This window comes from Neofelis nebulosa, chromosome 11, assembly GCF_028018385.1.
Source record: "Neofelis nebulosa isolate mNeoNeb1 chromosome 11, mNeoNeb1.pri, whole genome shotgun sequence".
NCBI classification, from domain to species: Eukaryota; Metazoa; Chordata; class Mammalia; order Carnivora; family Felidae; genus Neofelis; species Neofelis nebulosa.
In genome coordinates, this window is record NC_080792.1 from 74,336,727 (window position 1) to 74,444,765 (window position 108,039).

Genomic DNA, 108,039 nt, shown 5'->3' on the forward strand with positions numbered 1-108,039 from the left:
CCCTTACTCATTTTGACCACCCCCCTCACTCTTGCCTCTTGCAACTACCAGTCTGTTCTCTGTATCTAGAGAGTCTTCTTTTTACATTCCACATATAAATGAGATCATATGGTATTTGTCTTTCTCTGTCTGACTTTTAAATAGGTATTTTTATGTTGCCTTCTCTGTAAAGCATTTCTTGATTCCTCAAAGATACTAATAGATCTGTGTTAAACTCAGAATTGAAAATCACCTGCTAGGATCATCTTTTGCCACACCTGTACTTATGTAGACATACTTATGTTAAACCTTTCTCTATATAAGGCATTATAAAAAAGAGGTGAGAAAGTGCTCTGTAAATAGGAAAGAGTGATATACATATACATATAAGGGCTTGTTTTTCCCTTTTTAATTTTTTTTTTCAACGTTTTTTTTATTTATTTTTGGGACAGAGAGAGACAGAGCATGAACGGGGGAGGGGCAGAGAGAGAGGGAGACACAGAATCGGAAACAGGCTCCAGGCTCCGAGCCATCAGCCCAGAGCCTGACGCGGGGCTCGAACTCACGGACCGCGAGATCGTGACCTGGCTGAAGTCGGACGCTTAACCAACTGCGCCACCCAGGCGCCCCTGTTTTTCCCTTTTTTAATTAATTAACTCTTTTAAGGTACAATTTACATACAATGAAACACACAGATTTTAAGTATACAAATTTGATGAATTTAAAAAATATATAATTTTTATCTAAATATAATTAACACAATGTTATATTAGTTTCAGGTGTATAATACATTGAGTCAACAATTCTATACATTACTTAATGCTTACCATGCTAAGTGTAGTCATCATCTGTAACCATAGTTTGGTGAATTTTGACAAATGTTTATACCCATGTAACTACCATCTCAATCAAGTTATGGAACATTGACAATACCCCAAAAAGTTCTCTCATACCCCTCTGCAGCCATTCATCCCTTTCCTGTCCCAGACAGCTATGTACTATTTTATTTTTTTTAAATGATTAGCTTTAAAATGTTTTATTTATTTTTGAGAGAGAGAGAGAGAGAGAGAGAGAGAGAGAGAGAGAGAGAGAGAGAGAGGAGATATGAAGTAGGCTCCAGGCTCCTGCTCAAGCCCGACGCAGGGCTTGAACTCATGAACTGTGAGAACATGACCTGAGCTGAAGTCAGTTGCTTAACTGACTGAGCCACCCAAGTGCCCCTGTTCTATTTTCTATCACCATAGAGCATGCTCTAGAACTATGTACAAATGGAATAATACAATAGGTAATTTTATGTTCGCCCTCTTTTCTCAATTCATTGTCTATGAGATTCATCTATGTTGCTCTCTGGATTGGTAGTTTGTTTCTTTTTACTGATGAGTAGCATTTCATTGAATAAATATACCACACATTGTTTATCCATTTACCTCTTTTTTTAAAGTTAAAAGATTTTTTTTAATGTTTATTTATTTATTTTTTTTTTTGAGAGAGACAGCAGAGTGCAAGCAGGGGAGGGGAAGAGAGAGAGGGAGACAGAATCTGAAGCAGACTCCAGGCTCTGAGTTGTCAGCACAGAGCCTGATGCGGGGCTCAAACTCACCAACCATGATATCATGACCTGAGCCAAGGTCAGTTGCTCAACTAATTGAGCCACCCAGGCACCCCTCTGTTTTTAAAGTTTTTTTTAAAGTTTATTTATTTGTTTTGAGAGAGACAGAGATAGCACAAATGGGGGAGGGGCAGAGAAAGAGAGAGAGAGACAGAGACAGAGAGAAAGAGAAAGAGAAAAAGAATCCCAAGCAGGCTCCACACTGCCAACGCAGAGCCTGGTGCTGGACTCAAATTCATGAAACTGCGAGATCATGACCTGAGCTGAAATCAAGAGTCAGATGCTTAACTGACTGAGTCACCCAGGTGCTGCCATTTACCTTTTAATGGATTTTTGGGTTGTTTCTACTTTCTGGCTATTATAGATAAAGCTGCTGTGAACATTCATATACTAGACTTCTTGTGGATATATGTTGCCTTAGTTGGACCAGGCTGCTATAACACAACACCACTGATGTTGTAGCTTATAAACAGCAGAAATTTATTTCTCATGGTTTCAGAGATGAGAATGTTCAACATCAAAGAGCCAGCATGGTCAAGTTTTGGTAAGTGCCCTCATCTGGGTTCATAGCTCATGACTTCTCACTGTGTCTTCACCTGGTAGAAGGGGCTAGAGAGCTCTTTGGGGCCTCTTTTTTAGGGCAATAATCTCATTTGTGAGGCTCCACCCTCATGACCTAATTACCTCCCAAAGACTCCACTTTCAATATTATTGCCTTTGGGTTTTAGGAGTCAACATATGAACTTTGGTGGGGACACATTCAGAGCATAGCATATGCTTTCACTTCTCTTGAATAAATATTTAAAAGTGAAATTACAAGGTATGGCTTTAACTTTATAAGAAATTATAAGTTTGTTTTGAACAATGTTTTTGGAGAAGACAGAGCATTGGATCAGGAATTCAGAGACCATGCTGTGGCTTTGGACAAGTAACCTTCCTCTTTGGGTCTCAATTTCCACTATAGAATGAGGGGGTCAGTTGAATGCTCTTAACTCTTTTCAGTCAAAGAGTCTATCATTTAAATTGAAAACCTGACACATGACTGATTCAGGCATTAAAAAACTGGCTCTTCAGGCTACTCACCAGCAGCATCCTATGCTCCAGAAGGCACAAAGAGTCTTCCCATATCAGGGTTATGTGGGTGTAATCATGTTAATGACAGTTGTATTCAAAGAGGTCTTTGTCCCAAAGAGCTCACAGCTCTTCCACATGGGGCCATGACTTTGGTGAATACTTAAGGAAGCCCTCCCAGCCCAGGTGCTTTCCCAAGGAGTGGAAGTGGGAAACAGGTAGGGTGTGACTCAGAATGAGTCAAAGTAAGACACTGACACTGGGACCTGGAATGACAACTACTTGCCAGAGAGCAGCGCAAATGGACTTTATAGTGGCTCTCCATTAAAAATGAGGCCCCGTGCTTGGGTCCACAGCCTACATTAGGATATTCAGTGATCCTAGTGTAGTATTTATTCTCCTCCTCTCTCTCGTCTTCCTTCCCTCCCTTCCTTCCTCCTGCTATCTATTGATTTAGTAAACAATACATTTCCATGGTTCATAAAGTACATAAGTGTATATAGAGAAAGCTTCCCTGCCATCGAAATTTTATTCCTGAAGCCAACCAATTTTGCCAGTTTCCTGTGTATACAAGAGATTTTTTTTAAAAAGTTTGTTTGTTTGTTTGTTTATTTTCGAGGGGGGCAGAGAGCCAGAGGGAGAGAGAGAAAAACCAAAGCAGGCTCCACATTGTCAGTGCAGGGCCTTCCTTGGGGCTCAAACTCATGAGCTGTGAGATCATGACCTGAGCCAAAGCCAAACACTCAACTGACTGAACCACCTAGGCACCCCAAGAGATTTTTAATGTATACATAAGCAGACCTATGTGTATATTCTTTTCCTACCCCCCATTTTACACTAATGGTAGCATACTATATATTGTTCTGCACATTTTGATTTTTTTTTCACAGTTTATTTATTTTTGAAAGAGAGAGTGAAGGAGGGGCAGAGAGAGAGGGAGAGGAAGAGAATCTCAAGCAGGCTCTGCACTATCAGTGCGGAGCCCAATGCAGGGCTCATACTCTTGAACTGTGAGATCATGACCTGAGCCAAAACCAAGAGTCCGATGCTTAACAGATTGAGCCACCTAGGTGTCCCACTTTGATTTTTTAACCTAACAAAATCACCTTGAGATCAATCCATATTTACACTCAAGAGTTTTCTTTTCTTTTTTTTTTAATGGCTGCATTAAGTGGATAAAACATAATATATTTAACCAGTTGTTTATGAATGGGCTTTTAGGTTGCTTCTAGTCTTTTTCTATTATAAATAGTGCTGCAATAAATAACTTTGAACATAGATCATTTACCTTTATGTAAGTCTATCTGTAGCATAAATCCTTAGAAGTAAAATTATTGGGTCAAAAGTTATAATGTGTATAACTTTATATATATATTATATATTTATGTGTATTTGGGCTGTTTATATTTTTTGGTCATTTTTCTGTTGGGGTTGGCTCCTACAGTTGTTATTAATGGTGAGATTATGGATGAGCAAATCCTGTAGGCCAGTTCAGAGCAGTGTTAGGTTACAGAAAAACTGAATAGATTTCCCATATTACCACCCACTACCCCTATTCTCATCCTCTGTCACCATCAATATCCTCCACCAGAGTGGTACGTTTGTTATAATTGATGGATATACCTCATTATCATCCAAAGTCTATAATTTACATTAGGGTTCACTCTTGGTGTTGTATGTTCTATGAGTTTTGACCAATGTATAATGGACACAAATATATCCATAATTATAATATCATACAGAATAATTTCACTACTCTAAACATTCTCTGTGTTCATGTATTCATCTCCTTTTCCTCTCTAACTCCTGGCAACCATGAATCATTTTACTGCTTCCATAGTTTTGCCTTTTATGAAATGTCATATAGTTAGAATTACACAGTATATAGCTTTTTCAGATTGGCTTTTTTCACTTATTAATGTCCCTTTAACATTCCTCCATGTCTTTTCATGACTTGATAGCTTACTTCCTTTCATCATCAAATAATATTCCATTTTCTGCATGTACACAGTTTATTTATTCATTCACCTACTGGTGGATATCTTGGTTGCTTCCAAGTTTTGGCAATTATGAATAAAGCTGCTATAGACATCTGTATGCATGTTTTTGTGCAAACATGCTTTCAACTCCTTTGAGTAAATACTATAGAGCACAACTGCTGGATCATATGGTAGGAAGGAATATGTTTAGTTTCATAAGAAACTGCCTGTCTTCCAAAGTGGCTGTACTTTTTGTTTGCATTGGCAATGAATGGGAGCCCCTATTGTTCCACATCCTTGCCAGCATTTGGTGTTGTCAGTGCTTTGGGTTTTGGTTATTTTAATAGGTATGTAGTGACATCTTGTTGTTGTTTTAATTTGTAATTCTCTAATGGCATATGATGTGGAATATCTTTTCATATGCTTATTTGCATATCTTTTGCATATCAGAAGATATCTGTATGTCTTTGATGAGGTGTCTGTTCAGATCTTGTGCCTACTTTTTAGTTGGATTACTCATTTTCTTATTGTTGAGTTTTAAGAGTTCTTTGATAGTTTGGTTAACAGTCCTTTATCAGATTTGTCTTTTGTAAGTATTTTCTCTCATTCTGCAGCTTGTCTTCTCATTCTCTTGATATAATTTTGATGGATGTTCTCAAATTACTCTCTTAGAGGTGGTACCAATTTATGCTTCCACCAGTAATGTGTGAGTACCTGTTTTCTCTTATAACATGATATATTATCAATTTGTGATCTTTTCCAGTCTGATAGGTAAAAAAAATAGTATCTCACTGTAGTTTTGCATTTGCCATATTAGAGAGAGATTGGACATCTTTTAATATGTTTATATGTCATTAGTATTTCCTTTTATATAGACTGTTTATAATAATTATATTTATATATATTTGGACTACCTACATATTTTTTGTTCATTTTTTCTTGGGGTTGTTTCTTACAGTTGTCATGGATGGTGAGATCATGGATGAGCAAATCCTGTGGGCCAGTTCAGAGCAGAACTTCAAAATCCCCTCTCTCTGTACCTTTCATTTATACACATTTCTTTGGCATTTGAATCTGTTTGCTGCCAGTATCTTTTGGCTCAAGGTCCTGAATTTTTGGTGACTCTGATTTTGCTGTTTTGACTCATGTTATGCTTGTTTCATATTTGATACTAAATGTGATTTTTTACCCAGCTGGAATCACTACCTTTCTTCTCAGGGTTACCACTCTGGGAAACCCCATTCTTCATAGTCAGCAACACCTTTAAATCTAGTACATAATCCTTTTACTGACCCATTACAACTGTGATCATGAAATAGCACAGAGTTACTCATCTTTATGAATATTTTGAAATTCCCGTTAATACTGCTGCCATTGTTACAATGGGCATACGTGGTACTTCATAGTATCCCTCATGTCTGGTGTGTCATGTAGATGGGAAATGTCATAGTTAGGACAGTAAACAGATCTCCTGACTCTCAGTTCAGGTGTTTTAATGTATCTATCTATCCATCCACCCATCCATCCATCCATCCATCCATCATTATCCATTCATCCACTCACCCATCCTGTGACTACTCTTATTTCAAAAAGGACTAAGAAAATACGTACACATCATGTTCATAACAGCATTATTCACAATGGCTAAAAGGTGGAAGCAATCTAAGTGTCCATCACTGAGTGAATGAATGAACAAAATATATACAAAGTGGAATTGTTTAGCCTTAAAAAGGAAATTATAAGACATGTTACAACATGGATGAACTTTGAGGACATTATGCTAAGTGAAATAAGCCAGTCACAAAAGGACACAGATTCTATGATTCCACTTATATTAGGTACCTGGAGTAGTCAATGTCATAGGGACAGAAAGTAGAATGATGGTTGCCAGGGGCTGAGGAGTTATTATTTAATGGGTATAAAGAGTTTTAGTTTTGCAAGGTGAAAGGAATCCTGTGGATGGATGGGGGTGATGGCTGTACAACAATGTGAATGTATTTAATGCCACTAAACCACACACTTAAAAATAGTTAAGATGGTAAATTTTATATTTTGTTTATATTATATATTATATATTATTTTACCACAGTTAAAAAAACACCTACAGTTAGATTTACTTAGTCAACAGATATTTATTGAGGTATCTATGTCCCAGGCCATGTATGATAGGCACTGGAGATAGAACCTTGAACAAGACAAATTCCCTGCTCTGTCAGAGGAGAAATAGGCAGTAAGCAAGTAGCAAAGAAATTAACAAGATACTTACATTTTGTTATAACTACTATGAAAGTCAGTAAACTGGGGTGGGGGTACAGGGGCTGTTTTAGTTAGGGTGGTCAGGGAAGGTGGTGGTTCTTAAACTTTTTTAGAGTCACGGATCTTTCCGAGAATCTGATAAAAACTGAAATCACAAATCTGACCACAATTGTACATACAATTTTAGAATCCTTGGATGTTCAAAACCCACCTCTGAGGGGCCTATGAGTCTAAGGTCAGGAACCCCTGTTTACTGGCTTTCCAGTGTTCTATGGGATGAATTCCAGGATGCTTAGTATGTCACACAAGATCTCCTGTGGGCTAATTTCTGCCCACATCTCTGGTCTTATCTCCTACTGTTCCGTCCAGTCATGCAGACCACAACCACTTACTGTCTCTGAATATGCATACTGTGTGCTCTCATATCTCAAAAGCTCATCTCAGCTGTGTTACCTCAGGAACTTGTATTATCCCTAAAGATTCAGTGCAAATATCCCCTCTTAATGATTATTTCTTTTGCCCCTCTCTCTATATTCCTTACAGAGACGAAGTAAGGCGTGTTTTGTCTCATCTTCCCTCACTGTTAGAGCATCTATCACATCATAATTGTTTGTGTTCATTATTTAAATTTTTTAAAATGTATATTTTAGAGAGAGAGAGAGACAGAGCATGAGCAGGGGAGGGGTAGAAAGAGAGACACACACAAAATCCGAAACAGACTCCAGGCTCTGAGCTGTCAGCATGGGGCCTGAACTCACGAACCACGAGATCATTACCTGAGCTGAAGCCGGATGCTTAACCAACTGAGCCACCCACGCGTCCCTGTGTTCATTATTTTAATTCATTTATGCACCCATATAATATTTATTGAGCATCTACTATATGCCAGCCGCAGTACTAGGCATAGTGATGGCCAAGAGACACTGGCACTTCTCTCATGATGCTTATAGTCCAGTGGGGTCCATAAGCATTAAATATAACTATGCAACTAAATGTGAATTAAAAAATGAGACAGGAAAGATGAGAATAGGGCTTGGCTAGGAGTAGGGTGCAGTTCAGAAATCTTGGAAAAAATTAAGTTGACAGGATTATGATAGTTAGCCAGGCAAAGAGCAGGGGAGAAAGTGTCCTTGCATAGGGAACAGCACGTGCATATCAGATGTAAACTTTCCTTGATGAACTGGAAGGGCCCCAAGGCAGAGAATGTGTCTTTTTTTTTTTGGCTAGTGTGTATTTTATTCTTTCCTCCCCTTTTGCTTTATTGATATGTAATTGACAAAATTACATGTATTTAAGGTATATAATGTGATGATTATATATATATATATATATTTAATATATATGATATATATTAAAATGACTACTACAGTCAAGTTAATACATTCATCACTTCACATAGTTACCATTTTTTAATATCCAAAAAATATAAGGAACTGATACAATATATGAAAAGTCAACAGATACACAAAAAGTGATTGACATCAATAATCATTGTAGAAATCAAAAGAACACAATGAAATATCATCTCATGCTTTTTAAAATGGCTATTATCATAAAGACAAGAGATAAGTGTTGGTGAGGATATGAAGAAAAAGGAAACTTGGGAACTGTTGATGGGAATGTAAATTGGTGCAACCACTATGAAAGACATGGAGTTTCCTCAAAAAATTAAAAATAGATTCCACACACACACACACACACACACACACACACACACACAGGAAGAATAGATTCCACACATGAGTGAAATAATATAGTATTTGTTCTTCTCAGTTTGACTTATTTCACTTAGCATAATACTCTCTAGGTCCATCCATGTTGTTGCAAATGGCAAGATCTCATCCTTTTTTATGGCTGTGTAATATTCCCCCCCCGTGTGTGTGTGTGTGTGTGTGTGTGTGTGTGTGCGTGTGTGTACATGCGTACCACATATCCCTTATCTATTTGTCTATCTATGGACATTTAGGTTGTTTCCATATCTAAGAAACAAAGCAAATGAATAAATAAACAAACAAAAAGCAGAATCAGATCTATAAATACAGAGAACAAACTGATGGTTGCCAGGGGGAAGGAGGGTGGGAAGGTGGCAAAATGAGTGATGAAGAGTTGGAGGTACAGGCTTCCAGTTATGGAACGAGTAAGTCACAAGAATAAAAAGCACAGCATAGGGTGTACAGTCAATGATACTGTAACATATCAGGACAGATGATAGCTACACTGTGGTAAGCATAGCATAAGGAATAGAGATACTGAATCACTATGTTGTACACCTGAAACTGTGTTAACTATACCCAAATGGAAGTATTTTTAAAAAGATAAAAAATAATAAAAGTAGAACTATATGATCTGGCAATCCCACTTTTGAGTATATATACCAAGGAATTGAAATCAGTATCTTGAAGAGATAGCTGCACTTTTATATTCATTGCAAAGATTGTGTCTTATTCAAGTTTGTAACCCCAGTACCTGGTGTAGAATGGATACTCTAAATGAATGAACGAGTGACATTTCTTAATATAGAATTATCAGGACCAGCCATTACATGGGAGAAGATATTCTTTTGATGGTGAAACAAATTCACCTTTTCATTCTCCTCAAATGATTAGTTGAACAAATGAATGAAACTCATGAAATTTTAGGATCAGTCAACAAGTTGGGAAGAAATCATCTGGGTGAGAAATAAATTTTTATTGTCTCCAGGCCTGATGCCTTATGCATGGTTATGGTTTTTATTTTTTATTTTTTAATTGAGGTGAAATTCACATAATATAAATTAATCATTTTAAAGTGAACAATTTCATGGGATTAAGTGCATGCAACTGTTAGTTCCAAAATATTGTCATCATCCCAAAAGGAAGCCCAATACCCATTAAGCACATGCATGAGTTTTAGGTTCCTCAAAGAAAGGGGCTACATTTATCTTGTTCACTTTGTACCCCTAAAGCCTTGACAGATGCACAACTGATATTTGTTGAATATATGAATGACTTGCCGTTCCCACTGTTACCTTCATGGGTTTTTCAGTTGCCCAAGGATTTTTGAGCTTGGTTTTCTCAGTGTGGGTTGATGGATTGGTGGCATTGGCTGTGTGGGGTAAGATTCACAGGTGAGAGCTCTGATGAGTTCCTTAGCCAATCCCAGCAGGCCTCTGGCTACCTCCTGTCAGGAGCTGCTTCTCTGTCTCATTACAGAGGGAGTTAGAACACATGGGGTGACAGTTACAATGTCAGGACTTGAGTGACAGTTAACTCTGCTACTTTACCTACTCTAATCCTGAGCTGTGGGTTATCAAGAAACCAGGGTGTTTGGCAGAAGATAGTAATGCTGCTGACTCTTGCCTGCATCTGTTATAATTAGTCACTCAGTGAAATGTCTCACACCTACAGGTAGCTGGGGCCAAATGCCAACCCAGGGATGAGGCAGGGGAGGAATACAGGGATGCTGGCTGGGGAGTAGGCTTAGAATCAGGGCTAGAGCTTCACTCTTCCTTCATCTCCCCTTCTCTCCCTACCCTCTTTTCCAGTAGTTAAAATACAGGCTTTGGTATTATACATGCATGACTCTGAGTGCCAGCATGGCCATTTACCAGTTTGGACAAGTTACTTAACCACTGTTTCAGTGATCCATCCATAAAATGGAAAAACAATAGGACCATTGTGAAGATTAAAGTTGTATCATTTGTCTCAACACACAGTATAGGTTTTCTTTTTCATATCTGTCTTCTGCTCTTTGAGGGCAGGGCCCCAGGCCCCATGACTTTGAGTCTAGATAGGAGATGAAGATGAAGATTAAAGTTAACATTTTATTGAAAACTGAATATGTGCTTGGCAGTGTGCTGAAGTGTTTTACATATGAGGCACAATTCCAACCAGGTCTGCTTCCCACACTGCTTTAGAGCTGCCAAGCTCATTGGGTGAGGACTGTGTAGGGAGGGTCATAGTCACCCTTTCCAATTTTAGAAATGGTGGTGAGCAGTAGAAAATGTGAGCCCTGGGGCCAGCAGACATAGTGAGGGGTGAGATTTAGGATGAAGTAGAATTGACATGCTTGTGACATGCAACTGTCCAGGGCTTAATGTCCCCAGTTTATAAATGAGAGATAGAAGATCAGGGAAATTCAGGGACCTGATTAGAGTCATAGAATTGGTACCAGCATCTTTCTTAAGGGACCAGTTGGTCAAATTCTGCCAATTTGGTAGGTGAGAAAACAGTATTAAAGGGGAAAAGTGACTTACCTAAGGCCACTTGGCAGAGTAACCAGTACCTGAACTCAGGTCTCTTGATTCTGGGCCATCCATCATCCATGTGTTATTCCTGTTGCCCCAGCCTAAGGCCTGGGGCTGAGGCAGTACCCTGTGAAGAGCTCTAGGAGAGGTAGGCTAAGACACCTTGCAGCATCTCACCCTGCAGCTTCTTCCTGAAGCCTGTCTGGGATTTGGAATGTAGAGGAAAGAGCTACAGCCTACCATTAAGCAACCTGGGTTTTGGTCCCAGCCCAAAACTGATATGCATGGTGGGTACTCAGCAAGCCTTTGTTAGTTCAGATTCAATCCCCACTGTAGAGGTGGTTCTCAGTGAACATAAGGGGCTTGCCCAAGGTGACCCAGCATGACAGAGGCCTAGCTAGGGTTCAGATGATTGCATAGAGACCACCAAGGTCAACTACTATTGACTTCAGCTTTAGAGGGAGGGCCAGGAGCATTTTGTTCTTCTTAGCTTTCTGTCCTTTCCTTTACTCCTTTCATGCCCAGATACCAGCTTGGGGCTTGGGGAAGAAGGGCAGGCAGCCTGGGGCCAACTCATTGTTTCCCTCTCCTGGCCCTTCTCACTTATTCTCACTTCCTCTTTGCCTGGAAGCTTTTGGGCTTTTACCCCTCTTGGCCTAGACTCACCCCCTCTAGCAGTGTCTTCTTCCCCACTCCACCTTTCCCAAAGCAGCTCCAATCCTGATTCTTCCAACAAATCCTTCCATATTCGGACTCCTTCACCATCACTGCAGTAGCTGAATAATGGCCATCTGATATCAGGTCCTAATTGTTGGAACCTGTAAATGCTACCTTATTTAGAAGAAGGGTCTTTGCACATGTTATTAAGTTAAGGATCTTAAGATGAGGATAGATGATCCTGGATTACCCTGGTGGACCCTAAATACCATCACAAATGTCCTTAGTGACAGAGGAAGATTTGACAGACAGAAGAGAAAGCATTGTGAAGACAGAGGTAGATTGTATGATTCCTCTTGGCTAAAGGTACCTAGAATAGTCAAATTCATAGAGATGGAAAGCTGAATGATGGTTTCCAGGGGAACATAAGAAGTTAGTGTTTCAGGGATAGAGAGTGTGTGGGATGATGAAAAAGTCTTGGGATATAGATAGTAGTGATGGTAGCACAATATTGTGAATATATTAATGCCACTGAATTGTGCACTTAAAAATAATTAAGATGGGAAGTTTTATGTTATGTATATTTTACCACACATACACACAAAGATAGAGGCAGAGATTGGAGTGATGTGACCACAAGCCAAAGACTGTTGGCACCACCAGAAGCTGGAAGAGGCAGGGAAGGATCCTGCTTAAAACTGGAGCAATGCAGCCCTGCTGAAACCTGGATTTCAGCCCATTGAAACCAATTTTGGACTTCTGCCTTCCAGAACCACGAGAGGATACATTTCTGTTCTTTTGAGTTGTCAAATTTGTGATAATTTGTTAACAGCACCCTCAGGAAACAAATAACACTGATCAACAGTCTGCTTCCCACAACTGAGCTTGCAACAAGGGAAAGGAAAAAAGAGAAAATCATAGCAGTACGTCACCTTTGCCTTTTTTATTGTCAGTGAGGCTCCTTTGCATTTTCATCTCATTTGGACCTCACAGGTTCACAAGACAGTCCTTGTCTATGCCATTTTACAGATGTTCAAATGGAGAATCACGGATGTCAAATGAACTATCCAGGTCTGCTGCTGGATGATGGCTGTGCTATGATTCAAACTAGTTATGTGGTTTCCCCTCCCCAGGCAACTTCCCAAACTCACAGCCTCTGCACCTAGGCTGTTTATTTCACTGTGTGACAAGAGTTTAGGAGCACAGTTTGGCCAGTAAGAGGTGGACACTGCACATTCGAGGCCTGCTGGGGAAGAGTTCCTGGGCTGGTAGAAGCAGGTAGGACTCCTGTGGGACCTAGACACCTGAGTAGTGTGGAAGGAAGGCAGAGAAGAGGCAACAGGAGAATTCCCACATAGTGGTGAGGCATTACACTCCAAATCTGGGTTCCTCCCCTGCCATCTGTAGATATTGAGTCATTTGAATAGTATTCTCTCAACAGTCAGGTTTAGCTGTGAATCTGTGGGCATCTGGTTTTTCAAACTTAGGACCCCAATCTGACCTGAGATTGTGAACTCAGATGGGGTCTGCTTCTTGCTTTTATGTCTGTCTTTCCTCATCAGCCCCATCTTCCCCCTGGTCTGGCTGTTTGGGTAGTTTTTTTATTTCCCTTGGGGTTCTGGTAAGAAGGTTCTTTTTTGTGACCAGAGCCTGATTTTGGTTGGCACCAGGGAGGGCAGGAGAGAGGCCAACAGGATCTTTACCAGTGAGCAGTGGTCCAGCAGCTCTGGCCAGCTGTGGGGGGCAGGTGGTGTATCATACTGTGTTTCCTGGAAGCATCTGTGTAGAGAAAATAATTATTTTTTTTAAAAACCTGGGTTGTACAGCATGATTTTTTAAAAGGTGTACAATGTGATGATTTAATTAATATATGCATACAGTGGGATAGAATTACCACAATTAAGTTAACACATCCAGCACCCAGCACCTTACATAGTTACCATTGTGTGTATGTGTGTGTGTGTGTGTTTGTGGTGAGAACACTTAAAATCTAATCTCTTAGCAACTTTCAAGTATACATACAATGTTGTTTACTATAGTCATTATACACTGCATTAGATCTAGTCATCATACACTGCATCTTATAACTTGAAGTTTGTAACCTTTGCCCAACATCTCCCCATTTCTCCCACCCCCTCCCTAGCCCTTGGCAATCATCATTCTGTTTTCTGGTTCTATGAGTTTGGTTTTTTTATTTTTTTTATTTTTAATTTTCTAAAATTTACATCCAAATTAGTTAGCATATAGTGCAACAATGATTTCAGGAATAGATTTTTTAGTGCCCCTTACCCATTAGCCCATCCCCCCTCCCACAACCCCTCCAGCAACCCTCAGTTTGTTCTCCATATTTATGAGTCTCTTCTGTTTTGTCCCCCTCCCTGTTTTTATATTATTTTTGTTTCCCTTCCCTTATGTTCATCTGTTTTGTCTCTTAAAGTCCTCATATGAGTGAAGTCATGTGATTTTTGTCTTTCTCTGACTCACTAATTTCACTTAGCATAATAGCCTCCAGTTCCATCCACATAATTGCAAATGGCAAGATTTCATTCTTTTTGATTGCCAACTAATACACCATTGTATATATATATACCACATCTTCTTTATCCATTCATCCATTGATGGACATTTGGTCTCTTTCCATACTTTGGCTATTGTTGATAGTGCTGCTATAAACATGGGGGTGCATATGTCCCTTCGAAATAGCACCCCTGTATCCCATGGACAAATGCCTAGTAGTTCAATTGCTGGGTCGTAGCATAGTTCTATTTTTACTTCTTTGAGGAACCTCCATACTGTTTTCCAGAGTGGCTGCACCAATTTGCATTCCCACCAACAATGCAAAAGTGTTCCTCTTTCTCCACATCCTCACCAACATCTGTTGTTGCCTGAGTTGTTAATGTTAGCCATTCTGACTGGTGTGAGGTGGTATCTCATTGTGGTTTTGATTTGTATTTCCCTGATGATGAGTAAAGTTGAGCATTTTTTCATGTGTCGGTTGGCCATCTGGATGTCTTCTTTGGAGAAGTGTCTATTCATGTCTTTTGCCCATTTCTTCACTGGATTATTTGTTTTTTGGGTGTTGAGTTTGATAAGTTTTTTATAGATTTTGGATACTAACCCTTTATCTGATATGTCATTTGCAAATATGACAAATTTTGCATTTGTCGGTTGTCTTTTAGTTTTGCTGATTGTTTCCTTCACTGTGCAGAAGATTTTTATTTTGATGAGGTCTCAGTAATTCATTTTGAGTTTGACTTTTTTAGACTGTGCATATAGATGAGATCAAACAGTATTTGTCTTTATCTGTCTGCATAATGTCCTTTAGATTCATCCATGGTGGTGCCAAGGGCAGGATTTCCTTTTTTATGGCTGAATAATACTCCATCACATAGACATATACATAAATGTGGTATGTATATATATATACACCACATTTCCTTTATCCATTCATCTGCTCATGGACACTTTAAACTGTTTCCAACTTGGATATTCTGAATAATGCTTTAATGAGCATGGGAGTGCTGATATCTCTTCAAGATACTGATTTCATTGCCTTTGGATATATAATCCAGAAATGGGATTCTTGGATCACAGAGTAATTCTATTTTTAATTTTTTGAGGAATCTCTGTGCTGTTTTCTTGGGTATAAATTGTCCTTTTAGAGGAGACCAGTGAGGAACAGAAATTGCAAAAGGGCCTCAGGTATCCTGGACTCCCCCTGCCACCCTGCCATGGTAGGGGAATACTTGGTACTGACATGTTTTTTAATTTATTTTTTATTTTTAGCCCCAGCTTGCCCTCTCCTGCTACATCCCTCACTCCCATCTTACCTTGCTCGTTCTTCTTTTAAGGTCCTGTTCAAACCGGACCTTCCGAGGCCTTCCCCCAGCTTTACCTCATCTCCATGTTAAAATCCTTGCTACACATTTGGAGCATTACTATGTCTCTTTCAAAGCACATATCACAATGCTAATTTTATAGGTATTTGTCTCATTTTTGATGATGGTCTATCTCTCCCACTGGGTTGGAAGCCTTGTGAGGGCAAGAACCCTGTGAATCTTGTGCACAGCTATATCCCCAGGGTTGGGACACATGACCTGGCACATAGAAGTAGTTCTTGTGTTGCAAGAATGAATGAATGTATAATGAGTGAATGAATGAATGAATGAATGCATTTTCTGGTCTCTTCCAGGCTGCCATCCTTTCCTTCTCTAGCTATCCATGTTTTGCTATCTGAGAAAGATCAAAGAATGGTTTATTCCCTCCATTGAGGTCCTATAGTACTTCAGGTCCTTCCTCCTGCTCACTTTTCGGATTTGCTCATTGCCAGACTTCACTTTTGGAAATTGGCACAGGCTGGATGCCTGCAGCTGGGGGTTCAGGGCTGAACTTTTGCTGTGGATGAGCTCATTTCCAGATCACACTGGAAGTTTCCTGAGGGCAGGGGCTCTGCTTGGGCGGAGCCAGGTGGAAATGCTCTGCTGAATTCGGGAACAGATGGATATAGATGAAAGGTCAATTGCTCCAAGCTGTGGCTGATGGGTCAGCTTGAAATTTTGAAGGACATCCATGTTGAAGATCCCCTGCTTCTGGGTTCCCCAGAAGAGGAATTCCTGTTCCTGGTGGCCAGGCATTATGTTGGGCCCTGGGCATAACCTTACTCAGTTTAGGGGAGTGGGTGGGGGGAAATGGGGAAGACCTACATGGATGCAGTCCAAATAATGATTCTTTGACTGCAGCCTCAGTAGGAAGAGCAAGTGCTGATGAAGGAGGAGGGGAGTGGACCTCAGAGACAGTGAGGTGCAAATAAATCAGTTGTTGGCATTTGGGCAGTGGATGGTTGTCTGGTGGTGGGCAGGGAGGACCTGAGGCAGAACAGAGTCCGGGCAGGGTTTATGTGGTCCTTCCCCCTCCCTGTACCTCATCACTCCAGCAAAGCTCCCTAGTGCTAGCACCTGAGAGCATCTCCAACCTTCCTCTGAACTAGGCCTACCCTGGTCTAGGTTGTAGGACCAGCTCTGTCACTAGCTCACTGTGTGACCTTGGGTGAGTCATGCCTCTTTTCTCAGTCATCTCTGTGCTGAGCCCTGACTTTCAACTTAGACATGTGTCTCCAGATGGGCAGGCTGAATCCCCAGGAAGGGCCAACATATGATGAGCTCCATGGAAGGGATTCTCTAGTATCCTCGCTTCTATCTGCCCCAGAAGGGCCCCAGATCAATTACTGGGTGAGGCACAGGGCAAAGAAAAACTCCCAGTGGGATCCCTTCTCCTCGTCTCTCTTTTTTCCTCCTCACAGTGGCAGTAACAGTGCCTCTGGGGGCTGCAGGGGCGCCAGAAATGTAGGTAGGTGGGTGGCTGTCCCCATGGCCAAGAAATTGTTCTGAATTTCTTGCCAGCAATACCCAACAAGTGGTCTTCCCCAGAATTTTCTCCACAGAGACCAAGAACTTGGCTGAATCCTGGGAACAGTCTTGTACCCGTTTTACACATGGAGAACCGGAGTCTGCAGAAGCCTCAGTACTGGTCCAAGGGCAGGTGGCAGGCGACCTGAAGCCTCTAGGCCCCTGGCCTCAGGCAGCCTGGTTCCTCAATGGAGCCGCACCCTCTCTGCCCCTGGCAGAGCAGGCGAGGCTACCCTGTCGGGAACACAGCCGGCCTTTGTGCCAGGCGGGCACCACCCCCTGGATGGCCCCTCCCCACTCACGGAACAGCCCTTACCTGCCAGCCTGCCACCCTTTCTGCCAACAGCTCCACCTGCTCCTCCTTCAGCGCTCTCTGCGTCCAAAGCTGCTCCCCGACGGTGCAGCGCAGGAGCCGCACCGCGCGACTTCGCGGGCGCCCTCCCTCGGGGCTGATTATTAACCCGGAGGCGGTATAAGGAGCGAGTGGCCTGGGCGGGAGGGACGCATCGCCACCGCCGCCATGGACACTACCACCTGGAGCCCCACGACCGACACTACCTCACCCCTTGCGCCACACGAGCGCATCCGCAATGCGGCCGACATCTCTGTCATCGTTGTCTACTTTGTGGTGGTGATGGCCGTCGGGCTGTGGGTATGTGAGGGCTCTGAGACGTGGGCTGAAGGGGCAAGAGCCACCAGCAGGGACAAGGGGGGCGGGGCTGCACCGGGGAGCCACTGCATCCGTGAGCTGTGAAGAGCAAAGGGTGGGTTTAAAGGTCTGTGGAGCCGAATGGAAATAACTTGGAAGCCCTTGAGAGGAATTCAGGGGGGCACAGTGTGAAGTGAGGGGGGCAAGCAAGGATGAGCAGAAGGGAGGGGGGTTCTGAGGGGAGCTGGTCAGGAAGGTCCAAGGAGAATACCCCTGGCCTGTGAGCAGAGAAGGAGGCAGAGATTGGAGAGGCTGGGGGCTAGTGCGAGGGGCAGGAGAGGGACAGCTTAGGGCTTCAGGGAAGATCTCTGGGCTTGGAAGATAAGCCCCAAGGAGACTAGGACTGTCCTGTTTCTTCTTAGTCATACAGTTTTGGATGGAAAATAAACAATTTAGTGCAGGAAGGACACAAAGCCTCTGCCAGGTGCAGGGGCTGTGGGGCAGCCCCAAATGGAGGGGTGCTGCTAGTGTCCCCCTGGGAAAGGCTGACCTGTAGGCCCAGGGACTGGAATGAGTGAGAGTTGGCAAAGCTTGGGTGGAGGAGGAGGAGGAGGAAGCCTTGGAGGGTGGCCTGGTGCTGGGGAAATGCACGTGGCTCCCCTTGGGTACTGGGGACACACCAAACCAGAGAAACTTGTTCTTCGCAGCCTTGGAACTTGGAACTTGGAAATTTCACTATGACAGACTCTGGCACACCCAGTAACTAGAAGATGAGGTGTTTTAAATGTTCACATATTGCAGACATTCTCAAAAGCTTTGGTTGTGGGTAGGGTTGGACCAGGAGGCTGTGATGGCAGCAGGTGGTTGAACTCTTTCTTGCTTTAGAGGGGGGTGTGTGTGTGGGGGGCAGGGTGGATATTAACCCTTCCATGGCCACAGAGTTTTTTATTTTGTTTTGTTTTGTTTTTTAGGGATAGAAGGAAGCATTTTTTTTTTTGGTTTGTTTGTTAAGTAATTATAGAAACTAGATATGACTGAAAGCTTTTCCAAGTGTCACAAGGGGTCAGTGTTACTAACTCTTCCCCAATATGCTTACCTTCCCAGAAGTGTCCAACCAGGGGCCAGGATTCTCAGGTTTACTACTGGCTTTGACATGGTTCTAGCTATGCGACCTCAGGCAACCTGCCTCAGCCTCAGTTTACTCAAGTGTGCATAGGTACAATCTTACCTATTCTTATGACTCCCCAAGATTGTTGTGAGGATCTGCAGACATGAATCTGAAAATTCTTTATGGAGTCTAGGAGTCTTTTTAAATAATATCGTCATTTGCCCTCCAAGGTATGAGCCAGGCCCTGAATTGTTTTTGTCCTTTTAAGTAAAATGGGCAAACGCGGTCAACTGGATAGGGCATCTTCACAAAATGCCTCAACATAAGGAGGGCAGGAATACGAATCCCTATTTTACAGAAAAGGAAACTGAAGCCCCATGTTGTTGTGGTTTACCTAAGGTTGCAGTACATGAAATTTTCCTGGAACTCAGATCTTTTGACTCTTGGTTTTCCAGAGTACCAGGGGCTTTGCCACTTTGCCTGCCTTTCTCCCCACACCCTTCCCCAGCTTCTAAGTGCCTAACACTTGGATGTGAATTCATCATTTGCTAGCTATGCCATACTGCCTATTTCCCAGAAAATCACCGATAATCTCTGTTCCCCTAACAATCTTATTTTAGCCCCTGCCAGTCCTGCTGATTATGGTGTTTATGCTTTTCAAATATCTGTGAATCAGTATCACTTGTCCTGTTAAATGCTACTTAATGAGCCTGCTAATATTTGTCTACATTTAATTTTCCCCATTAGTCAGTGCCTCTGGACCCTGATTATTTAACGTGCTGGATTTCTTCCAGTTTACATTCCTTTTTTTTCTACTGGAGCATCAAGAGTGGCTTGGTTTGGGGATAGGCATCCTGACTCCTGAGTGATCTCTGGGCTGCACAGACAGAGTGATCCTGGCTTATGGTGCTTCTTCATCTTAGAAAAGACACCCATAGCCAATGTCCCTCTATCACCATCCACATCTCTTCCAACATTATTTTGTTCTGTTTTACCCTTTTCCAATCATATTTGGGTTTGAGCTTATTCTTCACTGTATATTTCCATTTTTCTTTCACCACCTGTCTGTTTCTTGGGGGATTTTGTATCATTTTAGGCTAAATCTCTAACTTTATTTTTTCTGGAAGATTTCATTTAAGCTATCCTGAACCCCCTTATGCTAGGGGTTGTTAAACTATAGTTCACAGGGCAAATCTGGCCCACCGCCTGTTTTTGTATGGCCCACAAGTACAAATGTGTTTTTACACTTTTAAGGAGTTGTAAAAAATAAAAGAGGAAGAGTGTCCAGTGGAGATCATGTGTGTCCCACAAAACCTAAATAACTTATGATCTGGACATTTTTCTTTACAGGAAAAATTTACTGATCCCTGCCTTATGCAATCATTTGCACTAATTGCATCATTGGATGCCTGAGTAGCAATTGCCCCTGGGGAAGCTCAGCCTTTGCATTTTATAGGTGAGGATCAGATGGTGACAAGAAGTCAGTCAGATGAATCTGTGCCAGAGCTGGGATTAGATAACAAAGGCATGTTTTTTCTACTGTCTCACCTTCCCTTCCCTAAGACAGCATCCTTTCTGGCCATACTCTCTCCATGATCCTTACCACCATTTGCATTGCTGTGACAGTGTCCTGGTGGTGTGGAATTCCTTCTTTCCTGACATATTTTCATAAAGTGAAGGCCTAAAGTTTATTCAGTTTGAACCCTCTTCATCCTGTGCTAGAGTCTATTCTTAAACCACTTGACCAAAATATCTTGAACAATTGTCCACCCTTCACTTGAATATTTCTGGCCAAGACTCTCCCCAGTGGCACCACTTCCATCTCTACACAGCTCTGATAGTGAGGAAAATCTTCCTGGTATGGAGCCCAGATCTGATGTCCTGGAGCTTCTCCACTGTATTTGGTTGTGCCTTATGCAGACCACGCTGTCTCGCTTTACCTCAGAAGATGGTAGGCCACACTGGAGTCTTCTGTACTCCAGGCCCAATGTCCCCAGTTTCTTAAGCTTTAAGCAAAGGTCTGAAGCGCCTTCCTTTTGTTCAGTGATATTTTTAATCCATTAAGAAAAAAAAATATGGGTCAGTAGTTGTGTTTCTTTTGCTCCTCTGGCTTGCACTTGTGAAATCATTCTCTTCTAGTTGCAGGGTGGACAGGCAAATTTAATGCCATGTTTTACAAAGTGGTGTTGGAACCTTAGAGCTTTCCTTTGAGCATCCTTTGCTCATGGAGACAGTGTCTTTCCATTGTAGGGAATAAACAGCAGGGAAGAAGGAGGCAGGGTACACAAGTTATAGTAATAACACCTACTGGTAGCACCTACTGAATGTTGCTGGCAATCTGCAAAATGCCAGCCTGGAAGGGCGTTGCTCATTTCCAGAAGGAGTGTTCGGGGGTGGGATATGGGGGAAGAGTGGAGGCAGAAGGCGCTGAGAAACCCCTTTATCCAACATTTTATTGAATGTGTACCATGTACTAAGCATTATACTAAGCATTACAGGGGATTAAAAACTTGTAAAATGGTTACCACAATCAAGTTAATTAACATATCCATTATCTCACATAGTTACAATGCTTTTTGTGTGTGGTGAGAGCACTTAAGATCTACTTTTTCAGCAAACTTAACTATACAATACAGTATTATGGACTATGGTCACCATGATGTAAATTAGATCTCCAGAAATCATCTTATAATTTTACCTTTGTACCTTTTGATCAGCGTCTCTCCATTTCTCCCACCAGGCAGCCCTTGGCAATGAATATGTATTTCAAAATATCACATTGTATCCCTTAAATATAAACAATTTTTAATTTGTCCATATACCTCAATAAAGCTGGAAAAAAATTATAATATGGCAACATAAAGGAAAAAAGTGTGAGGGCTGTGAATGAGGTATAGAAACATAGAACATCTATAGAAAATCTCTAGATGTTCACAGGAGAGAGAGATTATTTTTTGTTTGTGAAGGGGAGAGGCCATAGTAGAGGAGGAAGTTTCTGTGGTGGAGTGTCAGGTAAAGTTTCATGGGGAAAATAACATTTGAGGAGCCTTGAAGGGTGGGTCTGCTGGGTCTGGGCTTGTGGAGATGAGGGGATAAACATTCCAGAGAAGAGAAGGCCTGGTGTAGATACACCTGTCCTTGCCTTTTATCCATCCCCAACATCTTTCCTGAATTATCCAGTTCCCCACTCTAGTTTTGACTGTCACATCCTTCCTCTAAACTCTTCGTTTCTGAGACCAACTTGGAAATGTTGTATCTGGGCCCCAAACCCACTTTTTGTGTCCCTCCAATACCAACTGGGGCATATCAACCTGCTTTGACATCAGAATCACTTTCAGAATGGCCTTTCCCTGGAAAACTACTAGAATCTGAGTCCTTGGACCATATTTTTGTTCAGCCCTGGCTACCTTCTTTGCTCCTTGTGTTTGTTAGTCCTCTTGCTATTCCTAGAAAAAACACCACAGAATCCCTAAGAGTATGTCCTATGGGAGGGAGGACCCTGCCACGAGTCCAGAAAGATCTGAGCTGTGCTCTCCCTGGAACTGCCTGGCACACAACAATCAATTTATGTTGATTGTTGGATGTATGAATGACGCTGCTTCCTAAAGGACTGAGTCTGGTCAATCTCTGGAATCTGAGCACTTAGCAATATGCTATCAATAGTAGGCATGTTTGCTGAATAAACTGAATTTCTAAGCGTCTGAAATGTCACCATCTGAGGTTAATTCCTTTGCACCAGTGATGCTTTTAAGCCTCAGGGGTCACGATGCAACCAGCTTTGACAGGGCTCAGTCATTATCAGTTATTAGTATTTTCAGAGACATTAGCAAGCCATCAGCTAAGGGAAGGCCATTGACATAGAGGGAGGGAGGAGGAGAACACTAGCAGAGATACTGTCCCAGTTTTGAGCTGGAGGACTGGGACTGGGCCTGAGCTGGACCAGGAATTAGCTGAAGGTTCAGAGGCAACATTCCAAGGGTTCTGTAAGAAGGAGGGTCTGGTGGTCATTTACTGAAAATGCACTCATAAACCTTCAGTGGCTCCCTACTGCCTATGGAATAAAGCCTATATTTTTTAGCTTGGCATTTGATGGTCTGCAGTCTGTTCCCACTTCTCACCATTCTCCTCATTCATATGCCTCAGCCACGTTCTCCAGGTAATGCTATTCACCATTCCCTTCCTCCCCACACTGCAGTTCTATCTCTGGGTTATTGCTCATGTTGTTCCCACAGTCTGAAATGTCCTTTCCTTCTTTTCTTTCACTAATAAATCCCACTCTATCTTCAAGACTTGCTGAAGTGCTGCTCCCTCTGTGAAGCTTTTCCTGACACCCCAGTCAGAAGGAATCTCCTCCTTCTGTATTCATAACAATAATCATTCTGCAGTACTCATAATATGTTGAAAAGTAATGTTTCCAGCAAGCTTCTACCTACATCTCAGAAAGTTTTGAACTGAGTTTGAATGGTCCATCTTTAATGTATTTAATAAGAACACCATGCATTCCTCTAGCATTTTTCATTTTTTTGTTTTGATAATAACATTACTGAAATATAATTCAAATACTGTATAGTGCTTATTATGTATGTATATTTGTATGTATGTTTGTATGTATATATTTACTTATTTTAATTTACATCCAAGTTAGTTAGCATATAGTGCAATAATGATTTCAGGAATAGAATCCAGTGATTCATCTCCTACGTAGAACACCCAGTGCTCATCCCAACAAGTGTCCTCCTTAATGCCCCTTGTATAGTGCTTTCATTTATTTAGTAAATTTTTTTTGAGTTTATTTATTATTTATTTATTTATTTATTTATAGCACAAGCAGAGGAGGGGCAGAGAGAAGGAGAGACAGAATCTTAAGTAGGCTCTGCGCCATTAGCACAGAGCCCAATGTGGGGCTCGAACTTACCAACTGCAAGGTCATGACCTGAGCTGAGATTAAGAGTCTGACTCTTGGGGCGCCTGGGTGGCTCAGTTGGTTAAACATTCAGCTCAGGTCATGATCTCATGGTTCGTGAGTTCCAACCCTGCGTCAGGCTGTGTGCTGACAGCTCAGAGCCTGGAGCCTGCTTCCGATTCTGTGTCTCCTCTCTCTCTGCCCCTCCCCAGCTTGCACTCTCTCTCTCTCTCTCTCTGTCTCAAAAATAAATAAATATTAAAAAAAAAGAGTCTGACACTTAATAAACTGAGTCACCCAGGTGCACCACTGTATAATGCTTTTAAAAAGAATATTTCTTAAAGTTTTTTTATGTTTATTTACTTATTTGAAGAGAGAAAGAGTGAGCACGTGCGCAGGGGAGGAGCACAGAGAGAATCCTGAGCAGGCTCTGTGCTGTCATCACACAGACTGGTGCAGGGCTTGAATTCACGAACTGTGAGATCATGACCTGAGCTGAAACCAAGAGCCAGATGCTTATCCTACTGATCCAGCCAGGCACCCCAAAAAGAATGACATTTCATTAGGCACCTTGAGTATGCTTGTAAAAATGGCATGAAAAGTTCCATTTTCCTTATTTAACAAACATTCAGGTGGAGTGACTTGCTTGAAGCCACACTGTGAACTCATTGCAGAGCTGCACCAGGGAAAGGTTTTTAAACCTGAGCTTCAGTCTTCTTGTCTGTCATATGTAGGTCCCTGCCTCCTTCATCTAAGTACAGTGGAGTTCTAGGGGAGTAAGGAATGTGGAAGTGCTTCAGAAATAAAGACAGTAAAAGAAAGTACAAGTATATGGGAGTGGGAGAGGTATGTCCTTTTGGCAGGCAAAGTTGCTCTGTTCTAGTTTTATACTAAATTTTTGACCTTTCCTCTTCAGGCTATGTTTTCCACTAATCGTGGGACTGTTGGAGGCTTCTTCCTGGCAGGACGAAGTATGGTGTGGTGGCCGGTAAGTTTTCTCTGAAAACTATTTGCTTAACTACAAAATTCCCCATAGAAGGCCCTATTCTTCTTGGCTTTGGGTGGCAGTGATTCTTCCTTCCTGCCTTAAATCCCTGATAATGGGTCTTCTGCTCACCAGGTCTTAATCTGGATGAACTTAATCTCTTGTGGTAAGGGAATAGCCTTTAAATAAATGTGCTTGGAATCCTTTACTGTGTAAGTAGAGGAAGAGACTACACAAGCAGACGGTGTGGAGAAGCAGAAAGAACACACAGACTGAAGTGATCTTGGGAAAACCTGAACTTCCACCTTTGTATCTATAAAATGGGGATGATAGTATTTATCTTCCAGGAGTGTTATGAGAAATGGGTACCTCTTATGGGGTGGAAGCTCAATAAATAATAACTCTTTTACTACCTTTTTGTTATGTTAAGTCCCATGAAAGAGAGGCTTTATTTGTCTTACCTTGGGAGCTGAAAGCAATGCCTGATACACAAAGGAACCTCAATAAGTACTCATAGAACAGATGGAGAGGAGCCCCTACTGTTCCTACAGTTTTTTTTTCAACTCTTGGAGGATTTTGTATGTTGTATATTTGTTGTATATTTGAGAGGTATTTTTCCTGATATTCGTACATGGGTGGAACTATCCCAGTTAAAGGACACGTGTGTGGGTGGAAGAGAAACTAGGAGGCCCCTTCCATCCTATCAGCACAGGGCTCTGGCTGGCTTACCAGTTAAGTCCAATGACCATCTCAACCCAGAGTTCTCACCAAAATGACTGGTTGACTAAATTAGCCAAGTTGTGGAATTTTTTTTTGGACTAAAGATATAAGCAAGACTAGCTGGTGAAAGAGGTGGCTAATGAAGCATAGAAACAATGAAAAGAAAGTGACAGCACTGAGTTGATTGGAGGAAGAGAAACAAGAAAGTAAAAATTGTCACTGTCATATGCAGAGCATAAGAGAAATTGCAAGGAAATCACATCACACCCTGAAGTTGGCCTTTGATCAGCTGTTTTGGGATGGATTTTAATAACTGGCATCTTCACAGTTGCTTAGGCTATCCCTGAAGTCATTTCTGCCTTACCCTTAAGGTGGCTAAAAATATTGGGCAGATGCTGATTTCTGTGGTGGCCCCATCATGGTGCTCCCTCCTGACATATTTTATCTTCTCGAGCATTGTACTTGGGTGCTTTCCTAAAAGCTGGTGTTGAATAGGCAGCTCTGATCACAAAGTTCAAGATGAGGCTGGGTCAGTCCCTCTAGAACTGCACTGCCTAGTATGGTAGCCACTAATCACGTGGGCTATTTTTAATTTTTATTTATTTTTGTTTTTTTATTGTTTATTATTTTTGAGAGAGAGAGAGACAGAGAGCAAGCAGGGAAGGGGCAGAGAGAGAGGGAGACACAGAAACGGAAGCAGGCTCCAGGCTCTGAGCACTCAGGACAGAGCCTGACACGGGGCTCAAACTCACAGACCGCAAGATCATGACCTGAGCTGTAGTTGGGCGCCCAACTGACTGAGCCACCCAGGCACCCTCACATGGGCTATTTAAATTGAAATTAAAGTTAGATAAAATTTAAAAATTAAAAATTTCTTCCCACACTAGCCATATTCCAAGTGCTTAATAGCTACATGTGGATAGTGTCTGCCATATTACATAGTATAGATCTAGAATGTTTCCCCCATTGTAGAAAGTTCTATTGGACAGTGTGCTGTACAGATTTCAGAGCCAAGGCTGGATGAAATCTTAGTGGACTTGAGATTTGTTGAATTAGAGAGCTGAATAGGAGGTTTATTTATTTTGGAAGCAGTGCACCTTCCACCCCATCTAATGCCTCACTGCTCCCTACAGTATGCCTGCCAAGTGCTTATTTGCCTTCGGTTTGCATCCAGACCTCCTCCCCCTACTATGATAGGAAACTCTCATACCTCTTCATGTAAAATTTCTAGGGTTGCTTTATTGGGGATAAGACCTCAACTTCTAATCTCTGGGTCATGGAGAAGCCAATGAGAGCAGTGAGGGGGTGGTTTGGGGCAGAACCATTCTTAGCAGATACGCATTTTGGGCTAGGCCTGGGAACACATCACATCTTAACTAGCAATGATGTCTTTCTTCCTGATAGCACCTGCGAGTGGGTCTGGGCTGAGATTTAGTTGGTAAAAGGATTTAGCCCACCCAAAACATGTAGGGTTCAATGGTTCATGTGGAGTTTCCTGTGGGTATTGTTTACCTTACTCATGTCTCAGTGTTGGATTATTCTAACCAATGGAGAAGCATGGCATCATTCTTCTTTTGCGCAGAAGTCACTACTTCCTTGATGGGGCTGATATTCAACTTCTTCTCCCAACAATGGTTTCTACCTAAGACTTTGTGAGATTATATTAATGGTTTATAAACTTGCTTCATCAGAATCACCTGGATATGCTTTCCAAACATACAGATTTCTATGCCTCACTCAAGACCTCTTAAAGAAAAAAAACCTTGGAAAAGAGTCCCAGGAACTTGCTTTTTATTTATTTTTATTTTTATTTTGAGAGAGAGAGAGAGAGAGAGAGACAGAGAGAGAGAGAGAGAGAGAGACAGAGAGAGAGACAGGGAGAGGGGCGGAGGGAGAAAGAATCTCAAGCAGGCTCCACACTCAGCACAGAGCCTGATGTGGGGCTTGATCCCACGACCCTGGAATCATGGCCTGAGCTGAAATCGAGAGTCAGTCAGGTGCTCCAGGAATTCGAATTTATAAAAAGCTTCCCAGATGCTTTTGATTATCAGGCAGGTTTGATAATTACTGGTTTGGATAGATGCTTATCTATCTGGTCAGATATACTGAAACTGTCACTATCTGGTGGGGATGCTAGAGAAGGAGATTCTTGAATGGAGGAGCAATGACTTCTAAGTCCCTTTCAACTTTGAGAATGCTTTTATGCTAGAACATTCTAGCTTTGAAGTCAGCATATCTGATCTGCCACATTTACTAATTGTGTGACGTTGGTCAAGTCACTGAACCTCCCAGAGCTTCAATTTCTACCTCTATAAAGTTGGAGAATAGTACCTGCTTTGGAGTGTTCTTGTCAGGATTCAATGAGATAATTCATGTACTGCACTCAGCACTTGGGAACTACTCAGTAAATGAAAATATTAAGAAGTATAAGGAAGATGGGAGTGACAAGGCAACCTCCCAGTTGACACTTGTCTGGGGCATAGGACTTAGTAGCGCCTAGTAAATGAAAACTAATATTTATGTGAAGCTAGTACTGCCACTTCACTTAAATTTAACTTTCAGATCAACCATGTGAATAAATGAACATGGTTTATATGTATATTTATTTATATTGCTATAAATCATCAATGATTTATAGGACCACAATGACCACATTTTAACAACTCTGAGATTGGCTTATGTGTTATAATCAATCAGTGGCATGCCACAGTTTAAATGCTAATGTTTTTTCTTTCTTTGTGCTACATGGTATGTCTTACAGTAGTTGGTGTCTTAGATTCAATAAAGTATGGTTATATTCTAAAATAGTGAGTTTTAAAAATATGTTGACTGTAGGGGCACCTGGGTGGCTCAGTCGGTTAAGTGTCCAACTTCAGCTCAGGCCATGATCTTACTGCTTGTGGGTTAGAGCCCCGCGTCAGGCTCTGTGCTGAGAGAATCCCAAGCAGGCTCCATACGGTCAGTGTGCAGAGCCTGATGTAGGGCTCTATCTTATGAACTGTGAGATCATGACCTGAACCGAAATCAAGAGTCGGACGCTTAACTGTGTTACCCAGGTGCCCTTAAAATGGTTTTAAAGCACTATTGCAATACACACTTGAAAGAAGGAGTAAAGGAAAATATAGCATGTGAGAAAATGCAAATCTAAGTATTTTTCCTCCAAAACTGAAAAAGAGTTTAAACTATATTAAACCTATACATCTAAATTTCTCTTTGTATTAAAATACAAAGTCAATTTAATCCTGTCTGTCGGGCCTGGAAGTTCATAATTGGAATATCAGTTCTCAAATGTGCAGGCCCAAGGAGAACATCACAGGGCTACAGTCTTTCTGGAGCTCACATCTCTGTCAGAAACCCCCTAATGGGACACTTTTCCCTCTCCATCTGCCTTTAGCCCTGTCGCTTTGTGCTGTAGGAGGAGTGAGCAACAAGAGAAGCTCTGGGAAAGAGTCCTAGAGTATTTTAGGAGGAAGGACCTTGGATCAATACATCAGAGACTTGGGGGAGTTGAGTATTCACCCTCAAAAAAAAATAGGAGGAAACTGGATCTTGAAAAGTCCAAAAGGAGATTGAACAGAGAGGCCAGTTGGGAACATTCCTGGGTCTTAGGGGACTTTGAAAGGAGCAGTTATGACCTGTAACAGGTGAAAATTTAGGAGCCCTGGTAAACGACTCCATTCCTAAAAAGTTAATGAGGCTGAGAGAGAGAGAGAGAAATCATATGCACCTTGGCCTGGGTGTAGAAGTGAGAGATAATTAAAAAGGAAGAGCAAGGATTCCAGGGCTGGGTTACAGAGGAGACAGATTACACAGGCAGCCATGCAGGGAGGCCCCCAGAAGTCTGAGTCATGGGTGAGCAAGCCAAGCCAACTGAGTAACATGAAACCATGATATTACCTTTTGTAACTGTGGGTTGGTTCATGGCCCAGGATTCCCTTCTGTAGTTGGAAGCTTTAACAAACAGCTGTGTGCTATGTTGTAATGGTTATGTGGGTATGTGGGAGATGGGAAAGCAGGAATGTGAGCATTGAAGGGAAAATTCCCCACTCCTTGTCTATTGGTAGCAGAAATTACTCAGATAGGCTGGGCCCCAGATACACAGCCCAGTGGAGAATTCTTTTTTGGAGGAGAGTTTGGTCACACTTACCGGAGTCAGCTCCAAGGAAATGGGTGGGGTACAATGGGGTTGAGTCAACCCTTTGAAAACCCCCTTAAATGAAGAAGTAAACATTCCAGAGGGAATAGGAACCTCACAAAGAACCAAAGGACTTGGGTTGTCCCAGCTTTGTGACATCGGGCAAATCATTAACTTCTCTGGGTCTCAGTCTCCTCTGTAATGAGGAACAGTCAGATTGAGCATCTCAAAGGTCTTCCAGGACTAAAATTTCTTCCACAGAGGAGGAAACAAGAATGGGTGTGGGCATGCTAGCCAGTCTATTGCCAACGAGGGTCTTGAAAATTGAATGGCTGTGTGTCTCTCAATAGCCACAGTTCCTTTCCTTCTTTTATTATTAGAGAATCATCAGAGAGGTATATGTCACAGTGACTTAGGGCAAGGGTTGACAAACTTTCTCTTTACAGGGCAAGATAGCAAATATTTTTGCTTTGTAGGCTATATGATCTCTGTCACAACTACTCAACTCTGCTGTTGTATCATGAAATCAGCCATGGGCAGTACATAAATGGATGGGCCTGGCTGTATTCCAATAAAACTTTATTTACTAAAAGAGGCTGAGGACCAGATTTGGTTTATAGGTCCTAGTTCGTTGACACCTTGTTCAGGCCTAGGCTCTGGAGTCAGGCTGCTTGGGTTCAAATCCAGCTTCTCCCCATTACTAGCTGTGTGAGTTACTAAACATCTCTGTGTCTTACATTTGTTATCTCTATAATGGGGATAACAGTACTTCCTTGAGATTGTTGTGTGGACATATGCACAGTCTCAGAACAGTGCCTGGCACTCAGCAAATTCTCAGGTTTAGCTCTTGTTTTTCTTTTTTCAGCTGAAAACTTTTGAAGGACTATTATATCCTGTATTTGATTGAATCCTTAGTGATCCAGCAAGAATGGAGATTAACCCCATGGGTTGCCCAAGTTCACACAAGATAATGACAGAGCTAGGACTCTCTCTATTTTTCTGTTATTCAGGTCTCTTTCTTATCTTTTGAGATGGAAATTTGAGATCAATAGATGTAGTCTAGAGGGTTACCTGAAAACCAAGAAATTCTTTCAGTTAGGGCTAACCAGAGACCCCTTTGAATATTTTCCCCAAGGAAAGAAGATAGCTCTTCATACTTACTAAACTTTCTTGAGTAAAATATATCTGATTTGATATTTAAGTCTGTAAATCCCAATGATCAAATCAAAGTTCATCCACTTAGGATACTACTGGGGTGCATCCTGGAAGAGTCTGGTAGATCTAAGACCTGGGAACATAGGACCCGAGAGAGAAAGAGCATGAACTAGGGGAATGGACATAGGAGAGGTAGAAAGGTCACCAAGGGAACAAAGCTCAGGAAAATATGAGATGAAGGACCAACAAGTACTTGACTTTCATAAGGTTGAGTGGAAGTGACTGCCAAGTCCAGTTGACCCTTTCTTCCTGCTGGTTGTCTTCTACTTCCATATGGCTATGTGTGCTTTCATTTATCCCAGGGCAGAGCCTATGTTTTTCTTAATCTTTTTTTTCTTCCAATACCTAGTCCAGGACCTTGCATCTACTGGGAATTTGAGAAATACGTGCTAAATTAAAGAAAAAGGAGGGAGGAAAGGGACATGTCCTCAGACTCTCATGCTGGATCCCCTTGTTGATGTCACCTAAGACCTCAGCCTGCATTCTGCTCTCTGGAGCAGTGGCCACAGAGTGTAAGCAGTGGTAAGAATTCAGGAGGTTGGGAAAGTGCTGGGTCCAAGTCAAAGCCTTTCTCTAGCAGTGTTCCACATTTCTGTTTCTATGTACAGAGAACTTTTTTTTTTCCTTTAGACTTCTTTTTTTTTTTTTTTAAGGTTCATGGTAGCAAAACTGGAAAAGCAATCCTGGCCCCAATCAGAGTGCCTGATTTTAGCTCTCATTGGATCCCTTGGGGAAAAAAGGCTGGTGTGACTATGCTTCCTTACTATCTAAAACATTTTTTTTTTTTAAGGCTGAGACAAGATTTTGCAAAACTTGGCTATTCCCATAGATATGTATCTCTTTTGTGGTGAGAGTTTTTTGCTTAACATGCCAGTTGCTACCTTGCTCTTGAATGGCCTCTCCTCTCTCTTCTCCTTTTCCTCTTCCTCTATCACCACCTCCTCCTTCCCCTATTTCTTCTCTTCCTTCCCTCACCCTCTCTCCCTTGTCCTTCTTGCCCTCTATCTTTTTGTCAGGGCTATTTCCCTGCCACTCTTCATGGCTTAGTCTCCTCTGAAGAGTTTCACTGATTAATGCACAGCCACTCACCACCCCATGTATTCTTTGTGTTCTTAGGCATCAGTTGATGGGTGTGTAGCCAATTTCCTGTCATATACTTGGTGTATAAGCTCCTGCTTTCTTCTTTCACTCTGGATACCTTCCCAATATTTTCTAACATGTTAGCGCTTCCCCAGACAGAGAAAGGAAAAAGTAAACTATAATCAACATTTCTAGTTGGTTGAAGTCAGAAGAATGCTGAAACTATCAGCTATGATGAAGTCTTTGGATTATTCATGTTAGAAATGTATCTGGGTTAGGGCACCTGGGTGGCATCTGACTTCGGCTCAGGTCATGATCTCACGGTATGTGGGTTCAAGCTCTGCATTGGGCTCTGTGCTGACAGCTCAGAGCCTGGAATCTGCTTCAGATTCTGTGTCACCTTCTCTCTCTGTCCCTCCCCAACTTGCACTCTGTCTGTCTCTCTCTAAAAATAAATAAGCATTACAAAAAAAAACCCTAAAAAAATAAATGTGTCTGGGCTTTTCCTTTCTACCATTTGCGTGGCACATTTTGAGTCACTGAGACCTATATGTTTTACTTTGGGTAAATTTTATATTAGGGAGGTGATTTAGAGTTCGGGTTAAGACTAGAGACTCTGAAGTCACTCTGCCTTGTTTAGAACCCCAGGTCCCCCTTCCTAGCTTTGTGGCCTTGGGTGAGTTATTCAATCTTTCTGTGTTTCAGTTTCCTCAACTGAAAAATAGAGATCATAGCACCTATCTTTTTTTAAAATTTTGTTTTAAGTTTATTTATTTTTGACAGAGACAGAGTGCGAGCATGAGCTGGGAAGGGGCAGAGAGAGAGGGAGACACAGAATCCGAAGCAGACTCCAGGCTCCAAGCTGTCAGCACAAAGCCTGACATGGGGCTCAAACTCACAAACCATGAGATCATGACCTGGGCGGAAGTTGGCCGCTTAACTGACTGAGCCACCCAGGCATCCCCATAGCACCTATCTTAGAGAGTTGTTTTGAGGATTCAATTAGATAAATACATAAATCATTTACAATAGTATGTAATTAGTCCTACCCAAACTGGCTATTCTTAATATCATTATCGTCATCATCATCACTTCTTTATTAAAGTAATCTCTACACTCAATGTAGGGCTCAAACTCATGACCCTGTGGTCAAGAGTCTTATGTTCTACTGAGTCAGCCAGGTGCTCCCATCATCATTATTATTATTGTATCTCATCTTTAGCTCCTCCTTCTTAAACTGTGAATTCAATCATTTATCCATTGATGCATTGCTATTACTTTATTCTACATTTACATGTTGATTACTTATTATATGCCACATTCTGTGTTAGGTGCTGGCATATATTAGTGTGTGTGTATGTGTGTGAGAGAGAGACACACACACACATTCTTACAAAATTATATAATCCAAAATTATATATATATCCAAAATTACAAATAGTGGTCTTGAGAAAGTGTATTTGAGTCAAGGGTGGGAGGGAAGAAAAGGGGTGTTTCTCAAACTACATAAGAGAATCAGGAAAGATCTTTCTGAGAATTGAGCATTTAGGCTGAGATGTGAGGAATCAGAAGGAGGCAGCCATTTGAAGATTGGGGGAAGAGCAATCCAAGCAGAAGGGACAGAATAGTCAAAGGCCTGAGGAGGGAAGGATCTTGGGATATTTGAGGAACTGAAAGGAGGCCAGTGTAGGGGTAGATAATGCATTTCAGTCAGGCCCTCTGAGTGAGGGACTGCAAGTTGATGATCCCAAGGATGAACCTATCTGAATTGGTGAGAGGGTTGGTTGGTCTCTAGCCTCCTTGACCTATAAATGCCAAGAGAAGACCTCACCTGTGTTTTGTGCCAACAACCTGTGGGAAAATGCCAGCCTTGGCAGTGGTTTCCTGATTTCCTGACCTTTTGGCTCTTAGAACAAAGAGAGAGATTTGTGAAGATAATGAGTGAAAGGCCACCATTGTTTATGGAGTGCATGAGCTAATGTAAACAGAGATTATGATGGCTCAGGAGCAAGACCTGTGTCTAAACATTTACCAGAATCTCAGAAATAAAATGGTCTGAATATATGAGTCCCACCTTCTCTTCTGTCCCAGTCCAGAAATTGTGATCTTCAAGAGATGGCAAAAGTCAAAGGTTAAATCTCTCCAAATCTCCCCTATGAAAAGATACCTTACGAATGAAATCAAAATAGTAATTCAGGTTAAAGACCAGTTCCTCAGAGGATGAGGGAAGAATCTGAAATACAAGCATGATGCAGATATATACATGGTGTTCCTAAATTTACAATGAAATGGGTAGGGAGGCCTGACCCGACTGTGCCCCTTCAGGGAAGTTGAGAAAGAAATGTCTGGGGAAGGAGGAAGAAAGTCAGAGTGGCACTGTGGCCTCCCTTTCTGTCCCTTGGACATTGGTCATGTTAGACTGTAGGACTGTGGGCAAATGACTGCTCTGGTCTTCAGTCTTCTTACTTGTAACATGAAAATGAGAATAATCCCTACCTCACAGACTGTAGTAAGCACGATGTAAGATGAAGTGAATGAAGTGCCTGTCCCGACACTTGGCCAACAGGAGGCACTGTAAAAGTCATCCCTTCTCCCTTTCTTATTTTCCCAGGACAGGCCTCTCAAAGTGTACCCACCCCAGCAGCACCAGCAAGACCTGAGCTCTAGTTAGAAAGGCAAAATTTCCAGCCTCAACCCAAACATATTGAATCAGAAAGTTGAAGGAATGCGGTTCAAACATCTGTGGTTTAACAAATCTAGGTGATTGTAATTAGTGTTGCCAGATTCAGCAAATAAAAATAAAGGATGGCCAGTTAAATCTGAATTTCAGACAAACAATGAATACTTTTGTAGTGTTTGTATGTTTCATGCAATATTTGAACATAATTTTATTAAAACTGAATGTGTTTATCATTCAGATTTTGCTGGTTTTTGTGTATTTTTACTGTAGATTCTGATGCATGCTATAGTTTGAGAACCATTGTCTGAGGAAGACATACACAGGTAGTTGTCCACTGCCTTAGGCAATTCTTGACTCTTGGGTTAATGGTTCAGAGTGTACGCATACTATTTTACTTTCCTAAGGGTGTGGAAGTAAAGATAGAATTAATGCATAAATTTGAATCACTTTCTTCCTTTGGGCTATAATTTTGTTTTCATTTGAAAATGACAAGGTCAACCTTAATCATTTCCAAGTTAATTCTAGCTTCAATATGAGATGACTGGATATTGGTAAATAAACAGGCTGTACCATATATTTCCTATTTCCTTTTTCCTGTCACACAAAACATAATTTTTAGGTAGCATTCAATGACATTTCATGTCTTTTTCTATATTGCCCCCAACAAACACATGACTTCCTTACATACTTTGTTCTTAGGCTCTGCAAGTGAATCTGAGACAGCTCTGGAATGATTTCCCTTTATTGTTAAAGGTTTTGATGAATTGTGTTCTGCTTATAAAGTTACACAAATTCATTGTGGGAATATTGGAAAAGTATGAAAACACGCTCATTGTTTTCTCTTTCAAAGATAACCACTGTTAAATTTGGAGATATAACTCTATGTCTCTGTCTCTGTCTCTGTCTATGTCTATGACTATGTCTATGTCTATAAAAAACTGTATATTCTTTTTTTATTTGGGATTTTATCACTATCACCTTCCCACCATAACATATTCTTCAAAGCTATGATTTTAATGGCTGCATAATATTCGATCACAAGTATGTACCTTAATTTATCCAGTTGTCTTCCTGTGGTTGGGCATTTATGTTGGTTCCAACTTTCCTGTATTGTAAATAACATGGCAATGGACATACTAATGAAACTCATGTATAAGACTTTGTCTGCATTTCTTTAAAATTTTTTTTTAACGTTTATTTATTTTTGAGACAGAGAGAGACAGAACATGAATGGGGGAGGGTCAGAGAGAGAGGGAGACACAGAATGTGAAACAGGCTCCAGGCTCTGAGCAGTCAGCACAGAGCCCGACGCGGGGCTTGAACTCACAGACCGCGAGATCATGACCTGAGCCGAAGTCGGACGCTTAACCGACTGAGCCACCCAGGCGCCCCTGTCTGCATTTCTGATAATTTTCCTAAGGTACTAAAAAGTAGGATCATATGGTGGAAGGAGATGAGATTTTGATATGTACCAACAACTGCTTTCCAGACTTGCATTTCTATCAGAAATATATGGGAGAACGTATTTACTTGCCTGATGGACTAACCCAGGAGGTCAGATTCCACTTGAGGTCTTGTTCTTACTAACACTGATCTTATAGGTCACCATATTAACCTCTCAGAGTAGTGCATAATCCTAGCACACCCCATTATTCTGCTGGGCCCCATCTAGGCCTAGCAGGCCAAGTTTATTGCCTCTTCCTCAAGAGAGAGCCATCCTTGACATGTCCCTGGGAAGAGTCTTAACTCTCTGTAACCAGTGGAAATAAGTATAGCTCTAAGGCATTCAGTTGCTACCATCCAAGGATTTGATACACCAGTCCACTCACTCACTCAGCAGACTTTTACTGCATGCTTGTCATGTGCAAGAAAGGTCCTATGCTCAGCAGAAGCAGAAATCCTCTTTGAGGGCTAGAAGGTTTGTGGGGAATAATAACACTTGGACAGAAGCAGTGTCATGCCCCTGGAGAGTACAACAGATGAGGATTGGAGGTGAGAGACCAGAGGGGTAAGAAATCAGCTCTGAATGGTGTCAGTGGAGAGATGAGACTGGGATTCCTTTTGAAGACTGGGTCAGTGTTTTAGGGGCATAAGAGTTGATGGAGAGGAGGTTGAAGCAGAGGGAAATGGCATAAATAAATTCAGAAGGCAGGAATGCCCAGAGCATATCTAGGAGACTGAGTTAGTATAATTTAGCTGGAGTGCAGGGGATGTGAAAGGGTATGGAGAGGCTGCTGGGAGTGGAGAAAGAGGAGGGGGCTGTATTGCAGAAAGTCTTGAAAGCCTGTAATTCCTCTTCCCAGTGTCATATCATGGCAGAGGAGTCCTCCAATCAGCAATGTTTGTTGCTTCTGGTGGTGGAGATTACCCTCTGGGAATTCTTATAACACAATCTCTTGAGGAGAAAAATTGTAGGATTTCCCACAAAGCCTTTGAGTGGTATCTGTGGATTTCCATTTGAAATGTCTTGATAATTTTGCTGCAGTGTGAGGATATTCTGGAAGTCTTTATTTGACTGAACCAGCCAGTTCTGAAGTTTTACCTGTGAGATTGGTCAAAAATTCTTTCAGTCCACATGCTTGTGTTGGCATGTGGTTGAAGAGACAGTGTCTCCCACTGGGAAGCATGAGTACCATGGTAACAGAACTTTGAAACTCTGGAGGTTAAGTAGAGAATTTTGGAGAAAGTCCCTTTCACCCCAAAGTTTTTGTCCTTCACACCTTAGCATCCTAATTTTGTAGTTAGTCCCTGTGCTCTTTTTCCTGAAGAGAGGTCAAACAAGTTTGTGGAGATAACAGTGACATTTAGTACAGTGTACGTAGATTTCTCAAACTTTATTGTACATGAGAATCACTTGAAGAGCTTACTACTCTGATTCAATAGGTCTGGGGTGGGGGCAGAGGATTTGTCGTTCTCATAAGCTCACAGGTGAAGCTGATGCTCCTGGCCCGTGGAACACTCTGTGAGTAGCATGGGTTCAGGAAGTCCATTTGTAGGGCTGTGATAAGAACTGAAGAAGTGATCATTGAAGAGACTAATGTCTGCCTTTTTTCGAGGAATAGATGCAATCCCTGCTAGCTTCCAACTTCTGACATTAATAGTTGGTAGGGAGAAATTAATTTGGCTAGATTATTTTCCTTTGTAGTTTAAGTGGTTTTCTCTTTAGGTAAGGCTTATGGGAGAATATCATATTTGTGCCAAACCCTGGAAGAATCGAAGTGAAAAAATTTTAAGTGTTAGAGCTACTGTATTGTTGAGGTAAACCAAATTGGTATTATCAGGAATCTAAACTGCAATGAGAGGGAATCTGTTCTTGTTAAATGGTCCAAATAATTTAGAGGCAGATTTTCTGACAGTGATGAGAATTAGAGGGACTGGCTTAGTCCTTACTACCACCAGGCACTCATGGTTGAGTGACAGATTTAAAAGAGGATTTGAAGCCATATAATGTTAAAACCGTATGGGAAGTCAGGAAGGGCAGCCTGTTTCACTCTGGATGGCCCATGTCTAAAGTGGTTCATTTGGGCCTGAGGCCCATCTGGTGGACACTGTTAAAACTGAGGGCAGCAGACAGTAACACAGATGGTGAGATTCAATTCCATGGCCAGTGAGGAGCAGACACATGAGAAGAGGAAACTTAGCCTGGAGAAGATTTGAGGGTGGGCATAATCCCTTTCCTTAGACCTTGGAAGAGCTAGCTTGTGGGAGAGAGATTTGACTTGTTCTGTATCACTCCAGAAGGCAGAATAGACAAATGGGTAGATTTCACCTCAAGGTAAAGAAGGACTTTTTAACCATTAGAATTGTTCCTCTATGGATTCAGCTGCCTTGTAAATTGGGCAAGTTCTCTGTCACTAGAAGCATGGCATCCAGAAACCAACCATCACTTGGGGGGGGGGGTGGGTATTGCAGAAGGGATTCAAACTGTGACATTTGTGGGTCCATATAACTCTTTAAGACTCTGTGATTCTATAATTTCTCCAAGTATTTCCCATCCTGCCAGCTTTCTAGGGTAAGAAGTTTAGGTAGTAAAGTATGATTATGAATTCCTCCAAATTCAAAGGAAAATGTAGTGGTTTTTTTTTTTCCATTTGTGATGTCACATTATGTTATTTCCCTGATTACCATGCTATCAAACCTGTTGGGTGTTGTCTGACCCAGCTCATCTTGCACAGTTACAGTAAAGCCATCTAAATACTTATAAAAGCTTCCTGAGCCCCATCAGGGGATGAGGAAGGCTTGGAAAGAAGTTAGTCAAAAGCAAGGTCAAGCTGGGGAAATTTTAGATGAAGTCTAAAACCCTGAACTCAGAGGCAATGTGGGAGGAGATTACAGAGAAGGACATGATGATTCATGTCACTGGATCACTCCCTGGATGGGGCATGATTCCCAAATGGGCATGAATGTGGGTGAGGGGTAGACAGAGGGAGAGTTTGGGAAATTAGAATAATGAAAGCATTGTTAATGAGCTTCAGTGAGAGGAAGGTCAGAATGAAAACCTGGCAGGGGAATGGAGGTGATAAAGCAATGGTGTCTGTATTAGCTTGCTTGGGCTTCCATAACACAATACCATAGACTGGTAGCCTTAAACAAGAGAGATTTATTTTTTCACAGTTCTGGAGGCTGGAAGCTCAAGATCAAGGTGCTGTCAGGGTTGGTTTCTGGCGAGACCTCTCTTTCTGGATTGTAGATGACTGCCTTTTGTCTGTGAATTCACATGGTCTCTTTTCTGAGTAAAAAATGAGTGAGAGAGAGAATGAGAGAGAATGAGAGAGATGATGTCTTTTTCTTTTTCTTATAAGGACCAGTCCTATCAAATAGATTAGGGCCCCACCCTTATGACCTAATTTAACCTTAATTACCTCCCTAAATACCCTATCTCCAAAATAAGGTCACATTAGGAAGTTAGGACTACCACACATGAATTTTGGGGGAACATAATTCAGACTCCAACTGTGTCCATTGTAGCTCTTGTGAATTGTCTTTGAGGATGAAGTGATTATCCTCTTGGAGGAGAGAAAGGACTCTGAGGGTCAGTAAAATGTCAATCATTACTGATTCATAATCTCATTTGACTTCTGAACAACCTGTCATGAGAGAAGATTGAGGCTCACAGATGTTATGATCACCCAGATAGTAAGAGGTTAAGAAAGTATTCAAACTCTAATTTTTATTTTCATACTTCCTTCTCACTGGAGGGGACTCTAACCTGAAATCTTTCTGAATTCTTAGGACTATGTCTTTAAACCTGGAACTTCCAGGAAGACTACTTGGCAGGCCCATTTGGATGTTGAGGAGGTTCTCTGAATAGGGAAGTGGGTTGATCAGAGTTGTGCTTTGGGGAACTGGCCATGTGTGTAGGGGGAGACTGGAAATTATCTAGAAGCCTGTTGAGAGATAATCACAGCCTGTACAAGAGCAGTATAAGAAGTGCTAGATGCCTTTGACATTGTGGAGGCAGAGTCAGGGTTTTGGTAAATGATTGAGTGAAGGCCATGGGGTGAAGGGAGGGAGTCCAGAATGAGGCCAAGGCAAGTGACTTGGAGAAGAGTAGTGACTATGACAGAAATTAAGTAAATCTGTGCAAGGCAAAGCTCTCCTGGCCCCTATTCCATCAGACAGTAAGGGGGTACCTCAGGAAAGCCAGCAACTTCTTAAAGTTCAATGTTTCCCTTTGGAGAGGACTTCTTGAACTTAAGGTTAATCTAATGCAGTTAATCATTACTGGTAATTATGCCCTTAATAGTACAACATTAGGCTTAATAATTTATCAAGTGAGAGATGATAAATGAAAAGATAATGGATCATGGAAGGCAGGCTACATGACAAAGGTAATTCTGATTAAAAGTGGACTGTTATCTCCATCCAACTTTGAGGAGAAAGAGGTGAATATCTCTGAACAGCCTGCTTTCCTCCCAATTTCCCCTTCTTCTTTTTTTAAAATTTAAGTATAATTAACATACAATGTTATATTAATTTTAGGTGTACAATATGATTCAACAATTATGTACAATTCTCAGTGCTCATCAGGATAAGTGTACTCTTTTTTTTTTAATGTTTATTTATTTTTGAGACAGAGAGAGACAGAGCATGAACAGGGGAGGGTCAGAGAGAGGGAGACACAGAATCTGAAACAGGCTCCAGGCTCTGAGCTGTCAGCACAGAGCCCCACGCGGGGCTTGAACTCATGGACCGCGAGATCATGACCTGAGCTGAAGTCGGCGGCTTAACCGACTGAGCCACCCAGGCGCCCCAGGATAAGTGTACTCTTAATCCCTTTTATCTATTTCACACCCCCTGCAACCTCCCCTCTGGTGATCACCAGTTTATTCTCTGCATTTAAGAGTTTTTTTTTTTTAATCTCTTTTTTCTTTGTTTGTTTTGTTTTGTTACTTAAATTCCACAGATGAATGATATTATATGGTATTTGTCTTTCTCTGATTGACCTACTTCACTTAGCATCATACCCTCTAGGTCTATTGTTGTTGCAAATGGCAAGATTACATTCTTTTGTATGGCTAAGTAATATATGCCATTGTATATATATTACTGCATCTTCTTTATCCACCCATCTTTGGATCCATTTTCCCCTTTTTAATAAATGGCATCCACCTACTCAAGTCCTGAGTCTAGGAGTTACCCTTGATTACTCTTTCTCTCATTTCCCACATCTGATCCTTCAAGGGTAACTCTTAGATTCAGGACTCCTGTCAACTTGCTTCTAAAACACACTCCAATCTCTACACTTGCCCTTGTCTTGACTGCTAGCACCAGAGACCGAGCCACTGTCTTCTTATGTAGATACAGCAATAGCCTCCTCTACATTTTTATGTTTTCTCCCTTGCCAACACTATCTTCTCCATGTACTTGAAAACAATCTTTAAAAAGCAAATTCAGTCCTTTCTCTCCACTGATTAACTGCCCCCCACTCCCACCAGTGTTTTCCCACACTTAGAATAAAATTCAAACCTCCTATCCTCCTTGCCTGCTAGGACCTTCCTGATATATCCCTGCCCAGCTTCCCAGCCTCATCTCATACCACCCTCCTCCTTGCCTACAACACTCCAGCCAGTCTGCCCTTCTTTTTGCTTCTTAACTACAACTACTTTCCTTCTGATTTGACACATTGGACTTCTTTTATCACTTCAATCTTAACGTAGAGGGCATCTACACAGAGGGACCTTTCTTGACTCTCCAATTGGAACTAGTCACTCTATCATACCCTCTCTGTTCTCTTTACAGCACTGACCATTCTCTGATCTCTCTTTTAAAAAATTTTATTTATGTTTATTTATGTTGGTTAGAATATAAGATTCTGGAGAGTAAGGATTTTGTCTGTGCTATTCACATTGGAGTCCCCAGGGTCTAGAATAGTGCATGTTACATTGAGTTGATGCTAAATTAATATTCACTGAGTGAATGAATGAGTGTACTTTTATATCGTTATTGCATCATTCCAGAGACTTTCTGACCTGGCCTTCAGGGAACGCCCTCCTCTCTGACTTAACTATTTGGTACTAAGCAACCATTACCTTATATTGGAGGTAGGGACTGATGTAGCTAGGACAGTTTCTTGGAGTAATTTGTCTTTTGTGAAATACTTTTCTTTGTTTTGTTCCAGATCTGGACCATCTTAGGGATAATAGACAAATAACTACCAGCTTTCCCCCATTGCTAAGCAATAATGGGGATAATTATACTAGTTTGATAATTATCAAATGGTGCTATGCCTCTCCTCCTGGGTACAGAAGGACTCTAAAACTTCCTGGGGTTCTCTTGGAGCTTAGATGCAATTGAGTTGATGGCACAGTATTATGATTAGTTAGTGCAAGATCCTTCTCTTGTTTTATCTGATGTTTTCTCTTCCATCTCCCATTCACAATTTCATTCTCCTTTTTCCTTCCAGGCTTCCAATCTTGGGTTTTTAATATATATCCTTCCAATCTGTCTTCTACCTATGTATTTAGACATATGTATGTCCTTGAAAAATACATGTGTTTTGTGTATGTGTCCATGGGGTCTATGAGGCCTTTGTAAAAAATAAAAAATAAAAATGCTATACTGATTTAGGGAGTTATTATTAGTAGCATCTCATGTTTCTTGGGAGCACATGGGATCATAGAATTTAATAGTTAAGAATCATTGGGAAGTATAGGCTCTACCCCCTGACTTCTCTGGTTAAGTGAGAGGGCTGATGCCCAGAGGCTTCCTTTAAATGATTTCTTTTATCAAAACTGTCTGCATTTACTGAAAGCCAGTATTGGTTAAGGTCCTTGGTCAAGGTACTGGTCAACTGTTGGAGGACACAGGGATGAATGGCACAGGCCCTGCTTTTCAGCTGACAGCCTTTTGGAAGACTTATAAGGGAGGCTCAGTGAACTGTGGGGTTGCCCATATTTTCTTCACTCTTTGGCATTGGGCTGACAAAAAACCCCACAGGTTTGTATCAGATTTGATCTGATTTGGGGATACACATTGCCTTTTCTTCCATCCTCTCCTTTTCATCTTCACTATTACCCAAGACCCCACATCCATCTTGTGAACCTGTGGTCCCAACGAACACACAGTCAAGTTCCCAGCCTGCTTCTTCTATTTCTTGTCTTTCTCTTGGGTGACATGTCTCTTCTCTCTTTGGTCTACCTCTGAGTGTCCTGGACCATAGAGTTCTTACCAGATTTTTTCTTTGTGTTTCCAGGTTGGAGCATCTCTCTTTGCCAGTAATATTGGAAGTGGCCACTTTGTGGGGCTGGCGGGGACAGGAGCTGCAGCAGGCATCGCCACTGGGGGCTTTGAATGGAATGTGAGTAACATCAGAGACACTGTGTCCTGGAGCTGGAAGGAGTTTTAGCAGTCAGCCAGTCAGCCACTTCAGTCTATGTTTAGAGATGCTCTGAGTGTTAAGGAACCAACCAGGGACACCCTTGGATGCAGATAGAAGAGGGGCACAGCTTCAGGAGCCCCAGGGTCCTGCTGCTCTTCTACCAGAGTAACATGAGAAAACTACAGATATGATGGCAATAGTGTTTTTTTCTTTAAAAATCCAAGCCCTCCTATTAGGCTAAGCAAAATTAGTCAGAGAAAGACAAATATCATATGACTTCACTCATATGAGGAATTTAAGATACTAAACAGATGAACATAAGGAAAAGGAAGCAAAAAGAATATAAAAACAGGGAGGGGGACAAAACAAAAGAGACTCTTAAATATAGAGAACAAAGAGAGGGTTGCTGGAGGGGTTGTAGGAGGAGGGATGGGCTAAAGGGATAAGAGGCATTAAGGAATCTACTCCTGAAATCATTGTTGTACTATATGCTAACTAACTTGGATATAAATTAAACAATAAATAAATTTAAAAAATTGTTTAAAAATTAAAAAAAATCCAAGCCCTCCTGTACCCTTTTGGCCATATTGGAGGTTTGGAAATTCTTACCACCAGATTCCCATTATTTATTATTATTATTATTATTATTATTAATTATTATTACTTAAAAGTTCTCTAAATGGTATTTTACTCCTTGTAACCAGAGAAGAGGCAAGAGGAGCTGGGATGTCTGTGGGCAGCCCCCTGGTGTCTCCTCCACTAATGCCCTACTGCTGTTCCCATGGGCAAACTGAGCAGCAAAAGCCTCTTTCAGTTTCTGATGGCCACTTAAGGGAGTTGTCCCCAGAACCCCAGGAGAAAATGCTTGCTGATTGTCCTATAGTAGTTGAGGGCCCTGCAGGCAGCAGGGTGAGCTAAGGTTCCTCCTGGTTTGACTTTACGTGCTTTTTTTTTTTTTTTTTTGTCTGTTTCAGGCCCTGATTTGGGTGGTTGTCTTAGGCTGGGTGTTTGTTCCCATTTACATTAAGGCTGGGGTAAGTATCTGCTCTGTTATTCCATGTCTTGCTGATAATGTATATTTATATATGTTTACATATGTATACACATATATGCACACGCACACACACACATATATAATATGAGCTCCATCCTCCTGAAAGCAGAGGAGGCTTTATGGAATAAGTGTCAAGAATGACTTGTGTTTTGGCTTTCTTTTCCAGGTTATAAACTTTTGACTACTTTTTAAAAAAAATTTTGACTACTTAAAAGCAATTTTTTTAATGTTTATTTATTTTGTTATAGTGTCTTGTTCATAGTAGGCATGTTGTATAGGGATATATATCTATCACTTCCTCTTCCAGGGCAAAGATCTGCTTTCTTGGTTATGTACAGTCATGTGTTCATTTAAAAAAGTATTTATTGGGCACCTTAAATGTTCTGGGACAATACCCAGCTACCCCTGCAATGGTAGGGCATGTGGGAAAGAGATGAGCAAATGGCTGGAGAATAGGGGCCATCTGGCTACATCACAGACTTCTCTAACCCACGAGGGTTAACTTTTGAGCATATATCTGATGCCATGTGGATGCCACTGCTCTGCTTGCTCTGGATCTTCTGGTCACTCTGACTGATGGCGACCTCCATTACATCCCATGCAGGTGGTGACGATGCCAGAGTACCTGAGGAAGCGATTTGGAGGCAAGAGGATCCAGATCTACCTCTCTATTCTGTCCCTGTTACTCTACATTTTCACCAAGATCTCGGTGAGTCTACTGCCCCGGGGATGGGCATTGGCTATCTTAGAACCTGCCTGCTCCCTCTTCTTAGTACATCCTGGCCCACCAAGGGACAACAATATTTGTTTCTATTAACTTGGTCCCTTAGTCTTCTTATTCTAAGGAGTAAAGTCCTATTTCATGCATCAAAGAGCCAACACATGGAATTCCTTACCCTTCACCATGTGGAAGGTTAAAAACATAAACAGATTCAAGAAGTTTCAGTGAAAACTGTTCTTAATAGAAGACTGAAAGGAACTTCAGAATATCTAAGGCTAGTTCTAACCTTAGAGTTAGCTGTGAGTCTTTGTGCCTGGAGGGATCAGAATTTGGCTCTAGGTGATGTTTCTAATACACTTAAACATGGGCAGTCAGTGGCAACTCTTGAAGTGACCTCAGAAATTCTCCCTCTTCTTTTATGGACAGGGAAGTGAAAACTGGGATTAGAGAAAACTTGCTCAGGATCCTGAATCAAAAGTAGAACCCAGACCTCTGGCTCCATCTCACTGTTCTTTTCATTGCATGAGGCTTCTTGTCTGTTTTTTTAGATCTGTTTTTTCTTATGTTGCTCATATTTTTGTGTCATTTCTAAGAATCCATTGCTAAATCTGGAGGTAGAGAGAGAAGTGGCATTTTCTGAGACCACATAGGGAGCGGCTGTAGCTTTTCCTGTTGGTCAGCAGTTACAAAGTGCTCACTGCTCTATCAGAGGAGTTTTCTCATTGAGTATGATCAGTTTTCCTCCTTTTTCTTGTCCTTCCCTATCCAGCACCAAAGGTAAGATTAGACCAATCTCAGCATCTTGCAAAAGATTTGTTGAAATTTGAGTCAGGTTGCATCTGAAATAAGCCTTCTGCTCTAGCTAGGTGGGGTGCTAAAAAATAGCTGCTAGAGCTTTTATTTTCCTGGTTTCTTAAAGCCAAGATGACTACAATATTAAATCACATTTGTAATTTTTTTTTATTTTGGAAAATTTCAAACATACATACCCAGAGAAAGAATAGTACAATGAGCATTTGTGGAACTAAATCTCATCACTGTGCTTTAATAATGATAATAACTTTGCCATTCTTGTTCACCTATCTCTTCTAACTTTTTTTCCAGAAGTATTTTAAGTCAAATCCTAGATATTATGTCATTTAACTGTGAATTCTTCAGAATATACCTTTGACTTTAAAAAATGTATTTATTTATTTGTTTTTGAGACATGTACAGAGAAACAGAGAGAGAGAGGGAGGAGAGAGAGAGAGAGATAGAGAGATAGAGAGATAGAGAGAGAGAGAGAGAGAGAGAGAGAGGGAATCCCAAGCAGGCTCTACTCTGTCAGCATAGAGCCTGACTCAGGGCTTAAACTTACGAACTGTGAGATCATGACCTGAACTGAAATCAAGAGTGGGAGACTTAACTGATTGAGCAACCCAGGTGGCTCATCTTTGACTTAAAACAGACAAACAAACAAACAAAAACATAACCCTTGTGCTATTATCACACAAAAAATCCATAGGAATTTCTTAATTTAGGTAGTTTAATACCTATCCATATTCAGATTTTCCTGATTATATAAAAATTTTCTTCTTACAGTTGATTTGTTTGAATCAGAATCCAAATGAAGTCTATACATTGTATTTGACTATACTTTCTTTAAAGGAAATACCTATATCTATATCTTCAGCTTACTGTAATTATTTTTCAGTTTTATATCATTACCCTCCAGCCCTAGTCCTGGCCTACATTAACACACTTTAAAAAAAAAAAATGGATTGTTTGTCTTTTTCTTTTGTTGAGTTGAAAGAGTTCTTTAGAGGTTCTAGACCTTTACCAGATATAGGATTTGCAAATATCCCCCTTTCTGTAGGTTGTCTTTTCCTTTTCTTGATAATGTCCTTTGAGGCACAAAAGTTTTAAATCTTGATGAAGTTCAGTTTATCTATTTTTAGTTTATTTATTTGCTTATGCTTTTGCTGTAATTTCTAAGAATCCATTGTCAAATCCAAGATCATGAAGATTGATCCCTATGTTTTCTCTGAAGGATTTTATATTTTTAGCTCTTACATTAAGGTTTTTGATCCATTTTGAGTTATTTTTTTGTATATGATGTGAGGTGGGGGTTCAGCTTCACTCTTCTGCATGTGTATGTCAAAATCTTTCAGCACCATTTGTTGTAGAGACTATTATTTCCTAATTGAATGGTCTTGCACATACATTTTTATACAACTCAATGAAAACATGCTGTTGCCTCTAGGGCTGATAGGGCTTTGTCTTGGAGTTAAGACTGATGCCCAGAACACTGTTCTCTCCCTGCCCAGCTTCCTGGCTCAAACTGCTATTGCCTTTGACTGGTCTCTTTGTGTTTTGCCACCATTGTGATGATTTCACCACCTTTACATTCTCCTCCTCTCCTCAGGGTTAGTTTTTAGTTATAAGATGAAGACCCTGGGCTTTTCAATCCTACATCATTAGATATCAGTGCAGAGCCTAGACTGGAAATGCTGGGAGGGGTGGAGAAATCAGGCTTCCTGAGGGAGGGAAGAGCAGATATAGGAGGAGAAAAAGGAATGTAAGCAGGGAGGGAAAGGAGGTCACCCTGGAGCTGGGGGCGGGGTTGACAAAGGAACTGCTCCTTAGTTTAGCTTGTGAGGTGGCACCTGTCTAATGAGCATTGAGAGGAGGGCACTGGGATTCTCTGTCTTGGAACGAAACCTTCAAGTCCACAGTTCAAGCGGGTAAAAGTCTGTTGACTGTAGTTGCCATGGAAAGGGTACTCTTTGCCCTTGGAGCTGGTGTGGGGTAGTCATATAAATAAACTAGATGCCCAACCTCTCTCCTTGCCTTCCAAACACTTACTGTTCAGGTTACTGATTAAACTCTTTTGACTTGGGAGCCCTCAGGTAGCTGAGGGGCAGTCTCACTCAGCTCAAGTCCTGATGGAACCTATTCCCCAGCAGTCAGCTTTTTCTGATTTTTGCTTTTGAATAGTACTTGGTATAGGCTGCTCCCTCTCTGTATGATTTCTGGGGCTTCTTGCTGGAGGCCTTGCCCAACATCCTACCTGCTCCACCTGCTGCCCAGAGGCAGTAATTCCTTGAATAATATGTACGAAGGATGAGGGTTGCCCTTTATTTAGTGTCAGTCTCTTGCTTAGATTCCAATAGGGGCTTTACTTATTCCATCTCCAGTTCACATAACAGTGCTGCATGGGTAAGGATTTCTGTTTTATTTTCCACTTTGTAGGAGTGATAACCGAGTTTCAGAGAAGGTAGGTAATTTATCCCAAATCACATAGGAAGTGTATGGCAAAACCAAGATTGGCACCCAGGTCTCTCTAGTTTCAGAGTCTGTGTTCTCACAGTTCTACTCTGTGCTGGGATGGGATGAAAGCATAGTGTGATGGAATGGGATAGATCATCTAGTTCTATGTCCTATGCTCTCATTTTATAGATGGGGAAACAGTTCTCAAGAAGGGAAGGGACTCTGTGGAGTTAAAAAGTAGCAGAATTTTAGGATGAGCAGTAGGATCCCTGTTATTGAATCCAAACCTTTGACATTATGTAGTCCCTGCCTTTTTTTTTTTAAGTTTATTTATTTTGAGAGAGAGAGAGACAGAGAGAGAGAGAGAGAGAGAGAGAGAGAGAGAGAGAGAGAGAGAATCCCAAGCAGACTCTGCTGACAGTGCAGAGCCCGATGTAGGGCTCTGTCTCACGACTGTGAGCCAAAATCAAGAGTTGGATGCTTAACTGACTGAGCCACCCAGGCACCCCTGGTCCCTGCCTTCTAAGTCTTTCATTTCTTCTGTACAGAGTCAGTTAAAATTCAAAACCTTGGGAAAAATTAAGATAGCCTGTTAAATAACTATGAACAAGTTTCCAAGAGTCGGATTTCAGAGGGCTATGAGGAGAGAACATTGACTACACACTGGTATGAAGGGTCTGAAGGAAGGACATTTAGGCAGAGTGGAGGGGCGGGGAAGGGTCAGACAGATGAGGCTTTGTCTCTATACATTTGGCTGACTTCAGGTTCACCATGAATCATAGAACATGAAATCATTAAAATAATTATGCTGATGTTGAATGTACCTTCTAGGAGTTCACATTAAGATACACATGAGTTTCGAGTTCATGGACAAAAGAAAAGAATTGTTAGTTAATAAAGTAAGATAGGTGTTTATTTACATTACACACAAAGATTAATCAATTTTGTTGTGTGTGTGTGTAGAGGCATTGTGTGTGATGGGTGAGAAGAGAAGGGGTCTTGTGAGATCCAAGTCCACATAAAGAACAACTAGGGACATGCCAGGAAGGCTTGGGGAGGACATAGGGATCCAGTGAGTATGTAATTGATAGGAGAGAAAAAGCATTTCAGGTGCAGGGTCCAGTTGTGATCCAGGCCACTGAGTAGCAGTAGTGTGGAATCTTGACTATGGCTACTGTCTTGTGGCCAGATTTTGGGCTTTGAGACCTGGATTTGATTATTCCTCCATTCACTCCACTGAATTGTGTTGGCTCCCCACTGTCCCCCTCCCGAGCACCCTGACTTATCAAGTTCTGAGAAGTGTTCTGCTCTGTAAAATTTCCTAGTATCACATACCTTATTCAAGTGTGCACAATCATTTGAGATAAGCCTCAGACTTTATGCATTACACATGATGACTGAATGTCCCTATTTATGTTTCCTGGGGCTATTAACATGACTGCAGTAAACTTTTACAGCAACTCCACTGGCCATTTTGGATCCTTGAGTGAAAATAAGAGCTTTGGCTTTTGCTTAAAGTTTGAATACTTATTACCTAAGCCATTCACTTTCACAAATGAAAAGAGAAATTTGAGCAATGGGGCTTTTCATCTCAAATGTCATTGCCAGGCAGGATTTATTGGGGGCTCAGATACAACTTGGACCAGAATGGGCAGCAAAAGCACACATATAGAATCACAGGATCTCAAAGCATCTGAGCTGAGATGAAGTAATCTGCCTAAGGCTCATGGTCAGAGACTCATAGGTTTTCCTATGAAAAAACTCCTATGAAAAAAACTCAAGAGGTTTTCCCAACTGAATCTGTAATTTTATTATTCCCCATGAATCCCATGGACGTGGTTCAGTCAAATTTTCAAAGCGACAGGAACAAAGCTTTTGAGCTGAATCTAACTCCTTGTTTTTGTAAATATAGTTTTATTGGATCATGGCCAATATTGTGTTGTCCATAGCTGCTTTCATGCTTTGACTGCAGAGTTGAGCAGGTTAGACAGATACTGTATGGCCTACAAAACATGAAACACTTATTACCTGATCCTTTACAGAAAAAGTTTGCTGACCCCTGGTCTAGAGTGTGATAGTTTTTTATTTTACTTCAATTTGGTTTTGCTTAGCAGCATTGGGGAAATTTGCTTTTTTCCTTCCTTTCTTCTATTTTCTACCCCCCTTTATTAAGGGCTAAGAGTAGTTTAGAGAAGGAGCAATCTGGGAAGAGCTGAGAAACAAATGATCCCATAGGATTACAGGAGAGTTCTTTTCTACTAGTGCTGGTGGTATATTTACCTATTCATTCCCCTACTTTTATAAATTAAAAAAGTAATGAAATACTTCAAACATACAAAAAAGTAAAAAGACTAATATAGCAAAGACCACCACTCAGATTGTATAGATCTCAAAAAACAGTCATTTTTACAGAAAAGAAATAAAACATTACAGATATTATGGAAGTCTTATCTCTATCTTTCTTGACTCTGTTTTCTTCCTTCTGAAAAGTTGCACATGTTTTAAACTTGGTATGTTTTCTTCTGGTCTGTTTTAATATTTTTACTACATATATATGTACATTTTTATATCCCATAAAGAATATAATGTGTTTTTAAATTTCTGCTCCCCTTCCTTTTGAACTGTAAGAAAAATGAAACAATGGTATTTAAGAAAATCTGGAGGAGAAAGCACCCATAATCCCATGGCTTTAATACATATATTTCATATTGTGGCCTCACCCATATGTGTGCTATCCTTTACAGAATTGCAGTTGGAATGTGCATAGCATTTTGTCATCTTTCTTCTCCATCTTATTATCAAACTGTATACATTTTTCATGTTTCAATCCTCATAATTATTATTAAAATTTTTTTTAATGTTTATTTATTTTTGAGACAGAGAGAGACAGAGCATGAATGGGGGAGGGTCAGAGAGAGGGAGACACAGAATCTGAAACAGGCTCCAGGCTCTGAGCTGTCAGCACAGAGCCCGACGCAGGGCTTGAACTCACGGACCATGAAATCATGACCCGAGCCGAAGCCGGCCGCCTAACCGACTGAGCCACCCAGGCGCCCCATTCATAATTATTATTTTGGGGAATGTGGAACATAACTGTTGACATATAGTTTTCAGCAAGCTATTTGGAAATCCTCTGACGGACCAAAAGCTCTTGACAGTGGTCACCTTTGGTCCAAATCATGGAAGTAGGGACATTTTTACTTTTCAGTGTATAGCTTTCTGTGTTGTTTTTTCCCAACCATACCCATAAATTATTTTACCTTAAAAGTAGGTAAAACAATTTTTTTAAATGATAAAATATCTTGTGCTCTGCAGAAAATAATCTAGAAAAAAAAAGTCCTTATCTCTTAATGTTGTGGCAAAGTCACTGAACTTGGAGACAGAAAACTGGATTTTAGCTCTTGAGCATCTCATAAATTTGGTCTCTCTTATCTATAAAGTAGAGCCAGTATATTGTCCTATTACCTTGTTTTGGAGATTAAAACAATGAATGTATCTGAAAGCACTTGGTAAACTATAAAATTCCCTAGATATGGAGAAAAAAAAAACCCTAGTAAAGCACATAAAATTTGGGTACCTAGGATTCAAAGACTAATGTCAGAATGCCTGGACTAACGTGAGCTCAGGTATGGCATGGCACCTGGAGGCACTCCTGCTGGATTTCAGGGTTCAAAGGGCAGAATTCATTTCTGAAATTAGGAGTGACTCATGGGAGATAGAATTTGTCTTAGGTTTCTTCAATTCATGAGGAACGTGTTCTTGGAATTCTTTATCTGCCCTGTTAGCTGGAAATAGAGTATCATAAAGACAAGATTTCCATTAGCCTAACACTTCCCATAAGTCTTTGTAGACTTTAGTTATAGCATTATCTTAGGAGTTGTGTGTTACTTATTTGTGACTGAAGATAGGAAGGCACATATTAATGAGGGTAACACAGTCTTCTATGGCAAGTTGTCATAAAGCATTACAAATGAACTACTCTGAAAAACAAACCAACCAAAGGCATTTTTAAGGCAGTAACAGCCTTGGAATCTTTTTATTGCTCACGTATGCTTATTAGCTAATCCACCAAACAAAAATGTATGCACTTACTAGCACTCCTATGTAATCAATGAATGGGGCCCCTTCAACTGATATAACTTTGTGTAATGATATAGAGGCATGGGAGGGGAGGGTCCAGCATTATGAATACTCATCATAATTCCAGTGGGTTAATGTGCAGGGTCAGGAAGAAGTGGCCGTTTCACCTTTAGCTAGGCTGATGTGCAGCCAGGGGCTCTTTCTTCCTCTTTGGCATTAGAGGACTGGGTGGAACAGGTCCAGGACCTGGGGGGTGGGGGGAATGCTTTCTTTGGTTGCAGGACTTTCCCACTTCCAGCCACTGTGAATCATAAACCTTCAGAGTCAGAGCTTACTTTAAAAATGAGAACACAGAGACATGGAGAGGTGGAATGTTTTATCCAAAGTTACTCAGGCCTACAATGGCAGCACTGGTGTTAAAACCCAGGTCCTCTGACCACCAGCCTTTGTTTATGTGGGATTTCTGACTCTACTTCTCCTCATCCACCAGGAATGACAATGATATTAGGTCCCCTGGGGCTAGAGAATCTGCAGGGGAGCTAAGGCACCAGTACTCAGGAGACCCATCTTGGGAGGGAGAGTTGCACATATGCTTGGAGTTGGTGTGAGACAAGCTCTCTGCCAAGTAATAGAGGCAGGGACTAGGAGATTTGCTTGGCAGGGAGATGAACCACTGGAGCTGTAAGGAGGTGGAAGTGGGGAAGCCAAGAATGGAGAGGAGATGCAAGGGCACCATTTCCAGGGTTGTGACTGGGTGGCCCTTTACACACCCTGAAATACATTAGGTTTTATGCAATGAAACAGCTCATGCATTGCTACTAAGGGAGGTCTAATTTCATTCACACCGAGCGATTTGAAAAAAAGGTTCACTAAGAAATCCCTTAATCCTACCCTTCCTGGTAGTATTTTGGAGCTGCCATGAAAAATTCATTTTGGGTGACTCCAGTGCTCTCTGTTGGTTAAAATTAGGAATTGCACCATACAGCCAGGTAGAAGATTCTTTATGGGGCTAAATGAGGCAGGGAGGAGAAAGAGAACAGCATCAAGAACATAACTGGTGAATTTGGGGGTGAAGAGGGAACACTTTTCCCTAAAGCTACATGAGATAATCTAGATAAAACCACCTAGAAGCAAGCCTGCCATGCAAGAGATTCTTGGTGATGTTCTGGTTGTGTTTGAGTCAAGGCGGACTCCATCTGGGCTGAGAAGATAAAATTATGATATTGCTAAAGTTTCTCTCTGCTCCAGAGTGTGGGTGGGGTTTCCCTCTCATGGACTCTCTAGCACTCAAACTTGCTTTTGGGAATAGATTTGATAAGCCTTTGCACACTGAGGTGTAAATGATGGATAATAGCTTAGAGCAGCAGTCCACAGGTGGGTTGGGCGAACCTCAAGGTGTTAATAGTTATTCCTTGGCAAACAGAGTTCCATAGTTAATTAAGTTTGTGAAGGGTCATTTCCCATGGTCCTCTCCTGGGGATTCACAGTACATGCTGTATTTTAAAGGCTTAGAGAAATTGTGTAGTAAAGAAACTGCCTTAATTTGTTTAATCCAGCATTTCATAGACTTTTTTGACCAGGGAATCTTTTCTTCCCGTGGGATATCTACTATCATCTTGAATAAAGCTTGTCGAGAAACCTAGAAATATAGTATGATCCTGAAGTGTTAATATTTTTTTATTTTTTATTTTGTTGTGTTAAGAACCCTTAACATGCCATCTATCTTTTTGACAAATTTTTTAAATTTTTTTTTTTTCAACGTTTTTAATTTATTTTTGGGACAGAGAGAGACAGAGCATGAATGGGGGAGGGGCAGAGAGAGAGGGAGACACAGAATCGGAAACAGGCTCCAGGCTCCGAGCCATCAGCCCAGAGCCTGACGCGGGGCTCGAACTCACGGACCGCGAGATCGTGACCTGGCTGAAGTCGGACGCTTAACCGACTGCGCCACCCAGGCGCCCCTCTTTTTGACAAATTTTAAGTGTAAAATACATTATTGTTGACTATAGGCACAATGTTGTATGGCAGATCTCTAGAACTTATTCATCTTACTTAACTGAAACTTTGTGCCCGTTGATTAATAACTCCCTATTTCCCTGTCCCCCAACCCCCCTTCGTGGTAATCACTATTCTAGTCTTTGATTTTATAAATTTGCATATTTTAGATATCATATATATGTGGAAATGTGCAGTACTTGTCTTTTATATTCTGAACCAGGGATAAAAACATGAACCTCTAATTGGGGGATTTTAGCCAAAGGGCAAGGGATGTGTGGTCTAACATTGGGCTGCAGAAATCACAAGCATTGACATTACTAAGGAAACACTTTCTGCTACCCCTTTCAAGTTTGCCTCTCTGTCCCTGCAGCTGAAATGCCTCAGTCAGACCCTGGGTGCAACTTGCAGCCAGCTGGCTTCCCTCATTCCTAACTCTGTCTCTCCTCTCCTTCCAGGCAGACATCTTCTCTGGGGCCATATTCATCAACATGGCCTTGGGTCTGGATCTGTATTTGGCCATCTTTCTTTTATTGGCAATCACTGGTCTTTATACGATCACAGGTGAGTCCTACAAATGACTCAACTGAAGTCCAGGAAAGGAGGAGGACCTAGGAGACATAGCTTCTTCTCTCAATAAAGAGAGATACACCCAGGACACAGTTTTAGGATGGAGTGTTTGCTTAGTCCCCACTCTCAGGCCCTAACAAGTTATACGGGGGCCCCAGAAAACTCCAGTGTTGGGTGGAATAGTCAGGACAGCTTCTTCTAGGAAGTGGGGCAGGGCCTGGCCTTCCAGGTTGTGGATAGAAGTTGGGAGAATTAGAGAGGGAGTGCCAGGTGCAGGGATAGGGGAGAGCAGGGAATGGAGTCAGGAATGGGCATGGCATGGGTTTGGGCCAGTGTGAGCAAGTAGATGTGTTTGGCTGGAGATGGGTGGTCAATGGGAGGTACCTGGGGTATGTGTGTGGGTGATAAGTCCTGATAGTTCAAATGAGGCCACAGTGCAAGGGTCCTGGAAGCCAGGAGGAGGCTTTGGGTTTGATGTGACAGCCACTGGGAGGCACTGTAGGCAGGAAGGGAGGGAGTGACACATACAGAGATTTTAGAAGAAGACTCAAGAGATGAATGGAGAAGCTAGTGACAGGAAGAGCAATTGGGGACACCTTTTCAGAAGTGTTACTCTGTTCTAGGTTGGGGAGGGGGCTGGATCAGTAATGAAGTTTCCTGTGTAGCTGGAGTCCCACAGCTTTTGGATCAAGAAATTACTTAGAGCAGCTCGGGCGGCGGGAGGAGTGGTAGCGGCCAGTCAGCCCAGCTTCGCGAAGGCTCTCGGTGCGCGGCGGCCTCTAGGCAGCCGGCACGTGCCCGCCCCGCCGCCACGATGCCCAAGAGGAAGGTCAGCTCCGCCGAGGGGGCGGCGAAGAAGGAGCCCAAGAGGAGGTCAGCTAAACCTGCTCTTGCAAAAATGGAAGCGAAGCCAAAAAAGGCGGCGGGAAAGGAGAAATCTTCAGACAAAAGAGTGCAAAGGGGAAAAGGGGAGCAAAGGGAAAACAGGCTGAAGTGGCTAACCAAGAAACAAAAGAAGACTTCTTACCTGCAGAAAACGGAGAAACTAAAAACGAGGAGAGTCCAGCCTCTGATGAAGTAGGAGAGAAAGAAGCCAAGTCTGATTAGTATCATATCCCATGTCTTACCAGTGGTCCCTGTCTCCCTTCTTGTACAATCCAGAGGAATATTTTTTATCAACTATTTTGTAAATGCAAGTTTTTTAGTAGCTCTAGAAACATTTTTAAGAAGGAGGAAATCCCACCTCATCCCATTTTTTAAGTGTAAATGCTTTTTTTTTTTTTTTTTTTTTTTTAAGAGGTGAAATCATTTGCTGCTGTTTATTTTTTGGCACAACCAGAAAATAGTGGGATATCGAATATGGGAGGCTTTGATCGTCTTGGGTGTCAGCTTAACATTCATAGATGGGGTAGTTTTTATATCCTATAATACCAAGCATACTAAATGGCAACTTGGAGTCAGTCATGCATTTAATATGTCTTGGACATTTTAAATTACTTCTATTCCCATGTTGTTTATGCTAGAATTGTTTCCTAAAGAAAACCACTCCTTGATCTTGGCTCTCTCTGTCAGAATTTTGTGCATTTTGTAACATGTTGGTTGTGGTAGTCCAGTTTCCTAGTAACCTTGTTAATGTCTTGTGCAAGATTGAAAATTTGAGTATGTAGTGTATATGACATTAAATTGTGAATTAATGGGACTTAACAGTGTAACAGCATATCAACATTTGAAGATACCAGTACTTGATATACTGTTAAGGGAAATTTGCCTCCAGTTTTAAGCTGGAAGTTCACTGTAATAACTTTGAGAAAAGAACCACAGCTACATGGTTTTTTTTAGGTTTTCAGTACGTACGTTAAGAATTGTGTACAAATTGAATTGTCTGTACTGATCCTCAGAACAACAAATAAAAACTCAATTATGAAAGAAGAAAAAAGTTACTTAGATGGTCTGAGTAAAGAGAGAGCAGACATGCTAGTGGCCCTTTGAAATGTGTTGATTCAGTAAAGTCCCCAGACACCTTGTAGAGATGTCTACTCCTTGCTCTTCCCTGTCTTTGTTTGTGGAAGATATGTTTTTTTTAATGTTTATTTATTTTTGAGAGACAGAGAGAGCACGAGGGGAGGATGGGCAGAGAGAGAGGGAGACACAGAATCCAAAGCAGTCTCCAGGCTCTGAGCTGTCAGCACAGAGCCCAATACAGGGTCTGAACTCAGGAGTGGTGAGATCATGACCTGAGCTGTAGTCAGACACTTAATGGACTGAGCCACCCAGGCGCCCCTGTGGAAGATGCTTCTTACCATAACCATCTCCTTTGAGCCATCTCCTACCTTCAAATGGTTGCATCAAACTCTTCCTCCTCAAGCAGGGAGAAATATTCAATTTCCAAGGCTTTCCCAGCGTTGTGAAAAGTGGAGGTGTGGGAACATGCTGGGTAGCAGACTACTGTAAAAGAACAAGAGAGGGAAGGAAAGTTAGGCAGGTGACTGAGGGGTATTTTCAGAGGGTGTGCAGAGGGAGAGGGGAAGGCAGTGGGCAAAGGAGGTAGGCTGACAGGTTGTCCTCCTATATGAGGTCAGACATATTGTCTCCTTTGCCTGCTTAGGGGGCCTGGCAGCTGTGATTTACACGGACACCTTGCAGACAGTGATCATGCTGGTGGGGTCTTTTATCTTGACCGGGTTTGGTAAGTGGGACTGGGGCAGACTGGGGAGGTGGGGTGGCAGAGTAAGAGGCCCAGGGAAAGAAAAGCAAGCCTAGCCTCCCTGCCTATTGCTGGTCCGGGAAGTAAGCCCGGTACCCTCTGCCCTCTCTAGGGGAGTGGTCCAGCCTAGATTGGCCATCACTGTGGGTGTACAGGGGGCACCTTCCTCAGCCCTGGAGATCTCAGACTAGGCCTGGCCCAGACAATACCTGGATTCCCTACTGCTCTCTCTAGATGGACTGAGCCAGTGGTTCCCAATGTGGGCCTCTGATGTCATGGTCTGCTCTCCACAGAAAAACTGGACAAAAAAAAAAAAAAAAAAAAAAAAGGATAAGGCTAAATATCCAGCAGGCTAAATATATTCAAATCTTAAATATCCTTTCTTTTATGAATTAATGACAATAAGTGATCATTTTCTTGTTTATGTCCTTATTTGTAAAATTTTAAAAATTAGCCATTGTGTGTTGTCCCCTGACTCCAATTTTGAAATTTTATTTGTCTGTGAAATCCTAAAGACAAAACTGGAGACCCTAGATATAGAGGTACTTGTTATGGGAGAATATAAATGTGTTTTGTTTTTAAGAGGGCCTGTACTCTCTGTGTGTCCTGTGAAGCCTCTTATCCACTCTCTGTTCTCTTCTTTCCAAGAGCTTCTATTTGGTTTCCCCCCAGTGGTCCATGGGGTTCAGCAGGGCAGAGGCTGGAATACCTTATTCAAGGACACACAGCCAAGAGGTGGTAGGGCTCCTTACCCTTTCTCCTTACTCCTTACCCTTTCTCTGTCCGTCTTACCACATTGCTGTGACCAGGAGTGGTATGATTGAGTCTGTGTGTCTCTAGGTCTCTGTGCAGGATTTTAAAGGCTGCTGCTGACAGCAAAAGGGAGGGGAAAAGAGGCCTTGAATCTTCAAAACCAAGGTCTTTCTTTTAATAATTCAAGTCTTTTCCCTTTTTTAATTAAAAAATTTTTAATGTTTATTTATTTATATTTGAGAGACAGAGAGAGAGAGAGAGGCAGAGAAAGAGGTAGACAGAGAATCCCAGGCAGGCTCTGCACTAGCAAAACTCATGAGCCATGAGATCATGACCTGAGCCAAAATTAAGAGTCAGACGTTCAACCCAGGTGCCCCAAATCCTTTCTCTTTTTAAAAAGGTTTATGGTTGAAATACTTTTACAGGTTATTGTTTTGGACCCTCACAGTAGCCCCACAAGGAGGTTGGGCAGGGTTAATAATCCCATTCTGTGGATGAGAAGGTTGAAGCCCAGGTTGGGAAAATGACTTGCCCAAGACCACACTGTGAGGGTGATTTCTCAGGCATTCACAGGAAGAAACTTGAATTAAGAGTTGAGAGTTTCAGGATGTTTGTTGCTGATGTTTTCCAGCTTTTCACGAAGTGGGAGGGTATGATACCTTCATGATAAAGTACATGAAAGCCATTCCAACTGTGATTTCTGATGGAAACATCACCATCAAGAAAGAATGTTATACACCGAGAGCTGACTCTTTCCACATCTTCCGAGACCCCCTCACTGGAGACCTGCCATGGCCTGGGCTCACCTTTGGGTTGTCCATCCTTGCCCTGTGGTACTGGTGCACAGATCAGGTACTTATGCTGGATGTGTGGAGTGGACGGGGTGTTCCCAGGTTTCTACAGGGACTCCTGTCTGTGGCTTGTGGTAGTGGGTAAGGTAGAACAGGGCTCATGTGGTCTGGGGTCACTGAGCCTTACTGACAAGGAGGTGCCAGGCCAAGGGCCGAGGACATGTAGGAGTGTTGCTAGGAGTAGCCAGAAGGCATTGAGGGGTCTCTGGCCTGCACCCCACTCTCACTGCTTTCTCTGTCAGGTCATTGTGCAACGCTGCCTCTCAGCCAAAAACATGTCTCATGTGAAGGCCGGCTGTGTCATGTGTGGGTACCTGAAGCTGCTGCCTATGTTCCTCATGGTGATGCCGGGAATGATCAGCCGCATCCTGTACACAGGTGATGCCTTTTGCTAGACTCAGCAGCCACTCTCTTCCATTTTCCAGGCTCTGTGTAACTTCTAAAGCCCTGTAGCTCTCTGCTCTTTCTTTTCTGCCATCTTCTTTTTTTTCTTGCCACAATTACCAGGCATTATTATTCCCCCTTTAGATAGCAAACAACTTAAGGTCGCAGAGCCTGTGGGGTTGTCTTTCTGGTTCCTTACATTGACAATTACTTTCTTCCCTTTTCCAAATTCTCTGAAGTCATGATACACCTCTAGCTGTAGCTTCTTCCAGCTAATATTTGCTAACTTTTTGCTCAGTCTTACTCAGGCCGTGGTGGTGTGTCTTTAATGGCAAAGAACCCTGCCCAGTCTCTAATTGCTTGGTGCTCAGAGCCCTGTTTCTTGGACCATTTCCTTGAAGAGCCCCGAGTCTTGTACTTTGCTATCTAGGGTGATAGAGTCTTTCTTGACCCTTTTGAGGCTTCTCCAGATTTCCATTTGCTTTTTTGGGTCAGCCATAATAGGTCAAAACTGTTTCCTGGAATATGAAATAATGGCAAAAAAGAGAGCACCATGGAGCGAAACTTTGGTAAGCTCTCTCCAAAATGAAGACAGGACAGTCTGGGGGTACTTGCTGCCATTGGCTGTTAATCATGCTCCTAATAGTGATCTCATACTCCTATACTAGCTCACCTGTCATGAGAATAATATTCTTAACTGAATAATTTATGATATAATAGATATAACACACTTAATATTTGAGGCAGTGCTATAATGAATCAGTGCTCTACGGAACAGCACTAAAGGATATACCTATAGTAGGTACATAATAAATGTTTGTTGTTTTAATTCTAAAGAAGTTACTAAAATTTTCCCTAAGCCTCTAAATCATGTCCCCTTCCCTTTCCAGACTACCTCCTGTCTCTCTCCACTCCAGATTTTTCACATCTTAGAAGTACTACCCAACAGCATTCCTAGTGAGGAATTCCCTCAGTCATCTGGTGTTCAATCCTACTTGTAAAAGCAACTTCAAATAAACTTCAAAATTAGGAGCCACAGTTTCATTGTGATTTTCAGGAGAAACAAGACAATAGTTACTGCTAAGCTGTAGAGAGTTCCAGGCTAAAGATTGTGCCCCCTCCCTTCCTACTCTGAGCATTGCTTTGCTTCCCCCTTCCTCTGCCTAAGAACCTTTTTCTCCCCAGTAAGATCTTAGAGACAGTCATACCAGCGGGGCAAGGGCATGGCATAGAAGGGCTCAATTTGGAGCTGCACTCTCTGTGGAACCAATTCAGGACCATGGGCAGGAATGTCTTGTTTGAAGCCTTGTTTTAAGAAAGCGAATCTTGGAAGTATTTCCCCAATGTCTACTTACTGACCTGGCTTTTCATCTTTCTCCAGAAAAAGTTGCCTGCACCGTCCCCTCGGAATGTAAGAAATATTGTGGCACTGAAGTTGGCTGTACCAACATGGCTTACCCGACCTTGGTAGTGGAGCTCATGCCCAATGGTGAGAGTCACCTTGCTGGCAGGGTCTTTCTTTGGAGGCTGATTGGACTTATACTTTGTGTAGATTTCTGCAGCCCTCTGGGGAAAAGCCATTTCTGAGCCTTGGGGCCGAGTAGGACACCTCCTTCTGGGTGTCCTCAGGTTTTGAACATGTCTTCCCTCAGTGGAAGTCAGCTTATGACTTGGTTGAGCTCTATGAGACCTGGCATGTGTCCATCAGTCAATCTTGGAAAAGAGGTGACCTGAAAATGGGCTAGCGAAAATCACGACTTTTCCATGCTATCTAGAGGGTCTTTCTAGCTCTCCAACAGACATTAACATGAAAGCTTGAACTAAGTGGAGTTTTTCCTGTGGAATGAATTGATGTTCTAAGAAAAAACCTGGAAAGAAATGCAGAGTGATTTTTAGCTTTAAATGAAGAAGTTGGAGGCAGTAGATGGATGGGCCACCAGGGGGCTTCTCACTACAGAGAAGTGTGTTATACTAAAAGATTGAGTACTTGGAGTCCAGAATAGTTAGAGTTTTGGTGTAGACCTGTAGGACTACTGTTCATGTTTCATGTTAAGAAAAATACATTTCTGGCTCAAGGGATGCAAATCTTGTTAGGTTAGCGGGTTTCAGGAGACCAGAAATTCAAAGGTATTGATCAGATTTTAGAAGAAACTTAAAAATTTTGTTACTGAGAGGAAACCTAGAGACTATTTAGTCAAACCTTTTCATTTTATAGTTGAGGAAACTGAGGCCTACAGAAGGAAAATGATTTTTTCCAAGGCCACACAGCAACCCAGTGTCTGGCTTGCTTAACTCTGCTCAAGGCTGGAATTGAATAATTTTTTTAAATCACATACTGGATGTATGATTGGGTAAACCATTTGCATTAAAATTATAAAAAAATGGGGGTAATCATTAACTATTCAACTGAGCCAGGCTGCTTATTAATTAAGGTTGCAATTAGAAGAGTCACATGGCTGGCTCTTTTAGAGTTCTGATTTGGATTACATTGGCCTATGTGGGGGGTGTTTATGTTATTTCTTTTCTTTTTTTTAAGGCTAAAAAACTTTTTTTTAAAAGTAATCTCTACACCCAATGTGCTTGAACTCCCAACCCTGAGATCAAGAGTCACATGTTCCACCAACAGAGACAGCCAAGCACCCCTGTTTATGTTATTTCTTTAGATTGGCAGATCCTTGGTGAGGACTGTAGGCATTTCTGAACACTGTGTGCGAGTGAATTGTACATGACAGAAAGATGCATGGCATGCAAGACAACAAAATGCTGTGTTTACATGTATCATTGCCATTCCTTCACCTTCAGCTGGAATCTGGCTTCTGTAAACGCCGAAATCGACAATGACCTCCCTGTACTAGATTAAATAGATATTTTTCATTTTTTATCTTATTTGACCCCTCAGTAGCATTCAGCATTATTGATCACTCATCTTTCTTATGTTATTCTCTTCTCTTGGATGCCATAATACTATGTTCTCCTATTTGTCTTTTTACCCCTATCCTTTAGGCTGCAACTTTTTGTCTCATTTGAAGATTCAATCTCCTCCACTTGGCCAGTAAATGTTGTCCCACCAGTCTGTCACTAAATTCTGTCCATTTTGCTGCCTAAATATCTCTTACATTCATCTATCTCTTTCCAGTGTAGTATCACCCTACACTGATATACCATTATTTCATGCCCGGACCACTGTAAAATTATGTTCAACAAATATTTATTGAGTGAAAAAGAGTTTGATAAGAGTACAAAGGGGAGAGCTCTATCCCAGCTTAACAATTAACTGGTGAAGAAACCCTGAACAAATGGCAGAACTAGGCTTGAAGCCCTACCTACTAACTCCTTGAAAGGGACCTTTGTTTAAATGTTTTTACTTATGTCTTTTGAGAGACACAGAGAGAGAACACGTGTGTGCACATGTGCATGCAAACGGGGGAAGAGCAGAGAGAGAGGGAGAGAGAATCCCAAGCAGACTTCACGCTGTCAGCATGGAGCCTGATGTGAGGCTCCATCCCACAAACTGTAAAATCATGACCTGAGCTGAAATTAAGCATCAGATGCTTAACTGACTGAGCCACCCAGGTGCCCCGAAATGCACTTTTGTTTTACCAACTGAAAAGTGAGGGAATTAGACTAGCGAATCTTTATAACTCCTTCTATAGCTCCAATAGTCTGTGGTCTATGTGGTACAAACTCAGGAAGGACGATTAAAAAATTCCCAACAAATGACAAAATAATTGAAGGAGACAGCCTTTATTTTTCTTCTTGCAAGGCTGTAGATAAAAACAACTATAAAATTATTTATAGATACAAATCTAGAGGAATGATAGAATCATTTCCAAAAAGATCTCAAGAGGCAAGGATGTTGACTCAAATGTAATAAGCTAAAGTTTAATAGAGGTAATATGTCAAGTTCTGTATATTTGGGTCCCCCAAACCCAATTATAAAGAGTATTATAAGAAACTGAGGATCTTTAGTGTGGAGAAGAGAGAGTTCAAGAAGACACGAGTTATCTTTGAATATATGAAAGATGGTAAAGTGGATGAAAGATAAGACCTCTCTGGTTGGGTAGCATAAGGACTGTGTCTAAGGCCACAAAGAGGCAGATAACAGCCTGGTTAGGACTGCCCAAGAGGGAGCAGACTCCCTGTGGGGTAGTAGATCTCCTAATGCTAGAGAGTTTGGGCAGATAGAATGTAGAAGGGATTCTACCAATGGATGATAGGCCTAGGTGACCTCTAAGGTTACTTTTACTTCTAAGACTGTACTCTCTATGATGGGCTCTCAGCATGACCTGGCCTTCCAACCTAGCAGGGATAACTTTATGCTCTCCTTGGTATGGAAGTAGTAATAGAGATTATAGCCAACCATGCTTGCCATGATTGGGAAAAATTTAAGAACAATCTCTTATTCTGATTTGGGCAAGTGTAGTATTATCCCCATTTAACATATTAGGAGATGAGGCCTAGAGGTTGGCATAACTTGCTTGGGGTCAGAGTTGGAAACACACCCTTGTCTTTTTTATTTGATGACAGTTTTACTGAATTATAATTCACATACCACATAATTAACCACTTAAGGTATACAATTCAGTGGTTTTTTTAAGTATATTCACAGAGTTGTACAACCATCACCACAATTACAGACAATTTTTATCATCTCCAAAAGAAATCCTGTACCTATTAGCAATCATCCCATATTTCACCCCAAACTCCTTAGCCTAGGCAATCACTGGTATACTCCCTGTCTCTATGAATTTGCTTACTCTGAGAATTTCATATAAGTGGGATTATACAATAGTTGTCCTTTTTGTCTTGCTTCTGTCGCTTAGCATAATGTTTTCAAGGTTCATCCATGTCATAACATGTGTAAATACTTCATTCCTTTTTATTGATAAATAATATTCCATTGCATGGACATATCACATTTTGTTTATCCATTTATCAGTTGATGGACATTGTATTGTTTCTACTTGGCTATTATAAATAATACCACTGTGAACATCATGTTCAAGTTTTTATGTGAACATATGTTTTTATTTCTTTTGGGCAGACACCTAGGAGTGAAATTAATGAGTCATATGGTAACTGCATGTTTATTTTGAGAAACTGCAAGATTATTTGCACAGTGGCTATGCCCTTTTACCTTACTGTCAACAATGTATGAGGCTCCTATTTCTTCACATCTCCACCCACACTTGTTATTATCTGTCCTTTTTAAAAATTATTATTATAGCCACCCTAGTGGATACAGAGTAGTATCTTATTGTGGTTTTGATTTGAACTTCCTTAATGTTGAGCATCTTTTCATGTGATTATTAGCTACTTGTTTATCTTCTTTGGAGAAATTTCTTTCTTTCTTTTTTTAAATTATAATTTATTGTCAAATTGGCTAACATACAGTATATACAGTGTGCTCTTGGTTTGGGGGGTAGATTCCCATGATTCATCGCTTACATACAACACCCAGTGTTCATCCCAACAAGTGCCCTCCTCAATGCCCATCACCCATTTCCCCCCTCTTTCCCACCCCCCTCCCCAACAACCTTCTGTTTGTTCTCTGTATTTAGGAGTCTCTTATGGTTTGCCTCCCTCTCTGTTTGAAACTATTTTTTCCCCTTCCCTTCTCCCATGGTCTTCTGTTAAGTTTCTCAAGTTCCACATATGAGTGAAAACATATGGTATCTGTCTTTCTCTGACTGACTTATTTCACTTTGCATAATACCCTTCAGTTCCATCCACATTGCTGCAAATGGCCAGATTTCATTCTTTCTTGTTGCCAAGTAGTATTCCATTGTATATATAAACCACATCTTCTTTATCCATTCAGCAGTTGGTGGACATTTAGGCTCTTTCCATAATTTGGCTATTGTTGAAAGTGCTGTTATAAACATTGGGGTACATGTGTCCCTATGAATCAGCACTCCTGTATCCTTTGGATAAATTCCTAGTAGTGCTATTGCTGGTCATAAGATAGTTCTATTTTTAATTTTTTGAGAAACTCTTTGGAGAAATTTCTATTCAAGTCCTTTATCCATTTTTAATTGGATTTTTTGTCTTTTTATTATTCAGTTACACATTTTATGCATATATTCTGCATACTAGACTCTTATTAGATATATGAATTGCAATATTTCCTTCTATTCTATGTACTTTTCACTTTCTCAAAAACCTCATTTTTGGAATCCTAGTTTGAATCTTTCTGCCATGCCATGAATTTTTTGAGTAAAAGACCTTATAAAAGTCCTCTTAAATGGAAACACACACACATACCATCATCATCATCACCATTAACCACTATCATCATCATTCGTTTGCAAACTATTTACCTCATATATATTTTGTCCCTATCTCTTTGTTGATTGCTTTGGGCTAACAATATAATTTAAAGCCATTGTCCATTCCTTAAAATGTCTAGCCTTTCTGGAGAGATAAATCAAAGAATATGGCATGGTTTCAGAAGGCAGACAAATCTTGAGTCCTCACAATTTCCAAGTACAAAAGAGCTGAGGTACTGTGTGTACCACTCAGAACCTCCTTCTCTTCCAGGACTGCGAGGCCTGATGCTGTCAGTCATGTTGGCTTCTCTCATGAGCTCCCTAACTTCCATCTTCAATAGTGCCAGCACCCTCTTTACCATGGACATCTACACCAAGATCCGAAAACGAGCATCTGAAAAAGAACTCATGATTGCAGGAAGGTAAGTGCAGCTTCTTCTTGTCACCCACCATGAAAGCTTGAATGTACCCGCCCCCCGCCTCCCATGCTAGGGAAGATTGGTAGATACCTGGGTAGAATGAGAGTAACCTCTGTAGCTAGTTATATTTGCATGTCAGTGGCATTTAATTTTAAATTGAAGATCATCAAACAATGCCTGTTTGGAGTAAGATGTGGCATCAGAAATCATCTAGTCCAACCCTCAGTTTATCAACAAAAAAATGAGGCTCATCTTGCCTAAATCCAGGCAGTCTGGACAGTGGCAGAGCCAGAATTGGAACTCAGACCAACTGAGTCCTTGTCCAAGGCTCATTATCCTTTCCCATGTGACCCCCCTCAGTCCTACACTATAGCTTTTCATATGGGCCATCTCTGAGGCCCAGATGCCTCTGATGCCTTGACCCTTTGCTGCAACATTTTGCTAGACCATTATGAAGGTCAAGTGATAGTGTGCTTGAGAACATGCTCTGTAAAGTCTAAAGCACAATACTATGTGTACATTTGTTATTGCCAAATGGGATAATGGACACAATAGGATACTGAAAGCCAGAAGAGTTGGTACATGGGTCAGAGGTGCTCATAATTCATAGAGTGGCTGCTCTGGATAGAGTACTAACCAAAGCTCTGCAATGCCTCTTTGTGGGGCTATGGCAGGTGAACTTCTTCAGATCAGGAGGATCAAGTCTGTGTGATATCAGTCAAGGGAAAGTTTCACAGTGAGTGCAGAAGGGGTATGGGCTGCCACCTCATAGGTCTCATCAGTAAGATTAGGGCAAAGGAAGGAAAGGGAAAATGACAGGCCACTCTCAGGTGATGAAATACCTGGCACCCAGGGGAGATCTGACCAGGCCAGAGTCTACTACTTTGCTTCACAGAAGGCAGCACTATCACCCTGAATGGTTTTTCCCTTAGAAACGACTTCATAATTTTTTTCCTGTTATCTATAAGGCTCAAGATGAACATGGAAAGAGAACCTTTTTTTTTTGTTTTGTTTTGGGTTGGCCAAAGCAGGGCTGGCCTGCTTGGCTCTGAGATTGTTGGAGCTCACATTTTTGTGTATTCCATGACTGCTGCCCTGGAGCTTATCCTTGCCCTAGACAGGCTTACAGGAAACAATCCCAAACTTTGCTATGGGGACTGTAAGAGCAATCAAGAGCTCAGAGAAGGGAGAGGTAAGCATGGCATGCAGTACTTGAGGAAATCTCCTGGAGGAGGGAGACCTGAACTAAGTCCAAAATGGTGGGTAGTGGGTAAATGGGGGGCAGTGGAAGGACATTCCAGAGGGAGAAATATATGAGTGAAAACACTGCTTTACGAAGGTTAGTTTAAGACTCTTGCCTTAAATTCATGTAAGTAAGGGAAGGGAATCATAGCCCTCTTTCTAATTAAATCAAGAGCACAAGTAAGAGGAGCTTTTAAGGGAATCCTCCAATCTCTTCAAGACTTGAAGTGAAACTCAAGGAGAGGAGAATTGGAAATACTTGGTAATGTCCATTCCTTTATAAACTCTTTTTGGCTTGTGGTTTTCACTTTATTACAAAGAAGAGGAGGAAAAGGAGAAGGAGGAGAAGAAGAAAATAAAAATTATAGTCTTTACTATTTATTGAGTGGTTACTGTTTGCTAGGTGTTCTACTATAGTTGATCCTTATTCCAAAATAGCAAGGTCAGTCATATTATTCCAAATTCACAAATGGAGAAATTGAGACTCAGAGAGGTTAAGCAAGGTGTCCTTTGTTGCAGAGAGAAAATCATGTGAATCCAGGATTGTCTGGCTCCAAAATCCATACATTTATTCCTATACACTACTGCTTGTCGAAGTGTGATTCTTTTATGCCAGTGACTGGTTTAGGTTACTGTTGAAAGTCAAGTGCATTTAGGGGCGCCTGGGTGGCGCAGTCGGTTAAGCGTCCGACTTCAGCCAGGTCACGATCTCGCGGTCCGTGAGTTCGAGCCCCGCGTCAGGCTCTGGGCTGATGGCTCGGAGCCTGGAGCCTGTTTCTGATTCTGTGTCTCCCTCTCTCTCTGCCCCTCCCCCGTTCATGCTCTGTCTCTCTCTGTCCCAAAAATAAATAAAAAACGTTGAAAAAAAATTAAAAAAAAAAAAGAAAGTCAAGTGCATTTCAGTTATTCATAGGCACAGATGACTTTCCCAAGGAGGCAGCATACAGAGGAAAAAAGCCTCAAGAATGAATTTGCTAATTATTTTTCCTTGCCATGATCATATTACACACACACACACACACACACACACACACACACCATGTATATATGATATATAATAAATGAAATTACATATACACATATATAAATATATACATTTATCTATCTATCTCCCTATATATCTGTGTATACACACACACACACCTGATACATAGAGATATATATTTATTCACACAGAGCCATTTATTGACATTCTGTTGTGGGGGCTTTGATTTCAGGTTGTTCATCTTGGTGCTGACTGGCATCAGCATTGCCTGGGTGCCCATTGTGCAGTCAGCGCAAAGTGGGCAGCTCTTTGATTACATCCAGTCCATTACCAGTTACTTGGGACCGCCCATTGCAGCTGTCTTCCTGCTTGCTATTTTCTGCAAGAGAGTCAATGAACAGGTAGGTATCATTTATGCATGCCCTGAAAAACCACTCTGACACAGAAATTCCCACCCAGATCGATATATTCTCTGTGAGAGGGATTCTATTTCCCACAGATCTCAAGCAAGAAGATGTGCTGCTGAGGGTTTGTATGGGAAAGGCTTCAGGGACTCTCCTAGGTTCACATTCTTTTGGACTCCCACTCCTCCTTGCTGCAGCTTCCAAACTCATTCCCAACTAATGATGTACATTTTCCATGTAATCTTGGTGATTTTGACCTGACAACATGACGCTCCCTAGGAAGTTTGTAGCCCCTGGGTAAGCAGCTCAGGAGCAAGTCTTAACATAGGCTACCTTCAGTGGTTCTTCAGTGAGCTTGGCTTTCCAGCTGGTAACTCTCAAGGCCCAGTGAAGGATGAAGTCCTGGTGCTCAAGCAGTTTATATGCAAAATAGCATAAGGTAGATAGTAATTGAGGGATAAAATATGGCATAGAACATAAGAAAGGATTCTCAGGCTATATCAACATGAACTGAAACTGAGAGGGAAGAGAGGGCATTCAAAGCAGAGAGAACAGCACCTTCCTGAGGCTCAGAGGTGGAAGTGCAAAGGTAAGGGTGAGGGTCAGGGGCTTGAAAGGAATCTCACCTGGCTTGAGAGAAAGTTTGTATGTATGGATAATGGAAGACATGCTAGAAAGACAGGTTAGAGTTAAATTAGGAATGGCTCCTTTGAGGACCCAAATAAATTCACAAATGAAAGAGGAGAGATCACAACCAACACCATAGAAATACAAGCAGTTATAAGAGAATATTATGAAAAATTATATGCCAGCAAACTGGGCAATCTGGAAAAAATGGACAAATTCCTAGAAACATACAAACTACCAAAACTGAAACAGGAAGAAATAGAAAATTGAACAGACCCATAACCAGCAAAGAAATGAATCAGTAATTAAAAGTCTCCAACAAACAAAAGTCCAGGGTCAGATGGCTTCCTAAGGGAATTTGACCAGACATTTAAGGAAGAGTTAATACCTATTCTTCTCAAACTGTTCCAAAAAAAAAAAAAATAGAAATGGAAGGAAAACCTCCAGACTTATTCTATGAGGCCAACATCACCTTGATTCCAAAGCCAGGCAAAGTCCCACTAAAATGGAAAATTATAGGCCAATATCCCTGATGAACATGGATGCAAAAATTCTTAACAGGATACTAGCAAATCGAATCCAAAAGTACATTATTCACCATGATCAAGTGGAATTTATTCTTGGGCTGCAAGGGTGGTTCAATATTTGCAAATCAGTCAACATGATATACCATATTAATAAAACAAAGGGTAAGAACCATATGATCCTCTCAATAGATGCAGAAAAGGATTTGACAAAAATTAAAATTATTGATAAAACCCTCAACAAAGTAGGGATAGATGGAACATACCTCAACATCATTAGGGCCATATATGAAAGACCCACAGCTAATATAATCCTCAATGGGGGAAAACTGAGAGCTTTTCCTTTATGATCAGGAACCAGACAGGGATGCCCACTCTCACTATTACTATTTAACAGTGTTGGAAGTCCTAGCTTCAGCAATCAGACAACAAAAAGAAATAAAAGATATCCAAATTGGTAAGGAAGAAGTCAAACTTTCACTATTTGCAAATGACATGATACTCTATGTAGAAAATTGTAAAGACCCCACCAAAAAATTGCTAGAACTAAAACATGAATTCAGAAAAATCACAAGATATAGCATCAATGTACAGAAATCTGTTGAATTTCTATACACCAATAATGAAGCAGCAGAAAATAGAAATCAATAAATCAATCCCATTTACAATTGCACCACAAACAGTAAGATACCTAGGAATAAACCTAACCAAAGAGGTAAAAGATCTGTACTCTGAAAACTATAGAACACTTATGAAAGAAATTGAAGAAGACACACACAAAAAAATGGGAAAAAATTCCATGCTCATGCACTGGAAGAACAAATGTTAAAATGTTTAAACTACCCAAATAAATCGACATATTTAATACAATACCTATCAAAATGCCACCAGCATTTTTCACAGAGCTAGAACAAACAATCCTAAAATTTGTATGGAACCACAATAGCCAAAGTAATGTTGAAAAAGAAGATCAATGCTGGAGGCGTCACAATTCTGGACTTCAAGCTATATTACAGATCTGTAGTCATCAAGACAGTATGGTACTGGCACAAAAACAGACACACAGATCAATGGAACAAAACAGAAAACCCATAAATGGACCCACAACTATATGGTAAACTAATCTCTGAAAAGCAGGAAAGAATATGCAATGGGAAAAAGACAGTCCTTTCAACAAATGGTTTTGGGAAAACTGGACAGCAACATGGAGAATGAACATGGACCGCTTTCTTGAACCATACACAAAAATAAATTCAAAATGGATGAAAGACCTAAATGTGAAACGGGAAACCATCAAAATCCTACAGGAGAAAAAAGCAGCAACCTCTTTGACCTCGGCTGCAGCAACTTCTTACTAGACATGTTGCCAGAGACAAGGGAAATGAAAGCAAAAATGAACTACTGGGACTTCATCAAGATAAAAAGCTTATGCACAAAACTGAAGGTAGCCTGTGGAATGGGAGAAGATATTTGCAAATGACATATCTGATAAAGAGTTAGTATCCAAAATCTATAAAGAACTTATCAGACTCAACACTCAAAAACCAAACAACCCAGTTAAGAAAAGGGGCAAAAGACATGAATAGTCACTTTTCCAAAGAAGACATCCAGATAGCTAACAGACACATGAAAAGATGCTCAACATCATACATCATCAGGAAATACAAAAAACCATGATGAGATTCTACTGCACACCTGTCAGAATGGCTAAAATTAACAACACAAGAAACAACAGTTGTTGGTGAGGATGTGGAGAAATGGGAACCTTCCTACACTGTTGATGGGAATGAAACTAGTTGCAAACACTCTAGGAAACAGTATGGAGGTTCCTCAAAAAGCCCAACATAGAAATTCCCTGTGACTCAGCAATTACATTACTAGGTATTTACCCAAAGGATACAAAAATACAGATATGAAGGAGTACATGTAACCAAATGTTTATAACAGCATTATCAACAATATCCAAACTATAAAAAGAGCAGAGCCCAGGTGTCCATTGACTGATGAATATATATATATATATATATATATATATATATATATATATATATACATATACATATACACACACACACACACACAATGAAATATTAGTTAGCTATAAAAAATAGTGAAATCTTGCCATTTGTAACAATGTGGATGGAGCTAGAGTGTATTATGCTAAATGAAATAAGTCAATCAGATAAAGACAAATACCATATAATTTCACTCATGTGGAATTTAGGAAACAAAACAGATGAACATATGGGAAGGAAAAAAAGAGGGAAGCAAACCATAACAGATGCTTAATGATAGAGAACAAACTGAGGGTTGATGGAGGCAGGTAAGTGGGGATGGGCTAGGTGATGAGTATTAAGGAGGGCACTTGTTATGAGCACTGGGTGTTGTATGTAAGTGATGAATCACTGAATTCTATTCCTGAAACCAATATTATACTATATGTTAACTAACTAGAATTTAAATAAAAATTTGGGGGGTGCTTGGGTGGCTCAGTTGGTTAAACATTCAATTCTTGGTTTCAGTTCAGGTCATGATCTCATAATTTGAGCCCTGTGTCAGGCTCTGTGCTGGACAGCATGGAGCCTGCTTGGGATTTGCTCTCTCTCTCTCTCTCTCTCTCTCTCTCTCTCTCTGCCCCTTCCCTGCTCAAACACGCGCACACACACACACACACACACTCTCTCTCTCTCTCTCTCTGTCTCTCTTTCTCTCTCTCTCTCTCAAAGAAAAAAAAAAAGAAAGAACAACCTTTAAATAAAAGTTTTTGGGGAAAAAAGGAATGGCTCCTTTGAAAGCCAGGCTAAAGAGTTTGGATTTTCAGTGGAGTGCTGTCACAGGTTTTGAACCATGAAAAGGATGTCTTTGGATATGCCTTCTGACTGAAGTATTGCTCAGCTCTCTCTGTATCAAACCACCTACATGTCTGAGGAAGGCTGGGATGGAATGGGGTGTTGACTATGTAGCTTATTGTCTGAAGCAGTATAAATGATGATATATTTTTGGTTAGAGATAAATTCTTTCTCCCAATAGGACAGAAACAAATACCTCACTGGAGTGACCCAGATATGAAGTATAAAATTACCACATGTGCCTCTCTTCCTTCAACATTTGCCATTAGGAACATAGTCCAGATTTGCTGGTATCACAAAACTGCATGCACAGATAAACACCCTTGAAAAATAAGAAAAAAACCTGCAAGTTATGACAGGTTAGAAAAATGGGTACAATCTTAGGATATATTTCAATAGATATTGGCAGAAGCTGAGAGATTTCTAAAATGTAAGTTAGTAAAGTATGGCTAAAAGCCCAGTTGGGTATTGCCACGAACCAAAAACAGATTCAATTCAACAAAGGACTGGGGCATTCAAAAAATAAGGCTAAGAATTGGGATACAGTGTAATGGTTCTCAACTGGGGGTGATTTTGCCCTTTCCCCAGGGGATATTTGGCGATGTCTGGCAAATAGTTTTGATTGCTATGATTTGGGTGGATTGCTATGATTTGGGTTGCTGTCTAGTGAGTGGAGGCCAGGGATGCCGCTAAACTTTCTACAGTGCACAAGACAGCTTCTCCCATGCTCACCTCCCACCCCCAAAAGAATTTTCAAGCCCAAATGTCACAGTGCTGAGGGTGAAAAACCCTTGCCTAGAGTCTCTGGAGAGTAACATGTAGAGACTACAAAGTGATTCTCAGGACAGGTCAGAGATTGTGTTTGATGAGGGTGACTCTAAATCTTGAGGAAAATGTCAAAGATTTCCCAGATTTTTCAAGGGCCTCTTGCAAATAAGACTAAAAGAACAGGAACAGGCTAATTGCCAAGAGAGAAGGAAAGCTCTAGAGCAGATTTTATCAATATTATTTATACAAACTAAAGTAAAAACATATTTTTTTGAATGAATAAGTGTATGGGGGGTTAATGGGGAATGTCTTTTTCTTTTTTCCTTATCATCTATCTATCTATCTATCTATCTATCTATCTATCTATCAATCAGATACTTCCAGATGCCAGACATAGAAATAGGCACTAGCAACACAAAGGGAATAAGTTCTGTTTCCTTCTCTGGGCAACTTCCCAGTTCAGATGGGGAGAAAGAGAAGTAAGTGAATGAATGATTCCATAGCAGTGGGATCAGTGTTGGCATGGAGGTGTGCCTACAGTGCAGTCACAGCAAGGAGGATGGACCTGCCCAATTCTGTCTTGGGAGGGCGAGAGGGGACATTTAAGTGAGAACAAGGTTACTAGGAAGGGAAGAGCCTGTGCTTTCCCAGATATAATGACCTGTGCAAAGACCCAGGACATAAATACTCATGACATGATAATGCAGAACATCTGGGATATAAAGTGCAGGGGTACCTGTGGCTAGCAGAGTTCAAGAATCAACATTTGACATGAAGGCTTTTTCTTCCCACCCTTCTATGAATTCACTCTACTTTGTCACTGCTCCTTTTAAAATGTGGGTGTCTAGATTCAGACCTGGTTCTCTAGGTGAGGACTGACCAAAAAAAGGGGGAGTGGGTAGAGGGAAGGAAGGAAGGTAAGAGAGAAGGAAGGAAGGAAGGGTGGAAAGGGTTAAAAAAAAACCCTGAGAAATTGTCCCCCAATAATTCTAGTCTCTTAAAGTTTTCCATATTTCTAATATGAAAACCCAAAGCTTAATGTAAAAACACATAGTATAGTTTTATGTTCTCAAATTAAAAACAGTGACTTTGGATCTTAAAAGAGGTTAATGAAGAAACTAGTATTTATATCTTGATGGAAACATTCCTTTCTCTTCCATCTCCAAAAGACCCAATTTTTTTTTTCAGTGTATTCAAGGAATACATATTACTTCACAAGTAATTACGTTGCATCTGAACATGGCTAAATCTGGAAGCTGATGGTGGTAGTAGCTACAGGGAGAGAGATTCAAATTACTTTTAAAATTAAAGGGAATTTTTGGAATTAAATCTTTGGATTGACATTCAACACCAGTTATTAGACACTGTACCCCATTATATTATGAATCCTCATTTTAAGACCCAGGTAAAATCACATCACTGAAACATGATAAACACACCTGCTGAAAGGCTTAGGCCTGACATCACACTCCTAGCCATATTCTGAACTCCAGTGTTCTGGCTTCAGATGGCCTGAAGATATCATTTGTTTCATTTTTGTTCCTTTGCCTCTGTCCCCCTAGGAATGCCCAGCTGTTTTGTGTGTTCGGTACTGGTTAACCCAGGGTTTTCTTTCACAGGGAGCCTTTTGGGGACTGATCATAGGATTTCTGATTGGGGTGTCCCGTATGGTGGCTGAATTTTCCTATGGAACTGGGAGCTGCATGAAGCCCAGCAACTGTCCCAAAATTATCTGTGGTGTGCACTACCTGTATTTTGCCATCATCCTTTTTGTCATTTCTATCATCGTCATTGTGGTTGTGTCTCTCTTCACCAAGCCCATTCCAGATGTACATGTGAGTATCCATTTTGGGGAGGTGTCCTGCCCTTGTTTCATGTTCATGCTGCAACACCCACCTTGGTTGCCCTTTGCTCAATTAGACATTTGCACTCATATGACTAAAATAGCCCATGCTTGCAATTTGTTTTACGTAGAAAGACACAGAACAGAAAACATGGTGTGCCAGCAAAGCAGTATCAAGCATGTGTCTTTGGCAGAAGTTTTCATAGTAGTTCAAATTTCAGTTGAAAGGGTATTCTCTGGATCCTTTACCCTGAGTGACAGCACAACACAAGGGCATGAGATCACATGGGTGAGCATAGGGGCTACCCTGGCTGAGATGCTCATATCTCAAATAGGAACTTAGATTTTTTCTAATAGTCCCATGGCATGACTTCCAGGGGTCCCAGCAAGGGATATACTTAGTTACAAAAATCACCACACTCAGGGAAATTTGAAGTATGATATTCCCTTAATTTTTTCCAATTAAGCTTCCAAACAATTACCCGTATAGTTTGAGAAATTTCAAACAATATCAAAGTCCAATTGATTCAAGACTCCAAAAATAGTAAATACTCTCCTTTAACTCTAGATGTCACCCTTGGTTTAAGATTTATTCACAGCCCTCCCAATGCAGATGAAGATTTCCCATTATGGGTCATTTTTACCATAAGCAGTATAGTCTGGTAGCTCAGTACAGCTGACATTTTACCTTTTTAAGGTTTCTTAGGAACAGAGCTAGAGAGTTAGCCAAGGTAATTTTTGCCCATAGAGAAAGAGAAAGTGACTTTTTAGTCACAGGGACTTATGGAATCCCTAAGAGACCTTCAACCTCATTATGAATTTTTCAAAGCTGTGACCAATCTTGATGTAAAACAAAGACTGCTTTTATATGCCACCTCCCCAACTTACCCCTCTCCTCTCACATTACCTACCTTGGTGAATGGTACCACCCAGTTCCCTAAGCCAGAAACCAGGCACTCATCCTAGACGACTTCTATTTCTTCATTTCCTTTTTTAAAAAACGTGTATTTATTTTTGAGAAAGAGAGAGAGAGAGAGAGAGAGAGAGAGAGAGAGAGAGAGAGAGAGAGAGAGAGAGAAAGCGTGAGCTGGGGAGGGGCAGAGAGATAGACACACACACACAGAATCCCAAGCAGGCTCAGGCTCTGAGCTGTCAGCACAGAGACGAACGAGGGCTTGAACTCACAGACTGCGAGATCATGACCTGAGCCAAAGTTAGATGCCCCACCGACTGAGCCACCCAGGCACCCCTCTTCATTTCCATAAATAATCAGCCTCCAATTCTATGGTTTCTATCTTTTAAATACTGTTCAAGGGGCACCAGGTGACTCAGTAGGTTGAGTGTCCCAATTCGGCTCAGTTTGCGATCTCCTGGTTGGCTGGTGAGTTCCAGGCTCACGCTGTCAGCCTATCAGTGCAGAGTCTGCTTCAGATCCCCTATCCCCCTTCCTCTGCCCCTCCCCCACTTGCGCTCCCCCCCCCCCCCCATATTAAAAAACAATACATACATACATACTGCTCAAATCCGATCCCTCCTCTCCTTCCCACAGTCACTGTCTCAGTTCAGGCCAAGACTATGGCAACAGCTTCCCAACACTGGTCTACTTTGCCATCATGTCCCTTCTGCCTTGACAAACTAAACTTCCTAAAACATAAATCTGACCACATCATTTTCCTAAGATCCACGTTACGCAGCACAATTTACAAGGTCCTTTATATCTGACCCACCACTTCCCACTTCCTCCGTTTCTCTAAGCATTACTAGAATTTCAGTCACTGCATTAGCCATGGTCTTTCACATGTCCAGATCTCCACGTCCTTGCACTTGTACTCTTTGCCTGGAAATCCTTTTTCCAGACTGACCACACAGCTAAGTAAGTTTTGCAAGACTTATCCTCCCATTTCCTCCTCAAAGCTCGGAAGTCTGGCTCAGGTATTCCTCTCTCTATTCTCCCATAGCCCTGTACTCACACAGTGCATTATGACAGTACGTATGGCAAGCCATCCCTGATTTACTTGTCTGCCCCCCTACACTCCAGGGTAACAGCTGTATTCCTGGCCACCAGGCCAAGTGCCTCATTTAGTATGTACCTCATACATATTAAGGGCTCAATGAATGAGTGGTGAATGATGAATGTGCTGGGCTGTCCTGTTTTTCAGCTGAACAGGGATCCCTACAAAGAGCTTCAACTGACACGGTTCTGATACGAACCTCTGCCTGAAAAGGTGCTCGTCCTCTCACCAAGCTTCATGCTGTTTATCCTTCAAAATTCATCTTAAATTCTGCTCTGCAGAAGGGATTTTCCTGAGCCCTAAGTTATATATTTCCAACACTGTTCTTTCCTAACACTCATCACATTTATAATTACTTCTTAAACGTCCCGGCAAAGGTCTGGCTTTTTTTTTTTTTTCTTCCTCCAGAGGAAAGGATGGAGAAGTGGATTCCACCTCTTGGTGAAAGAATTGGAAGGAATTGTGGCCATTTTTGTAATATACAACACAAGCCATGGCTTTGGGCTTGCAAGTCTATGATCCTGCAGTAAAGGATGTTGTTTTTGTGCTTATTTTGTAGATAGAAACACTAAAGTTCAAAGATATTGAACAATTTGCTCAAAGTCACTTGACTTAGTAGCCAAACCATTGTGTGAAGCCAGGCATGTCTGACTTCAGTCAGTGACTTTTTGCTGGATACTCATGGTTCAAAGTCTGTGAGATACAAAGCCATACCCTTCTAGAGGTGGAAGGAACCTCAGAAGTTGTCTGATCCATTAGCTGATAGAATTCTGAATTTCATAGGTTACTGTAATTTCAAAAGTCATTTTGGCAACCAACATGGATTTGTCAACTTTTTTTTTTTTTTTTGCCTAGTCAAAGCACTGTAAAAACCATCTCCTAGCTTCCTCATTTAATGGAGGAAAAAAAGAAAATTTCAATGCCAAAAAGCATAATTTTGTAATAAAGTGAAATTGTTTAAATTGAATTAATTCAGCTTTGCAAAAAAACAAAACAAAAAAACCTTACTACTTTGTCTTTAATTTAGAAGAACCGCCATTATGTTTTTTTGCTGAATCTGTCAACTGGCTTTCTTTGTGTTGTTTTTAATGCTTCCTGATGTCTCAGTGTTTGCAAGTATTGCAGCCCCAAGCACATTTAGCTCCATGATTCCTCTTGAAGTAGAGAAAGGAAGGTAGTCACCAAAAGAGGTCATGGGTAGAATGAACACATTAAATTGATTTTCAGACTTCTATGAGTTTCTGGTTTCATGTCCATAGAAGCTGTGTCTCCAGCTCTACTCTATTCTAATATGGCTCATAATTCTACAGATTATGTCCTTATAAGGTAACAAACACATAGTATAAAACTCTACTCTTATACTGTTGGTCTAGACAAATAAGTGTAAAGGAACAAATTTGGTTATCATATGTGAGAAGAGTTCATTCATTCAACAAAAATTTCTTTATTCAAGGCAGTCTCTTAGTCTCTGAATATAATATCACACAATGTGAATTCATGTGTATAATTCACATTGAAGTATCCATATTTAGAAATAATGTTGTAGATGGAACTGTTAATCTATGTTTTTGTTGGTACTGAGAGACTATGATACCTCTTTTTTTGTTGCTTTCATTTTTTATTGAGTTTCATTGAGCAAACACTGGCAAAGTGAATGTCTCACTGGGAGTGCCTCCAATGCCCACTGTATTCTAGAGCAATGGCTAGCTATCCACTGACACCTTTCAGGAAGTGATGTACCTTTTCCTTTCTTGAGCACATATCTTTGTTCTCCAACTTCTTGACCCAAGACACTATTTGGATCTTTCTGCTAACCTGTTTTGCTTTCTCCATAGCTCTATCGTCTGTGTTGGAGCCTGCGCAACAGCAAAGAGGAACGTATTGACTTGGATGCAGGAGAGGAGGACATCCAAGAAACCCCAGAGGAGACCATTGAAATAGGTGATTTGTGATTCAGAACCTAGTTCCAAGCCCTAAAAAGTTACTCCTCCAATAGCAAGGCCACTGTACTGAAGCATTTATGAAATGTCTTCATCAAAGCTCAGATCTCTCTTCTGGAAGGGAGTAGGGAGTGAGGTGGGGAATGAGATGGAATGGATGGGAAATTCACTCTGAGGCCTGGTCAAGGGGAAGAGAGAGGTGCAGAACAATCCCAGCCTCATTATGTCTCATAGTTCACAGTGTGAACTATGTAAGTATGGGTTGGGTATTTGCCACCCTGACTTGATTTGGGGCATGGCCAAGGACAAGGGAAGAATCAGAGCTTGTGAACTGAAAGCAGTTGGAACCTAAGCTATGGTTAGTTCTAGTGACATCAGGAAGATGGGTGAGAGGCTCTTGGGGTCTTATGTCTCATCAGCTTACTACATCAGATTTAGAAAATCAAATTTCCCTGAAATCCAGTAAGATAATGCATAGTCAGTGTTTAGAGACTTATCCTGATCATGGGGAAATGCTTTCCTCAGCTTATATATCAGAGCTTTTTCTCCCTACTTGGGAGTGGTGCACACATTTAGGATGGTTGTGGAGATGTATGGTATGTAGAGGTGTGGGGGTGCAAGATCATATGTGCTTTATCTGGTGCTGGACTGGAAGTCACATCACTCCATCTGAAGGGGAGCACAGATGCAGCAGAATAAGTTCTGAATATGGCCATCAGAAATATATAACCCTAGCTCTGGAAAGGGCTCTAGATATCATTTGGTCTTATGGCCTTATTTTATGGACATGTGAATTGAGTCAGGAAGGAAGTGGCTTTGCCTATTATCCCAGCTCTGATACAATCTTCTCTTGGTCTCTAAAGACCTTTTAGTTTTGAAACCTGTGATTCTGCATGTACTGGAAAGAATCTAGAGCCACAAGCAGTTGACCATGTTGTTGAAAAAGGTAGACATTTTCTGCTTCCTTGGAGCAGGGAGACATGGACATGCTACCTGCTTCTCCCACTTCCAAAAATGTCTCCACACTGAGTGAGAATATCATAGATTTAAAAGGGACATGGATGAGAAGTCTTTTGCATGTTTTAATGTAGAAGAAGAGGTCAGTTATGTACCAGAGGGCAAATTTAAGACTGATGAGTGGAATCTTATTTTATTTTATTTTATTTTTATTTTTATTTTTTATATGATTATCCAGTTGCCCTAGCACCATTTTATTTTTATTTTTTATTTTAATCCCAGTGTGGTTAGCATACAGTGTTACATTAGTTTCATGTGTATAATATAGTGATTTAACAATTCTATACTTTATTCAGTGCTCCTTAAGGTAAGTGTGCTCTTAATCCCCTTCACCTAATTTATTATCACCCCACCTCTCCTCTGGTAACCATCAGTGTATTCTATATAGATAAGAGTCTTTTTTTGTCTGTTTGTTTTGTTGCTTAAATTCCACATATGAGTGAAATCATATGGTATTTGTCTTTCTCTGACCGACTTATTCACTTAGAAGTACCTCTAGGTCCATCCCTGTTGTTGCAAATGGCAAGATTTTATTCTTTTTTATGGCTAAGTAATATTCTATTGTATCTATATACCACATCTTCTTTATCCATTCATCTATTGATGGACACTTGGGCTACTTCAATAAATTAGCTATTGTAAGTAATGCTGCAATAAACATAAGGGTCATATATCTTTATGAATTAGTGTTTTCTTTCTTAAAATTTTTAAATGTTTATTTATTTTTGAGAGATAGAGAGAGACAGTGTGTGCAGGGGAGGGGCAGAGAAAGAGGGAGACACAGAATCCAAAGCAGGCTCCAGGCTCTGAGCTATCAGCACAGAGCCTAATGTAAGGCCTGAGCCCATGACACATGAGATCATGACATGAGCTGAAGTCGGATGCCTAGCTGACTGAGCTACCCAGGTACCCCTATGAATTAGTGTTTTCATATTTTGGGGTAGATACCCAGTAGTGTGATTACTGTATCATATGGTAATTTGATTTTTAATTTTTTGAGGAGCCTCTGTACTGTTTTTCACAGTGGCTGCACCAGTTTGCATTCCCACCAACAGTGCACAAGAGTTCCTTTTTTTCCACATCTTCACCAATGCTATTTGTTTCTCGTGTTTTTTATTTTAGCCACTGTTACAAGTGTTAAGTAGTCATTGTAGTTTTGATATGCATTTCCCTGACGACGAATGATATTGAACATCTCATGTCTGTTGGCCATCTGGATGTCTTCTTTGGAGAAATGTCTGTTCATGTCTTCTGTCTGTTTTTAAATTGGATTATTTGGGTTTTTTTTGTGTGTGTTCAGTTGTATAAATTTTTAATATATTCTGGATACTAACCCTTTATCAGATATGTCATTTGCAAATATCTTCTCCCATTCCATAGGTTGCCTTTTAGTTTCATTGATTGTTTCCTTTGCTGTGCAGAAGTTTTTATTTTGATGAAGTCTCAATAGTTTATTTTTGCTTTTGTTTTCCTTGTCTCAGGAGATGTAATCTAGAAAAATATTGGTATGGCTGATGTCAGAGAAATGACTGCCTGTACTTTCCTAGGATTTTTATAGTTTCAGGTCTCACAGTTAGGTCCTTAATCTGTTTTGAGTTTATTTTTGTATATGGTGTAAGAAAGTAATCTAGTTTCATTCTTTTGCTCAGTTTTCCCAACACCATTTTTTGAAGAGACTCTTTCCCATTGCATATTCTTGTATTTTTGTGTCAATACCATGTTTTGATTACTACAGCTTTGTAGTATATCTTAAAATATGGGGTTGTGATGCCTTCAGTTTTATTCTTTTTCAAAATTGCTTTGGCTATTTGAGGTCTTTAGTGGTTCCATACAAATTTTAAGATTATTTTTTCTAGTTCTATGAAACATGCTGTTGGTATTTTTGATAGGGATTTCATTAAATCTGTGGATTGCTTTAGGTAGTATGGATGAGTTTAGACTATCTTTACATTTCTTTGTGTTGTCTTCAATTTCTTTCATCAATGTTTTATAGTTTTCAGAGTACAGGTCTTTCACCTCCTTGGTTAGGTTTATTCCTAGGTATTTTATTACTTTTGGTGAAATTGAAATGTTTTCTTGATTTCTCTTTTTGCTACTTCATTATTAGTGTATAGAAATGCAATGGATTTCTGTGTATTGATTTTACATCCCACAACTTTACTGAATTCATTTATCAGGTCTAGTAGTTTTTTGGTGGAGTCTTTTAGGGTTTTCTGTATATAGTACCATGTAATCTGTGAATAGTAAAAGTTTTACTTCTTCCTTACCAATTTGGATGCCTTTTTAATATTTTCATGATCTAATTTCTGTGACTAGGACTTCCTGTACCATGTTGAATAAAAGTGGTGAGAGTGGACATCCTGTCTTGTTCCTGACCTTAGGGGGAAAGGTCTCAGTTTTTCCCCACTGAGTGTGATGTCCACTGTGGGGGTTTTTCATATATGGCTTTTATTCTGTTGAGGTATGTTCCCTCTAAACCTACTTTACTGAGGTTTTTTTGTTGTTGTTTTTTGTTTTTTTTTAATTCAAGAATGGATGCTGTACTTTGTCAAATGCTTTTTCTGTATCTATTGATATATTGAAATGATCATATGGTTTTTGTGTTTTCTCTTATTGATATGATATATTATGTTGATTGATTTGTGAATAATGAACCACCCTTGCACCCCAGGAATAAATCCCACTTGATTGTGTTGAATGCTTTTTTTCATGTATTGTTGGATTTGGTTTGCTAATATTTTGTTGAGGATTTTTGCATCTATGTTCATCAGGGATATTGCCCTGTAGTTCTCTTTTTTTTTGTATTTTTTAAAATGTTTTTGGTGTCAGGATGAGTGGTCTCATAGAATGAGTTTGGAAGCTTTCCTTCCTCTTTTATATATTTGGGAATAGTTTGAGAAGAATAGGTATTAACTCTTTAAATGTTTGGTAGAATTCATCTGTGAAGAAATATGTTCCTCAACTTTTGTTTGTTGGCAGTTTTTTTCTTTTTTCTTTTTTTTTAATTTTATTTTTTCTTTTTAAATTTTACATCCAAATTAGTTAGCATATAGTGCAACAATGATTTCAGGAGTAGATTCCTTAGTGCCCCTTACCCATTTTGCCCATCCCCCTCCCACAACCCCTCCAGTAACCTTCAGTTTGTTCTCCATATTTATGAGTCTCTTCTGTTTTGTCCCCCTCCCTGTTTTTATATTATTTTTGTTTCCCTTCCCTTATGTTCATCTGTTTTGTCCTTAAAGTCCTCATATGAATGAAGTCATATGATTTTTGTCTTTCTCTGACTAATTTCACTTAGCATAATACCCTCCAGTTCCATCCACGTAGTTGCAAATGGCAAGATTTCATTCTTTTTGATTGCCGACTAATACTCCATTGTATATATATATGCCACATCTTCTTTTTTTTTTTTTAATTAATTAATTAATTAATTTATTTTTTAATATATGAAATTTACTGTCAAATTGGTTTCCATACAACACCCAGTGTTCATCCCAAAAGGTGCCCTCCTCAATACCCATCACCCACCCTGCCCTCCCTCCCACCCCCCATCAACCCTCAGTTTGTTCTCAGTTTTTAACAGTCTCTTATGCTTTGGCTCTCTCCCACTCTAACCTCTTTTTTTTTTTTCCTTCCCCTCCCCCATGGGTTTCTGTTGAGTTTCTCAGGATCCACATAAGAGTGAAACCATATGGTATCTGTCTTTCTCTGTATGGCTTATTTCACTTAGCATCACACTCTCCAGTTCCATCCACGTTGCTACAAAAGGCCATATTTCATTTTTTCTCATTGCCACGTAGTATTCCATTGTGTATATAAACCACAATTTCTTTATCCATTCATCAGTTGATGGACATTTAGGCTCTTTCCATAATTTGGCTATTGTTGAGAGTGCTGCTATAAACATTGGGGTACAAGTGCCCCTATGCATCAGTACTCCTGTATCCCTTGGATAAATTCCTAGCAGTGCTATTGCTGGGTCATAGGGTAGGTCTATTTTTAATTTTCTGAGGAACCTCCACACTGCTTTCCAGAGCGGCTGCACCAATTTGCATTCCCACCAACAGTGCAAGAGGGTTCCTGTTTCTCCACATCCTCTCCAGCATCTATAGTCTCCTGATTTCTTCATTTTGGCCACTCTGACTGGCGTGAGGTGGTATCTGAGTGTGGTTTTGATTTGTATTTCCCTGATAAGGAGCGACGTTGAGCATCTTTTCATGTGCCTGTTGGCCATCCGGAAGCCCAGAACTAGACCCACAAACGTATGGCCAACTCATCTTTGACAAAGCAGGAAAGAACATCCAATGGAAATAAGACTGTCTCTTTAACAAATGGTGCTGGGAGAACTGGACAGCAACATGCAGAAGGTTGAAACTAGACCACTTTCTCACACCATTCACAAAAATAAACTCAAAATGGATAAAGGACCTGAATGTGAGACAGGAAACCATCAACGTTTTTTATTTATTTTTGGGACAGAGAGAGACAGAGCATGAACGGGGGAGGGGCAGAGAGAGAGGGAGACACAGAATCGGAAACAGGCTCCAGGCTCCGAGCCATCAGCCCAGAGCCTGACGCGGGGCTCGAACTCACGGACTGCGAGATCGTGACCTGGCTGAAGTCGGACGCTTAACCGACTGCGCCACCCAGGCGCCCCGAGACAGGAAACCATCAAAACCTTAGAGGAGAAAGCAGGAAAAGACCTCTCTGACCTCAGCCATAGCAATCTCTTACTCGGCACATGCCCAAAGGCAAGGGAATTAAAAGCAAAAGTGAATTACTGGGACCTTATGAAGATAAAAAGCTTCTGCACAGCAAAGGAAACAACCAACAAAACTAAAAGGCAACCAACGGAATGGGAAAAGATATTTGCAAATGACACATCGGACAAAGGGCTAGTATCCAAAATCTATAAAGAGCTCATCAAACTCCACACCCGAAAAACAAATAACCCAGTGAAGAAATGGGCAGAAAACATGAATAGACACTTCTCTAAAGTACTATGTGTCTTGATGTGGACCTCCTTGGGTTGATTTTTGGGGGCTTGCTGTGTCTCCTGGATCTAAATTTCTGTTTCCTTCCCCAGATTTGGGGACTCTCAGTTACTATTTCTTTGAATATTTTTTTCTTTTTTTGATATTGCAGAAATATATTTATTATTTTTAAAAATATAATTTATTGTCAAATTGGCTTACATACAACATGCTGTGCTCATACCAACAAGTGCTGAATAAATTTTCTGCCCCATTTCCTTTCTTCCCCTTCTGGGATCCTTATAATGCAAATGTTATTATGCTTGAGAGTATTGCTGAGTTTCCTAAGTCTATTTTCATTTATAATTATTATTTTTCCTCTCTCCTGTTCAGTTTGATTGCTTTCCATTACACTGTCCTCCAGGTTGCTGATCTGTTCTTCTGCTTTCTCTAGTCTACTATTTATTCCATCCAGGGTACCTTTAACTTCAGTTATTGAGTTCTTCATTTCTGATTGGCTCTTTTTCATTTTTTCTGTCTCTTTGTTAAGGGTCTTACTGAGGTCCTCCACTTTTTTCTTAAGTCCAGTGAGTATCTTTATGACCATTACCTTAAATTCTCTATCAGGCATATTACTTGTCTCTTTTGCTTAGATCTCTTGCTGGTTTGTTTTTTTTTTTTTTTGTCTTTTATGGGACATATTCCTCTGTCTCCTCATTTTGTCTCTATGTCTCAAAATGTTTTAAATGTTTATTTATTTATTTTGAATGAGGCAGAGAGAGAGAGAGAAAGAGACAGAGAGAACAAGTGGGGCAGAGAGAAGGAGAGACAGAATCCCAAGCAGGCTCTGCATCATTAGTGCAGAGCCTAATGCAGGGCTCGAACACAAGAACTGCAAGATCACGACCTGAGCTGAGATCAAGAGTTGGATGTTTAACCAAATGAGCCATGCAGGCGCCCCTTTGTCTGTTTCTATGTGTTAGGAAAGTCAGGTATGTCTCCTGTTCTTGAAAGTATAAAGAAGAGGTCCTGTAGTGCCCTGCAGTGCAATGTCCCCTGTTCACCAGAATAGAACTCATCCAATTTTAACTCAAAGTGAGGAGGCCGTATAGTGCAGAGACATAGTGTGGGATTTGGATTCAATAAGAACTAGGGTTGAATTCTTACCTCTCTACTTACTCCTTGTGCAAGTGATGACATTTTTTCTAAAGCTTATATTCTTTATATAAAAGTATTCTAAATGATAGACTATACCTTATATCATTGTTGGAAACATTGAATGAGATAATGCTCCATTATAAGAATTGGCTATAGATATCACCATCTTGATTTCTGCTAAGGAAGAATTTTCTAACTGAATTGGTCAAGAAAGGGGTAAGCAGAAAGTGTGCATCTATCAAGAATTCCATAGTGGAGACTCCCACACTGCCTAGAGAATTGGCTTAATGAGTTCTAAGGTTCATGGCAACCTTGAATTCTGTTCTTTCTTGAAGAACTCGTGGTGAAAACACATGACCCTGACTTATTATAGTAAAATAAATTAAGATCTCTTGAGGGCTTTTATAGATAATATATGTCACTGTCACCATTCTCTGAGCAACAGCAGCATGAACCTATCTTGTCATCATCACCATTATTGTCATCATGATTGATAATATGATCATGACATATTTTAATTATGAATACCTTACTCTAGATTCATTTTAGCACCATCATACTTTTAAGAAGATAATAAAAATATAATTCTTCCAACTTTACAGATAAGGAAAATGAGATATAGAGATTTTCTCAAGGCTGCCCAACTTTTTATTGATCCAGATCACCATGAATTTCTTACTTGGGTTGGTCAGTGAGCCCAACTTTTGTTACTCCCTCTCCATTCTCCTATTTTGGTGGAGTGAACCAAAGAATGGGTGCAAGGAGACTGGAATCTTTCTTATACGCATGAGAGAAAAGAATAGAAGGAGACTATTTCTTCTTGATATCAACTACACTCTGGGAATTCTCTTATAAAATCTTATAATGAAGGTGTTATTTATCCAATTTTATACGCACTTGAAGATAAGACAGGTGAATTAGCAAAACCATAAACCCGAGTTTTGGTTCCAGTTATGACACATATATGTGCTTAATCACTAAGGTTATTTGCAATTCTAAAAGTTTGTAACTCTTAAAAAATGAGAGAGTGGAGAGGAGTAGTCTCTGACCATCATGTTGAAAACACAGTGTGCTTGATTTCATATCTAGTGAGCCATGGATCTGGGATTCTAATCCAGGTCTGTATATCTTCAGTGTCACACACTGGCTCAGAGGAGAGAATCAGTTCCCTTGGTGGGCATCTGCTTTGAATGACAGGGCCAGTTGGGTGGTTTGATTCAGCAGTGTTTATATGCAAGAGCAGACATTAAGCCCTGGAAGTGTTGATTGTTGCTGCCCTGTATCAGGGAGTATTCAGACCAATTATTACCACACAGCTGGATATGTTGTAAAACTTTGGAACTTTCAGGTGTAGCCAATATGCTCCTGAGTCATGCCAGTCTCACTGCTTTCCAGTGATGTGGTAAACAGATATGAGCTTATGTGTTTCAGGGGTGGGTTTTCCATGTTGTTCATATGTCATATTTCCAAGCCCATTGTTAACACTTTTTCTCACAAAGTATTATTTCCTGCTTGATTATGACTTACCTAAATCAAAATTTATTTTAATTGGCCTGATAGAGATAAAACATAATTTATTTGATCATAAAGATGTAGAATTCATCTATTACCATCATCTTATAATTAATAAGTTCACTTAAACATTTGTACCATTTCCTTTCCTGCAAACAAGAAAATTGGGAAAAGTCTGTAGAATGGTAGATGTTCCATTTCATGACATCTCCCCTGAAACCTTTCCCTGTGCCTCCTGCTTCTATATCCAATCATCTCTCTCTCTCTCTCTCTTTTTATCTTTCCCCTGACACAGAAGTTCCTGAGGAGAAAAAAGGATGTTTCAGGCGAGCCTATGACCTGTTTTGTGGCTTGGACCAACAGAAGGGCCCCAAGATGACAAAGGAAGAGGAGGCGGCAATGAAGCTGAAGATGACAGACACCTCTGAGAAGCCTTTGTGGAGAACAATAGTTAATATCAATGGCATCATCCTTCTTGCCGTGGCTGTTTTCTGCCATGCATTTTTTGCCTGAGCCTTGCCTTCTGCTATAGGCTGTGTTTGGGAAGGCCAGACTTTTACTCTGCCTCCTTTAGTACCATTCTGTGGTATTAAAGTAAACCAGCCAGTTGTAAATTTTGCCCAAATGATAAATGTGTACAGGTGTAATTGCAGGTTAGCTGAAGAAAAATCATTAATTTGCTCTTAACTTATGTATTTGAGGCCAGTGTGATATTGTCAGCTGTACATATTAGAGCTGCAGAAGGAAAGTCCAACTCAGTCATGTCCAGGAAAAGATGGACTAAGAAAGAGAAGCTCTGCAATGTCTGATGCAAATTTGTCTCAGGTAGATTCAGTGTGTCAATGTTGTGATCCTTGAATATTATTACTTTAAGAGCTGTGGTCTCTCTGGTTCATGCCATTTTCCCTATATGACCTTCCCCTCATTTTTTTTTTCTTTTTTTTACCCTCATTTTTTTTAAAGAGAAAAATTTGGCCTCTCACATCCCTGTCAAGTTTTTTCTTGGCACAAGGAAATCAATCTGATAAACTGATGAATGCATGGAAGCTGAAGCTGGGAGCTTGATCAAGTCCCTGCCCTTGGTGTTTTCTCTTTGGAGGGAAAGCTTAGGGATGGCAAGACTTACCCCAAAGGGAAGGACCCAGGAAATAGTCTCAGACATGTGGGGAAAGTGGATAATCTTGAGTCAAGGGATTTTCTGGGTTTTTTTTTTAAGATGTCCATTATGAGTTCCTCATGTTTGAGATTTGACTTATTTTGTCATTTCCTGTATCTGGAATGTCTTAGGCACTCAGTAATGCTTATGGACTGAATGGATGATTTGGGAATTTATTTATAAATACTTGCTTTATTTTTACGTAAGCCTGGCCCTTGGTTAAACATTGTGTGTGTGTGTGTGTGTGTGTGTGTGTGTGTGGCTGCACAAAGTACACACTCTGATGACTTTCATCAATTGGAGTGCATTTTCCAGAGGCCACTCTTCCTTATGGTGCAAATGTTGACATATGAGCTTAGAAGCTGATCTATGTCACAGAATAGAGCAATTATACCTTTTGGGACATCCGTCATCTCAAATAAGCCACACTCTCTTGAAACATGTAAACAATTAACCCAATTCTCTTCCCCATGAGTAAATGTGACCACAGCCCTTCTTTTTTGGGGTGTCTTGGTTGGTGATCATCCACTGACCAAAGTTAGGGTAGGTGGTCTCTGTCCTGAGTGGTAGCACTCAACACTTTTAGCTGACAGGAGTGTATTTCTTGTTGAACCTGTTTCCTAGGGAGAAGGGTTTAAAATGTAATTTAAATATAATTAATTAAATTTAATTCTTTTAGTCCCACCTGTGAAATCTCAATTATGTTGTAGTATGTACTCTTTGAAGTTAAGAAAAAGTCATGATGTTAGTATTGCCTGATTTCAAACTAGCTTAGGAAAGAGCTGGGAACTGAGGTGCTGTGGAACAGCTCCTAGGTGTAAAAATGGTTCAACAGGCAAAGGGATATCTTGTTCTTGTGGAAGGAAGGTCACTATTTGATACAACCTCATATTGCCTTTAAGTGAGGCAGAGAAGAGGGGAACGTGGGGAATTTCACATGTCTGGCATTACTCAGCAGACTCAGTTTCATATGGAGTTTGTGGTATGATGATAAAGGGATGATAAAGGGAGAGGATTGGGATGATAAAGGGAGAGGATTGAAAGCTAGTGGATGAAGTGGGCACAACATATCTAGTTTGTCCTAGATTCAGTTTCTGGCATTGTCAATGATTCACTGTGTATATTGTGATAAATTATTTTGTCTTAACTGTGTATTTTTCTGTTTGAAAAATGGGGACCTTGGTGCTTATAGCATCTACCTACCTCCTCTGGGTGTGACTAGGTAACTTTGTAAAGGGGATGACAGATACATACATGAAAGATACCAAGCAGATGTTATATTAAACAGCATTTGTCCCATAAATTAAAATGTATTACTTTGATAATAATAAAAACATAAAAAAAACTGTAACATCAGGTTTTCTGTTTTCTAGATATTCTAAAGAAATACTACGTGGAGAGCTTTAGTTGGCATAAGACGTGGATTAGGAAAAAGGAGCCAAGACAGTTGAAAATAGAATCTAGCAACTTGAATAAAAAGTAGCAAAGGAGATGATTTCAACTTCAAAACATCTAGTAAACATGAGGTAACTACTTTCAATACATAATGTCTTTTTAGGACAGACTAAATCATGTGGGTAACCAAGGGCCAGTAAGTGATAAATTGTGCTAGAATAATTTCAGGAGTATAGACAACTATTTTTTATTTCAAATGAAAGATGAGTATTTGGGGACAGAGTGACTTCTTGTTATGGTCAGTTTATAGAACTGGAAAATCAGGTCCAACCAGGCAAAAAAAGATTCTTTAAATTTAGATCACTATTTTAAAAAGAATATCCCCAAATGAAAAGACAGGCCTCCTTCCCTGCAGAGTGAATTTAGTCTGGGGGCCTTTGATTTACCTGGGAGCATTGCTTACTTTTATGTAATTGAGTCAGGCATTGGTGTTCACTTAGAGAAATTCTACCTTTGGAAGTCACTGGAACCTACTCTTCCCTGATGTGGGAATCACCATCTCCTAAAAGATGCATTGCAGCTTGTCCTTCTTTACAAAAGAAAACCATGGGAGAGAAACATGTGCAGTTAGTTGGTGAAGAGAAGTTTCTTAACTTTCCTCCCAATCTAGCCCCAAGAAAACTCCTTCATTTAATTTTGGTAAATGAAATTATTTGAATGAGGTACCATTGCCTTAATGTATTGGTAATATGGAATTAGAGAGCTGTGGATGAGGTTAATGGCACTATTGTTGCTTGGCTGGCACTGGGAGGTTCAGGTGAGTGTTGCTTAGTTTCAGAGCTCCATATTGAATTCCTGACCAAGTCAGCTTTTGTAATCCTAAGAGTAATTCAAAGAATACGTAATTTATACAATTCATCCCCTGCTTGAAAAACTGGTGGCAATTGCCCACCTGATATAAGTGCTGGCAGTGTGTACATAGGTATTTAGGAATCAGATAAAGAGTTTAGAGCAGTGATTATCAAAATAGCTTATATAAGAATCCCCGGGAGGGTTTGTTAAAACACAGATTATTGGGGCTACTTCCAGAGTTTCTGATTTAGTAGGTCTGAAGTGGGGCCTGAGAATTTGCATTTCTAACAAGTTCCCAGATGATTTTGTTGCTACTGGTCTGTGGACCACATTTTGAAAACAGTTTACTTAGAGTTAATTCCAACTTAGAGTTAATTTCCAAAGGGGATTCATTTCATCAGCAAGGTAGAACTGAAAAAGCCTCTTTCCCAGGCTTTATTTTGAGATTTTTATTGATGTATTAGGGCAAAAACTCTTTTCTGAAACCAAAGTTGTGTGGGTATGGCTGAGGCACGTTACAGTGCCAAGGTACAGAAACCACCCTTTCTTACCTTTAAGACCTACCTGCTTAGTTCTTGTCTCCTCCCTAGATGCCAAGGCTTGACACTTTACCAGCTTGACTTTTATTTTATTTTATATTTCACACTCATCATGTACCATATACATGTTGTCCCTGAAACTTATTTTCACAGGTAGAATATTTTGCAGATGGTGGGGAGAGGCATGAGAGGAAAAAGCACTAACATTTATTGGGCATCTTGTATGGGCCAGACCTTGTAGGTAGTATCAAATGACCCCACCTAATCTTTACAACAGTTCCATGAAGTAATTTGAAGGAAACTGCAGTTTAGGGACTTAGGGACTTATCCAGGGACCTTCAATGGACCTTGGTGGTCACGGCCTAGGGGTTGACAGTCTCCTCTCCCTGCCACAGAATTTCCCAAGGCAACCTTCCAATGGTAATACAATGTTTCTCCTTGAATTCTGAATATCCTGGAATGGGGTGGGATGTGGACAAGTCAGGGCACCAATATCTATTGAGCACGTACATATTTATATTATAAATGTTATAAATTTATAACACTTGAACCTGTGAGTTAAGCATTTCTATTTCTGTTTTCAGATGAACAGTGAAAGTTCAGGGAAGTTGATTGTTTTGTTCATGATGGGTCTGTCTCTAGAACCTGTACTCCTAGTTTTGGTTTAGATGGATATCTCCTCCTGACCAAATAGTGACAGGAATATATCTTTTCTGTCAAAGTGGCTTCTGTTCTTCCATGAGGGCTCTTTCAAGACTCTCAGGATATGGATAATGATGTTTTCTAGTTGTTAGGCACCAAGTAAAGTAGAGAGTGTGTATAAAGGGATTAATAGTCAGGCTGGTTTAAGAAGCAGATCCAGAGTTCCTGTTATCTCAAAAATTCAAAATTAAGAGAAATATGGAATGCTATGTCTAAAAACCCCTTATCTAAAGCTCAGCATCTTTGTTAGAAGCTGAAGCTGCTTCTCTGTCAGTGAACCACATGACTCAGAGCATCCAGGGATGAGTGAAATATTTTATTCTCACTTATATAATTTCAAATAGCCAAGTTTCTCAATCTATAATTATAAAAAAGGCATTTTCAGTACCATATCCTTGATGTGAGTTAACACAAGCTCTTTTTACAGGTTCACACTCCTTGTCTCTCATTTTCATATGCCAGCTCTGACCACTTCAGGGCCAGGGTCCTCACTCCAGAGTTCTAGTTCTTAAATACTGCACTATACTGTCTACCCAAAGATGTTGAAAAGGAAAATTTAACTTGTGGAAATAGAATACTTGGAGGATGGGCTAAATGGCAGAATGGTTAGAACTGAACTTAGTGGATAGAAATATGAAGCCCAGGAATTATCCTAAAATGTATTAAAAAGAGGCAAAGTGATAGAAACAGTGAAATAAAACTTGAAAGATATGACCTGGGCAGTCTAACATCCATCTCACCAAAGGGCCAGAAAAAGAGAAAGGTAGAACATGAAGAGAGAAAGTGATACAAAGAAAGCCAGAAATTGATAGCCAGACTATTCAAGGGATTTATGTGAATCAACAGAAAAAGACAGGAGGAAACCATTAGGAGAAAGATGGACAAAGAATATAAAAAGTCTTCAAAGAGAAATAAATCAGGATGACATCATAAAAATGGTGACACCAGCAAAATTGTGGAGTGGGTCACTCTAAGCTTTCACCTCCATTGAACAATGAACAGAAGCTGTCAGAACCAATTTTTGGAGAACTCAGGAAAATAGTCAAAAGTTTATAGCACTGAATCAAGCACTGAATCAAACAAGCACTGAATCAAGAAAAAGACATTACCAAAGGTTGACTATAAACAAAATAATGACTGTCGCTCTCTCTCTTGTGTGATGACAGTCTTAAAGGAGCAGCAGTCATAAAGTGTCACTCTTAAAGTGGGGACAGCTGTGTTCCCCTTGTGAAACCATTTCCTTGGTTCCAGGGGAGCAGAGAAGACCACATTCACAAATAATTGTGTATGCCTGTTCTAACCTGTCTGGGGGATACCTGAAGAACTGACACAATGTGCTCCCCTCTATTTCACCTAACTCTGAACTCAGACTGGAAAAGCTTGAAAACACTGCAAGCCAAATTAACAAGCTTCAGACACCTAAGATTATAGTCAAAACCTACAATAGACTGCCTTAGGCAAAATCTAGAGTAAGTGTCTTTGGGAAATCAGAGCATCTGAAAGCAACTATATATACTGGGGAATTTGGAAAGCGATGTGCATGACCAGGTCAAGACACATGCTCAGAAAAGACCTGAGAAGACTCTGGGCTTTCATCTTGGTCTGATTCCTAGGCTTAGTGCAAACCTGGCTAGGTGTTAAAGGAGGGCCCCAGGACAGAGTTAGTTTACAAAGACTGAGAGGGCTTCTGGAATTCAAGGAAATTTCTATCAAAACAGCAGCTGAACAAAAGCTAAGGATTAGAGACTCCTGTGACTACATTGACAATGTAGTCTTTCCAGTTATAGTTCAGAAAGGTCACTACTACAACCTTTAACAACCAATAAATGAGCAAAGCCAGGGAAGGGGAAGAATCTGATTTCCAGAGTTACCATATTATAGTAGTCAAATGTTTAGTTTTCACAAAAGAAGCCATAAGACATACAAAAAAACCTTGGAAAGTGTGACCCATTCAAAGGAAAAAAATAAATGCCTTCCGTGAGGAAGTCCAGATGTCAGAATTATATCATCTATAAGCTTTAAAACAACTACCTTAAATATACTCAAAGAACTAAAGGAAGACATGAACAACAACAAAAAATACCTAAAGGAAATCAGGAAAACAATGTGTGAACAAAATAAGAAGATCAATTAAGGAATAGGAATTATAAAAAGAAACTAAATGGAAATTCTGAAAAGCACAGTAGCCAAACCGAAATCTTTTCCAGCCTTTGGGGCACTGTGTGAAGGACCCATTTTGGTTTCATCCTATCTAAAGACCCACAAAACTGAGGGGTGTAGAGATAGCTAAGAACAAGGAAGAAAAGCAAAAGCTGCCAGTATCAGGCATGCTGTTGTAGCAACCGTGGTACCCAGTGACCTTGTCTGCATAGAACCTCAGCAGCTTTTCCCATTGCATGGCCAGCACAGCTGCCATGGACTTCCTGCAGATTTCACCAGTTTTTGCCCTGCTGGTATTCATGTTTGCTGATGCCAGCCACCTGGGTCTCTCCTGGCTCCCTCCACCCACCCACCTCACCCCCACTGGAGTCCAGGACTCACACTGGGCAGCCAGCATAGTCCTCTGTGACTCCACACAAGTGCAAGCTGTCAGTCTAGACCCTTTCAGATGATCCTTACTACCATGTGTGCACTTGGGGCTAGCTCCTCCCTTCCCCAGCTGTGTATCTGCATGCCATTGGCCTGACACCCATCACCTGCCTCCACTGCTGTGTACACATCTGTGGGAAGATCCTGGAGCCACAGAATGGCTTGCTAATAGCCAGGACTCTCTCAGCTGATCGCAGGCCTGAATCAGGTCCTGTCTTTTATCACTGGCCTGCAGCAGTGGACTTACCTACTGCTTACCTAATGGCAGCTAGCCCCTCCATCTGTGCACCTGACCACCCCCAGTTTGACTTGACACCAGCTTTCACTTGCATGTGACCATGATTAAACCTAGCAGTCACAGTAGAATAGGTGAGTAACTAGGGCTTTCACAGCTGCCAGTGTGTTTATGCTTTTTGCTTTTAATATACATGGATTAAATTCTCCAATCAAAAGACATAGAGTGTCTAACTGGATAAAGACCAAGACCTAAATATATTCTGCCTATAAGAGACACACTTCAACTTGAAGGACACACATAGGTTCAAAGTGAAGGGAAAAACCATTCTATCAAGTGGAAACCAAAAGAAAGCAGGGGTAGCTATACTCATATCAAATAGACTTTAAGTCATAAACTGTAATAAGAGACAAAGAAATTCATTATATAAAGATAAACAAGTCAATTTATCAAAAGAATACAACAATTGTAGATCTAAAGGGAAGATGGCGGTGGAGTAGGAGGACCCTAGGATTGTCTTGTCCCACAAACACAACTAGATAACTATCAAATCATCCTAAATACCCCATTAATCAACCTGAAGACTGACAGAACAAACTCCACAACTGAAGGGAGAGAAGAGGCCACATTGAAGAAAGTAGGAAGTATAGAGACATGGTTTAGGAAGAAATAGGTCATGGGTGCTGCAGAGGTGAGGGAGCCATGGTTCATGGAGAAGGGTGAGAGAGAGTAGAGCACTCAGGGGGCTGCACAAGGAGAATATTTCTCCAAAGCCATTGGATTTGAAAATAAATTTGTAAGTTCTTGAAACCAGTGGGGCTTAAACCCTGGGGTTTTAAAGGTCAATAAGTTTGTCTAGGACAGAGAGAGGGCAGGCAAAAACCAGGGGCAAATGATGTGGAAACAGGGATTTGAAGAATGCCTAGGGCACACAGGAGTTAGATTATTTTCTCTTCTTGAAATGCTTCCATGAGAGGCAGCATTCATGGAGGGACACCTCTCTGGGAACAAAGGAGCTGGCCAGCACCATTTCCCTCCCCTGGCCCTCAGAATAAACACAGAGCCACCTGTGGGAAGCAGCACAGCCCCAACACAGGTTGCCTAACTTGCTTAAACCAAGCCCCCCTCACCCTCCACTGCCCATGCTCTGGCCTGACTGCCCTTCTCAGTCAAGCTTGCCTCAATCTCAGTCAAGCTTTCCTCAGTCTCAGCGTGGTGGCCCCTCCCCCAGAAAACCAGCACAAACCCTTGCCAACACCATGTCTTCCAACCAGAGAGTTCTGCAGGGCTTCAGTTCTAGTGGAGGTAGTAGCAGGTCTCATTTCACAAGCAGACCAGAGCACATCTAGTTAAAACTCACTACATTCAGTCCAGAGACAAAACAATGCCCACAGCAGGCAAGGAGAGTCTCCTAGAAAAGTAACCTGAAGGATAAAGTAACAAAAACACAACAGCAGAGTGCACACAGCACACAGTACAGACATTTACTGAAGCACCAGGCCCTGAACACTACATGATCTCTCCTTCATAAAGCCATTACCTTCAGGACCAGGAAACATAACTGGCTTTTCTAACACAGAGAAGGCAGAAACTTAGACAAGATGAAAAAACAATATATGGCCATAGCCAGAGATCTAAGCAAAGCAGTTATAAATAACATACATGATGGAGAATTTAAAGCAAAAATCATAAGGATACTCACTGGGCTTGAGACAATAGAAGACATCAGGGAGGCCCTCACCACAGAGATAAAAGTGTTAAAAATAAGAATCAATCAGAGATGAAGAATGCAATAAATGAGATTGGAAGCAGGATTAATGCAATGAACATTAGACTGGAAGAAGCAGAGGAATGAATTATTTATTTAGAAGACAAAATAATAGAAAATAATAAAGCTGAACAAAAGAGAAAAAGAAGAATTATGCAAGATGAGAATAGACTTAAGGAACTCAGTGACTCCATTGACTATGATAACATTCATATTATAGAGATCACAGAAGAGAGAAAAGGGGACAGAAAAGTTATTTGAAGAAATGATAGCTGAAAACTTCCTTATCTGGGGAAGAAAACAGACATCCAGATCCAGGAGGGGCAGAGAACTCCTATCAAAATCAACAAAAGCAAGACAACACCAAGACATTGTGATTAAATTTGCAAAAAGTAGTGATAAAGAAAAAAATCTTAAAAGTGGCAAGACAAAAGAAATCCTTCACTTACAAGAGAAGACCCATAAGTCTAGCAGGAGATTTTCAACAGAAACTTGGCAGGCCAGAGGGAGTGGCATGGTATATTCAAAGTGCTGAATGGGGAAAATCCACAGGCAATAATACTCTATCCAGCAAGACTATCATTCAGAATGGAAGGAAAGATAAAGAGGTTCCCCAACAAACAAAAACTAAAGGAGTTCATGACCGCTAAATCAGCCCTGCAAGAAATATTAAAGGGGACTCTGAGTAGAAAGGAAAGAGCAAAAGTGACAAAGACAAGAAAGGATCAGAGAAAATATCCAGAAACAACAATAGAATGATAATAAAGTCGGTCAGAGAAAAAAATACTGTATTATTTCACTCTTATGTGGAATTCAAGAAACAAACAAGTAAAGGGCAAAAAGACAGAGAGGCAAATGAATAAACAGACTCTTAACTATAGAGAAACAAACTGATGGTTACCAGAGGGGAAGTAGGTGAGGGGATGGGTTAAATAGGTGATGGGGAATAAGGAGTGCACTTTTTGTAATGAGCAACAAATGTTGTATTAAAGTGTCAAATCACTTTATTGTACACCTGACACTAATATCATACTGTATGTTAACTAACTAGAATTTAAATAAAAATTTAAAAATAAGAGAGAATATAATAACTAAAAATACACACACCCAACATTGGAACACATAAATATATTAAGCAAATACTAACAGATCTGAGGGAATAATCAACAAAAATACAATAATAGTAGAGGACTTCAATACCCCACTTCCAACAATGGATAGATCATCTAGACTAAAAATCAATAAGGAAACATGGGACTTGAATAACAATTTAGACTAAATGGACTTAAGAGACATATATAGAACATGCTATCCAACAGCAGCAGAATATACATTCTTCTCAAGTGCACATGAAACATTCTCTGGATAAATCACATGTTAAGTCACGAAAATGAGTTGTAGCTATTTTAAAAAGATTGAAATTATTGAATCACTATCTTTTCTTACCAAAATGGAATGAAACTAGAAATCAGTAACAGGAGGAAAATTGGAAAATTCACAAATAGGAGGAAATGAAACAACACATTCCTGAACTACCAATGGATCAAAGATATAATCAAAAGGAAATAAAAAAAATCTTAAATGAAAATGGAAACACAATATATCAAAACTTATGGGATGCAGCAAAAGCAGGGCAAAGAGGAAAGTTTATAAATGCCTACAATAAGAAAAAAGTAATATCTCAAATAATCAATCTAATTTTACACCCCAAAGAACCAGAAAAACACAAAGTTAGTAGAAGGATGGAGGTCAGAGGAGAAATAAATGAAATAGAGAATAGAAAAACAATAGAAAAGATCAATAAAATTAAGTGTTGATTTTTTGAAGAGAAAGCAAAACTGACAAACCTTTAGCTAGACTTACAAAGAAAAAAAGAGATAACTCAAATAAAATAATAACAGAAATAGGAGATATTAAAATTTATACCACAGAAATACAAAGGATCATAAGCCGCTACTATGAACAATTATATGCCAATGAATTTGACAGCCTAGAAGAAATTAATAAACTCCTAGAAATATACAACCTACTAAGTCTGAATCATAAAGAGTAATTTACTTGTTATAGGTAACAAGTAAGGAGATTGAGCAATAACAAGGAGATTTAATCATTAACCAAAAACCTTCCAACAAAGAAAAGTTCAGAACCAGATGGCTTCCTGTGTGAATTCTACCAAATATTTAAAAAAGAATTAATGCCAATTCTTCTCAAACTCTTGCAAGAAGTCGAAGAGGAGGGAACACTCCTACATAAGGCCAGCATTATCCTGATGCCAAAGCCAAATAAAGATACTACAAGAAAAGCAAACTACAGGCCAACATCACTGATGAATATAGTTTCAAAAATTCTCAGCAAAATACTAGCAAATTGAACTCAATAGTACACTAAAAAGATCATATCCTTTTAGTGGGATTTATTCCTGGATGCAAGGATGGTTCAACACACATAAGCCTATAAATGTGATACATTACATTAATAGAATGAAGACAAAAATCCTATGATCATCTCAATATACGTAGAAAATGCATTTAACAAAATTCAACATTATTTCATGAAAAAAATCTCTCCGAGTATAAAGCACCATCTATGACAAGCCCATAGCTAACATTATACTGAATGGTGAAAGTTTGAAGCTTTTTCTCTAAGATCAGGGACAAAATAAGGGTTCCTCCCCTCACCACTCCTATTGAACATAGTACTGAAAGTTCTAGCGAGAGTGTTTAGGTGAGAAATAGAAATAAAAGTCATGCAGATTGGAAAGGAAGAGATAAATATATTTTTGTTTGCTGATGACATGATTTTGTATATAGAAAATTTGAAAGACTCCTCCAAAATACTCTTAGGCCTAATAAAAAAATCTAGTAAAAGTTTAAGGATAGAAAATCAAGATACAAAATCAGTTGTATTTGTACACAGTAACAATAAACTGTGTACAATAAACAAATCTGAAAAAGAAATAAAGAAAATAATATCATTTATGACAGCATCAAATCAATATAATACGGATAAATTTAACCAAAAAGTGAAAGATCTATCCAACAAAAACTGTAAGACACTGATGAAATAAATTGAAAAAGATGCAAATAAGTGGAAAGATATCTTATGCCCATAGATCAGAAAAATTAATATTTTACTCAAAATTTTACCCAAAATATTATACTACCAAAGCAACCTATGTTTCACTGCAATCTCTATCACAGTTCCAATGGCGTTTTTCTTTCTTTTTTAAATATATTTTATTCATTTTTAAATGCACATCAAAGTTAGTTAGCATATAGTATAACAATGATTTCAGGAGTAGATTCCAGTGATTTATCCCCTATGTATAATACCCAGTGCTCATCCCAACAAGTGTCTTCCTTAATGCCCCTTGCCCATTTAGCCCATCCTCCCCTCCCACAACCCTCCAGCAACCCTCTGTTTGTTCTCTATATTTGAGTCTCTTATGTTTTGTCTCCCTCTCTGTTTTTATATTATTTTTGCTTCCCTTCCCTTATATTCATCTGTTTTGCATCTTAAATTCCTCATATGAGTGAAGTCATATATTTATCTTTCACTGACTAATTTCACATAGCATAGTACCCTCTAGTTCCATCCATGTAGTTGCAAATGGCAAGACTTCATTCTTTTTGATTGCCAAGTAATACTCCATTGTGCATGTGTGTGTACACACACACACACACACACACACACATACATACCACATCTTCTTTATCCATTCATCTATCAATGGAGATTTAGGCTCTTTCCATACTTTGGCTATTGTTGATAGCACTACTATAAACATTGAGGTGCATGTGCCCCTTTGAAACAGCACACCTGTATCCCTTGGATAAATACCTAGTAGTGCAATTGCTGGGTCATAGGGAGTTCTATTTTTAATTTTTTGAGGAACCTCCATACTGTTTTCCAGAGTGGCTGCACCACTTGGCATTTCCACTAGCAGTGCAAAAGAGATCCTCTTTCTTTGCATCCTCACCAACATCTGTTGTTCCCTGAGTGGTTAATTGTAGCCATTCTGACTGGTGTGAGGTGGTATCTCATTGTGGTTTTAATTTGTATTTCCCTGATGATGAGTGATTGAGCATTTTTTCATGTGTCTGTTCATCATCTGGGTGTATTTTTTGAAGAAGTGTCTATTCATGTCTTTTGCCCATTTCTTCACTGGATTATTTGTTTTTTGGGTGTTGAGTTTGATAAGTTCTCTGTAGATTTTGGATACTAACCCTTTATCTGATATGTCATTTGCAAATATCTTCTCCCATTCAGTTGGTTGTCTTTTAGTTTTGCTGATTGTTTCCTTCACTGTGCAGTTTTTTTTTTTTTATCTTGATGAGGTCTCAGTAGTTCATTTTTGCTTTTGTTTCCCTTGCCTCCTGAGACATATTGAGTAAGAAGTTGCTGCGGCTGAAGTCAAAGAGGTTTTTGCCTGCTTTCTCCTCGGGGATTTTGATGGCTTCCTCTCTTACATTTATGTCTTTCATCCATTTTGAGTTTATTTTTGTGTATGGTGTAAGAAAGTGGTCCAGGTTCATTTTTCTGCATGTTGCTGTCCAGTTTTCCCAGCACCATTGCTGAAGAGACTGTCTTTATTCCACTGGATATTCTTTCCTGCTTTGTCAAAGATATATTTGTTGGTCAATTTCTGGGTTTTCTATTCTGTTCCATTGATCTGAGTGTCTGTTTTTTGTGCCATATTGTCTTGATGGTTACAGCTTTGTAATATAGCTTGAAGTCCAGGATTGTGATGCCTCCTGCTTTGGTTTTCTTTTTCAAGATTGCTCTGGCTATTTGGGGTATTTTCTGGTTGCATACAAATTTTAGGATTGTTTGTTCTAGCTCTGTGAAGAATGCTGGTGTTATTTTGATAGGGATTGCATTGAATATGTAGATTGCTTTGGGTAGTATTGACATTTTAACAATATTTGTTCTTCCAATCCAGGAGCATGGAATCTTTTTCCATTTTTTTTTGTGTCTTCTTCAATTTCTCTCACAAGCTTTCTATAGTTTTCAGTGTATGGACTTTTTACCTCTCTGGTTAGATTTATCCCTAAGTATTTTATGTTTTTTTGTGCAACTGTATATGGGGTCGATTCCTTGATTTCTCTTTCTGTCGCTTCATTATTGGTGTATAGGAATGCAACAAATTTCTGTGCATTGATTTTACATCCCGTGACTTTGCTGAATTCATGGATCAGTTCTAGCAGTCTTTTGGTAGAACCTTTTGGGTTTTCCACATAGAGTATCATGTCATCTGAGAAGAGTGAAAGTTTGACTACCTCTTTGCCAATTTGGATGCCTTTTATTACTTTGCGTTGTCTGATTGCTGAGGCTAAGACTTCCAATACTATGTTGAATAACAGTGGTGAGAGTGGACATCCCTGTCTTGTTCCTGACCTTAGGGGGAAAGCTCTCAGTTTTTCCCCAGTTGAGGATGATATTAGCAGTGGGTCTTTCATATATGGCTTTTATGATCTTAAGGTATATCTTAATATCCCTACTTTCTTGAAGGTTTTTATCACGAAAGGATGCTGTATTTTGTCAAATGCTTTCTCTGCATCTATTGAGAGGATCATATGGTTCTTGTCCTTTCTTTTATTGATGTGATGTATCACATTGATTATTTTGTAGATATTGAACAAGCCCTACATTCCACGTATGAATCCCACTTGGTTGTGGTGAATAATTATTATTTTTAAAATTTTTTAATGTTTACTTTATTTTTTGAGACAGAGAGAGAGCATGAACGGGGGAGGGTCAGAGAGAGAGGGAGACACAGAATCTGAAACAGGCTCCAGGCTCTGAGTTGTCAGCACAGAGCCCAATGCGGGGCTCAAACTCATGGACCACAATCATGACCTGAGCCGAAGTTCGACGCTCAACCGACTGGCCACCCAGGCGCCCCAGTAATTCTTTTAATGTATTGTTGGATCCGGTTGGCTAGTGTCTTGTTGAGGATTTTTGCATCCATGTTCATCAGGGAAATTGGTTTGTAGTTCTCTTTTTTAGTGAGGTCTTTGTCTGGTTTTGGAATCAAGGTAATGCTGGCTTCATAGAATGTGCTTGGATGTTTTCCTTCCATTTCTATTTTCTGGAACAGCTTCAAAAGAATAGGTGTTAACTCTTCTTTAAAAGTATGGTAGAATTCCCCTGGAATGTCATCTGGCCCTGGACTCTTGTTTTTTGGGAGATTTTTGATTACTAATTCTATTTCTTTACTGATTATGGGTCTGTTCAAATTTTCTATTTCTTCTTATTTCTGTTTTTGTAGTTTATATGTTTCTAGGAATTTGTCCATTTCTTCCATATTGCCCAATTGCATATAATTGCTCATACTGTTCTCTTATTATTGTTTGTATTTCTGCTGTGTTGGTTGTGATCTCTCCTCTTTCATTCTTGATTTTATTTATTTGGGTTCTTGATTTCATTCTTGATTTTATTTATTTCCTTTTTCTTTTTTTTTTTTTTTATCAAACTGGCTATTGGTTTATCAATTTTGTTAATTCTTTCAAAGAACCAGTTCCTGGTTTCATTGATCTATTCTACTGTTTTTGTTGTTGTTGTTGTTTGTTTGTTTTGATAACATTGATTTCTGCTCTAATCTATATTATTTCCTGCTTTCAGCTGTTTTTGGGTTTTATTTGCTGTCCTTTTTCCATCTCTTTAAGGTTTAAGGTTAGGTTGTGTATCTGAGAGCTTTCTTCCTTCTTTAGGAAGGCCTGGATAGCTATATACTTATGTCTTATGACTGCCTTTGCTGCTATCCTCAAATCAGTTTTCTAGGTGTGCAAGATGACAAGATGGTTTGATGTTGATCTGGCTGCATTTCAGGGATAAGAGATGCAAGAAAAACTTCCATGATGTTCCACCATCTTGGCCCCCTCCCCAATGGCATTTTTCATACAAATAGAGTAAATAATGCTAAAATTCATATGGAAACACAAAAGACCCTGAATAGCCAAAGAAACTTTGAGCAAGAAGAACAAAGCTAGAAACTTCACACTTCCTGATTTCAAGCTACCATAAAGCTATAGTAATCAGAACAGTATGGTACTAGTATAAACACAGAACAGAGATAAATTAAACAGGATTGAGAGCCCAGAAATAAACCGATGCATAAATAGTCAACTAATATTTGTTGAGGGAGCCAAGAATATTCACTTGGGGATAAATGGTCTTTTCAATAAATGGTGCTGGGAAAATTGGATATCCACATGCAAAAGAATGAAATTTGACTCTTATTACAGCACTCACAAAAACTAACTCAAAATAGATTAAGGACTTAAATATAAGGCCTGAAACCATAGAACTCCTAGAAGAAAACAGGAAAAACCTCCTTGACATTGATCTTGGAAGTGATTTTTTGGATATGATACCTAAAGCACAAGAAAAAAGCCAAAACCCAGTGGGACCACATTAAACTAAAACTCTTTACTTTTGCACAGCAAGAGAAACAATAAACAAAATGAAAAGACAGCCTGTGGAATGAAAGAAAATTTTATAAATCTTTTGTCTGATTAGGGGTTAACATTCCAAAATACAAGGAACTCATACAACTCACTAGCAAAAACCCAAACAATCCAGTTAAAAAAAATAGCAGAGGACTTGAACAGACATTTTTCCAAAGAACACATACATATGGCCAACACGTACATGAAGTTACCCAACAACACTAATCATCAAGGAAACACAAGTCAAAACCACAATGAGATATTGGTCAAAACTGTTAGAATGGCTATGAAAAAGATGAGATAATAAATTCTGGCAATGATACGGGGAAAATGGAACCCTTGTGCACTGCTAGTGGGAATATAAATTGGTCCAGCCACATGGGAAATATATGGAGGTTCCTAAAAAAAATTAAAAACAGAATTATCATATGACCCCCAAATCCCACTTGTGAGTATATATCTGAAGAAGATGAAATCACTATCTTGAGGGGCACTTGGGTGGCTCAGTTGAGTAGCTAACTTCAGTTCAGGTCACGATCTCATGATAACACTTTACATCTTAAACTTACACAATATTATATATTGTTTTTATCTGAATAAAGCTGGAAAAAAGTTTTTAATTTTGTTGTAGTCTAATGTATCAGTTTTTCTCTTATGGTCAGTATTTCAGTGTCCTCTCTATGAAGACATTATCTGTTCCAAGGACACAAAAATATTCTTTTATACTTTTTTAGATTTCTTATGGTTTTAGTTTTTATATTTAGGACTGTGATTTGAATGAAATTACTTTTTGCATGTAGTGTGAAGCAGTTGTCAGTGTTCTTTATTTCAAGACAGTAATTCAATGATTCATTTAAAGAAAGAAAACCCATTATTAACTCAATACGTTTTTGTTAAAGTTCAACACCCGTTTGTGATTTTAAAACAACCTCTTAGCAAATTGGGAATTTAAAAAGAACTTCCTTAATATAATAAGATAAAATTTTATAAACCTAAATAATTCTTATTGATTTCACATTAGAAGAGCTCCATTTAAATCAAGGATAAACAAACATCACTCACCAAAGGAGTAAATCTCTTGGAATAATTTGTGAAAATAGCTTCCTTGGGCATGTACTATTGACCATTGTAGACTGCTTTCTAGACTATCAGAATTACATGACATGCAGAGAAGCCCAACTCTGTATCTTTCCTTCCAGATACAGTGCCACAATCAGGCTTGTTAGCTGTCTTCTCATTTATTTATAGGAGTTCTTTCTTTTTCTTGTGTTGCAATGTCCTTTTGGCTCCATATGTTAACTTCTGTTTGGACTACCTTCTGATATAAAAAATTCAACGATTTGTTTAGTTAAATATGTATTTTCATCTCTTGTGGTTTCTAGGTTTCCTGTTTTGCTTTAGAATGTTTCCCATCAAAAACCACCAGATAGAAAACCAGAAAAAGGTTATAAATAGGCAACTCACTGAAGTGAAAATATATGATTAATTAGAGCTTCTGTAAGATTTTTTACCAGCCGGACTGATCAGCAATTTTTCAAAAAGCAACAACTTTTTGCACTACTTAGCCTACTCATTCCCTGTTGTTGATAGGAATGTGAATTGCTTCAAAATTTGAAAGTTATTTGCCAATATCTATTAAAATATAATTAACTGGGGCGGCTGGGTGGCTCAGTCGGTTAAGCGTCCGACTTCAGCTCAGGTCACGATCTCACGGTCCGTGAGTTCGAGCCCCGCATCAGGCTCTGGGCTGATGGCCCAGAGCCTGGAGCCTGCTTCCGGTTCTGTGTCTCCCTCTCTCTCTGCCCCTCCCCCATTCATGCTCTGTCTCAAAAATAAATAAAATAAACGTTAAAAAAAATTAAAAAAAATAAAATATAAATAACTATCTCAATTGCTTAATTATACTACTTTGAGGATTCTGTCTTACAAAATCATCAGTGGGGATCTATGTATAAGGGTAATTATTGCAACATTATTTGTGGTGGAAAAGATATTTAGAATATTTAGGATATCCATCCAAAGGGGACATTGTTAAGGAAATAGAATGCATTTAATGTAATGTTATTAGGCAGAAATTAAAATGAATTCTTGTGATTTACATTAGTTGGGTTTAATTTAGTCCACCACATATTATAAAGAGAGAAAAATAAATTGCAAAATAGAGTAGGGTGTGACAACATTCTTTACAACATAACAAAACAGTGACAAAAAACTCCCAAAGGACAAAGTAAGCCACTGAGAATAAGCCACAAAACCCAGAAGCTATAAGGAAAAGATGAATATATCTTACTAAATAAAAATTAGAGCTTCTGTATACTCAAGAACAGCATAAAATTAAAAGGCAAGACTTCAAGAAAAAATATTTGCAATTCAAATGCAACTAATAAGTATATAGACTAAAGAATATCTATAAATGAATTAGAAAATTGGTAAAATATATCAAGAAATTCACAGAAGAAAAAAACACAAATAGCTAACAAATATGTGTAAATACATAAAATCTCATTAAGTGGAGAAACACAAATTTAAAAAATTAAATTATTTTTCACTCATCAAATTGACAAAAATGAATTAAAATTGATAACATACTCTGTAATTAAGGGTGTGAATAAATAGGAATTTTCATACACTGATGGTGAGAATATAAATTGGTGAATCATTTTTGGAACATAACTTTTGAATATTTATCAAATTATTAAATGTTCATACCCCTTGTTCCAGTATTCATTTCCTAAGAATCAATTATTAAAGAAAACAAAGCTGTTAATGTACCAAAAGATGAATATACAGGTACATATGGTAGAGTATCATTGATAATAGTAAATAATTGAAAACAACATGCATGGTTTTCAGTAGAAAAATGGTCAAGTTGTGGCAAATGATTTCATGGAATAGTGTGCAACTATTAAAAAGGAGCTGTACCCATATGTATTAACAGGCAGAGATCTCCAAGATAAATTTTATATGGCAAA

The 108,039-nt window shown here is 40.2% G+C and overlaps 1 protein-coding gene and 1 pseudogene across 1 annotated transcript; both read left to right on the top strand.

Moving 5' to 3' along the window:
• Positions 1–17,526: 17,526 nt before the first annotated feature.
• On the top strand, positions 17,527–90,887 carry SLC5A1 (solute carrier family 5 member 1). Its single transcript, XM_058690935.1, has 15 exons — positions 17,527–17,833; positions 24,758–24,829; positions 43,352–43,456; positions 44,452–44,511; positions 45,136–45,240; positions 55,035–55,140; positions 57,752–57,832; positions 59,235–59,455; positions 59,697–59,832; positions 61,220–61,327; positions 66,379–66,529; positions 68,986–69,154; positions 75,545–75,760; positions 79,616–79,721; positions 88,676–90,887. The coding sequence occupies exons 1-15, from the start codon at positions 17,702–17,704 to the stop codon at positions 88,891–88,893; spliced, it is 1,986 nt and encodes a 661-aa protein (XP_058546918.1). The 5' UTR covers positions 17,527–17,701; the 3' UTR covers positions 88,894–90,887.
• On the top strand, positions 55,147–56,407 carry LOC131489120 (non-histone chromosomal protein HMG-14-like; annotated as a pseudogene).
• Positions 90,888–108,039: the final 17,152 nt, after the last annotated feature.

Coding starts and splice junctions, on each gene's coding strand:
- SLC5A1 (XM_058690935.1), top strand. CDS start 17,702: ATGGACACTACCACCTGGAGCCCCACGACCGACACTACCTCACCCCTT. Junction 24,830..43,351: donor GAAGTATGGTGTGGTGGCCG/GTAAGTTTTCTC, acceptor TTGTGTTTCCAG/GTTGGAGCATCTCTCTTTGC. Junction 55,141..57,751: donor TGGTCTTTATACGATCACAG/GTGAGTCCTACA, acceptor TTGCCTGCTTAG/GGGGCCTGGCAGCTGTGATT.